Consider the following 125,429-nt stretch of genomic DNA (forward strand, 5'->3'; position numbering starts at 1 on the left):
TAGAAGGTTTTTGGGAGGCCTGGCCAAGCATTAGTAGTATTATGTTAATGCTCATATCCAAAAACACAGCTCAAAAGGCTTTTCTCTTCTGTGGGTGTGGCTGGGGGGGTCACTTTGGGGAAGCGGTTGGGTTTACAAAATAACCAGATGGGGAAGTTACGGAGCTTGAGAAATCCCCCCAAATTTCCGCCATCCTTGCCCCCCTTTCCACTCACCCTTGATAACCCCATGGCCCAGTGGTCCCAGGACAGCAGTGACAGGTGTCCTTTGCTGTGCCCAGCTGTGTTCCAGGTCTCTCAACACAGGGCGAGGAGTCCCGGCCAGAGAAGACGGTGAGCGGCAGGTATGGGGGTGGAGAAACCTAGAGACCAGGCTGCTGCAGGGGGCTCCGGTCCACACGTGGCCTGAGCCAGGCGCTCTGTGTCCCGGAGGCCCTGGGGTAGAGAAGGAACAGTAGTAGCTGACAGCCGACCGGGCTCATCCACAGTGGCCCTGCATCAGCTTATTCACAGACGCATCCCAGGAGCTAGGCACACCGCTGGCACACTTGATTCAATGCCGTGGTGGTGGGTAACGCGTCAATTCAGCACGCCTTGGGGGAACCCACCGTGCCTGGACATGGGGGCGCGGGGGCGCAGCTCCCCCTTGGCCCCCTTCCTCCCTCCTCTCTGGGTCCTCCAGTGAGGGGATGGGGGGAGGGAGGAAGAACAGTGTTGGCAAGTCACCCTCGAGGGGCCCTACTTGAGACGCCCGGCCCAGGGCCCCTCAGGTCCAGGTGGTGTGCAAGGACTCGCCGGGCTGCTTGGGGTGGGCGAGGCCCACGAGGGCCGGGGCCAGGCCGCTCCCTCCAGCTGTGCCGGCAGCCGAGGGGCGCAGTTCTGTCGCAGCTGCTCACACCGAGTTTTGGTTCCGAAAACACTTTCCTTCTAAGCAGGGCCACACCCTGGTAGTTACGGAGCCTGCGGCGGTCGGTGTCACCATTGGCGGCAGCCGCCGCCAGCCAACCTGACCCGCGGGGTAGAGGAGCGATGGCGGATGGGGGCGGGGCGGGGCCCGGGTCCAGCGAACGTGCTTGGGACACAGCGTGGTGAGTGGGGACCAGGGGTCCTCCTGGGGCCGGCGCTCCTCCCCACCCGGCGGCCCCCAGCACGGCCCCCGTCCTTGCCCCCCCCCCGCCCCACCCTCCAGGCCTCCACTCCGCCCCCAGTCCCGCCCCTAGTCCCTGCCCGGTGTCCTTGCGGGCCGCCCCACACGCGCGGGGCGGGGCGGGCGCGGAGCGCTTGCGTATGGCTCCGGAGGCGCATGCGCGCGGCAGGCGGGGGCGCGCGTGCGCACTGGCGGCGTGGCGGCATTGATGCTAGGCGGGCCGGCGCCGCGGGCCGGGTGGCCGTGGGGCAGGGGGTGGCCATGGGGCAGGGGGCGGCCGCGGCGCCGGGGACCGGCTAGCGACTGCGAGCGGCGGCGGGGCGGCGGGACCCGCGGGCTCGGCCCGGCGAGCGAACGGTGAGTGAGCGGCCCCTCGGCCCGGCCCGCCGCCCGCGGTCGTGGGGTCGTGGAGTCGTGGGGTCGTGGGGGCGGGGCGGGGGTCGCGGGGACGGGGGCTGCCCTGCCTACCGCGGGGTGTGGAGCCGGGAGGCGCTGGCCGGCCGCCCCCTGCCCCGGGCGCCCGCGCAGGCGTCCGGGCGGCCGGACCTCGCCCCCCGCGTCCGCGCTGTGGGGCGGCTTGGCGGGTCCGGCCCTCACGCGGAGCGGTCAGTTAGGGGTCCGCGTCGCGTTATTTATCCTCGGAAGGCGCGTTTGCGCTCCGAGCCCAGCGCCCACCTGACCACCCCGGAACCCCTGGTCACTGCCTCCCCGTCTGGCGCGCTCTGGTCCTCGTGGGGGCCGCCTCGCCACAGGGTGCCGGGCCTGAGTCGGGTGGTCGTCACTTCCTGCTGGACGACGCGCTCGGCTCCGGCCGTGACCTTTGCTCTGCCGCGGGGACCCGCGGACCCGGACAGGCAGGTGCGGTAGCGCGGACGCCGGCCCCGGGTTTCAGGTGCTCCCGGGCCTGCCGTGCAGGTGGGCGTGGGGTGGGCTCGGCGGCGGCGCCCCGGGAGATCGCTGGGCGCTGGAGAGGAGGCCCCGGTAACCCGCAGGACGAAGGGGCGGGCGGTTCTTTACCGGAGGTGCTGCCCTTGTTACCGAACCCAGGTCTGGCTGCTCGCCGCTCGAAAGCCAATTCTCGAGAGATAGATGTTGGTAGGTAAGGAAAGGTTGCTTTATTTCGGAGGCCAAAAAAGGGGGGGGGCGGGGAGGGCAGATGCCTGTCCAAGGGCCCTCCTCCCCGCCCAAAAAGGGGGCAAGAGCTTTTATAGACAGAGGGAGGGGGCTACGTGCAGAAACAATGCAGTCAGCTCTGACGGTCATCATGAAGCCGGTCATCGGTGGTCTGACCAGCGTCATCTCGATGTTTTAGGTAGAGTTACTCTTCAGTTCCAGGGTCGGTTTGTTTCCATTTCCTCGAGGCCAGCGCCTGGTCCTCATGTAGTTCACTTCTTCCACCTGGTGGGGTTTCAGTGTCTACAAGACGGCTCCCAGGGGAGGGCTCCGAATATTACCTATGGCCCTTAAGGGGGAACAGAGGTCCTTGACTTTGCCTAATGACTGCACTATTATTATTTGGTCTCCTTTGACTGTTTTCCTCTGTTTCTGTGTTCTCTCGCTTCTCTGATTAAAGCTATTCTTTGGCTCAAGGTTTTCCACAGACAAAAGGCGGGCGGAGGACACGGAGGGGCCGGGCGGGGGGTTGGGAAAGGACCATAGCGTCCTGCTCCGTTTCAGTCCCCCTTTCCTTTGGTACTCCTCAGTCTTGGGGAGGGCCGGGTACGGAACAGGAAGGGGAATAAGGTTTTGGGTAGAGAGGTTAGTTATCAACTTGGCAGGGGAGCTCGGGTTTAGTTCCATTTCTGTTTCAGTTTTCCCCAAGTGTTTGAGGGAATGGGGCAATGACCCCTCTTGGCTACTTCTTGCTGAAGTGGGGCATAGTCCTGCCTAATTTGGGGAATGGACACAGAATTGGAAATAACTTCAAGCTCTGTGCTTACCATCAATATTCTGTATTATGAGAACATTACCTCTCTCCTTGATGACTTTGTCATAGTACCTGGACAAGCATTTGAAAATTGGTAGACATTTTACAATGAAGATAATAATCAAAATGCATCTTCATATTAGTCTCTGAATGTATTGTTTCTTAATAGTTAAAGCAGATGTGCAGTGTATATTTAATAGGCCATAAACAGGCTGTTTTGGTTAGCCTAAAGTTCAGGTGAAATCCTGTGTAAGCCAGAATGACTTCCCCATACATACCTCAGTACTTGAAAATTTCCTCCATCATTTTCCCCTTTTAATTGTAACTCTTTCCATAGAAAGCATTGATGGTCAATATATTTTTCCAACGTAGCCAGAGTGGCTCAGATGCCTGCTCTGGGTCCATTCATGTCCCTCGGTGCTAGGCCTCTTTTTGTTTATATATTTGCCTAGTTGTCCACGTTGGGGGAAAACGAATCAGATATCATGAACAGGCTCAGAGGTATGTTAATCGGGAAACGCTTTATGGCCATACATCTTATCATTTGTATCCAGTTCTCACACAGACATTGTACATGTGCTTTCAGCAGTAAACTTAGAGCCAGCATACACATCATGAGTGGTTATACTCTGTGACAACTTCACTGGACAATTTTTTCCATCCTGAACATCGGGGTCAAAAGTATGGTTAGAAAGAAAACAGCTTTCCATCAGAATTTTTTAATTTCTTACTCAGCTCAACAGTAAGGTCTGAAAGTTATCAAATGTTTTCCATATAATTTAACATACCAAATAATCCTAATTAGTTTAGAAAAAATATTTTTCTCTTAACAGAGAGAGAAAACAAAATTTAGTCTTGTATCAGTTTACTGTTAATAACAAAATTCATTTACGTAATTAAATTTAGTCTAATCTTAATCCTAACAACATACAAAATTCTTTTCTCAAAGTTACTTTTTCACAAACATTTTATCACTTTTTGGATCCATACAAATTTGTCCTTTTTTTCCCATCCAACCAACGGTAAGACAAAATTATTGTCGTCATTTTTCCTCAACGAAAGTATCTCCGTTCTTTATACTTTTCTTCTCCGACAACACATATCCTACTTGCTTTACACACTGAAATGCTTCCCTTATCATTTTTACACATTACAATTTGTAACCCTTGAAAACCTTAACAAAACCAAGAAACAAGTAATTGAACTATTTGTTATATCAGTATTTTCTGATGGGCAAACTTAAGAACATATTCCATAACCTCTAAAAACATACACTTTTTCATAGCACAATTTCCCTTTAATGTGTTACAAGATGTGTGTTTAAGAAACCCAGACATAGTGCTTCCCTGGTGGCGCAGTCGTTGAGAATCTGCCTGCCAATGCAGGGGACACGGGTTCGAGCCCTGGTCGGGAAGATCCCACATGCCACGGAGCAACTAGGCCCGTGAGCCACAACTACTGAGCCTGCATGTCTGGAGCCTGTGCTCCGCAACGAGAGAGGCCGCAATAGTGAGAGGTCTGCGCACTGCGATGAAGAGTGGCCCCTGCTTACCGCAACTAGAGAAAGCCCTCGCACAGAAACGAAGACCCAACACAGCCAAAAATAAACAAATAAATAAAAAAGAAACCCAGACATCTTTCGTTTTACTTTTAGTCTTGGCAAGAAGACAGGAAGTAGGTAAATTGAGATTTGATTTGTAAGTGCTTACTTTTTCTTTTAAAGCCAATTAAATAGAGCTCTTTGCAAATTAACCAAAGCCAAAGACATATTGAGACATACATACATCCAGACAGAGGTCTCAATTGTTTCATCTTTTTACATTTCATGAATTAGGCATTGCAACTAAACTTATCAGCTTAGGAATAACAGTCCGAATGGTCAAATTTACGCTCAATTTTAAAAGGCTTTTTTTCCCCCTCCTTTTATTTGTCTTGAGGTTTTACTAATTAACCCAAGGCTGAAGTCTCAGGCAAAGTGGGCTGTGTTTGTATTTCAAGAACACAATAAGAGTTAACTTGCAGTATTTTCCTAGGCATATTTTTGTTCTCTCAGGGTCAGAATTCTGAAAACAGTATTTTATCAAGCTAGCTTTCTCTAACTGCGTATGCAAAAGAATCAGTTTGGGAATTTCAAAAGTTTCATCTTAACCAATTTTCTCCGGAGTCTAAAGAATACTGTTGCCATACGTTGGTTAGAAAAAAATCATCTTTCTTTTTCTTTGTCATACTTTCATAGCTAAAAAATTGTTTTTAATGAATTGAGCCTGAATTTCCCATTTGACATAAGACAACGAAGATACCAATCACGTAGATGGGATACATGTTCACACACCAAAAGACAGATCTGTCGCAAATCCTCTTCAAAGGATGACCAGTATGGAATCCCAAACAAACACTTCCCCAACACAGAGGGTCCTCAACGGTAGACAGACGTCAGAATCAACTGGCAAAATGCCCAGATAGCACTTTGTGCTCACAAATGGGAAGGGTGCCCGGGTGCACACTAGTGGAATTAACCCGGCCTTGGAGCTGGTCAGCTCGTCCCAAACGCACGTTTCATTTCCACCAACCAAAAGCGAAAGTTGGCAGCCAGTGCCCAGCAGGGGAGAAACAGGGAGGATTCCCGAAACAAATGGTTTGCGGCAGCTGCTGGGAACATCCCCTAAAATCCCCCTTGGGGCTGGCTAGCCACAGGCAGCTGGCTGGTCGCGGCTCATCCTGGCATGTCTGACGTAGCCGGTGGCTCTACTCTGGGAGGCCCAGGGAGGCCAGACGCTGCGAGGGCACAGCCCCACCGTCGGGCGCCAAAATGTCTTACCGAACCCGGGTCTGGCTGCTCGCCGCTTGAAAGCCAGTTCACTAGAGACAGGTGTTGGTAGGAAAGGAAAGGTTGCTTTATTTTGGAGGCCAGCAAAGGGGGGGGGCGGGGAGGGCAGATGCCTGTCCAAGGGCCCTCCTCCCCGCCCAAAAAGGGGGCAAGAGCTTTTATAGACAGAGGGAGGGGGCTACGTGCAGAAACAATGCAGTCAGCTCTGACGGTCATCATGAAGCCGGTCATCGGTGGTCTGACCAGCGTCATCTCGATGTTTTAGGTAGAGTTACTCTTCAGTTCCAGGGTCGGTTTGTTTCCATTTCCTCGAGGCCAGCGCCTGGTCCTCATGTAGTTCACTTCTTCCACCTGGTGGGGTTTCAGTGTCTACAAGACGGCTCCCAGGGGAGGGCTCCGAATATTACCTGTGGCCCTTAAGGGGGAACAGAGGTCCTTGACTTTGCCTAATGACTGCACTATTATTATTTGGTCTCCTTTGACTGTTTTCCTCTGTTTCTGTGTTCTCTCGCTTCTCTGATTAAAGCTATTCTTTGGCTCAAGGTTTTCCACAGACAAAAGGCGGGCGGAGGACTCGGTGCGGGGAGGACCATAGGGCCCTAGGGGCTCCGCTTCACCCTCAGGTCGGGCTTCTCTTCGGCCGTGGCCCCGGCACAGGGCCGTCTGGGGTTGGTGCTGCCTGCCCGCCTCCTGACCCGTGACTGCACAGCGCCGAGTTCGTTGCGTAGGAACGGGCAGATGCGTGTGCAGACAGTTGGTGAAGAGGTGCTGGGGCGCTGTGTGTAGCAGAGCCAGGTGCCCAGAGCGGCACAGGCCTGTGTTCCTCGTCGGCCCCGCGAAGGGGGCCGCCACCCTGGGGCCCCCTGGGGTCCCTGTGCGGCCGGGCTCTGCCAGTGTGTGCGCCCAGTTCTGCCATGTCCTTGCCGGCACGGGCTTCACTTACTGGCGGGAGGAGGGCAGTGTGCCTCTCCGTGATGAGTGCTGAGCTTTGCTTTGTCATTACTTCAACAGGCATGTGTTGAGGGCTCGCAGCGGACATCACATTATTGTGTTTATATTCGTGTGCACGACTTTTACTGGCTGGCACCCCCACCTCTTTGGGAACTACTTTTTTTTTTTTTTTTTTTTTGCGGTACGCGGGCCTCTCACTGTTGTGGCCTCTCCCGTTGCGGAGCACAGGCTCCGGACGCGCAGGCTCAGCGGCCACGGCTCACGGGCGCAGCCGCTCCGCGGCATGTGGGATCTTCCCGGACCGGGGCACGAACCCGCGTCCCCTGCACCGGCAGGCGGACTCGCAGCCCCTGCGCCACCAGGGGAGCCCTTTGGGAACTACTTTATGTCTGCATACTTCGTTATTGTGCCCCAGCACATTATTCCTATTAAAACTTCCCAATGCAGAAGTTTTTTAAAAATTAGATTTGTGCTGTCGGGAACTTCAGTGAGCTTGGATGGAGTTAAAATTTCATCCTTTTAAAACGTTAAAATAGGGCTTCCCTGGTGGCGAAGTGGTTGGGAGTCTGCCTGCCAATGCAGGGGACCCGGGTTCGAGCCCTGGTCTGGGAGGATCCCACATGCCGCGGAGCGGCTGCGCCCGTGAGCCGTGGCCGCTGAGCCTGCGCGTGTGGAGCCTGTGCTCCGCGGCAGGAGAGGCCGCGACAGTGAGAGGCCCGCGCACCGCGATGAAGAGCGGCCCCCACTCTCCGCAACTAGAGAAAGCCCTCGCACAGAAATTAAGACCCAACACAGCCAGCATAAATAAATAAATAAGTAAATAAATAAATTTTAAAAAAAAGAAAACGTTAAAATAGCAAATAAACTTGGATTAAGTGTGAGTCATGATTTGCCATTGTCACAGAATACACTGTGGAGATAAATCTCAAAAGCTGGTTTTCATATTTAATATGATTATTTTTTTTTTAAATTTTATTTATTTTTGGCTGTGTTGGGTCTTCGTTGCTGTGTGCAGGCTCTCTAGTTGCGGCGAGCGGGGGCTACTCTTTGTTGCGGTGCGCGGGCTTCTTATTGCGGTGGCTTCTCTTGTTGTGGAGCACGGACTTCAGTAGTTGTGGCTCGCAAGCTCTAGAGCGCAGACTCAGTAGTTGTGGCGCAAGGGCTTAGTTGCTCCGCGGCATGTGTCATCTTCCTGGACCAGGGCTCGAACCCGTGTCCCCTGCGCTGGTGGGTGGATTCTTAACCACTGTGCCACCAGGGAAGTCCCAATATGATTATTTTATAAGTTAGTTTATTACTTAGTCATCAAACTACTCTTTGTAAATAAATATTAACAGCTTCTAAATAATTTGTAATAGTTTTTGAATACATTTGCCTTTTGTGGTTTTGATTGGCTTATCCCTTTTTATTAACTGTTTGCTCTGAAATAACTATAGACTCACAGAAAGTTGTAAAAAACAGTGCAGAGAAACTTCTGCACCCTTTCCCCTGCTTCCCAGTGTTATCCCCTCATCGATAGCACGTTAATGTAAACACTGTTAACTGCATTACACCCCTTACTCAGCCTTCACCAGTGTGTACGTTTGCATAACCACCACCGCCAGTGCAGGCTCAGAGCTGACCGTCATGCCAGGGAGCCCCACCAGGCCTCCTTGCACTCCCTGGCAACCAGTGATCTGTCCACGGCGCCATCATTTTGTCATTTCAGGGAAGTTGTGGAAGGGTCTTCCCTGGCAGTCCAGTTGTTAGGACTCCACGCTTCCACTGCAGGGGGACTAAGCTCCCGGTCTGGGAACTAAGACCCCGCATGCTGCGTGATGTGGCCAAAAACAAAAAAAAGAAAGAAAGTTGTGTAAATAGGAACGTTTATCATGTGGCCATATGGGATTGTCCTTCTTCGCCCCACAGAGGGCCCTGGGGTCACCCAGCCTGTTGCAGTGTCAGTGTCTGCTCCCTCTGGTCGCTGGGTCTGCTCACCAGCTGGGGGACACTTGGGCTGTCTGCAATGTTTGGCTGTCGCAAAAAAAGCTGCTGTGAACGTTCATGTGCAGGTTGTATGTGAACATCAGGTATTTCTCTGGGATAAATGCCCAGGTGCAGTTGCTGGGCTGCATATTTCGTTTTTATAAGAAACTGTCAGGCTTTTCCAGAGCGTCTGAGCCTTCCGTGTTCCCACGGTGACGTGTGAGTGGGTGTCTCTCTGCAGCCTCTCCAGCTTTGAGTTATTTAGCCTTTCTGACCAGTGTGCAGTGACATCTCATTGTGGTTTTGATTCCTAACTGCTCGTGATGTGGAGTGTCTTTTCGCGTGCTCATTTACCCCGGGCGCACCCCCTGTGGTCCGTTCCTCTCTTTTGCCCATTTTCTAATCGGATTATCTGGTTTTTTACCAGACATTTTGAGATTTCTTTATATTTTATAGATACGAATCCTCTGTTGGAGATCTAGTTTGAAAATATTTCCTCCCCATCTGTAGCTTGTTTGTTTTTTATACCCTTTTAACAGGGCCTTCCACAGAGCAAGTTTCTAATTTTAATGAAGCCCAGTTTATCAATTTTTTTTTATTTTTTATGAACTGTACTTTTTATATCATGTACAAAAAAAATTCTCTTTCGCCCTAGGTCCCCAAGACTTCCTCCTGTGTTTTACTTCTTTATTTTTGGCCACACCGCACAGCTTGCGGGACCTTAGTTCCCCCCAACCAGGGAGCGAACCGCTGCCCTTGGCAGTGAAAGTGCGGACTCGTAACCACTGGACCACCAGGGAATTCCTTCTCCTGTGTTTTATTATAAAAGTTTTATAGTTTATGTTTGATATTTAACGTAATCCATTTTGATCCATTTTGAGTTAATTTTTGTTTCAGATGTGAAGGTTAGGCTGAGGTTTACTTTCTTGCCTGTGGATGTAGAATGACTCCAGCACCATCTGCTGAAAAGATTCTCTTTCCTTCACTGAATTGCTTGTGTGCGTTTGTCAGAAATCAGTTGAGTGTACTTGTTCTGTTGGCCTGTGTCTGCCTGCGCCAGCGACACAGTCTTGATTGGCATAGCTGTAGAGTCTTAAGTCAGAGAGTGGACTCGTCTTCCTTTACCCTTCTTTTTACTTTTTTATTTTATTAGTTTTGGCTGTGTTGGGTCTTCGTTGCTGCACGTGAGCTTTTCTCTAGTGTGGCGAGCGGGGGCTACTCTTCCTTGCGGTACGCGGGCTTCTCATTGCAGTGGCTTCTCTTGTTGCAGAGCACGGGCTCTAGGTGCGCAGGCTTCAGTAGTTGTGGCATGCGGGCTCTAGAGCGCAGGCTCAGTAGTTGTGGCACACAGGCTTAGTTGCTCTGCAGCATGTGGGATCATCCTGGACCAGGGCTCAAACCCGTGTCCCCTGCATTGGCAGGCAGATTCTTAACCACCAGGGAAGTCCCTATCCTTCTTTTTAAAACATGTCTTAGCTATTCTAGCACCTTTGCCTTTCCATATATGTTTTAGAATAAGCTTGTCCATATCTACAAAAAAATCTTGCTGAGATTTTTATAGAAATTGCATTAAACCTATAGATGAGTTTTGGGAGAACTGACATATTTACTATGTTGAGTCTTCTAATCCATAATCAAGGGTGTCTCTCAGTTTATTTAGTGTTCTTTGGTCTCTTTCATCAGGGTTTTTAAAATATGTTCAGCATACAAGTCCTCTACATGTTTCGTTAGATTGCATCTAAGTACTTTTTAGGTGACTGTGGATGATACTGTCTTTAATTTCAGTCTCTACCTTTTTTGCCTCGTTGCCCGGGCTCAGACTTGCAGTACAGTGCTGATGAAGAGTAGTTGGTTCCCAGTCTTATTTTTTCACCATCAGGTTAATGTTAGCGGTAGGTTTTTTCTAGATGCTCTTTATCGAGTTGAGGAAGTTACCCTTTATTCATAATTGCTGAGAATTTTTACCATAAACGGGTGTTGAATTTTGTCCAGTGCTTTTTTGTGCATCAGTTGATGTGATCAGCCTGATGAAATGATGGATTACATTCATTGAGCAGGCTTTGCATTCCTGGAATAAGCCCCACTTGGCGATTGATCTGTTCTTTCTAAACATTATATGTTGTGTCCCCATTAAGCATGTGTCAGATAACACAAAGTATTACCCCAAGACTCAGAGTACTGTAATTCTTAAACTACAAGTAGAAGCTTGACATGGCATCACCTGAGTATTTAGCTGTAGAGTAAATTAAATTTCAGCAGTTGTCCCAGGAGTGGTTGAGGGCTTGTTGGGAGTGGTTTGGGCCCTGGGTAATGTGCAGCTCAGAAGACCCCTGCTCTGCCTTGTAGGTGGAGGTTGTGGGGATGGGGGAAGTCACTAACTTTTATCATTTGTAACATTGTTATTTACAAATAGAAATTCATCTCAACCATTTAAATGAGAATTACTTTGAATGATTTCTTCCTTTGGGTATGTTGCCCATAATATCAAACAAAATATGTAAAAATCCAGTGATTATAAAATGAATTTTAAGCTTTTTGAACATTTCAGCATCATAGGATTTAATTACCTTCTTATCCGTATCTTCTCAGGGTTATAGTGATCTTACTAGGTAGTTATTTCTGTACCTTCCTGGGATGATAGAGTTTTCCACAGCCTCCTAGGATTACAGCATCACCTGCCCAGCACAGGCTGCAGGCCCAGTTGGTTTTAGGGCAGGCCTTCCTTGCAAGCAGGTTTCAGCCTCTTGCAGCTGGTGCTGTGCCAGGATAGTGGTCTTCAAGTTTTGTTTGGCCAGAGGTTTGGCATTATTGCCTATAATGATTGTCTGTTGATCTTTCGTGTTACTGGAAACTGGGGTATGCCCTGATAGAAGCTTATTTTAATTTAGGAGGGGCTAAGTCAGAGGCATGGTTTCCAGAAGACGAGGAGTGGGGTCTGCAGGGTCTTCTCCCCTCCCGGGACCCTGGGCCAGCTCGTGCCCTGGGCCTCCCTTTTGGGTCCCGTCGTCTGTGTTCACTGTGGTCAGGCATGAGGAGCTTAGGAGTGCTGGCCCAGATGCCAGCTGTGTCACCTTGGACTTCGGTCCCCTGGACCCTCCCTGCACGGCTCCTCGCGAGGGTAAGTCAGGCAGTTTGAGTCGAGTGCCGCGACAGGGCCTGGCCGGGTCGGTGCGGGTTCTGCCGCTCCCTGGTCGTCCTGGTCTGGGCTAAGTGTCCACATTCCTGCAGCTGTAACCCTGGCCTCCCTGGCCTGCTCTTCCTTCTTGCACAGATAGAGGGACGCACAGCCTTGTCTTCTTACTTATTTATTTATTTAGGCTGCGTTGGGTCTTCGTTGCTGCACGCGGGCTTTCTCTAGTTGCAGTGAGCGGGGACTACTCTTTGTTGGGGTGCGTGGGTTTCTCCTTGAGGTGGCTTCTCTTGTTGCGGAGCGCAGGCTCAGTAGCTGGGGTGCACACACAGGCCCAGCGGCTCCGCGGCATGTGGGATCTTCCCGGACCAGGGCACGAACCCGTGTCCCCTGCACTGGCAGGCGGACTCCCAACCACTGCGCCACCAGGGAAGCCCTCTCAGGAGATTTTTAAAACTACTGATGCCTTTGGTCAAAGTCAGGTGTGGCAGGTGGAGGTGGGAGATGCAGAGACCCCGTCACCTTTGACCTTATCGTAGAGGCCCCAGGCTTTTCTGGAGTCCTTAAACTTTCTTTCTGCCCTTCGTGCCGTCACCCCACGTTGTCCCTTCTGGTGCTGGCATCTGCATCGTGGTCTCTGTCGTGGTCCCTGCCGCGATGGCCCTGTTTCCCTTGCTTGTTCAAGAGGTGACGTGAGCCGTTGGCAGGCTACCCTGCTGGGTCTTTCTGAGCGAGGAGTCCCGCTCTCCCTCTGCTTCCCGAGGACAGGCAGGTCCTGAGGCCCCAGCAGCGCGTGGCACAGCCGAAGCTCTTCCATTAGTCAGCAGTTCTCTTAGAAAATGACCTTTGGTCCAAGTTTTTCAGTAAGTGTAGTTCTTTTCATCCCTTGTCTAAACTGGCTTATTTATTGTTGCTTTTCTCCAAGCTCTGCTCTTCTTTTTCTACTTTTCAACCTACTGATTTCTGCCTGTATTTTTGTCACCTCTCCTGCCTTTCTGAGGCTTGTTTTATTCCTTTTCTAGCTTCATTGACTTAGGCCTCAGCTCATGACTCCTAATTCCCGAGGATTTCAGCACAGCTCAGTGGGGGGCATGGACTTTGGGTTCATGCTTACCTTTTCGATCCACCGTCACGGTTGTTTTGATACCTCTTTTGAGCCCTCAGTTGGTTAGGAGAAAATTCAAACATTCCCCAGTAGTTGGAGGACTGTTGTTTTGTTTCTGCTTCCATCTTTTTTTTTTTTTTTTTTTTGGTACGTAGGCCTCTCACTGTTGTGGCCTCTCCCGTTGCGGAGCACAGGCTCCGGACGCGCAGGCTCAGCGGCCATGGCTCACGGGCCCAGCCGCTCCGCGGCATGTGGGATCTTCCCGGACCGGGGCCCGAACCCGTGTCCCCTGCATCGGCAGGCGGACTCCCAACCACTGAGCCACCAGGGAAGCCCTCTGCTTCCATCTTTTCCTGCTTTACTATGTTGTGGTTAGAAGATGAGGGTGCCTATCTTTACTAGTATTTGGAAGTTGAACTTTTCTTTGAGGACCAAGTACGTCGGTTTTGGCCAGTGTTTCATTGGCACTGGATTAAAGCGCAGGCTGTTTACAGGACATGGAGTTCAGTGGGTGCCTGCTGGTGGTCTTATCAAGCATATTTAGCCAGATTTTCTGGGCCGAGAGGCATTTAAGACTGCACGATGGTGACTGCTCTCCCATGAAAACGTGCACCCCTTGGCACGTGGCCACACCGCAGCTTGGTAGACCCCTAGCTCTTCTGGATTCACTAAAAACCACAGGTAGATTCCCGAGTTCTTAAATATCTTTGGGATGGAAATAGACTATTTGCCAAGTCCTTTGGTAAGTTGGACATGAGTCATTTTTCCCGACAGGGCGGGTGTCGGTGTGTGTATACGTTGTTCTGTACACAGATATTTACTGTATTTTATTAAATCAAGGCCTCCGCGGTTTTCGGGCCGAAGTCCTCCTCGTCCATCGACTACAGAAATGGAACAAGAAACAGTCAGCGGGAGTGCGGAGCTGCGTGCAGAGGCGGCCTCCTACCGCTGCTCCGCGTGCCATGGTGACGAGGACTGGGGCCTGGGCCACCCCATCCGGGGCCGCGCCAAGTCCCGCAGCCTGTCGGCCGCGCCTGCCCTGGCCAGCACCCGCGAGTTCAGGTACCAGGCCTCTCTGGGCCTGCGTGGGCGCTCAGACACACGGGGGTGGGCACGCTTGCTGCCACAGCTCCCAGAGGGCACCCCCCCCACCGTGCCCACACGCTGCGCAAGCTTGAGGCGCGGGGGTGGGGCCCGTGTGCCGTCAGCGGCACTGGGCAGGCCGGGCGGGCTGCGGCAGTGCCAGCCTCAGAGCCGTGAACGCCACCCGGGGTCTTGGGAGGAGCTGCCCGAGCCAGCACTGCCGCAGATGCAGGGGGCCCGGTGGACGGCACCCTCGCCTGCTGGGCAGCGGGCGGCCAGCTCCCAGCAGAAGCTTCCGTGCAGAGTCGTGTTGTCCTCCCGTTCTGGTGTCCCTGGCACTGCAGGGGGTGTGTCTCCGGGCGGGCGGCCTTGGCTGCTGGCTCTGTGGGGTGTCATGCCCGAAAGGGCGTTGAACCTGGTGTGGTGGCAGCGGGTCAGAGGTGGCCTCCGTGGCCACAGTGCCCTGTGAGTCACTTTTCAGTTATTGGAAATGTTGGGTCACTCAAGTACTGCCTGTTTTTATTGAGAGCACAACTCAGAATGAGTATTTTTGTTAGAATCTTAATCTGGATAACTTGGGGATCGTTTCTGAAGTCTTGATTCCCAAGTATAGGCCCAAAAGCTCGTCTTCAAATAGACTTGCCCAGTCAAGAATTCAGATTCCCAGGCCCTTCCCCTGGGTTGAATCCCCTTGTTCTGGGGTGGGGCCTGGGCACCTGCACTGGTTTGGGGTCCTTGTTCTAAGGAGTATTTCTAAGTGTGCCCCCTCTAATGGCTACACGGACAGCATGTAGCCTTCCAGCCAGAGCTCTGGGGATCAGGGCAGGGTCTTCCAGGACTGTCACATCGGTGCTGGGCAGATGACGGAGTTTACATCATTTGGATTAAAAATATTTTGGAGAGTTTAACACAGTCTGTGCCTTGTCTACACGTGTGTGCCTTTCAGCCGACTGACGGCCCCTGCCCTGTGCCTCTCCCCACAGGAGGACCCGCTCGCTACACGGGCCGTGCCCAGTGACCACTTTTGGACCAAAGGCCTGCGTGCTGCAGAACCCCCAGACCATCATGTGAGTCTTCTGGGAGGCTCCACAGGGCTGTTGTCCAGGGGCCACTGGACTGTGGGAGGTTCTGGCTCGGGGGGCAGTGAGTGTGTCGGGCGGCTTCTGAGGCCCCAGGAGGCCACGCGGCGCCGTCTCCGACTCGCTCGGGGCGAGAGTGGGTGCGGCCTGCTCCGTGGGCGCAGTGGGTCGGAGGGGCCTCGACTCGTGTTTAGAGTTAATTTGCTTTTTACAGGAAAAACTCTAGGAGAGAAAAATAATGTATTTCATGCTAATGCATTTGGTGGGTCAAATATGTTTCTCTTAATTATTATTGAAATGCAGAGATGTCAGTTGGCATTTTTGAAAAGCTGAGTTTACTTGTTTGAGAGATACCCTGACTTGCGGGCACAATTTTTTTTTTCCCTTTTCTTTTTTTTATGTAAGCTCTGTATTTTAGCGACAGCCTGAGGGCAGTGCAGCTTGGGGGCCCCTGGCCGTGCGGTGCTGGCTGAGAAACTATTTAGAAGCGAAGCAGTTCGGGCTGTTTCACTGGACACTTGAACCCAGCTCCCGTCTCTACCCGTCCAGCACCTCCTCCAGGTGCTGGATGGTTCCAAAGAGGGGAAAGCTTTGCTCCTTTGCTCTGTGTTGTGTGTGTCCTAGGGGAGAAAACACTCAAATGGCTTCGTGGCCACAAGAGCTTCGTGTTGAAACAGCAGAATTCCAGGTCGGCCCTGCCACTGTGCCTGGCGGTGGGCTCACCACCGAGTGGGCCGTCTGTGCCCCCTTCTTCTGGGGAGCCATGGCGGGTTCACCTTCTGGGGGGGGTCAGACCAAGGGCCCAGGTGGGCTTCTGCGACTCACCGTCGGGGGGCCTTGCTCCCTGCAGCTGTCTCCCCGTTCTCAGCACTGGCCCAGTGGGCAGACGGTGCCGGGCCCCCGGGGGCTGCTGTGCTTTGTGGACCCTGGTGACCCAAGGGCGGCCTGGGTACTGGGGTAACTGGTGTCAGTGCCTCTACCGTCCAGGTGCTGCCCTGGCTCTCTAGTCGCTGCTGCTGGACGCGGGCAGGTCCTGCCCACCTGCGGCGCCCACCCCCCAGTGCCCCTCGTTTGCACTTCGCACAGCATCCACACTGGTAACCAGCCCCCCAGGTGCCCCACGCCCTGCTGTGTGCACTGCCCCAGACTGCCCCGCCTTGACCTTTTACTGCTGCCCGGGGGCCCCTCCCTGCCCTCCCTGGTCTTGGCAGTGCCGCTCCCTCCTCGTCACTCATGGCTCAGCATAAGTGCCGCCCTGGGTGGCCTCTGGCTATCCAGGCTTAATTGGCTGTCAGCTGCTCCCAGCCCATGTCACAGGTGTGTGTGTGTTTTGGCCTCGTGAACCTCGGGTGGGGTCTCGGGATGGCATCTGAGCTGCTCCCCGAGGTCAGGTTGGGATCGTGGGGAGGGGTGCTCCGAGCAGAGCGGCAGGTGCTGCAGAAGCGTCTCCGAGGCCCTGCGTCCAGCACAGTCCTGCCCTGGGAGGACAGGACTCCACTCTCCATCTTGTCCCTGGCGCTCCCAACACCGTGGCTGGTGGGGCAGGGATTACGTGCTGACCTGACTTCCCCTGATGCTGAAAAGGAACATACTTAGAGGAGTTGACTGCAAGACATGCACTTCCTACTTCCTTCTCTCAGACCTCACCATGAATGTGTATTTTCTGTTATGTTGAAACATGTGGAATTGCCAACATCTGACGCCTTTGGCTTTTGAGACAGGGCTCAGATGGGTCCCCCGCTGAGCTGTCAGGCATCCCTGCCTCCCATCCAGCCCCCAGAGCCTCTGTGCCAGGGAGGGGCCAGCACCGCTCTTTGCAGTGATCCAACAGGAAGTGACCAGTTGGTACCCGAGACGAGCCGATGGCGCTGTGGTGGCTCTGGCTGGGCGCGGCTGAGTCTCGGGTCTTGAAGGGCCGTGAGTCCGGCCCACCTGGTCAGTGGAGGGGGGGCTTCATCATCCACCTGGGCAGCCAGGCAGACTTCTGCTGACCCGCCTGCCCTCCCTCCAGGCCCCAGGGCCAGGTGGAGTGGCAGGAGGCCCGCGAGTGCCCGCCCCTCCACCTGCGGGCCCCTCCCACGGGCCAAGCCGGTTCCGCAGCCCAGCGCTGTCGTCTGCGGCTGGACGGGGCCCATCCTGACCGCCCAGGGCGTCAGAACTTGGCGCCCAGCCTCTGAAGAGCAGGCGTCTGAGGTCTGGCCTCTTTGCTGTTAAAGGCGATTGGACAAGAGGATGGTGTGAACAGTAAGAAGATCAAATACAGTTCGTTTGGTTTGATTTTTCATTTTAGGAAGTTCTCTTGTTGTTTTATACAACCTTTAACAAGTTACAGTATGTTTTGCTTTCAGTTTTGAGGGTACAGAAATCAGGGTTGTGGTGCAGTTGCACATTTGGGGAGTCTGGGGGAGGTGGTTTGCATGGCACTCCTGCTGTCAGTCAAGCGTGACCGAGATGCTGGGCACCAAGCGCCGCCCTCCGCTGAGCCGCGCGTGTGACCCGGGCTGGTGGAGACCCTGGCAGAGGAGGTCATGAGTGACCCCTGCCCTCGCAGAAACGCCTGGAAAGGGTGAGTGATAGTCAGTCCCAGCCTGGGGCCAGGGACCCACTGCTCTTTTCATGGTTCACGTCACGGTTTGGAGAGTTGCTGTTGGGGTCGTCAGGTTTTCAGGGAGGCCGCAGCCACAGGGTGTGACCTGGAGCAGTTGTCTTGATTGGGGAACTTGCGTCAGAAGGGAAGTCACTGCCTGCAGCCTTCAGGACTGTTTCCCAACAGGCGGAGGGGTGTGCTGCCAGGCCGGGCGGGCGCCTGCCGGGTGCCCACAGCGGTCGGAGTCCTGGCAGGGCTCGGCCTCGGGACCTCCGCCCCTCAGGGAGGATCTGCTGCCCGCGGACCGTGCCAGCCCCCCAGCGCTAGGGGCCAAGGCCGAGCGCCACAGAACTTGCAGAGCTGTTGTTGGCAGGCAGGCCCAGCTGACTTTTTTTGGATTTTGCTTTTATTATTTGAGCAGGTTTAGGTTTAGGTTCGCAGCAGAAGTGAGGAGAAGGTACAGAGATTTCTCATGCCCCCCCAGCCCCCCCCCCAGCCAGCCCTTCATCGACATCCTCGCAGAGGGTGCACCTGTTACACACGACGAACCTGTACTGACACATCGTGTCACCCACATTCCCTAGTTGACACCAGGGTCCCTCCGTGCGGTGCGTCCTGTGCTTTGGACAGACGTGACAACACGTGCCCACTGCTGAAATCTCTAGAGCCGTCTCCCTGCCCCACATCCTGCCATTGACTTTAAAACCGGGTGGCTTTTAACTGTGAAAGTTACGGTCACCTGAGTTGCTCACACAGTGGTGTGGACGTGGGGCTGTGCCCCTCTTGCGAGTCAGCAGGAGGCCTGGGTCCCCCAGGACAGAGTCCCCGTCTGTCTGGGTCCGGGTGCGTGTGGGGTTTCCTCCACAGCAGGTCCCCGAGTGAGCCTTGTTCCAGAGGAGCCGCGGGCAGGGGTGCAGTCGGGCAGCCAGAGGGGGGACACCGCGCTGAGGGCCCCGAGCGCCCCTCCGGCTCGGGGACCGGCCGCGCTGGCGCAGGAGACACACTCCGGGGACGGCCCAGGGCCAGTGCGAACGCTCGTCTCCCCTCAAAGGCACATCCAGGACCCTGCCAGCCAGCGGCTGACGTGGAACAAGTCCCCAAAGAGCGTCCTCGTCATCAAGAAGATCCGGGACGCCAGCCTGCTCCAGCCCTTCAAGGAGCTCTGCGTGTACCTGATGGAGGTGAGCGGGGTGGCCGCGGGGCTGGGGTCAGGCCGGCTCCCGCCTGGGGCTCCAGGGCTCTGATCCTGGGGCTGCTCGAGTCAGGAGGCTCTGTAACCCAGCGTCACCGAGCCTCCAGCAGCTCAGCAGCGTGTGAAGTGAGAAAGCGGCCGCGCTTTGTCACCGAGACAGAGCTGCTGCCGCCCACCCCCCACCCAGCATCGTACAAGGCCAAGCAAGGCAGGAAGGAGGCTCCGTGAAGACCGGCCCGCCCTGGCCTGGCTCTTACCGGCAGGGCTGACTCGCCCATGTCCCTTCCAGGAAAACAACATGATCGTGTACGTGGAGAAGAAGGTTCTGGAGGACCCCGCCATCGTGAGTGATGACCGCTTTGGGCCAGTGAAGAGGAAGTTCTGCACCTTCAGAGAAGGCGAGTTGTCCCGTGGGGCCTCGCCCATGTGGCCGTGCCTGGCAGCATCGGGGGTGTTTGACGGCTCTTCTGTGTCTGCCTTGTTTTTCTAGATTACGATGACATCTCCAACCAGATTGATCTCATCATTTGCCTGGGAGGAGACGGGACCCTACTGTACGCCTCGTCGCTCTTCCAGGTGAGGCCCCCAGATGCCGCCTGAGGATGGCGAGGGGAGGCAGCGACACAGCAAGTTTGCAAACGATACCAAGTGCTGCATCTGCTGTCCGGTGCTAGACACTGTGACAGGCCAGGCGTTTCCATGCACCTCGAGGTGCCGGTGCACCAGAAGGGGGGGCCTGAGGGTGGGGCTGGGGGCGGGGCATGGCCTGGGGGCGGGGCATCCCCCGGAGGAGCCGGCATGTGGGGCCGAGTTGGTGGATGAGCGTCCGGGGCAGGTGAGGGCAGCGGCTGCAGGCCGAGTGTCCGGGGGGTCGGGGGAGCCCTGTGGAGGCCGCAGACCGCCAGGGTCTGCCCGGGAGCCCACCCTCACGCTCCTCAAGGCAGGGCTCCTGGAGTGACCAGGCCGAGGTGTGTTAGAAGGTCAGATGTGGCCTCCAGAGAGCGGCCTGGAAGTGGGCAGAACGGCCAGCAGGGCAGGAGGGTAGGGCCCGGCGGGGCCTGGGGCCTCACATCCGACGGTGTGAACCCGCTGAGGCTGGAAGGCCGCAGCGTTCGTGGCCGGCAGAGGACGAGGGCAAGGGTCCTGGGGCTGTCCCGCCTCCTCAGAGCTGCCCATTCTTCCCCACCTCCCACTGTGGGAGCCCCTCCTCACCCGCCTGCCCCTCCCTCCTCAGCGGAAGCAGCATGCGGGGGGCTGCAGTGCCGCCCCGTTAGGGTCCCCGAGTCCCATCCTAGGCCCTCTGCCCCTGGCTGCCCCCACTCCTCTCCAGCGGCTCTGTCGAGGTCTCCCCGCCGCTCCCTCCTGTCTGCCGTGGCCAGTGGGCTGGTCCGTCCCGCCGCCTCCGTTTCTCGTCAGCTGCCCACAACGCTCTTCCCCTGGCCTCCCTGACTCCTCGCGGGCCGAGTGCCGTCACCCCAAGGAGCCCTGCCCCACTGCAGCACGGCAGCCCCACCGACCACGCCGGGCGCCGACCCTGCACTCCCGTGCCCGCCCCTCCCAGGGGTAGTCGGGGTGCGGGTCGCTCCGGGCTGGGGACGGCTCGGGTGGCTTTCGAGTGCACTGGCCAGCTGAGTGACTTGCCTCATTGGCTCACAGGGCAGCGTGCCTCCGGTCATGGCGTTCCACCTGGGCTCCCTGGGCTTCCTGACCCCCTTCAACTTCGAGAACTTTCAGTCCCAAGTTACTCAGGTGATACAGGGTGAGTCAGAATGTTCCAGAACCCACGAGCAGTTCTGAACATGGGATCATCTTATGGGATTTGGGGGCTTTTTTAACAATGCAAAGAGCAACACTTGAGTGTTTCGGGATTCAGAGAATTCTAAATTTTGAACGAGTCAGACGTTTTTTCTTAACAGTGAGAAGTTTGAACTGATCACGGGTTTAGGCTACCATACGTGTCGAGTAGCAGTGAATTGATTTTCACAGAAGCACAGGGTGTTGCCCTCCATTTGGGAGAAGAAAGGGGGGTCTCTGGTCGATGGGAGGGTCTCTCTTCCTGCAGTACCACCGCCCCCATCCCTGCTGACCTCCCTGGGTGTGACCCCTGCTGGCCCCCAGGGAACGCAGCTGTTGTTCTCCGGAGCCGGCTGAAGGTCAGGGTTGTGAAGGAGCTCCGAGGGAAGAAGGTGGCCGTCCCCAACGGGATCAGCGAGAACGGGGTGCTGGCCGCAGCCCTGGACGCAGAGGTCGGGAAGCAGGTCATGCAGTACCAGGTCTGTGGGTCTGTCCCCCACAGGGCTCAGGGCCTCGCCCTCGGGCAGGGGGTACAGGGTGGCAGCTTTGGTCTGGACACCCCCCAGCCCTGTCCTCGGGACCTTCCAGGGAGCCCAGGAGCAGCTCGGTGCTGCCCGGCCCCCTCAGCTTGCGGTGACCTCACCCACAGGTCTTAAACGAGGTGGTGATAGACAGAGGCCCATCCTCATACCTGTCCAACGTGGACGTCTACCTGGATGGGCACCTCATCACCACGGTGCAGGGCGACGGTAGGTGGGCGTCAGGCCCGCCTGGGGGCTGCACGTGGGGTGGGGGCGGGCGCTTGACCGTGACCCTCAGCCTGTCCCGCAGGCGTGATCGTCTCCACCCCAACGGGCAGCACAGCGTACGCAGCCGCCGCCGGGGCCTCCATGATCCACCCCAACGTGCCAGCCATCATGATCACGCCCATCTGCCCCCACTCGCTGTCCTTCCGGCCCATCGTGGTTCCTGCAGGGGTCGAGCTGAAGGTCGGAGCCCACCCCCACCCCACCCCCGCTGCCCTTGTCGGCTGGAGCCGGTGCGGGGCCTGCAGTGCTGACCTCCTGCCTTGCTGGGTGCCGGAGGGGCTGTATCCACCCTGGCCTCCATCGTGTGGCCAGTGCCCCAGGGGTCCGGTTGGCGGGGGTGGTGCTGAGAGCCGGGCCAGCCCTTCAGGTGGGCTCTCAGCCTGAGTGGGTGGGGACAGGCCTTGCTGGAGGGGAGGGGGGCCCACAGGTGAGGAACGGCCGCTGCCCGGCGTGTCCCCCACGGCGTGTCCTGGCGTCTGACTGGCCCTGCTGCCCTTCCACGTCCACTCTTCTTCCCCTGCCCCTTGCCCCCCACTGCAGGCCACCCCCAGACCAGTGGGTCCCTGATGTGAGCCCTGGTGGGTGGGGCTGCGTTTGCTGGACGCAGAGAGATGCGGGGGGTGGGGGGGTGGGAGGCGATGCTAGAGCCAGGCCCCTGGGGCTGGGGTCAGCACGACGCAAGTTAATGTTTTCACAGCCTGGAACTGACCTTGGCACGTGGTGGGCATTGGGGGCGCCCGTGAGGTTCCTCCCGGCCGGTGCTGTCCCCCCGGGGTAGGGTCCACGGCGCTCGGCTGCGCTCAGGTAGCCCACACCTGTCCTGCTTGACCCGTCAGATCATGCTGTCACCGGAAGCAAGGAACACTGTGTGGGTGTCCTTCGATGGACGAAAGAGACAGGAGGTCCGCCACGGAGACAGGTGTGTGGGCCACGGGGCTGCAGCGGGTGGGGCAGGTGGGCTGAGGGCCCATCCCTGGTTCTCGAGAGATCGTGTCGTGGACCTGTGCCTGGGGTGACGGCGCCCTGCCAGCCGTTCCCACTGCTTATCCTTCCGCCACCCTGCTCCTTGGGGTCCCTCTGGACCTGGGTACGTCGAGGGGGTCCGTGGTTCTGTCCTGGGGGGCACAAGAGCACCACTGAGCCCCCAGTTCCTGGCTGTTCTCAGGACCAGACCGGAAAGTGGCACCGTAGGACCTGGGGCCAGGCTTTGCAGCAGGTGGTGTGAGCAGAGCTGAGGTGGTCCCCAGCCAGACCAGGGAGGGGTCTTGCCCTGGGGGGGCGGGCCGTGCGCTCGGCGGTTCTAGGAGGGGCCACGGTGCGTCTCTCCTGCTTCAGCGTCAGCATCACTACCTCTCGCTACCCGCTCCCCTCCATCTGTGTCCGCGACCCCGTGAGCGACTGGTTTGAGAGCCTGGCACAGTGTCTGCACTGGAACGTGCGGAAGAAGCAAGCCCACTTCGCGGAGGACGAGGAGGACGCGCACGAGGAGGATGGGGCGGGGAACCAGGCCTGCGGTCCTGCCGTCTGCACTCGGGACAGGCGGACCTGAGCACGTTGTGAGCACCACGGGCCCAGCGCCAGTGGCAGGTGCCGCACCACGTGTCTGGCCAGAGGAAGGGCCTGCAATCTGCCTTTTGTCGACCAGATCAGCTGTTTTTAACGTTTTAAATCTGACTTTTCTGCATTTCTAAACAAGTGAGCAGACCAGGAGCTCTGAGGTCAGCCCAGGCGCACTCACCCTGCGTGTGGACAGAGCCCGGCCCCAGGCAGGGACGGCCGAGCCTGGTGGGCTCCTTGTAGTTCCTTGTGAGGAAACTTCCATAAATCAGTCTACTGAGATTCAGAGGGGATCAGAATGAATGGGTCTATCCTATGGTCTTGAAAATAAATGTCGCACGGCCAAAAATCCTTCAGCTCCCACGACTTCCCCTGAAGCCACTCGGGGGGACGCTTCTGCCGAGAGCAGGTTGGCTGCCAGGACAGATGGGTCCCCAGGCCCCGGTCTCCTCCCCCGCTTCAGGGTGACGGGCACTGGCGGGGCGAGGGTTCAGACCGCACACATTCCTCGGGAAGCAGGGACGCACCTCCCCACCCTGGAAGGTGTTCTCGATTCTGTGTCTACTTTTTAGAGATTCTTTTATTCTGAAAGTGCTTACGTACAGATTTTGTTGTGTACACTTTGAGAATTCGGCGAGAAGGGAGTTTGTGCTGTGAAGTGGGACCATCCTGTGCAGCCCGCGCGACTGTCCGGAGAGCTGGGCGACTTGCTCAGAGCGCCTGGCGCTTGGCGGGCCGGGAGGTGTTGAAGCTGCTCTCGCTTCTCCCCGGGGGCCTGGCTTCGAGGGCGTGCCCGTCGCTCCAGCCCCCGCGCCTCCATCGCTGGCTGCCTGGGGCTGGGGCCGCCTGGAGTCTGGTGGGAGCAGTGGCTCGCGGGGGGCGTGTGGCCCTGGCCCCGCTTACTGTCGCCTAATGGGCTTCCTATTTTTGAGTAACTGTTTTCTCTCTGGGTTGCGTTTTCTCCTGTTAAATTGGCCAGAACAGAAGGGATGGGGGCCCGTCATTTCTTGGACTTCCTTCTGGAGGGACAGGGGCCGGGGGGCGCTGTGCTTTGCCCGCTTGGAGGGTCACGGGCTGATGGAAGGGCATCCAGGGTCTCCAGGGCGGGCCCTGCGGCCTGAGCACCGTGGCCACTGTCCGTGTGTGTATCAAGTGCTGTTGCCTCGCGTGCCTGTGTGGGCAGCTCAGCCGGTGCTGGGCACGGAGGTCGGTTCCCACCCTCTGCCCGCGAGTTCGGGCACAGTGGGCAGCCCGCTCGGCCTCCCATGGGCTGAGGGGGCGACACTCCCAGCTTTAGGCCCAGAAAAGAGTAGCATTCAGAACGCAGGTTACTCGTTCAGACAACAGAGCCAGTGTAGACCAAGTCCTGAAGCGTGACAGGGAATGAACTAGGAAACTTTGGGTTTTTGAAATCAATTCTTAATGTTTCATATTGTTAATATCTTGAAAATTTGTTAAATGTTGAAAGCCTTATTACTATTTTCAGATTCTTTCAATAAACAGGCTTGTTTAAAAAGTTGGGTCGAGTGACAACTTAATTTAGTTCTTTGTAACCAACACCAAGATGCTGAGGAGGGTGGACCAGGCTTGGGGAGCCCAGATGCGCTGAGCCTGCCCTTGGCCCACCCATAGGTAGTGGGTTGCGCTCCAGCAGTCCCCCCCACACCCCAGTCACGTCCTGTCCCGAGTGCTCTGGGGTCAGGCTTCAGGGCCGGTCCTGCAGGGAGGAGCCCAAGGCCTGGGCCGAGGGTGCCCTGCAGAGGCCGGTGGGGCGCGTGCCCCGGCCTGGAGCTCCCGCCTCCCTCCTCCCCTGCCGCCCGCTCCGGCTCTGGGTCTCCCTCCCTCCCTCCCAGGCCTGGGCAGAGGCGGGGCCAGGCTCTTCCAGGAGCCAGAGCAGGTGCTGCGGACACAGCCTTGTGGGCTGGAGCCTGGCAAGAGATGGGACGAGCGTCCCTGCAAGCACTGCTGCGAGGCCACCGCGGGCAGACACGGTGGACGCCCGGGCAGCGGAGTGGCCCCCGCCCTCCTGTCGGGATCTAGGCGGATGCGTGGGCGCGGCCTCTTCCTGCCCAGGCGTCTTGGCGGCTGGAAGGCATCTGCTGTCCCTCCGCTGTGGGGCTGGGTGGGCGGCGTGTCCGCTGGGAGGTGCCCGTGACCGCAGTCAGTTGCACGGGCGGCGGGGCAGGGCGGGGGCGCTGCCGGGGCCTGAGGCTCTCCAAACTCGAGGCGGCCGTGCACGGACCCCAAGCTAGGCCCTGTTGCTCCAGGAACAGAGTGTCTGTCTACTTGAGGGCAGGAGTCAGCCCGGCCAGCTGGGGTCTCTGGGCCAGAGGGGCAGGCTCACCGTGGACAGAGACACTGCCCGCAGGATCGCGCTCCTTGGCAAAGGCTGTTGACCCCTGAACCTTGATCTTCTGGGCTTTGTGGAGCACATTGAAGGGGATGCGGAGCCCAGGTCCCAGAGGCCACAGGACGGGGGACCCAAGACGTCTCCTGACCTGGCCGGTGGGGCATTTCTGTGGGCCAGGCCTGAGGTCCCTCGAAGCTTCTGGTCTTCAGGGCGGTGGCCTTGGAAACCTCTTCTGGCCTTTCCTGGCCTGTGTCTGAGCAGCGCCGGGGCCAGACCTCACCCAAGGCCTCAGTGCTGGGCGCCCACCCAGCTGGCCTCCCCTCTCTCTCAGGTCAGGCTCCGCATCCAGCAGTTCCTGCCCCGTGGTGGCCGGGGCCTGTCCTGCTGAGGTTCCCACACCTGGGAGCCACTGAGTACCAGGACCTGGGAAGTCTGCCTGGGGGGCCAGCTGGGGGTGAGAGCAGTTGTGGAGATGGAGGCCAAGTGGCGCGGTGGGTGGAGGCCTGTTGGAGAAGCCCAGAGGATGGGGGGTGCGGGGGGGGGGGACCATGAACTCGAATCACCACAGGGGGCGGGGTTGGCCACTGCCGGCACATTTCACCCCAGAAAGGTCCAGGCCACAGCTTGGGCCACCTCAGAATCTGGAAACGCTGAGGATTTGGTGGAAGAGGTGAGGTCAGTGTGGGCCAGGCCGAGGAGCGGGTGAAGCCCGCGGAGGACAGCGGGGACGGGGTTGGTCTGCGCCCCGCACCCTGCGGGGAGGGCCTCCTGCCCCCAGAAGCTCAGGACAGGCAGCCACGGGGACAGAGGCACGGCCTGACCTCAGCCGGCTTCCTGGGAGCTCGGTGAGGCCCGTGGGTGCCCTGGACTCTCCCAGACGCTGGCCTGAAGCAGCAAGGGGGCGGCTCCCCAGCCCTGTGGTTTTGCTTGCATGACCTTTCGCCCCAGCCCCAGGGGGAAGAGGTTTTAGGTGCCCTCCCTGCTCTGCCAGTGCCCCCGGCCCGTGGAGTCCAGAGGCTGAGCCCCAAGGTCAGGCTAAAGTGGGGGTGGGAGGCAGGGGTCACGCCACAGCGTGTGTGGAGGGGTACCCAAAGGGCAGCCAGGGAGGTTGCACATCTCTGGTTTGGGGACAGGCCTGGGCTCGGGCCCAGGTGTCGCGAACCTGAGCGACTTTGGCTGCAGACTCCCTGTTTCCTCATCTGCTGCTCAGTGGGCAAGTCCCAGAGGCCTTAGCGGCTGCTGCTGCCCCACCCCGAGTGGGTCTCACTGAGGGACCTTCGGGCACAGCCCTCGCACTGGACGGGGTTCTGGCCCCCCGGGGCAGCCTGCTGAGGTGATGGCCAGGATGACAGGTGAGTAGACATCACCCACGGGACCAGGGGCAGCGTCCAGAAAGGCTGCTTGGCCGTCCCAGGCTGTGGGCATCCCGGCTGGACCCAGAGCCTGGGAAGGACACTCAGGAAGGAACCAGAGGCCTCGACTCCACAGCCCAGTGACCTGGGGATGGCCAGGGGCCCTGCTGGGTGGGCCAGGGCTGAGTTTGGAGGGGCCAGGCCCAGGCAGACCCCACCGGCCTCACCTGCTGGTGAGGCTCCCCTCCTCCGGGCACTGCCCCCTGGATGGGGCTGAAGGCCACACGCTCAGGACCGTAATTACATCTGCGAAATCCCTTCCCAGTGGACCGAATAACGGGTCCCCCCCACCCCCGAGAAGCCTGGAGCAGACTCAGCTCCCGATGCCTTGGGTGCCCAGGGGCCCACATGGGCTGCCGGCCTGAAGCCCCCGTCCCTCCTCCTGCCCTGGCAGCTCCAACGGCGCCCCCAGCACTGACCACTCCGCCCGCCTTCCTCCCAGAGCAAGCTAATTACAGGGGGTAAGCAAGGGCGCCCAAGAGCACCCCGAGGTGGTGAGGCCTAACAAATGGTGATTGTTTAAAAGAAAGAGAACCCCTGGGGCTTAACGTGGAGCCCTCAGAACGTGGGCCCAGAGGCACCCCCGGCCCAGCGAGGGGCTGCTATCAGGAGGCCAGGCGCCTAGGAAGCAGCATCGTGCGGGTCAGTGCTTCCTGGCGATTTTGGCGGTGCGGCTGGAGGGACAAGGGGGGGCTCCCCCACAATTCCTCCCGGGACCCCGTGTTCTGGGCCTTGTGGGCTCCCAGGCCCAGGTCCACACCTCCTGCTGTCCTCACCGTCCCCTGGGAACTTGGGCTCCTCCAGGCCCGCAAGTCACCAACCCACCTGACTGCAGCCATCACGTCAGACCATGGCCCAGATGCAGACTGAGCCTGTGAGAAGGGGGCTGGGGCGGGGGGCTGGACTGGGAGAGGCCGGCAGATGCCACGAGGAGAGGCAGGCTGGCCGGCGTGGGGCTCCTTCATGAGAGCCGCTTCCTAACAAGTTTGTGTCTAATGTGCAAATCAGCAAAGAGGCTGAAATGGTCACATTTGAGGCTGACAAGGGTGTGAAGAATCCTGGCCGGTCTAAAGTCTTTCAACCCCAAATTCTGCTTCTTGGAATCCAGTCAAAGGAAGAAGTGGAAACTCCAGCAAATGCAGGTAAAACCACTCAGACCCCTTCCCTGATACTGGAAGTCAGACACGGCCCAGCGGTGAAACGACTCGCTACCTGCAGCAGTGTCTCCTGCAGTGTTTAGAGAAGACTTATGTGAAAATTAACAAAGGGGAACCTCAACTATAATGCAGTTGGGAGGCCAGAAGGGTAAGCTCTCAGGCAGGTGCCCCTGGGCCTCAACACAGATCCCAGCAGGCAGAGAGTCCCTTGCACCTGCGGCCAGAAGCAGATACTTCACTGCCACCAGCAGGAGGAAGGACGATGTCCCCCGCCTGGCGGCCTCTCAGCCAATGAAAAGCCACCACCCAGTTCCTCCAGTAGACTGTTTATAACAACTTGCCCTTCTCCTCTGCTTCACCAGACTTGCTTGTGGTTCACCGTAGCTGCCTGTCCTGAACTTCACTTCTTTGCTGCTGCCAAATCAACCCGTTTTGCTGGTAAAATAACTGGCTGTTTTATTGTTTTTGGTGAACAACTGTTAGCAGGACAAAGAAAAAAGGGCAGGATACAAACTCTGGGAGTGTGACCATGGAGCAAAGCCTTCCTCGGGCAGTGGCTGGAGGCCTGGGTCGAACTGTCCTCCATGCTGGGGTGCCTGGTCCAGGAGGGGAAGGTGCCTAGGTTCCCCTGACATCATTTCAGAATTTAAAAACGCACTGTCTCAGATAAAATGCAAGAAAGATTCTGCTATAAAGGTTTTTTTTTTAATTTATTTATTTTATGTATTTATTTTTGGCTGCGTTGGGTCTTCGTTGCTGCGTGTGGGCTTTCTCTAGTTGCGGCGAGCGGGGTCTATTCTTCATTGGGGTGCGCGGGCTTCTCACTGCAGTGGCTTCTCTTGTCGCGAAGCATGGGTTCTAGGCGCGCGGGCTTCAGTAGTTGTAGCTCGCGGGCTTCCGTAGTTGCAGCTCGCGGGCTCTAGAGTGCAGGCTCGGTAGTTGTGGCGCACGGGCTTAGTTGCTCCTCGGCCTGTGGGATCTTCCTGGACCAGGGCTCAAACCCGTGTCCCCTGCATTGGCAGGTGGATTCTTAACCACTGTGCCACCAGGGAAGCCCTGCTATAAAGTTTTGGATACTTTTTATACATTTCCTTTTGAAATTCTTGACTACAAGTAACTAACTCACTGATCACCACAAGTAACTCACTGAGCCCTGAACTGCAGTTCGCGGCCCCAGCCCCACCTGTGCGCGCCCAGGGGTGGGCAGACACCACCATTAATTAACTGACCCTCTGGCCAAGACCCAAAGGAGAAATTTTATTAATTTTAAAATAATGTGAAGAGGGACTTCCCTGGTGGCACAGTGGTTAAGAATCCACCTGCCGATGCAGGGGACACAGGTTTGAGCCTTGGTTCGGGAAGATCCCACATGCCGCGGAGCAACTAAGCCCGCGAGCCACAACTACTGAGCCCGTGTGCCACAACTACTGAAGCCCGCGCGCAAGAGCAGCCATCGCAATGAGAAGCCCACGCACCACAACAAAGAGTAGCCCCTGCTCGCCGCAACTAGAGAAAGTCCGCGCGCAGCAATGAAGACCCAACGCAGCCAAAAATAAAAAATAATAAAAATAAAAAACAAAATTATTAAAATAATGTGAAGAAAAATATGTGAAAGTTTGACCAAAAAGTAGGCTTTAAGCAGAGCCCATTAGCTGTACCCTTGCTCCTGAAAATATCACCTCACACCGGTCAGAATGGGCATCATCAGAAAATCTACAAACAGCAAATGCTGGAGAGGGTGTGGAGAAAAGGGAACCCTCTTGCGCTGTTGGTGGGAATGTAAATTGATACAGCCACTATGGAGAACAGTATGGAGGTTCCTTAAAAAACTAAAAATAGAATTACCATATGACCTAGCAATCCCACTGCTGGGCATATATCCAGAGAAACCAATAATTCAAAAAGAGTCATGTACCGCAATGTTCATTGCAGCTCTATTTACAATAGCCAGGACATGGAAGCAACCTAAGGGTCCATCGACAGATGAATGGATAAAGAAGATGTGGCACATATATACAATGGAATATTAGCCATAAAAAGAAACGAAACTGACTCATTTGTAGTGAGGTGGATGGACCTAGAGTCTGTCATACAGAGTGAAGTAAGTCAGAAAGAGAAAAACAGATATCATATATTAATGCATATATGTGGAACCTAGAAAAATGGTACAGATGAACCGGTTTGCAGGGCAGAAATTGAGACAGAGATGTGGAGAACAAACGTATGGACACCAAGGGGGGAAAGGGGCGGTGGGGTGGGGGTGGGGGTTGATGAATTGGGCGATTGGGATTGACATGTATACACTGATGTGTATAAAATTGATGACTAATAAGAATCTGCTGTATAAAAAATTAAATTAAATTTTTTTTTAAAAAACAGAAAATAAATAAAAAATAAAATAAGCTACAAGGACATATTGCACAACACAGGGAATATAGGCTATATTTTATAGGAACTATAAATGGAGCATAACCTTTAAAAATTGTGAATCATTATATTGCACACCTGTAACATAACATTGCACACCAACTATACTTCAATTTACAAAAGAAAACAACACTAACATTCTGAGATTTCCTCTCTCCCGATAATTAAATCACCATAAAAAGACAGATAATATGTGAATCTGACGTTGAAAGAGAAGCGGGAGGAGATACATATACAAAAAAAAAAAAGCCCATTAGCTGTACCCTTGCCCCTTAAAATCATGTTAAAAAGTAAGCGGGGAGGAGAACCGGTCTGGGCAGGTGCTCCGCAGCAGTTGCGACCATCCCAGCGCAGCCCGCCGCTCACCTGGGCCGAGGTCACGCCCCCAGGCGGAGCTCCACACAGCTTGGCCAATCAGCGCCCTCTCCAGGGGCGTGGCCTCGGGGGTCCAGGTGCCCCTAGAGCTCCTCTGATGCTAGGATGCTGGGAAGACAGACACTCCCTCTATCTTTCCTCTTCTAAAGGAGGCGTGTTGAGGCTGGAATTTCTGTCCCTTGAAACCAAAACTCGGAGGGCGGCCCCTTAGGGACTTACAGGTCCACGAACTGGTCGCCCCTCCTGGGCCGCGGTGGTACGGCCCGGAAGGTACCAAGGGGAGGACGGAGGGGGTCGCCGTCTGGGCTGACGTGGTACGCCAGAGGATATCGCGAGGGGGCGCCATCGCTCCCCCCCCCATCTGGGCGGAGGTGGTACAGCCCGGAAGGTGTCAAGGGGGAAAACCGCGAGGGGCGCCAGCCGAGGTGGTACGGCCCGGAAGGTACCAAGGCCGCGGGGATCGCCTTCGCCCCACCCCCGCCTGGGCTGAAGTGGTACAGCCCGAAGGGTGCCAAGGGGATGACGATGGGGGTCGCCGTCACCCAGGATCACCACCCCCGCCTGGGCTGAAGTGCTACGGCCAAGAGGGTGCCAAGGGGACGACAGCGGGGGAGAATCAACCAGTAGCGTGGCCCCTCCACCGGCTCAGCAGCGGCGGCAGAGAAGCCCAAACGCTCAGGACAAAGCGGAACGAGTCCCGCGGGCCAGCGGGGAGCCGTGGCTGGTTTCCGGCGCGTCACTTCCAGCTCATGGCTTCCGGGGCCGGTAGCGGCACTTCCGCCCCGCCCCCGTCCCCGCCCCACCGCCCGCAGGGATCGGGGTGGGGGGGGGTCTGTTTGGGGCCCGCCCACCGGGCCCGACCCGCAGGCTTTCGCTCGGGGAGCCGCAGTCGCCGAGACGTGGGCGGGTCGCCGTGTGGAGGCGGGGGCGACGGGGCCCCGGGTGACCGCGTCCTTCGCCCCGGCGCGCTGAAACTCCGCCCGGATGCGGCTGCGGGTCCCGGTGCATGTCCCCGAGGCTGCGGGGCCCGCGCGGCGTCTAGCCCGGGGACTTCTCGGTGGGTGAAGCGCTGAATTAAGCTGGCGGGGTGGGTCGCCTGCGGGGGTCGCCCTTTGCGTCTGGGCCGAAGTTCCCCCCACTAGCCACCTCCCTTTCCCGGCCCAGGACCCTCTGCGGGCGCGGCCGCTGAGCCACCCCAGGGCCTTGGCACGCGCGCGCCTGGGCGTCCGACGCCGCCGGGGGGCACAGTCCCTCGCGCCTTCACGACCGGTCCGCTCCTTCAGCGTCCACCGCATGGAGTTCCCGCCCCACCTCGCAGGTGTCCGCTCGGACCCCAGGCCTCCACGGCCGGCGCCGCGTTCCCGTCCCGGGTCCGCACGGCGCCTGAGGCGGGGCGGCTGGGCACAGGTGCGGCGGGGCTTTGGGGTCTCCGGAGCGGGTGGGGGGAGCCGCGCCCGGGTCGTGGGGGTGGGCTGTCAGAGGCGGGATGGGGGGGCACAGGGTCGGGTGTCCTTGCGTTTTAGCCCCCCCTCCCCCCGATGCCCCCCCGAAGTGGGGCATGGCCTCCGAGCGGCAGGTGCAACCGCTTCCGAAAGAACCGGGTAAAGATGCTCCGTCCGATCCGGAACCAAAGGGCGCGATCGCCCGCAAATTCATTGCAGTTGGTGTCTTTCTATGCAGGATTTTAGAAAACTGGAAATTATATAATGACTAACATCCTGCCGGGCGCTGGTCCTAGCGGACTGTTACTTTGTAAATTGGAGTGGGAAACTCCCAGTCAGGCCCAGAGCTAAGACTTCATTGTAGTCCTCAGGTGACTTTCCTGTAGCGGGTTTTACGGGGCCTGTGGGGTCCAGGCAGTGCCCCCGCCCCACCGCCCCAAGCTCATCTTCTGAAGCCTTGAGGACCTTGCTCACCTACTGCTGCTGTATAAAAAAGAGAGGAAAAAACAAAGCTACTTAGAGGCAGACTCTTTGTTTAGTGGCTTAAAGTTCTTTGTTTTTTAGTAGAGTGCAATGTACTTTACCAAAAATCTTTAAACTTGTAAGTAACATTGTAAAGCAGAATAAAACAATATTAAACAGCATGAAAAGGAACATTAAGGGAGGGAATAGGAAAGTTTTTACATTACAGAAGTCCATTTTCTTTTTAAAGTTTTTTTTTTAAATTGAAGTACAGTTGATTTACAATGTTGTGTTAGTTTCTGGTGTACAGCAGTGATTCAGTTATACACACACATTCTTTTTCAGATTCTTTTCCATTCCATTACAGGTTATTACAAGATATTGATTGTAGTTCCCTGTGCTATATACAGGTCCTTGTTGTTAAGAAATCCATGTTCAGTGCACATAAATTAGAAAATGAAGAGGAGCCCAAACGCAAACGAAATGTGAAGGACCTGAGATTCTGCTCCCAGAGCGGGCCACAGTTGGTAACTTCGCCTGTGTGCTTCTGAACCATTTGTACTTTTTAAACGGGAACATACTGTGCAGAGGGCTTGTAACTCTGCTCTCACTTAATCTATGACAAATCTATTTTTGTCAAAACTTGCAGGGCTACAGTGTCCCATTATGTGACAGGGTTTGTTACAAATTTCTTATCTGACACTTGGCTAGTGTCAGCTTCGTAGTCTTAAAAACAAAGCTTTTTAACATCCTTGTATGTACAGTCTTGGGCCTTTGTTGGATTATTTCTTTAGGATAAATCCCTGGAGGTGGAATTTCTGAATTAGTGTATAAAATTTGTAGACTTTAAGTATATTTTGTCTAAACTGCCCTGCTGACAATTTGAACCAACCTAGACTTCCTCACCAGGCATTTGAGAACTTCTTGAGTTGTTTGTTGGAGAACAGGGACTCTTGACCCCAGGCTGACAGGCCCTAGAATTTAAGGGTCTACGGAACTGGATGGGAAAGTTGACATCTTCATTTTCGCTAACCTCCACGCAAACTTCCCTTCGGTGGAGAATGTGCCGTGGTGGTCCTGCCCCCCCCCCCCCCCCGTTTCAGAACCAGGCACCCTCCCCGTGGGTCGTGAGCCCTCGCTGCAGGGCTGGCGGAGGCTGGGCCGTTCAGGCCGTGGGAGAGGGGGCTCAGCGCCTGCACGTGACGGAAGTGTCACAGGTGTGCTTCTCGCTACGTGTCGCTGACCTGGTTTCCTTTCAGTCCCACGTGTGAACCCTCTTCTGAAGACAGCTCTAGGCAGGAGTAAAGTTAAGAGTCAACCCTGGCCTCGTGAGCCACCTACTCCGTGCTGGGTGGAAAAGGCTACGTTTCGGTTCTTGTTATTTGTGCTATAATCTGAGAGGGCAATAATTCAGACCTTTGTCACCAAGGGCCTGGGCGGGGAGCAGTGCCCCACGAGCCCTGCGTTCAGCCCTGTCCGCCCTGTTTCCAGGCCGACCTGGAAGGTGGGGTCAGTTTTTCGTTGTCAGATTGGGGCCGCTGACCTTCGGTCTTTCGCAGGATGAGAATTGCTTCTCGTGGAGGCACCTGGAGTCACGGGGCCTGAGAAAGAAGAACGGGCGGTGGAAACACGAGCCGGAGCTGGGGAGGGCAGCTGGGGTCTCCGCGGGGCTGGGTGAGCCACACCTGCTGGGCTCTGGGCCGCTGACACCTGGCCGCTGCCGGCCTCCCTGTGCGATGCCCAGCGCAGCCGCGCGGGGCTTCGCCGCAGCCAGGAGCGGGCCTTCTGCTCAGGATCGGCGCTGCGGCCGGTAACCAGTGGTAAGTGCTGCGGTCACGTGCCCGCCCACCATCCGGGCAGAGAGGGCCTGGCCGGCCGTCAGCCGTGGCTACTGCAGGACGTGTCTCGTCCTCACTCCTGGGCCAAGTCTACAGCACACGTTCATTCTCCGATGGGTGGCCGGTCGCACTTCCCAGCCGTCATGACGGGCACTCCCACTCTGGACGCTCTCGCAGGACTTCCCTGGGGGAACCTCGAGAGTGGGAGTGCTGATGTGTAGGGTGCGCAGGCGCGTAGCTCTCAAGAGGCTGCCACGCCATTTCCGCAAGTGCTCGTACCAGCCGCCCCGTAGCCGTGTCTGGGGGCCTCTGGATCCACACCTTCCAGCAGCTCTGGGTGTTGTCAGACCTGATGGTTTTTGGCAGTGGGGGTGGGTGGTGTGTCCAGCTCCCTGACCGCTGGTGAGGTCGACCCCCGTGGTTGGACGTGACCTTGCCTCCCTCCCCGCATTCTCACCTTCTGTAGCCCCTCCCCTCGAGGCCGGCCTTCTAATGAGCTCCGAACAGCAAACCAGCAAACGAGAAGGGGACGAGGTTACAAAAAGACTCGGGCCTCCTCGGGCGCTTTCTCTCAGCCGTTCCAATGCAGGCCAGGTGCCGGCTGCGGGCGGCCCCGCGGAGGGGTCTTCCCCCAACAGCTGGCCGGGGGTTGCGCGTGTGGGCTTGGAAGCAGGCGCCCCGGCCTTCGGGTGAGGCCTCGGCCCCTCCTGCCATCGTGACGGCCAACTGCCCAGCACAGCTGCTGCCAGAGTCCCGACCACAGAAGCTTGCGGGGTCGTAGGTGTGTCATTGCTCTGTGCCGCCGGGTGTGCGGTGCCGCGTTACACGGCGCTGGAGGGCTGATAAGCATCCTCTCTCGTGCTTATCGGCCGTTTGGAAACGCTCTCCTGCGCTGGTGCTTTTGCCCACATTTCCTATTAAGTTGTAGGAATCCGTTCCCTCTCCTTTGTCACGTCCTAAATGCCTCCTCCAGGTTGTCGCTTTGTCATTTAGTGTGTTCGTGTTACAATACGTTATAGTGCGTTTCGATGGCACAGAAGCTCTTAGTTTAGCCCACAGTCTGTTTTATTTATATTTTCCTTTATGGGCATTGGTTTAAGATATTCTTTTTCAGGAGTTCGCTGCTGGTCCAGTGGTCAGGACTCAGCGCTTTCACTGCTGGGCCCGGGTTCAATCCCTGGTCGGGGAACTGAGATCCTGCAAGCTGTGTGGTGCGGGCAGAAAAAGAAAGACACTCTTTTCCTATACCAGGATCAGGAATATATTCTCTTACATTCTCCTCTAAACGTAAGGGTTTACACAGCTGCATTTCACAGACAGGCTGCGCAGGTTCAAGCCCTGAACTGTGGCCAGAGGCCGTTTCCCCACTTCATGTGTCTCACACGGGTGACAGCGTCCCTCCGCAAGGGTTGCTGTGAAGATTCATTGAGTTAATCTGTGTGAGATGCTCGGTCAGACCCTACCTGCTTCCTAGGAAGTGCTCTGTGGGTGTTGCTAATCGTTGTTTGTCTAGAATTGTGAGATCAGGGTCCAGTTTGTTTTCGCTGGTGTGGATAACGGCCATCCTAGCATCAGCGACAGTGGCCTCCCTTCTCCGACGAGCCACAGCCCCACTCTGTCTTGGACCGGAATTCTGCTTGTGCGGCGCCTCTGGGCCTCCGTTCCAATTTGTTACTTGTTTCTGCGCCGATACGGCACGTGACCTGGAATCCTCCTATCTGGATAGGCGCCTCCCCCTTCTCCTCCTTCTTCAAGGAAGTTTCCTGTCTTCTCCCCTTTGGACCTCCATCGAGTGCCCTTTGTTACTAACACGTACCTTGTAGGGATACACTTTGAGACTAAATATTCTGTTATTTCTAAATTTTCACCCAGCCCGAGTCGATTGTTAGTGTGATCATGGGCATGGTCGCCAAACGGAGATTTTCTAATTGCATCAGTCATCTGACTTTGTAACAGAAGGAAGTGCTTTCTCCTTTCCCCGTTTAGTGATCGTGGTGGATGTGTGGCTTCTAACCCTTTGCTATTATTTACTTTCTCTCTCAAACTGCATCCCTCACGCTGGCCCCTGTGTCCTTCTGATAAGTCCCCATCACCCTAGGAGCCCTCCCTCTCCTTCTGGCCCAGTTCCTGCCCCAGCCCTGGCATCAGCCGTTCCTCCAAGGAGGCTGGTTCAGCCCAGCAGAGAATGAGGCTTAGGAGCCGGCTGTGCTGCTGGGGGCGTCCCTGCCTCCAGGCCTCCCGGGGCGGGGGGGGGGGCAGCGGCCTGCACAGGCGTCCTGCGGCCACCCCTCCTTCCCCGCAGCGCACACCCTTGTCTGCCGCACCTCGCCTGCCTGGGGTGTCATCTGGAGCCTGCGCGTGTTCTCCGTGCCGCTGGCGCAGTTACTGGCCGGCTTCCTGTCCTTCGCTCTTCAGTGGGATGACGTTGTTCACCCGAGTGGTGGCTTGGTTCGGGTAGTTCTGTCTGTATTGCACGTTAGAGATTTTTGGTTTTAGAGTTGTCATTGATTTGATCATTTTTGGTTCCAGAGGGCGTGAATGTTGAAAAGGTGCGTGGCGTTGGCAGGATCTGCGCGTTGTGGATGCTGTAATGGTCTGCAGCCCCTGGCCTGGTGTTCAGCCTCTGCCGTCCATCCTCCTCTCCTCGGCTTTCGACGCCTGCGTTTTCTCACTGTCAGATCTGCACCTGTGGCAGGGAAACTGCAGCGGTGCCGGGTTCAGCGCCTCAGGTCAGGGAGACATGGTGTCTCTGTCTCGTTCCTGGTGGTTCCCACTTTGGTGGCTCCGTGGAGGGGCATCCGCTCGTTTCTCCGGGGGGTAAAGTTGTGATTGACCCTGGTCACCAGTTAACACCTCGCAGGGAAATAGTAGGAGGACGCCGTAGTTTCATTCAGCAGTGGGACGTTTCCTCTCTAGTCTTGCCATGTTTTCATCCCGCTGATTTATTCCTGACAGTTTCTTTGTCTGTTTTTCTGCACGACTGCATCCTGTCCATCTGTCCCTCCTGGAGCAGCCAGGAGGCTGCTTCTCCCCCACTGGCAGCCTGCGGGCCAGGTGGTCTCTGATCTTTGATCCTCACCTGTCCTCAGGCTGAGTCGTGGAAGCTTTTCCCCAGGCGCCTTGCCTCTCCTTCTGGTGGCTGGGCTGTGGACGGGGCCGCTTTGGCCCTTGTGGACTGTGTCCAGAAGCAGGACCCCCGGTCACGTTGGTGGCTGCATCCTTGATGCCCGCCACCTCGAGCTCCCCGTGTGCTTCTGGGGGCCTTCGGAGCCTCCACGTCAAGTCCTGTCCTGAGTCGGATCTTCTTGGGAGCCCGGCGCCCCTGGTGAGATTTCCACTTCTGCCACCCTGGTCTTGATCCCCAGGGACCCTGTTCTGGTGACTTTCAAAGCAGCACGTCCTGCTTGCCGGTGGGCACTCGGCTCCCCCTGCCCCGTCTCCTGCCTTGGCTCAGCTCCCAGGGCACTGAAGGGTGACCAGAAGCTCGGGGCTGCTCAGCTGCTTTCTCCGTCAAGGCCTCTCCTTGGGGCCCTGATTTCTGTCCTCAAGGTCTGTCCCGTGCCTGTTGAATTCCCCAGAGAAGGGTCTTCTGGCGTCCGGCCTGGAGGGCCACCCGCCCTGGTCTCTGCTTTCCCTGCCACCTCGGCCTCCATCACAGCCCAGGGGCCTCGTTCACTGCCTGGTCTCCGCCGCTTCTCTGTAGTGGCCCCTCCTTATTCCAGCCCCCCGGCCCCACCCCCGGAGCCGCTGGAGGAGCCCTCCAGGCCTCAGACCCCCATCGCCTGACGAAGCAAAAGCAAGCAAACAACTAGGAACCCTGGTGTGACTTGGGGAGTCTTGTCGAGAAGGAGCAAGACAGGACCGTCCATTCCCAAGCTGATTTCATCTGTTTGTTTGTTGGGGGCTGGGCCACGCGGCCTGCGGGATCTTAGTTCCCCGAGGAGGGATTGCACCCCGGGCCACTGCGGTGAGAGCGCAGAGTCCCAACCAGTGGGCCGCCAGCGAAGTCCCGTGATTTCACTTTTTAAGACATTCAAAGCCCTTGTTCTGACTCCAGAGGCATTTGGACTCCTTCCGGAAACTACACACACGGAGGCTGCCGACCCCTCCTGCTGCACGCGAAAGCGGGGGGGTCTGCCTGTCCCTTGGCTGTCGCGTCCTCGGTCACCAGGCTGGGTGGGCTGCTTGTGGGCTGTCGATGGTCAGGAAGAGGTCACGCGCTGGAGGGAGCCTGAGCATCCGTCCTGGGCTCCCTGGGCCCTGCTCTGGACGCAGTGGACAGCAGTGCTGGTCTGTGATGGAGCGCCTGCTGCCTTCCAGTCCGGAACCTGCGGCAGGACACAGAAAGCTCCTGGCGCCACCTGAGACCAGGTCACCAAGGGCAGACGGTCCGGGAGGCTCTGGTCTGAACAGGCATCTGTCTCCCCAGGTGCTGCCTGGCTCTTTTTCATGTATAAATCCTCAGCTTTCGGAACGGCCTAGAAAACAGCGCGACGCCCGCCATGCTTGCCCGCTTGCGTCCCCTGTCCTTGCGGCCCAACCCAGACCCCCCCCCGCCCCCAGCTTGAGTTCCCAGTTCTTTGCTCTTAACAGCACTTTCTGTGCTTTTATTTCTAATGACATGTTGTGTCTGGACACACTTGAGTGCACTGGTGGCGCTGTGTCGTGTGTCTCCTTCCGCGACTCGGCCTCAGCATTTCCGACAGCTGTAAGGTTTGCCCATCACCCATCGCCCGTATGCGGCTTCCCTCTGCCCGCTGTGGGCGTCCATCCCCACCCGCTGCCATCTGCGTCCCTGTCGACAGGCGCCTAGGTTCTGTTTGGCTTTTGTTTTGCTGCTGGCAAAAAAGTGCCGCGTTGACCCCATCTGACGGACGCTCTGTCCCCGTGCCATCCCGGCCACGGGCTCTGCTGACTCTTTCTTACGTTCCCTGTCACTTGCGGTGACTCCTGAAAGGTCCATCCCCACCGTTTCGGTCTGAATCTGTTTGCGTCTGTGCTGCCACCTGCTTTCAGCCTGGGACAGTCGGGAGGCACTGGAGCCTCGTGTGCTGGGTGGGCGGGGGTGTGTGTGTGTGATGGATTCTGCTTCTTCAGAGGCCGCCAACACCCTCCACTCTCGGGGCAGATGGGGCAGAACCTCCAGGGCGGGTAAGGGTACAGCCCAGCACGATGACCTCGGGGGTCGTGGGTGCCCCGTGGGCGCAGACCCAGCAGAAACACAAGGAACGACCTGCACAGGACGGACGTGGCGGACGGTCTGGGGCCCGGTGTGGTCAGCAGTGGGGATGAGTCCCTTGTGGCTTGTTCATCCAGTGAAATACCACACCGTCACCAGGTGAGCGGCAGCTGTGGAACTGCACGGACCCGTCTTTGTTTCAAAGCAGCTTCTTGTTGAGGAAGGAGAGCGGGCGCCCCAGGGCCTCGGGGCTCAGCAGCGGAGCTCTGGCGTCGGGCCAGAGCTCCTTGAGCTGCAGAGAAGGAGGCGGAGGCCCGGCTGGCGGTGCTGCCTGGGAAGCTGTGCGTTTCCCAGACGGAAACCGAGTGGAGAGAGTCGGGGGAAGCGCCTGCACCTTGCCTCCAGCCTCGTTTTGTGACGAGAGAGAGGAAGGGCGATGGGACCCTCCCCGGGGGCTTCTGGAGCGTCACCTCGCCAACAGGTTTGCTTTTGGGACCTCAGCGGTGGCGTCGGGGCTTGTGTGACAAACACCGGGTCTGGGGCCCTGAAGAGAGGGGCTTGGCGCCATCGGTGGGCCTGACGGGGGCTCCCTTGAGAGGCAGAGCCCCCGCGGCCAGTGGGAGCTGTGCCCTGGGGGGGCCCGGCTGCAGGGCTGGGCATCCAGACGGGGTCAGCCAGGGGCCCGGGGGTGGGGCGCCATCTCTCTGCTCTCGGGGATCCCGAGCTACACACGGGCTTTGTTCCTGTGTTTTCCGTCCACCCGCAGCTGCGCCCCTGTTCCCAGCTGGGGGGCAGCACGGGCTCCCCATACCCCCGCTGGGCCACAGCCGGTCCAGCCCACGGAGGTGCAGCTTCCAGCAGGGTGTGGCCCAGAGAGGACGGCGGGACCGGGCTGGGAAGAGGAAGGAGGACGGGGCGTTAGCGGAGATCTGGCCCCGTCAGCGCCCAGAGGGCTCGAAGGGCTCGTGTGTATCGCGGGGGCAGTGGGGGCCCACGGGAGGACCACGTGCATTCGTCGTGGTCTGGGGTGCGTTTGGGGAGCTGCCCTGGTGTCCCGAGGGTCGGGGTGCATGTCAGGCCTGGGTGCCCACCGGGACCTGGTGCTGCTGAGCTTGTGGGGTGACCGAGAGCACTGGGTGGACACGGGGAGCTGGGGGGATGCTCAGCCAGGAGCCTGGCTTCAGGTGGGGTCAGGGAGTCACAAGTCCGTCTGGGTCACGCATGCCTGGAAGTTAGGTTAAAGCACGACGGGCGCCCCCCGAATGTCAGCATCGGAGGGACGAGGACATAGGCAGCCAGCTTGGCTGCCTAGAGGTGGGGGCAGGGGGCTGGGAACTGCGGTTTGGTGTCACTGAGGAGGAGTGGCCAGGGCTCCTGAGCTGGGCAGGTGGTGTCACTGGGATGCTGCTTAAAGCCAGAACTGGGATTTCCCTGGCGGTCCAGTGGTTAGGACTCAGCGCTTTCACCACCAAGGGCACGCATTCAATTCCTGGTCGGGGAACTAAGATCCCGCAAGCTGCGTGGCGTGGCCAAAAAAATAAATTAAAAAAAAGAAGGGCCGGAACTTGAAGCGCTCACCCACCAGCAAACGGGAGAGACCGGGTCGGACTTCGCCTGTGATCTGAGGGAGTGAGGGGTCTTTCTTGAGAAGTCGTGGCCACAGGCCTGAGCGCCAAGCAGGTGTGGGTCTGTTGAGGGAGGATCACCCTCTCCTGGGCACCTGCAGAGGCAGTGCCCATGCCCGCTCCAAGGCCCGCCCGCCCTCAAGCCCAGGAGGAGGTCCCCTGGCCGAGGATCTGTGCACGCGAACAGCCCCCTCGAGCCAGCGGGCCGCTGACCCGCTGAGAGGCTGAGGGTCATACTGTCAGGGCTTGGGTGATGAACTGTTGGACCGTGAAAGAGAGGATGCAAAGAAGGAATCGAAAGTTGAGAGAAACAGGCCAGTTTGAAACGGTAACAAATAGAACTCGAAGAACGCAGGGGTTGGAACTCAAAACCCGATGGAGGGACAGAAACTCAGAGTCTCTGACGGGGCAGGTCAACCCTCCCACAAAGGACAACTCAGAACACTGGATGAAATATTAAGAAGTTGGGTGAGGGCGTGGGAGAGCCAGCCTGGTGGGAAGAGCTCCGGGCGAGGGGGCCCCTTCCTCAGCGGCTCTGGTTGGTCCCAGGGTGGGTGGGAAGGTGCAGAGCACTTGTGACAGCTTCCGGGGTGGGGGCGGAGAGCCCAGGCCTCAGCCGAGCTGCGGGAGGGCAGCCTGGAGGATGAGCTCGATGCTGGGCCGGTGCTTGGGGGGTGCGGGGTGCCCTGGGGGTGGGGCGGGGCTGGAAGAGGCAGGGGTTGGCAGGTACTGTAGAAGGAGTTCCGGCGGGATCGGCTGGAGGGTCAGGTGTGTGAGGAGGGAACGGAGGCTGGTAAAGGCTTTGGTCTCAGAAACTTATTGGAAGACAAGTCCGAGCTGTCGGGGCGCCCGCTCCTTTGGGGCTGGAAACAAGGCCAGGACCCCGAGTTTGCGTCTTGAAAACTCTAAGTGGGTGATTAAACTCGGCAGGACCTTAGCCGCTCACGCAACGCCGTCCTTTCCTTCCCACTCCAGCCCGCGCCCCGCCCAGTGCCACCTGCATGGCCGCTGCCTCCGTCCCCGCGTCCCTGCCCTGCGCTGCCCGCCGCCCCTGAGATGTCGGCATCCGCTAAGCCCGCGGCCCTGGCAGAGCTGGCTCCGGGCCCCGGTGAGAAGCCGGGGGGACGGCCGCTCCTGGCCTGGGGCCCCGTGTTTGGCCACCGGAGTGAGAAGATCGCATTTGGCCAGAGCGAAGGTGGCCCCGACGAGCAGGTGCTCACGGTCACCGTCACCGAGACAACCGTCATCGAGGCGGACCTGGGCATGTGGGGTGCCCGCGCCCTCATCTACCTCACACTCTGGTTCTTCTTCAGCTTCTGCACCCTGTTTCTCAACAAGTACATCCTGTCCCTTCTGGAAGGGGAGCCCAGCATGCTAGGTACCCCACCGGGCGCTGGCGGCGGGATGGAGCTCCCGGCGGGGCGGAGCCCCTCTGCTCAGCTGGCGCCCCCCCCCCCCCCCCCCCCCCCCGTCTCCTCCTCCAGGGGCCGTGCAGATGCTGTCAACCACGCTCATCGGCTGTGTTAAAATATTTGTTCCCTGCTGTTTGTATCAGCACAAAACCCGGCTTTCTTACCCTCCCAACTTCATCATGACCATGTTGTTCGTGGGTCTCATGAGGTAAGCCGCTAACGTTCCTGGTTGAGGGACTGAGTTTTTTACACGTAAAACACTTCCCCCTGGCTGACTGTTACCATCAGGTGATCCTGGGAGGGAGGGGGCCGGGCGGGGGCGGGGCAGACGCGCACACCCTCTGGGCTCCTACCAGGTCTGCCCCGTGGCTGCAGAGGCACCAACTCATCCCTGTGACGCTGTTGACTGTCTTAGGTTTGCAACAGTGGTTTTGGGTCTGGTCAGCCTGAAAAATGTGGCGGTGTCCTTTGCTGAGACGGTGAAGAGCTCGGCCCCCATCTTCACTGTGATCCTGTCCCGGACCGTCCTGGGGGAGCACACCGGTGAGCAGCCTCCAACGCCCGGGCGTGCCAGCTCCTCCGGGGGCCGCTCCCACCCACGTCACCCTGGAGCTCAGCTCCCTCCACTTCCCTCCTTGTCGTTTCTTAGCCTCAGAGGCCCGGGATGGTAGGAGCTGGGTGAAGGAGTGACAGGCAGGTAACCTCGGTGCCATTTCTGTCCCAGGAATCTGCCAGGCGCCCCGGCCCCTCCTCCGCACCCCCTCCTGCCCTCCACTGTGGCTCCCCAAAGCTCAGCAGAGGGGACTTGTTACAAATTTCCAACCTGGGCTGCGGGCACGCGCTGCCAGCTGCACACGTCCCGGACTTTCCCGCCAACCGTTTAGAGAGTGTGGTTCCGTGAAGACAAGCAGAGTGCAGACTCGTGGACGTGACACGTCGTGTTTGACCCCGGGGGTGGGGGGCGCTCACAGAGGGAGACACGTGCTTGCTTCAACTAATAAAATGACAAAAAGGTAAAACAAGGCGGCACCTGCCTCAGGGAGAGAGGAGGATGGGGACGGACGGGGCGCAGCCAGGCTTCTCGCAGACGTGCCCTTGGAGCCGCACAAACGCTTAGGTGATGGTAAAACAGCATCAGATCAAAGTGTAAAAGCGATTCCTAAAATCGTACTCGGCAGGAAACAGCCTGACCGCACGTCAAGCTTCACCATGCAGAAAGGATTTATCTCAAGGGCCTTAAAAGCATCACACTTTGGGCTCCAGCTGCGGTGGGTACGTGTGTAGAAAACCAGCTGTCTTGCTGAGAACAATTAGGAAATCTTGATAAAATTTAGCAAAAAAAAGTCTGTTGGGGAGGCGTTGGAGAATGATGAAGGTGCCAGGACTTGAGGGACCCCAAGGTTTGGGGTCCCCAGAGGAGTGACGCCCTGTGGGTCAGCCCCGGCAGAGCCCCGAGTCCACGAAGGCGCCTGCCCCCTGGACGGCCTCCCAGCCATGGCCCCTGCGTGAGGTCCGCCATCCAGCAGAGGCCTCCTTCTGTGGTGATGCTCTCAGCCTCAGGCCACGTGGGCCTGTGGGTTTGCTGTGTGGACAGCGCTGTCCTCGGCGGGGGTGGGGGCTACGGTCATCTGAGGGCTGCATCTCTGCTCCTTTTTGCTGAACACGAGAGGCTAGTCCCCTCATCTGCTTTGAATTTCAAGATAAATGGAATGCTGTGTCTGAAATCAAAGCAGCGGTACCACATGAAGCTGGATGCCCTGTGTGCAGAGTGACGTGATTTTCTGTTGCACCGAATGGTCTTAGCCTTACCTTCACGTCAAGGCTGTTGGTTAGATTTCAGAACGAAGGCTGGAGCGCTGGACACTCTGAGGGTCTGGGGCCTCCCTCCTCTCCCAGCCTTCCCTGGAGACCACCCTTCACCCAACTCGTTTTGCAGATGAGGGTTCGGGGTCAGGGGGTGGGGTGCAGGGAACAGGGCTTGGAGCTGGTGGCTCTGGCTGCCGTGCCCCTGGCACCTGGCTCTGGAGCGGGTGACAGGAGGCATGTGCTATATTTTCCGTCCAGCGAGAAGAATCAAACAGAGTGTGCAGAGCACTCCTGGGGCGGGGTGGGGGGTAGCCCGGCCCGCTGGGGGGCGCTGCAGCCCGGCCCCTGTGTGCTGTCGCTCCGCAGGGCTGCTGGTCAACCTCTCGCTCATCCCTGTCATGGGCGGCCTGGCGCTGTGCACGGCCACTGAGATGAGCTTCAACTTCCTGGGGTTTTCGGCCGCCTTGTCCACCAACATCATGGACTGGTGAGTCCTGTGCCGCGTGGGGTTCCGTGTCCCGCAGGACGGGGGATAGATGTCACACCCCAGTGGTGGCTGAGCCGTCTTGCTGACACCTCTGCACAGCCTGCTGTCTCAGCGTCACCACTTCTGAGAAAAGAGAGGAAACAGCAGCAACACGGTATCCAAAGGTTTCTTGTTGCCATTACTTCCAAAGAGAAACAGGCCCATCTGGAGGGTTTGAATTTGAATAATACAGCTGAAAAATGAAAAATCACCTTTCATTTCATTTCTCACACTTTGCTGTGTTTCCTTCAGCCTTTCCCAGAAACACAGTCCAGCTCACGTCGTAGTTTGCATATCGCCTGTTAACTCCGAGCACAGGATGGTCTCCAGAAGCCTCCTCGCTCACCTGCAGACGCTGCAGACCTCGTGACTTAGATCTGCAGGAAACATCTTCACACGGCTTTCCCTCTAGGTTTCTGACGGGCCTGCAGCGTAAACCCCCGGGGGGGGACAGGGCCTGTAAACCTGTGCAGCAGGCTTGTTGCTCTGGTTTAAGCCCCCTTGGCCAGAGCTGCTGTGCACCCAGCGTCCAGGGAGCAGCGTCGTTCTTCAGAATGCTGAGCCCTCTGGCTCCAGGGAAGCTGGACGCTGTCTGGTCTTCCCATTGGCCACGGCGGGCCTTCCTGGCCAGCAGTTTTGTCTCTGTTTTTTTCCCAGGGTCTTCCTGTGCTCACACTGTCTGTTCCGTGGCCGCTGCCGAGCAGAGCTGGGTAACCTCAGGCATGTCCTCAGCCTCTGAGACCTCAGGTTACCCATCTGTGAAAGGGGCAGCTCAGCCCGGCTCACAGCAGACGCCAGGGCCATCCCCAAGGAGCTGCCGTGTGTCCCTGTTTCTGGAGGACAGGGCGCTTCGGCCGTGTGAGGTACCATCTGACCTCTCGTAACCTCTTCTTTTCTTTATTCTAGTTTGCAGAACGTTTTCTCCAAAAAGCTCCTCAGCGGGGACAAATATAGGTTCTCGTAAGTGTCACTGCTCCATGGAGACCAGACCACCCTGTGCCCTGACCCCTCCCATTTCATGGTGCCTTTAAAAGAACCTCGTTGAAACTTGGGAGAAAACCCCACCTGTTTCCAACTGCCCCTGGCCGGCTCGTTTGAGGCTGCCTGTCACTGTCCCGTGGCCGGTGGGTCGCCTGTCAGGCCCGGCCGTCCGTTATCATCTGGGAGGAGATAAATAAACTGGGGCACCCTGGTTCCGCGGAGGGCGAGGGCGGGGGTGAGGCGGGGAGAGGATCAGGCGCCTGTCCCCGCAGGGCCGCGGAGCTGCAGTTCTACACCAGTGCAGCAGCCGTGGCCATGCTCGTCCCGGCCTGGATCTTCTTCATGGTGAGTCCAGCCCTGGTGCCTTCCCAGGTCAGGGCGAGCCCCGGGCGCCGGGCGTGCTGAATACAGAGGCCGCCACGCGCCCAGGGGGGTGGGGGGGGACCGAGCGAAGCAAACCCGTGCGGGTCCTATGTGGGTCCGGTGCCCACGGGGGCCAAAGCTCAGCCAGCGGTTCCCGGAAACGTTGCTGTGAGCGTTTTTAGGTGCACTGTTCTGTTGTTTTTTGGCTGCACCTCAGGGCTTGTGGGATGTTAGTTCCCCGGCCAGGGATTGCACCCGGGCCACGGCAGTGAAAGCGCTGAGTTTTAACCACTGGACCGCCAGTGAATTCCTGCACTTGTTTTTTTTTTTAATTTATTTGTTTATTTATTTTTGGCTGTGTTGGGTCTTCGTTGCTGCACATGGGCTTTCTCTAGTTGTGGCGAGCAGGGGCCACTCTTCGTTGTGGTGCGTGGGCTTCTCATTGCAGTGGCTTCTCTTGTTGTGGAGCACGGGCTCTAGGCGCGTGGGCTTCAGTAGTTGCGGCACGTGGGCTCAGTAGTTGTGGCACACGGGCTCAGTAGTTGTGGCTTGCGGGCTCTAGAGCACAGGCTCAGTAGTTGTGGCACACGGACTTAGTTGCTCTGCGGCATGTGGGATCTTCCTGGACCAGGGCTCGAACCCGTGTCCCCTGCATTGGCAGGCGGATTCTTAACCACTGTGCCACCAGGGAAGTCCCCCTGCACTTGTTTTTTATTACTACTGTTATTTAAAAACATTGTGACCACTGTTGAACAAGTCCCAGGGCAGAAGCTTATGAAACAGAGAGCAGTATGTCCCCCAGCCCCTCCCAGGCCCGCTCCTGGTGGAGCTGCTTCCCAGACATGTCTGCGTGGGCACAAACACGCTCCTGTGCTCACGCGTGTCGTGGGATCCCGTCGGTCCTACAGAAGCACAGGTGCGCGTCTACGCACACCTCTCTTTTTAACACACGTGGAACTGGGCTGTCCTGTCCTACGGCTGGGCTCCAGCGTTGCGCTGGCCCCTGGGCTGGGGTCTGGGTGTCAGCACCGCAGGCGTCCCTCTGGCTCTGGCGCAGGACTTGCCGGTGATCGGGAGGAACGCGAGGAGCTTCCGCTACAGCCAGGACGTGCTGCTTCTGCTGCTGGCGGACGGCGTCCTCTTCCACCTGCAGAGCGTCACAGCCTACGCCCTCATGGGGAGGATCTCTCCCGTGACCTTCAGGTAAGGACCGCACCTCCCAAGAGGTGAGGTGCCTCCAGGTCACGTGCAGAGGGGAACGCTTGCCATCTAGACGTTTTATAAGAGGTGTTCGTGGTTGTGGAATCACAAATGTAGCGATCGCTGTGGTCACAGGTCGTAATTACTAGGCCGTTCTGTATTGGTGCCGTTTGAAACGTGAACAGGAAAGTCTGTGAAACAGATCTTTAGGGGAATCCCCACTGGGATTTTGTGCAGAAGCAGAAATCCTTGGAGTGGTGTGAGTGTACTTCTGCCCGAAACAGCACTGTCCGTGGAATCTCCCGGGATGACGGATTGTCCCGCTTCTGGGCCGCCCAGGGTGGGAGCCGCAGGCCACGTGTGCTGCTGAGCGCCTGGGGCGTGCCAAGTGCCACGAGGAACCAACGTCTGACATTTCTCTAACTTTAATCAGTTCACACGAGCAGCCACACGTGGCCGTCGGCTCCCTGCTGGTAACTTAGCACTGAGCTCAGGTCTCACAGGCTTCTTCTCTGTAACTGGGCGGACTTAGCGAAAGCGAAAGCGTGATTTGACACCGGAGCATTTTCAGTAACAAATAGAAAGGAGTCGGCTGAGGTTGCCAGCAGGCCTGGAAATCCATGCAGTGATGTCAGCGGGTCTGCCCGTCAAGTTGTCGTAGAAGCCAACGGGCCTTTGTCCTTTAACTGCAGAACTGTCACTGGAGAGAGGAATTGTACCCAGGAGTGATGGCAGCAGGTGCGTCGCTGCCCTGGGGCCTCCCGGGGTGCACGCACCCTCTGCCCGAGTCCTGGAGGGGAGCTGCCTGCTGATTGCTGAGGTCTCCTGAAGCTCTCGCTGTCACAGTCTGTCACACGGTCCTGTTTCCATTTAGGGCCAGGAATTATATCCACATACCCCTGAAACTTTGTTTTTCAGTGATTGTTAGTTGACGGTTCAAAAAAGGCAGAAAACAGAAGACCAGTTCTTTTTATTTTATTAAAAAAATTTTTTTTGGCTGCTGTACGGGATATGGGATCTAGTTCCCCGACCAGGGACCAAACCTGGGCCCCCTGCATTGGAAGTGCGGAGTCTTAACCACTGGACCACGAGGACAGTCCCCAAACCAGTTCTTTTTAAAGAAAATAGCTTTAGGTAGAAAAGTACAAAAATTAAGTTTAAATTGTCCTCAATGGCAGCCCAGGAGACAAGCCCTGTCGTGTTCACTTTATCTTCATGAGGTCCCAGCAGTGGCTGAGCAGGGCTGTGTCACTTCCCAGATACTCTCCCTAATGATCGGTTCTCTCAGGCGCTCTCAGAGGAACCTTCCTCGTTCTGTGGAGAGCACGCTGCAGTAGTGAGGGATCAAATGTCACGATAGCTATAATGTACTTAGAAATATTTCCGTCAAAAAAAGGACGAAGCAAAATAAGGCAAAACGCTGAGTGTGAAGATGGGACTCGGCTTTTTGTTGGAAGTGTCGCTACTTCTCGGTGACCTTTTTCCTAGTAGGAAGGACCCCAGCATGAAAGAGTGGGGTTAGCGGAGACGCCTTCGGCCCCCGCCGACGTCCCCGCTGTCCTCTCCCGCAGTGTCGCCAGCACCGTCAAGCACGCCCTGTCCGTCTGGCTCAGCGTCATCGTTTTCGGCAACAGGGTCACCAGCCTGTCAGCCGTGGGCACCGTGCTGGTGACAGCAGGAGTCCTGCTCTACAACAAGGCCAAGCAGCAGCAGCGGGAGGCCATGCAGAGCCTGGCTGCGGCCACCAGCCAGTCCCCAGACAGCAGCCCTGAGCCGCTGCTCCCCCCGGACCCCCGGCCACACCACTGAGCCCCGGAGCCTCAGGGGCGCAGCGCACCATGCCGCTCCTTGCCAGTGGGGGACCCCCTTCGCCTCTCCTGCTCCCTGGATGGCAGGCGTGGGGCCTCTGGCTCCACGGGTCACAGTCCGGGTGTGGGAGGTGCGGGTGGGCAGCCTTTCCCGCTCTTTCCTGGGATGTTCGGTCAGAGCTGTGGGAGCTCGAATCGGGGTCCCAGATGTCAGCCCCTGGGGCACAGACCACAGCTGCCACTGAGCCGTTGCCGAGCCACGTGACAACCTCCTCCTGGCGGCCTCTGCGCACCCCCTGCAGCCAGGCCAGGCCCCGATTCCTCTGTGGGTGACGACCACTGGGGACAGCTGTGAAGCCGGGGCTGCAGCCAGGTGCCGGCGGCTGCCCTCCCCACTTGTAGCCGGCGGAGAGAACCCGCTTCCCCACGCCAGCCGTCGGCGGCCACCCGAGGTACGTCCGGCTCCTCGGCTGTCAGGGAGTCTGTCCGCTGCCCAGACACGGAGGCCACGGCATTGGGGCACTGAGCGGAGAGGGGACAGCTGGGGTGCAGAGACCGGCATTCCCTGCTCCTGAGGATGGAGTGTCCGGCCCCGGCGTCCCGCCCTCCTGCCCGAGGCCGAGCTGCCCGCATCAGCACCACTTAGGGAAGGTCACTCACGGAGCGAAGGCGGCCCCACCCCTTTCCGTGCCTGCTGCGCCGAGCTCCTCACCTGAAGGTCCAGCCCTCACCTGCGGCCGGGGCTCCCCAGAGGCCCAGACGTGGTTTCCAGCCCGAGGCTGCGGGCAGCCCCCCGCGGTGTTTGGCTCAGGGAGGGGGCTTCTGTCCCTTCTGCTCCCCTGGGTGAGAGGCAGGCTGTTCGGAGCGCCCCTGGGGAGCACCCGTCCCCACTCAACTGGTCAGGAGCCTTGCCTTGTCTCATCAACGAGGCTTTTAGGATTTTCCCTCGTGAATGATGAGCAGGACGAGTGTGGAATATTTACTGTTTTTGTTATGCTGCGTTTAAAATGACAGTGTAGGTTTTTAAAAGGAAACACAGGCATAGGTGGCTTATGGAACGCATCGTGTATGCCAGGTAAACCACAGTCGGACCCACGGCCTGGCCCGGCCCGCCTCCTCCAGAGCAGACAGACGGACAGCCAGCCAGGTGTTTGAGGCCTGTGGTGGGCTGAGGCGCCACCCCTCGCTTCACCTCTTGCCTCGCAGCCCGTTGGGATTTCTGATCGGGACGCAGCCCCCTCCCTCCCACCAGGCTAGAGCTCTGGGGCTTGTCAGGTGCAGCCCTACTCGGGGCCGCGGGCTGGCCACCTGGCCATCTCCAGCCAGCCTGCGGACAGAGCCACCCGAAGGCACAAATCGTTCCCTGAGTCTCAGGCAGCATTCCCAGCTGTTCGGGGCCTGGGCTCCCTGATTGCTTCTCTGGTTTTCCAGTTGGCTTCTCAGCTGGAAAATATAAAAGAGCCCCTCCTGGAGAGCAGATCTCTTGGAAACAAAGAGCAATAACTATATCTCATTAAGTTCCGCTAACTTTAAAAATCTTGTAATGATGATGGATTAAAATGAGGCCTTTTAAACTACAAACAACCTTTTTACGAAGCTGACCTCCTGCTCCAGAGGACGGCGGGTCACACGCACCTTCGCTGTGCAGGGGTTGCTCGTGTGACTTTCCCAGGTTTCATCCCTTTCCTCTTTTTCTGCTTCCCCCCAAAACCAAACTAAAGAGGATTCTTTGGCGGTAGCTGGGGTGGCGGCTGGTGCACTGATCTGTGAGGACCAGCGAGAAAGCACCGTTTCCCTGGGGCTGCTGCCTCTGCCCTCAGACTGTGGCCACTGTGCCCCCGGCTGATGGGGAGACGTGAACAGAAGGGGTGCATCTGTGGTTGCCCACGGCAGACTGTCATCTGAGTGTTATCAGGTGCCAGCCGCCTGTGTCCGAGTGTTGTTAGGGACCTGGGTCCCTGCCTCCTGTGGACGTGCCCCTCCCTCCACTCTCATCCTGTTTTGATTTTCTAGATATTAGGACCAAGAAAGATTTTTCTAAATTATTAGTAAATGAGGCAGTTTCTAGCAAAGCTGCTTTTGAGACTTCTCCTCATCCCGGGTGGGAGACCACAAAACATGTGCTGCAGCTGCATTCTGTCTGCATCCCCACCCCTAAGTCGTCCACATGTTGGGTGTTTCCGCAGCCTGGCAATGGCATTTGTTTAATAACCGTACAGACATGTTTTTTAATTAACTTTGTTTAGTGGTTTTTTAGTATGTTCTTTTCACTGAACCATCGCAGGTGTGCTCGTACCAGTGTTGACACCGGGTGTTGTGTGTTACATTGGGTCCCTTCCTCCTATGTCTTTGGTCGTCATCCGTGCCTTTGTAAACAAACTCTTGAACCAGGCTTCTGAATCTGGTCATCTGCTTACTTACATTGATACGTAGAGATGTAGTATCCACACTTCTCTGGCTTTCAAGGAAATTTCCACTACTGAGTGGCATAAAAAAGGCTTTTTTAAAAAAGAATTCTGATAGTCATAATTTCCTGCATATCAGCATTAAAATCATATGCCTTGGAAAGCTGAGAATACTCTTGCACAATCCAAAATGTGTCTTTAATTTGTGAATCAAACAGTAAAAAATTGCTGCACGAGGAATGTCATCCATATGGAGCCATGCTCGTCACCAGCCCTTGAAATACTTTCCCCAAACTGGTGGGCTTTCCCTCCTGTGCGGCGCTGACTGTCCCATGGACGGTCATTTATAGACGGGCCAGAGGGGATCAAAGAAATGCAACATGTCTTTTTACATCTGTCCAGGGGGTGTGCTTCCTGATGCCTGAAAGTATTTTCACTGTTCCCCTGGGTGGGAAAAATTAAACAAAGATGTTATTACAGGTAGAAACTCTCCTCTCTTTCTGCCTTTGACCAACATTGTGCTAAGGGCTCTGTTTTTCTCCAAAACACGTACATGCCCTGGTTGGGACCTCTTTGTTTTCTTAGTTTATAAATAAGAACGTCCCAGCTCCCCTGAAGAGTCTGCCTATTTCTCTATCCTGGCTGAGGGGCCGAGAGCAGAGTCATGAGGTTGTGCTGACCATCGCTTGGCGTACTCACCCTGCAGCTCAGGGTGTAAAACATTCCAGTTTGCTGTCTCTGTAGTATCTCCTCCTCTCCTCCTGAGGGCTGAGATTCTGAGTTTGATGGCCACTGGGTCCATGCCTAGATGTCCAAACTGAGTTGGAAACTGTTCTAATTGGCAAAGTCTTTGGTGTTTTGGGGTTTTTTTCCAGTTTTCATCAGAGGAAAACTGGCGTTCAGCTGATGTGCTATTTCTAGACTGCAGATGTGTGAGTAGCGTCTGCACCCGCCCAGGGCGGTGTTGTGGGCACCACGTTGCAGAGGGCCACAGTGAGAGTGACTTTCCCACACTGAAAAACTTGAAAATTATATCAATAATTGTCTATATCAGAACCAAGTTATATGTGCTTTATACCAAACAAAACTGCGGAGAACTAAAAGTACATTGTGCAAAATGTCTGTAGTGATTTCTATTTCACTTATTTCAGGATTTATGTGATGAGATGAATTCTTTCTAGAAAATGGTGGTTAAATAGCTGAGTCACTGCTAATTCTGCTATGGTAATGCATCGATGCTGTACAGTGAATCCTGTGGACGCCCCCTGGTTATTTTTGTCTCAGTTAAGCCACCATGGTAGCAACTATCTAGGACTCTTGTTCTGCGAAAGTAAAATAAATGTTCAGCGTGTACTGTTTTCTTCCTTGTGTAACTCTCCAGTGTTCGCGCTACTGAAATGAACAAGGGTGGGTTCTTATTGCCTTCACCCCTTTTCAGCGTGAAGGGAGTAAAAAAAATTGGTTTTTTCCTGTCACCAAAAACTCAGGAAGCAAAACAAGCGCTTGGATACAGAAAGTAAACATTTCTTTCCGGGAAGAGAAAGAATTCCAATTCCGCCGCCCTTTCTGTGCCCCCATTTCCTGTCACGTTTTTCTACATTTTCCATGTCAGGTCCAGTGAACGTGGGTATTCGTTTACCGTTCTCTTTCCTGAGGTTCTCGAGGTTGAACTGCCAGTTTTCTGTGACCACCAAGGTCCGCAGAGTAACTGGAGCCAGGGAAGAGAACTTCATTCTGAGAGCCTCAACAGGTTAGAAGCCGCACCTCACGATGAGGGAGTGCACGGACTTTGAGGGCCCCCCTCCCCCGCCTCAGCACAGCTTAAAACCCCGTGGCAACCGCTCTCCCCGCCCCGGTCCGGCGGGAGGTCTTCCGTAGGCAAGATTCGGAGTCCACCGCGCCACCGCCGGGGTCGGGGTCACGGGGACTGGGAGAAAGGGCGCAACACCGGGCACCCGACCAGGCCAGGCCCGGACTTCCGACGAACCCGAGCTGCCAGCAGGGACTCGCCCCGCCCCGGCACCCCGGGTGTCGTCAGCAGTCGGCGCCGAGGCCCGTAATAACGCGCTAGCGCGCGCCCGGCACTCTGCGCAGGTCTAGTGTCGGCGGCGGGGAGGGGGGTTGGGGGGGTGGGGGTGAATGGGTGGGGTGGGCCCGCCCATGGGGCCCGCCCTCCGTCGTCATCAGCCCGCGCCGACGCAGGAAGTGACGACGCTCCTGGCGCGCGCCGGGCAGTTTCTTCTCAGGCTCCGGGTCCGGCGGCGGTGGCGTAGGGGTGAGTGGCGGCGGGCCGGGCGGGGCGGGGCGGGGCGGAGCGGGGCGCGGCCGGCTCACCTAAACTCTCGGATCCCGGCGGGCCTCGAGCGCGTGGGCCGGGGCGGGCGACACTCTTCGGCCATCTCGCCCGGCGCGGAACTCGGGGTGGAGGAGGCGGCGGGCCCAGGAGCTCCCCGAGCCAACTTCTGCCGGGCCGAACCACGAGCTAGCGCGACTGAACCCCAAGAACCGGGAACCCGCGGCCTGGTCTCCGAGCGCGCCCTCGGAGCAACCACCCAGGCCTCCCCGTATCCCGTGCTGGGGCTGTAGCCGTCCGATGGGCCAGTGACCCACGCAGCCCAGGTCGTCTTCCTTTTTTTTTTTTTTTTAAATTTATTTTATTTATTTATTAATTTATTTTTTGGCTGTATTGGGCCTTCGTTGTTGCGCGCGGGCTTTTCTCTGATTGCGGCGAGCGGGGGCTACTCTGCGGTGCGCGGTCTTCTCACTGCGGTGGCTTCTCTTGTTGCGGAGCAGGGTCTCTAGGCGCGCGGGCTTCAGTAGTTGCAGCACACGGGCTTAGTAGTTGTAGCTCGCGGCCTCAGTAGTTGTGGTGCGCGGGCTTAGTTGCTCCGCGGCATGTGGGATCTTCCCGGACCAGGGCCCGAACCCGTGTCCCCTGCATTGGCAGGCGGATTCTTAACCACTGCGCCATCAGGGAAGCCCCCAGGTCGTCTTTCTAATAAATCCTCCTGACGGCAAAAACAGTGCTTGGTGAGTGCCAGGTACTGAGCTACGAGCTTTACCTGGGTGATCTCATTTAATCCCCAGTGATACTGTCATATAGGTGGTTTTCTTACCGTTTACGGAATGGTAAGCTGAGATGAAGTAACTAGCCCTGGACAGCACAGGAATGACAGCAAAGAAATTGGAATCCAAGTGGTCATTTTCCAGAGCCCATCACTTTTTTTTTTTTAATCTTTCTTTCTAGTTTTTCAGTTTTTCTAAAATCAGCAAAGTGGTTCAGTCATACATGTATATACGTTCTTTTTTTATCTTCTTTTCTGTTACGGGTTTATCACAGGAAATTGTATATATAATGCCCTGTGCTCTACAGGAGGACCTTGTTGTTTATCCGTCCTGTGTATAATAGTTTGCTTCTGCTGACCCCAAACTCCCAGTCCTTCCCTCCCCCCCCCCCCAGTCACAAGTCTGTTTTCTATGTCTGTGACTCTTTCTGTTTTCTAGATAAGTTCATTTGTGTCTCTTCTTTTTTTTTTTTCGGCCACACGTGGCTTCTGGGATCTTAGTTCCCTGACCAGGGATTGAACCCAGGCCCCAGCAGTGAAAGCACCGAGTCTTAACCACTGGACCGCCAGGGAAGTCCCATTTGTGTCATATTTTAGATGCCACATATAAGTGATATCACACGGTATTTGTCTTTCTCTTTCTGACTTAGTTTACTTAGTATGACAATCTCTAGGTCCATCCAAGTTGCTGCAAATGGCATTATTTCATTCTTTTTTTTAAATTTTAATAATACATTTTATTTAACCCAATATTTCTAAAATATTACTATTTCACCATGTAATAATCAGTGTAAAATTATTAATGAGGTATTTTACATTTTTTACACAAAGTCTTTGAAATCCAGTGTGTATTTTATACTTAAAGCGCAGCTTAATTCAGCCTGGCCACAGTTGAAGTGCTCAATAGCTACATGTGGCTAGTGGCTACCATTCTGGACAGCAGTTAATTTAAGGTGTGAATTCTATACACAGTTATAATCTCAGACAAGTAGAGGTATTTCCAACTGTACCCATGGACAAATTGATAGTGAATTCATGTTTGGAATATTAATTCTATAGCATTTGGACATGGAAAATTTATTCTTGAATTATGAATAAGTGGTTTAAGTGAACCCGATTATTGCGTATTATTACGTGCAGCTACTGAAATAGGCACTTCCACATATTACCACATTTAATCCTTTCAAAAAACACCTGGTAGGGCTTCCCTGGTGACGCAGTGGTTGAGAGTCCGCCTGCCGATGCAGGGGACGTGGGTTCATGCCCCGGTCCGGGAAGATCCCACATGCCGTGGAGCGGCTGGGCCCATGAGCCATGGCCACTGAGCCTGCGCGTCCGGATCCTGTGCTCCGCAACGGGAGAGGCCACGGCAGTGAGAGGCCCGCGTACAGCAAAAAAAAAAAAAACACCTGGTAAAGGATCGTTATCGAGATTGAAACAGTAGACCTGTGCCCCATATCCACTTCACCCTTCTTCTAGTTTGCCTTTCTGAAAGGCAGGGAGTGGAACACTGAATACCATGGTTTCCAGACTCCCATGAAACTAGGGTTCTCAGTGTGATTTACATTCAGCCAGTCACATACACATACGTGAGATTTGAAGGCTGGAAGTGAGGCAGAGACTGCATTTGGGGGGGGGCGCATTTTTGCCATTTCTACAGGCACAGGAACCGATTTTTTGGCAGCAGAATTAAAGAGACATGCCATTGTCCAGTTTCTACCTGTGGATGTTGAGAAGCAGGGTCCTGGGCATCCGTGTTGCTGGGGCAGATCAGAGCAAATACAGCATGGCCCTGGAGTCAGTGGCAATAGTGGCAGTGTCTTTCTAATTAAGTGGACTTTTGAAAGTTGTGGTTTCCCAAAGATAGCCATAAATTCTGTGCATCCTAGAACATTCTGCATCCTAATGGGGTCCTCTGGTGGTCTTTGAGCAGTTGTCTTCCAGTTCCAGTCCCATCCTTCCAAACTCTGGGGTGCTGGAGCTGGGGCTGCTCACTGCATCTCCGCTTTGCCATCTGGCGCCCGCATAGGTTCTACCAATAGGAGGTAATAGAGGCTTGTCTTGGGTGTCCACAAGATGAGTAGATCTCCACACCTGCCCACCAGGATCTGGAAAGTTTATATAGAGGCCTTAACGGGTTTATTCGCGTATGTAGTCCAAATGGTCTCAGTAACACATTGCTCTCTCCAGGCAGCATCCTTGAAAATGTATTTCGTTCCTTTTTGTGGCTGAGTAATAGTCCATTGTATATACGTACCACATCTTTATCCATTCATCTGTCGATGGACATTTAGGTTGCTTCCATGTCCTGGCTAGTGTAAATAGTGCTGCTATGAACATGGGGGAGGAGGTGTGTGTATCCTTTTTAATTATAGTTTTGCCTGGATATATGCCCAGGAGTGGGATTGCTGGATCATATGGTAGTTCTATTTTTAGTTTTCTGAGGAACCTCCATACTGTTCTGCGTAGTGGCTAAGCCAACTTACATTCTTACTAACAGTGTAGGACGTTTCCCTTTTTTCCATACCCTCTCTAGCATTTGTTATTGATGGCCATTCTGACGGGTGTGAGGTGGTACCTTGTTGTAGTTTTGATTTGCATTTCTCTAATAATTATCGATGTTGAGCATCTTTACATGTGCCTGTTGGCCATTTGTTTTCTTCTTTGGAGTAACGTCTATTTAGGTCTTCTGTCCTTTTTGTTTGTTTGTTTGTTTGTTTGTTTTTTGCGGTACGCGGGCCTCTCACTGTTGCGGCCTCTCCCGTTGCGGAGCACAGGCTCCGGACGCGCAGGCTCAGCGACCATGGCTCACGGGACCAGCCACTCTGCGGCATGTGGGATCTTCCCGGACCGGGGCACGAACCCGTGTCCCCTGCATCGGCAGGCGGACTCTCAACCACTGCGCCACTAGGGAAGCTCTCTGTCCTTTTTTCAATTGGGTTGTTTGGTTTTTTGTTGTTGAGTTGTATGAGCTGTTTGTATATTTTGCAAATTAAGCCCTGTCAGTCACATCGTTTGCAAATGTTTTCAGCCAGTCCGTAGGTTGTCTTTTCGTTTTGTTTACGGTTTCCTTTGCTGTGTAAAAGCTTGTAAGTTTGATTAGGTTCTATTTGTTTATTTTTGCTTTATTTCTGTTGCCTTGGGAGACTGACCTAAGAAAACACTGGTGCCATTTATGTCAGAGAATGTTTTGCCTGTGATCTCTTCTAGGAGGTTTAGAGTGTCATGTCTTCTGTTTAAGGCTTTAAGCCATTTTGAGTTTATTTCTGTGTATGGTGTGAGGGTGTGTTCTAACTTCATTGATTTACATGCAGCTGCCCAGCTTTCCCAGCACTGCTTGCTGAAGAGACTGTCTTTTTCCTATTGTATATTCTTGCCTCTTTTGTCGAAGATTAATTGACCATAGGTGTGTGGGTTTATTTCTGGCAGAGCCCATCCCTCTTAACAAAGATTTGTACTGAAGCGCTCAAAAGTGGCAAGGCACAAGTGTGCAGAAACAGCATAGCATCAAACCACAGTTTGCTGAGTCCTGACACAGTTTGAATTCTTCGTCTTTTTTGCAGTGTTTTAACTCAAATGGGTGATGAAAAGGACTCTTGGAAAGTGAAAACTTTAGATGAAATTCTTCAGGAAAAGAAACGACGGAAGGAACAAGAGGAGAAAGCAGAGATAAAACGCTTAAAAAATGTAAGCCATGTTTTTTAAGTAAGTGTTTTTTTTAAAGGAGATTTAATTTCTTTGCCCTCATTTTTCCATTAGAACAACGCTTCTTCGGTGAAGTTCTTTTGTACTTCCAAATGTCGCAGGTGAGCCCAAAATCTATTCTAAAAATTAACAAAAACATTCATATACTCAGTTTACATTGACAGCAGATCGATAACATACTAAAGCTGCATATAGATGACCACAGCCACGTGGAAAATAAAGTATTTTGAACCTAAAATCACTAGTGCGGTTGGGCTTATTTTTCTCATTTCATCATTATGTTTATGACACCATTTCCAAGTATTTTTAGCATAGTAGGAAGCTGCCTTGAAATTAGTATTATTGTTTTACACCTTTCTTGGTTTGCCTAATAACATAGGAAAACTTTAGTAATTTGGTAAGGGGCATTGAAAGACATTCCTCTTCTGATAAGTTTAGCAGCAGATCTTTCTTACGTATTTATGAGTACTTTTTGAGATACTGTAAAGTATTTGGTGTATAAAATACGCTTTAAGGCTCAGTTATGGCTAATATAAACAGCTAACAGACTTGTCACAGAGTCTAATGTCCCCTGTCATATACGCTGGTGTTAAATTTCTCAGGTTCTGGGTTACAGAGAGTTGTACGAAAAATCAACGGGATTTGAATGAAAGTTTTTTATATTTTATAGCATTGGTCCACTCGAAGTGTGTATGAAAGTTTGTTTTCGGATAGTGGCAAGGTTTGAGTATTATGAAAAATAGGCTTATCTGTAAGGAAAATTGCTTTCTCCTTGCTTCTTAGTCTGATGACCGGGATTCCAAGCGGGATTCCCTGGAGGAGGGGGAGCTGAGGGACCACCGCATGGAGATAACGATAAGGAACTCGCCGTATAGAAGAGAGGGCTCCATGGAGGACAGGTGAGAGGGCCGTGGCGCTGGAGGAGCCCAGCGGCTGCAGGTGCGCTCCCCTGAGGAGGCAGGCTGAGCCCATGACGGGGCTGTGGTCCTGGCTGGCCCTTCTCAGTGTTATTTTGAAAGTTTGAGGTCATGACCTGAGGTTTACCTCTAGGCTGAAATGACTCTTGTGTGGTGTCAGTTACCAGCTCTCCCCTCTTCTTAGGAAAAGCCTGAGCGTGCGTTCCTTTCTTTGTGATCATTCTGCAGTGAAGTGAACACCATTCACGTGGTACATGTAAAGAATTCTGCTGTGTGTGTGGTGATTTGTGTAATTACTGTCTAAAATTGTCTACAAATAAACCAAAGTAGCTGCTGAAAGATACTTGGAGCAAGGCCTTGGCACAGAGCGGCCCTGCCGAGGTCTGTGTGTTCTGACCTTTCTTCCCGTGCTGTGCTTTCTCCTCACTTGTTTTCTTCTCATGTCCATCATCAAGCAGTTAAAAACAACATAACCAGAAATTAAGGCAAAAAGGCATAGGGTGTGAACTCTTCCAAGATTTTGGTTATATAATCAGTTGAAAATATTGTTAAATGACCTTTTGAGATCATTAAGTCTGATTAAAATTGTGGGACCTTTTTTAACAACTTTATTATGGTGTGAATGACAAACTGCACGGATTTCAGGTGTGTGGTTTGATACGTTGTTATATACCTGTAAGCTCTCCCCACGACCAAGATCATGAATACCCTAAAAGTTCCTCAGAGAGGCCTTTCTGTTCCATGTTTCACATTGATTCCCCACTTAACACTTCCCATCTGAATCTGTATTGAATATACAGTTTGGGCTTAGGTTTCATAATGAACATCATCTTTTAGCTGATGGTTGAGGTTCACCTGTCTGTTCTGAACCCGTCATCTCTCTGGGTTGAAGACACTCCACGATACCCCGGTGCTCCTCACATTACTTTCTCAGGCGTGATGTAATGCTGTGGTGTCTTATTTCAGAGGAGAGGAAGATGATTCTTTGGCTATCAAACCACCCCAGCAAATGTCTCGGAAAGAAAAAGCTCATCACAGGAAAGATGAAAAGAGAAAAGAGAAACGTAGGCATCGTAGTCATTCCACAGAAGGGGGTACAGAGCATTTGTTTTCTTTTGTATTGTGTTCAGATGCGGTCTCGTTCCTATTTCATGACCTACTGCCTTCTCCAAAGCACAGTTGAAAGCGAAGAGAATAAAATTTTAGCTAACAACATAAATTTATTGTAGATCATTCCGAATAGATACATTGTTTTCCTTCTATGTTTTCTTCTGTGTGTTTCCCCCTGATTGCATTGTTCTGGGGTAGTTTGTCTACCTACAGAATTGTCTTAATTCAACAAGGGAAAACACAGTCTTCAGTGCTAAATTGCTTTAACTAAGAAACAGATGCTTGATAAAACTGAAATAATGGGTTTTATTTCATACCAGTATTAAAGAGCTTCTTAGGGGTGTAGGGAAAACTGGGCCTGGGGCCTGATATAAATCTCATTGTTAAACTCAGTTGGCTAACGTGGTGTATAACGTAGTGTAGAAACTAAAAGGCGATAAGCTTCGTCCCGTATCCTTTACAAGTGGGGATTTCTTTTTAAATCGTGAAACTGATACAGTCTAATCACAGTTTATTTAATACAGAAAATTAGAAAGAAAGATGGAGATCACAGTTCTATTCAGTGATAATCACATTATTTTTGGTTTTTTCTTAACTGGAGGCTTACTGCATAGAGTGTTATATTTTCATCCTCTTTTTTTTTTCTTTTTTTTTTTTTTAAACAGAAAGTCATGATTGTTTCTCCAAGTCAATGATTAGATATTTTTTCTTTTCTTCACTGGGTATTTTCAAGTTGAGTTTCTGGAGGTTAAGTTTCTTGGTATGACACATCCTGTTTGCCACTAGGGAAGCATGCCAGAGTGAAGGAGAAGGAGAGAGAGCACGAGCGCCGTAAACGGCACCGAGAAGAGCAGGATAAGGCCCGGCGGGAGTGGGAGCGACAGAAGCGGAGGGAGCTGGCGCGGGAGCACTCCCGGAGGGAGAGGTGAGGCTGGCGGCCCGGGTGGGCGGTGCCTCTGCGCCCGCCTGTGACACGGGCCTGCAGGGAGGGGTGCTGCTGGACGGAGCTGGGGGTCCAAGAGGAATCAAGAGGCGAGGAGCGAAGGTTTGGGCTGGACATACAGCCGTAGGGGAAGGAGAGAGAGGAGGGAGGGGTGGCAGGTGGCTGGAGGAGGGGAGCAGCTGTCCACACCCGAGCCCGACGCCCCCGGAGAGGAGGGCGAGGGCTGCTGTCCAGGCCCGGGTGGAGCCACTCTGGGGGTAGCCAGTCCCTGCACATGAGTCCTGAGGCAGAGTCAGTGCGGGGAGGCCTGGGGTGTGGGCGATTCCCCGTCTGCTCACTCGGCAGGTGTGTGCGGAGCGCCTGCTCTGCACCAGCTCTGTTCCAAGGGGCCTTGTCCAGGAAGACCAACAAGATGTGTTGCTTAGGGTTGTCTGGGGTCGCAGCAGAAATAGACTCTGGTTCTTCCAAACAAGAAACAAAAGGAGAAGTGACAAAGGCCATCCCAAAGGCCTTGAAATGGCCCAGGAGCTGGGATACCAGACTCCTGGGCGTTCGTCTCCAGGTGCCTCTGTGCGGGCTTAGAGTTCCAGGAGAGAGCATCCGTTCACCCCAGATCTGTTCTGCGTGGCCCAGGTGTGAGTCCTAGGGCCACCTCTGGGTCCTGCAGTCATTTCCAGAGAGAGCTTGAGAGCTGCGCTGCTTCACGGAAGGGAAGTAGCAGGCTGGAAGGTGCTGACATTCCCAGCAGCCAGGGCTGAACAGAGGGCAGGTACAGCAGGTGTGAGGAGAGCCTTCGTTCTCAGGACTCAGGGAGTGTGAGAGGTGCAGCTGGGAGGTTGGTGTCTAAGGCCACTGTGAGGCCAGCAGAGCCTTCAGTGTCCTGGCTGCTGGCACATGACACACTCACGTTTGCTAAGCCCTGTGCTCTGTCCAGTGTGGTCCAGTCACACAGCTGTGCAGACACGGTGGTGACACCAAGGAAGCCAAGCTTGAAAATAAAGAGGAGCACATGGAAAAATGCAGCAGTGGCCACATTGTACAAGGGAGACAAGAGTTCACAGGGTCATTAGCCCAGCGGCTTACTAAACAGCAACAACTGGGAGGAAAAATTCGAGCGCAGGGTAGTTGCAAGATGTTACCTAGAATGTCCAGTTTTCAACAAGAAGTTTTGAGACATACAAAGACGTAAGAAGGTTTGACCCCGTATTAAGGAAGAAAGACACAGTAGACAGCGTTTCCAGATTTGGCGAAGACTTGGAAGCAAGGAACCTGAAGACGGAGCAACAGACTTCACGCCTTCTGAAGACAGAGAGGAAAGGATCTTCAATCTCAAGATCTGTGGGACAGCATCCAGTGTACCAGCACACGTGCGGCGTGTGGGAGGGAAGGGGGGGGCACAGAGGCGGCTTTTAAATAATGACTTGAGTGCTTCCCAGATTTGATGAAAACCGTTTTATCTACACATCTGAGAAACTCAGTGAGCGCCAGGTAGGATAAGTACAAAGTCACAGCCAGACTGGGGAAGTTAGTGAGAAATTCATGAAGGGCAACAGCGAGCGGGGTGCTTCTCATCAGAAACCGGGGGGCCACAGGCAGGAACCCGGCCAGCCCGGAATTCTGTATCCAGCACAGCCAGCCTCAGAAGTGAGGGGCAAATAAAGGCCTTCCCAGGTGAACAGAGGCTGGGGGACAGGTGGACACAGCACTGCAGCCACAGCCGCGGGACATGGATTGCCCCAAGAGCTCCTGGGATGAGTTTTCAACAGAGACCGTGTGCCAGGCCGTGGAACAAGTCTGAAATTTAAAAGAATTGAGGCCATACAAAGTATGCCCTCTTATCACAGAAGAATTCAATTAGAAGTCAGCAACAGGGCTTCCCTGGTGGCGCAGGGGTTAAGAATCCACCTGCCAATGCAGGGGACACGGGTTTGAGCCCTGGTCCAGGAATATCCCACATGCTGCGGAGCAACTAAGCCCGTGTGCCACAGCTACTGAGCCTGCGCTCTAGAGCCCGTGAGCCACAACTGCTGAGCCCGTGAGCCACAACTGCGGAAGCCTACGTGCCTAGAGCCCGTGCTCCGCAACAAGAGAAGCCACCACAATGAGAAGCCCGCGCACCGCAACAAAGAGCAGCCCCCGCGCACTGCAACTAGAGAAAGCCTGCACGCAGCAACAAAGACCCAACACAGCCAAAAATAAATTTCTATTAAAAAAAAAGCAACAGAACAAAACCTGGGGAAATCCTCACATGTTGGGAATCTAACAACCCGTTTGTGAAAAACCCATGGCCCGAAGAAAAAATTGTAAGGAAAAACAAAATATTTTGAACTTTTTTTTTTTTGGTCGCGACTCGAAGCTTGTAGGGTCTTAGTACCCTGACTAGGGATCAAACCCAGGCCCCAGCGGTGGAAGCGCCAAGTCCTAACCACTGGACCACCAGGGAATTCCCTGAAAATATTTTGAACGAGAGCAAAGACAGTGTGTCAGAACCTAGGGATGCGGCTCCAGCTGTGCTTGGAGTGAAGTGTTTTCAGCTGTAAGCAGCTAAACCGGGAAGCAGAAAAGGAAGTTTCGGATCAGTAACCTAACCTTCTACCCGAAGAAACCAGAAAAAAAGCAAACTCATCCCGAAGCAAGCCGAAGGAACGTTGGGAAATGCAGAGCAGGGAGAAGCAGGCTTGGGAGGCGGGGGGGGGGGCCACAGGCGGTACGATCCGTGGGTGCTGGGAGTGTCCTGAAGCCGGCTTGTGATGGTTGCCCGATTCCAGGGATGTGTTCAGAGAAACTGAGCTCGCTGGTTGAATTCTATATGTAAGTTATACCTCCACTTTCTGTGTTTGTTCTGCCATACCGCGCGGCATGAAACCGAAACCGCACTCCCTGCACTGGAAGTGCGGCGCCTTCACCACCGGGCCGCCAGGGAAGTCTCCTTCCGCTTTTATCTGGGGGTAGTTTGGATTCACTGGCATTTATAAGACAGTGCGTGGAGCCCAGTAGCCGTGGTCCGGCCCCTCCGGTGGTGACGTCTGACTGTGTGGAAAGCACTGCCGGCCCTGGCTGCGCGCTCACCGTGTTTTGCTTGTGCTCATTTCTGTGTGTATAATGCTGCCTTTTTTGTTTAACGTGTTCGCTTTTAAAGTTGTATTTGGACTTAACCCTGTAGGGACCTGAGGGTTAACGGACTGATGAGTTCTAACTCTTGGGCGTCCGGTGCCGCCGAGCCCCCGTGTTTCGGTCACTGGTCACTGATACTTCCTGACCCCCACACGACAGCTGGCCCCAGGATCCGCAGGGCGCCCGGCCCAGGTCTGTGGCTCCCCCGCCTTTCCTCAGATGGGCTCTCCCAGCCCTTGGGGGCCCAGAACGACTTGGCTTCTGGTAGAGGTGGATTTACATTGTGTGCACGGAGGGAAATCCTCTTGGCGATCTCGGTAGAGCTGGCGAGCAGAATGTTCTGGAGCCAGTGGGGTTTCTGCCCCAGGCAGTTGTTGTTACCTCCTTGTACCGGCACTTTCTTCCGTGTGACGCTTTAGGATCGAGGTTCCCAGGACGCGCATGCGTGTGTGTTCTGCTTTTTAAAAAGCTCTCTGAGGGTTGAACGGCCCAGAGAAGTGGTTTATAAACGCGAGCAAAAGCACTGGGGGCAAAAAGGAGAACTGCCTGTTTCGGGGTGAAAATGTGGCGTGTGCTGGTTCCAGGGACCGTCTCGAGCAGCTAGAAAGGAAGCGAGAACGGGAGCGCAAGATGCGGGAGCAGCAGAAGGAGCAGAGGGAGCAGAAGGAGCGGGAGCGGCGGGCCGAGGAGCGACGCAAGGAGCGGGAGGCCCGGCGGGAAGGTGGGGCGAGGGCGGGGCCCGGCGGGGAGGTGGGGCGAGGGGCGGGGCCGGACGACCCTGCGGCTCCTGGGGTGTGGGCTGTCTGCCCCAGACAGCTGTGTCTGGGGTCCACTCACGGGGGGTCAGGCCCAGGCTGGAGAGGTGGGTTCTGGCCCCTGCCTTTTGACCAATAGAGAGCAGTCTAGAAAGCCCACCTGGGTCCTCTGGTCGTTTCCTGTGCTCCATTCCGTTGCTGTGTGGGGGTGGGGGCGTGTGTGCCGTGGGAAAGGGGGCTGCCGGCACCACCCCCTTTCTGTTCTCGTGCCTAGTGTCTGCACATCACCGGACAGCGAGAGAGGACTATGGCGACAAGGTGAAACCCAGCCACTGGAGTCGGAGCCCACTCCGGCCGCCTCGAGAGAGGTTTGAGCTCGGGGACAGCCGAAAGCCAGGTGAGGCTGCACAGCGCTCGCAGGGCCAGCGTGTGGCGGTCTTTGCGAGGGGCGTCTGAGCACAGAAAGCTGCTGCTTCACATCACGATGCGCTAAACGCTTCCGTGGTGTGTGAGAGGGACTGTGTACGAAATAAGTTTATCAGCACAGACGTTTGTTACTGGTCTTTTGAAGAGTCGTCTTCCTCCCGGGTATCTGGGTGAGCTGTTTCCCATACAAACCGAAGTTAGTCTTCGTGTGAGAAGCGCCATCGAATCTTGTTAGTTTCAGACGTTTCCCCACATTCACCTTCGATGGTTTGTTCCATAAGTAAAAGAAGAGAAAGTGGAAGAGAGAGACCTGCTGTCCGACCTGCAGGACATCAGCGGCAGCGAGAGGAGGACCAGCTCAGCGGAGTCCTCGTCAGGTAGCGGCGTGCCCGGCCCCGCCCAGGTCCGTGGCCCCCCGGGGCCGAAGCTCACTGCTGGCTGTTTCCTTCCTGAAGCGGAGTCAGGGTCCGGTTCCGAGGAGGAGGAGGAAGAGGAAGAAGAGGAGGAGGAGGAGGAGGAGGAGGGGAGCAGCAGCGAAGAGTCGGAGGGGGAGGAGGAGGAGGAGGAGGAGGAGACCGGAAGCAACTCCGAGGACGCATCCGGACAGTCAGCCGGTGAGCGCGCACGCACTCCCTGCCCCGCGCGCACACGCGCACGCGCCGCCTGCACGCGCGCACGCGGTTTAACTCCGTAAGAGCGTAGCAGCTGCAGGTGGGTGATGTGAAACGTCAGTAAAAATGCATCCAGATGGGAAACGCCTGCCTGTCTGGGACTTACGTGAGGCTCCCGAGTCGACGACATAGGGCGCCCTTGCTTCCTTGTCGGCCAACGCGGGCCGCGTTTCTGCTTGTGGAGGGTCTGAGGTGACACCTGTTTCCGTTACAGAGGAAGTGAGTGAAGAAGAAATGAGTGAAGAGGAGGAGCGAGAGAATGAAAACCACGTCTTGGTTGGTGAGAGGCCCCCCGAGTGGTGCTTCGCCGCCGCCTCGTCTGCCCCTGACCTGGGTGCTGACTCACGTTTGAGTCGTGAGCGGGGCAGCGACCGAAGAAATATCCTTTCCCAGAGGCACATCGTGCCCCGGGAGCTACAGGGAGCGCCTGGCTGGTGCGTCCCAGGACCCAGCTGGCTCGCGGGGAGCTGCTTCCCCCAGCACCCCGCACTTGGCCGCTTGGGCCCGTGGGGGCCCGCGTCCCTTAGAAGGGACAGTGCTGAGTGAGCGCCATCCTGAGAGTAATGGGCTTGGACATCAGGGGAGGCTGGGAAACGCCAGTTCGACTCCGACCACAGGGCCGTTGCTGACCAGGGGCTGCATGGCCTCCGCAGGCAGCCAGGCCAAGCCCTCTGGCCAGTGGCCGCAAGTTTTGGGCGGGCCTTGTGGCTCGCGACCGGCCAGTGGTTCACAGTGGTCCCAGCCCGGCCAGTGGGTCCAAGACACAGTGTCCTCTGTCCAGGGCGGTGGGACGCACAGCCTGTGCCCAGCCCCCCGGGGCTCTCAATATGGCTTCTTTCTGCACTCGCTCTCCGCCCCCAGAACGGGTGGGGTAGCCACACTTGCTTGTTCTTGGTTCGTAATTGGGTTGAACTTTTGAAGTTCCAGAGTCACGATTTGACCGCGATTCTGGAGAGAGTGAAGAGGGGGAAGAGGAGGTGGGCGAGGGCACCCCCCAGAGCAGCGCCCTCACCGAGGGGGACTTCGTGCCCGACTCCCCAGCCCTGTCACCCATCGAGCTCAAACAGGAGCTGCCCAAGTACCTGCCAGCCCTGCAGGTCAGGTGCCCTCCCCGCCCCAGGCCTGGCTCTGCCTTGCTGCTTGTGGACGGGGCCGGTTGCTGAGAGCAGAAGCTGGGTCCCTGCTGTGGGTGTCTGTCAGTGGGCGGGCCCGGCCACTGGCCTCTCACGTGTCCCTGATCATGGTCCAGCCTCTTGTCCAGCAGTCTTGGGGGGTGGGGGACAGTTCCTGTGTCCGCAGCCAGGACGCCCGCCAGGGGCCCCATGTGGAGGGGGCGGCAGCCTGGCAGGCGGTCAGCTCTGCGGTCACTTCTGCCTCGGCCTGGGCGGAGTGGGCACCTGCTCCCCTCGCCCGGTCGCTGTGCAGGGGTCGGAGGGCAGTGCTATGAGTCAGCCCAGGTTTTCTGTTGGGAAAAGTCGGTAACAACGATGCTGGAGGGAGGGGGTTGGAGAGGGCAGGTCTCCAGAGGGTGAGCGGCCTCAGGTGCTCCGGGCGCCCCAAGGCCAGTGGCCCAGCGCCAAGTGCCGCCCCAGCTCCTGGGGGTTTCCTGCGCCAGCTGGGGGTGCAGTGCACAGGGTCACTCCTGTCCCAGCTTCATCTGAGAATGAGGAGGCTGGAGGTGGCGGGGTGGGGGGTTGCCCAGGGCTGGCTTTTGGATAAAGGGGCACGTGCTCACTGAAGCGAGGAGAGCGTTCCCGGGCCTCTGCCCACGCGCCCTGCGGGCCCTCCTGACACGTCTGTCCGGCGGGGCTTCCCTCTGGGGTGTGGCCCCGCTGCCGCGCCCTCATGCTGGCTTCCTCTCAGGGCTGTCGGAGTGTGGAGGAATTCCAGTGCCTGAACAGGATTGAAGAAGGCACTTACGGGGTGGTGTACAGAGCGAAGGACAAGAAAACAGGTGGGGCGAGTCCCAGGATGCCCCCAAAGGGAAGGGGTGGTGTGGCGCATGGCCCGGGTGGCCCAGAGTGCCGGCCAGCACCGCGGAGCGCCGGCACCTTCAGTGTCAGGGTCGCTGGGTATAGGTTCCTACTATCCTGGTCGTCGCCCCCCCCCCGGTGCTGGGCCTCAGCCTTGCCTCATCTGACTGCTGCACCTGAGCAGCTGGCCCCTCGGCGCCTTCAGAGGCCAGAAGTCGGCCTGACCGTGAGGCTCTGTGTTGCTTGCTTGCAGCCTCAGGCAGGTGTGCACCCTTGGCGGGGCCTCAGAGCAGCAGTCGAGGCTCTGAGCACCTGGGGGAGGCCGGTTGGCCATGTCCCGTGATCGTGGGGGAACAGCGATGAAACAGGAAGAATGTGTGGGTGGAAGAACGTTTGCTCAACGTTGGGTCTTCCCGTTGCTTTCTTTTCAGATGAAATCGTGGCTCTGAAGCGGCTAAAGATGGAGAAAGAGAAGGAAGGCTTCCCGATCACGTCGCTGAGGGAGATCAACACCATCCTCAAGGCGCAGCATCCCAACATCGTCACCGTCAGGGTGAGGCCGCCGGCCACGCGCCTCTGCCCCGCGGGGCCCCCAAGTGCTACACCCCGGTGGCCGTCGCACTTAGGAGATCCCTGTTGTCACCCAGCGTCTGGGCCCCGGGATTTCAGGTCTCTTGGGAGAGCTGGCGGCGGCAGGGCCAGCCTGGGACCCCCGGGCCATGGGCCCTGCTGTCGTCTCCTAGGAAATCGTCGTAGGCAGCAACATGGACAAGATCTACATCGTGATGAACTACGTGGAGCACGACCTCAAGAGCCTCATGGAGACCATGAAGCAGCCCTTCCTGCCGGGTAGGGCCCTGCGCCCAGGTCCCCCGAGGGGCGTGCTGCGCTCAGGTCGCCCGGGGCGGGAGTGCTGACCTGGACTCTGGCCCTGTCGCGCTGCGCGTGTGTGAGCGCCCGGGTGCCGGGAAGCTTGGTGGCTGCTGAGGCAGCCGAAGACCCGGGGCGCCAGCCGCGTGCTGACCTGTCGCCATCCAGGAGAGGTGAAGACCCTGATGATCCAGCTGCTGCGTGGAGTGAAGCACCTGCACGACAACTGGATCCTGCACCGAGACCTCAAGACGTCCAACCTGCTGCTGAGCCATGCCGGCATCCTCAAGGTGAGCCCTGCGGGCGGCTCGGGGAGCGGCCCGCTCCCAGGCATGGAGCCGCCCACAGCCCGCCCTCTGTCCTCACAGGTGGGGGACTTCGGGCTGGCGCGGGAGTATGGGTCCCCTCTGAAGGCCTACACCCCGGTGGTCGTGACCTTGTGGTACCGTGCCCCCGAGCTGCTGCTCGGCGCCAAGGTGAGTGTGGGTGTGCAGGAGCGTGCCCTGGGCGCCCTGACCCGCCAGCCCCCTGAGTGCTTCCTGACCCCCAGGAGTACTCCACGGCCGTGGACATGTGGTCGGTGGGCTGCATCTTTGGGGAGCTGCTGACTCAGAAGCCGCTGTTCCCTGGGAAGTCGGAAATCGATCAAATCAACAAAGTGTTCAAGGTGGGTGCCCCTGGGGACGTGTGCAGGCGCCCGGGCCAGGTGACCCTTCCCTGCAGGGCCCGGCTATTTGAGACGCCGCCCTGTTTCAGGACCTGGGGACCCCCAGTGAGAAAATCTGGCCCGGCTACAATGACCTCCCCGCAGTCAAGAAGATGACCTTCACCGAGTACCCGTATAACAACCTCCGCAAGCGCTTCGGGGCTCTGCTCTCAGACCAGGGCTTCGACCTCATGAACAAGTGCGTCCCTCCCTGCACCCCACCCCCAGCCCGCCTCCTCCCCGCCCAGCCCCGCCCCTGCCAAGTGCCTTGTTCTCCCAGGTTTCTGACCTACTTCCCTGGACGGAGGGTCAGCGCAGAGGATGGCCTCAAGCACGAGTATTTCCGCGAGACACCCCTCCCCATCGACCCCTCCATGTTCCCCACATGGCCCGCCAAGAGCGAACAGCAGAGGGTGAAGCGGGGCACCAGCCCCCGGCCCCCAGAGGGAGGCCTGGGCTACAGCCAGCTGGTGAGGGGCGGGCTGGTGGGAGGAGCGGGGTCGCCAAGGCGGGGTTGGCCCGGCTGGGGCCCCACGAAGCCGCTGTATCCACAGGGTGACGACGACCTGAAGGAGACGGGCTTCCACCTCACAACCACGAACCAGGGGGCCTCGGCCGCGGGCCCAGGCTTCAGCCTCAAGTTCTGAGGCTCAGAGCTGACCCCGGACCCACCTTGGGGAGCGCCAACCGCTGAGGCCCAGCTGGGACAGCGGCAGACACTGGAGGCGACGTCTGGGTCCAGACCCCCGTCCTGCCCTGATCAGGTGCCGCCACTGCCACGGGGCTGCCGTGGACGCGACCTCAAGTCTAGGACTGGCTGCTGGCCTCGTGGGGTTTTCCATGTTTTCACTTTACCTTGGTTTGTAAATTTGTAGAATTAAATCACGTTTTCCTTGCCGTGGGACGAAAGGCTGTGTTTTTTCAGATGTATCGGACTTGCCCTGCGAGGAGAGGGCGGGCATCCGTACACCCACACACACACACTCCAGCCACGGTGACCACCGGCGGCCACCCCAGTCGGGTGCTGGGCACGACTGGGAACAGAGCTGCGGGGGGTTTGGTACTTCTTAATCTTCAGGCTGCTGCTCCAGCACCTTCCTGCCTCTCACCCAGGGCCCCAGAGCCAGGCGTGCGAGCTCGCAGCCACAGCGGGTTTTTGTACAAGGTGGTTACGTGTTTTAAGATGTAGTAAAATATTCTTGGAGAAAAGGTCTGGCATTTCCTTCTTTAAGGGGCTGGTCCTGTGCTGGGTCCTGGGCCTCCCCGGGGTGCGGGGGGAGCCCCAGCCCCTACACTCAGGGAGGGAGGGGGGAAAGGCAGTCTCCGTGGGCTCAGCTCTTTGCAGCCCGCGAGTCCTCCAGCTACTGGTCTGGCTGGACACAGTGTCGCTTGGGCAGAAGGGGACTTGTCACTGCCCGGGGCCCCCAGCCGCACCGAGCTAGTTCCTCCTGCGGGCACCGCCAGCCTCCCTGACACACACACGCTGCCCGCGCTCACCCTACTCCCTTCAGGGAGGCCTTGCAGCCACAGGGCCCACCCCCTTCCCAGCCCTGAGCCCACGCGAGACCCCCGGCCCCACTGGCTCAGCGCGCTGGCCCTGGTGATGCTGCTGGCGCCTGGGCCTCGCGTTACCCACTGTTCCAGGCCTGGCCTGGAGAAGCCCGTCTCGGCCTGTCTCTGTGGACGGCATCCTCCCTGCAAGGAACCGGCTGCAGGCTCCGCACCCCGTGGGCCAAGACTGGCCGCCCACCCTCCCAAGAAAGGGCCAGGAGACGTGAGCGAGAAACTGCTTTATCGGCATCCTCAGCCCTGCGGGCGGCCTTCAACTCCGCAGGCGGACGCGCCAGGAGTAGGTGCTGAGCACGTGCTGCCGCCGGCGCACCACGCACGTGTAGGTGCCCTCGTTGATGGCGTTGGCGATGATGCTCAGGTGCGCGTCGCCCAGCGCCAGGTAGCCGGGGTAGGAGAACTCCAGGGGCTCCTGGTCCTTGTACCAGCTGCGGGGAGGGCGGAGGGCTGGGCAGGGTCCCGAGTCCCCCGCCCACCCTCGGGCGCCCAGGCAGGGTCACTCACTACACTTTGCCTTTCTTGTGGAGGATCTTCTGGCCGCAGCGGAAGGTCACATTCCTGCCCTCGGGCACCAGCCGGGTTTTGGTCCTGGGGGGCGGTGCGGTGGCAGCCACCGTGGGGAAGGGGAACTCTGCTCATACAGGGTGGGGGGGGGGGGGGCGGAGGCCACATCAGTACCTGGCGCCCTGGCCAGAGGCAGGCCGGTGCCTGACACCCAAGCTCACCGTAGCAGAAGTCGCAGCTGCTGGGACACAGCCTCTTCATGAGCCTCTGGCGGGCGTCGCAGAAACCCCTCCGCGCCCAGGACGCGCACACGAACAGCCGGTCCAGGCAGCCTGCAGGGGGGCAGCCTGGACTCAGGGCCCGCCCGCCCCGGCCCCTGGCCCCGCCCGGCCCGGTCCCGCACTCACCGTAGAGCCGGTGCAACCCCCACAGCTCGTCCTGCGACAGCGCCTTCCAGCCACGCAGCGTGGCGTTGAGGTGCATGAGCGCCCGGCCGTGCTGCGAGTGCATCAGGCCCAGCGCGTGGCCGATCTCGTGGGCCGCCACGTGCACCAGGTCGGTGAGCCACACGCCTGCGGGCCCCGCCGGTCAGCGCCCGGGACCCGGCCCAGCCCTCCGCCGCCCCCCACCCCCCCCCGCCCGCCCGCCGGCCTTGCCCCCGAGGCCCGAACAGCTGCTGCAGTGCCGGGAGCCTCCCTCGGGCAGCCGTGGGAAGATAAGCGTGTTCCAGGCTGGCGAGGTGGTGAGCTGGCCCCCAGGAATGCAGCTCCAGCTCGGGCTCCAGCGGTGTGGGGGGAGGGGCTTCAGGGCTCCCGGAACCCAGGCTTACGACCTCCTCCCAGCCTGCCCCTGCCCGCCTCCCTGATCCCAAATCCCAGCCATGACACCCCCAAAGCCCTCCCGCTGTGCCCGCCCGTGGTGCGAGGGCCCCACGGGAGGCCAGGCCGGCGTCACCTTTCTTCCAGCTGTAGCGTGTGGGGCCCAGGACCCAGTACTCGCTGTCGTCAAAGTGGATGCCGCCGTGCGGGGGGAAGAAGGCGTGGGCCAGCTCGCCCGTGGGGCCGTCGAAGCAGTGGTGCGTCGGGGAGACCAGGCAGTCCGTGTGGTTGACCGGGTAGAAGCCTGCAGGAGCACGGGGCTGAAAGGGGGCCTTGGGGCGGGGCGGGGACTGGGGGCACGGCGCCCACCTATGCGGAGGTCGCTGGGCTGCTCAGGGGCCACCTCGCGGAAGCTGAAGGGGGACACGTCACTCCACATGCGGAAGGCGGCGGCCAGGCCCCGCCGGGTCTCTCTGGGGCTGAGCAGGTTCCTCGGGAAAGAGAGGATCCTGGGGTGGGAGTCATGGTCAGGGGTGGCAGCCAGGCAGCACCGCCCCCCCCCCCAGGGCCAGGGTCGCACCTGTATGTGAGGTTGAAGTGGTCCCAGTGCAGCCGGGTCGGGGTCAGCGTGTAGCGGCGTCTGCGGGGCGCTGGGGGGTGCGGCGGGCCAAGGCTTGGGGTGGTGAGCACACCCGCGGTCGGGGGCACAGCGTCTCCCTTCGAGGGAAGCAAGTGCCCCGTGGGGAGGCAGCAGGGACTGTCCCCAAGCCGCGAGGAAATGGACCTCGAAGGATGGGAGGGCGCGCGCTCCAGGGAGCGCTGGCGCTCTCTCCAGGGAGGGACTCCTTTGTCTTTCGGCATTTTCTGGTTTTCCACCCCGAGCCAGGGCTACTTAACAGCCAGAAAGAAAAACGTTGCTAAAAACAGGCCAGGTCGGAGTGGGCGGAGCTGCCGGCAGATGCTGCCCCCCCACCCCCCCTTCAACGGACGCGGACTCGCCGACTCAGGCCCGGACGGTCAGCCGGGGCCGACTCGCCCGCTCCCGCGCCCTCTCACCTGCGCTGCGCTCGCCACGGGCCGGTTCCCCAGGGCCCCCGGCCGGGCCAGCAGCACGAGCGTGGGGAGGAGGCACAGCGCGCCCAGCACGGCTCCGAGAAGGCGGGCCCGGTCGTGGGCCCCCGACGCCGCTGAGGGGACGCAGGCCCCGCGGCCCATGGCGCCTGCGGAATCGCTGTCGGGGCTCAGGCGGCGGGGCAGCGCGGCGGCGGCTCGGGTTACAGCCCTGAGGGGGAGGGCGCGCGGCTGCCCCGAAGGGAACCAGCTGGCCGCCTGCTGTCGGGAGCACCCCCGACACCTCCAGCCTGGGGTGCGGGGACCCGGGCCTGTGGGTCGGTGGCGGTGGCCTGGGCAGGGCCAACTGGGCGGGGTCACTTGGCGGGGGTGGGGGTGGTGTTGCGAGGAGGGCCCTGGACGCCAGGGAAGGGACGGACACCGGGGGCTTGGGCTTAGGCAGGAGTGGTCAGCCGGGTCCCCAGACTCGCTGAGAGTGGACTGACCTGGCAGCTTCTCTCCCAAACGGAGTGCCCCTGGGCACCGGATGAGACCCGGCAGTGGGACCTGCATCCCGGCCAGCTCGGGACAAGTCCCCTGCAGGCGCTGGCTGACAGGGACCCCACGAGAGGGGAGGGATGCGACGGGAGGGGACGTGGCAAGTGAGTACCGGGCTGAGGAAGAGGGAGAAGGAGGCGCCTGCGGAGCAAGGCTTGGGGTGCCAGGAGGGAGGAGGACCTGCAGGGGCCAGCGGAAGGACCCATGGAGGGCGACAGGGACAGCGCACGAGGGGCGGGGGAGCGCGGGGGGGGGGGCGCCGCAGGAATCCCCACCAGGCGCTGCCTGCCGAGCGCGCGCAGGGCCGAAGTCTGAACGGTCCTGGGTTGGGGCTGGGGCACCGGGTGTCATGGGGGCGGGAGACTCGACGGGACGACTTTCAGGTCATGCCTGACTGAGGAGCTAAGCCAGGCGGGATGTAGGCGAGGGCGCCTCTGGGCTTGGGGAACCAGGATCCTGGGTGGGACGGGCCTCCCGCCGGGGCGGAGCGGCCGGGGGGAGGGGAGATGGGGTGGGGGCTGGGCCGAGCCAGAGGAGGCGCGGGGGCGGGGAGGGGAGGGGGTCTGGCCCTCCCTGTTCTCCACCCAGGCCTTGAGCCCAGAGTGACAGTGGCGCGCCGGGCCAGCGGGGTCAGCGCCAAGTGGCTGGCTGGCAGCCTTGAGGCTCCGGGGGAGCACTTCGGTGGTTCTTGGAAAGCGCCCGGCCGCAGGGCCCAGACCAGGGCAGTGCCCGCCTCCCCCATGGCTAAACGCTTGCGCCGACACACCGACCGTCTCTGTCCTGTGCTCTGCCCCACTCCCCAGGTCCGCGTTCCACCTCCCACACTCAGTGGTCCTGAAACCCTGCCGGGGCTTCTGGCTCGAATCGGAGGCCTCGCCCAACTCCCCGCTTAGCCAGGACTGCACAGCCCGCCACGAGGCCGGGTTCTGCTTTGGCCAAAGCCTGCCGTCTCCACAGCCCGCCCCAGGCGCAGGGAGGAGGCGCTGCTGGGGTTTCGGTCCAACCAGTGTTCTTGGACGACACCGCGAGCCCGGGCCCCATCCTTTCTGGCCCAGAGACCGGGATCCTGGCAGGACTCTGGACCCGTGAGTCCTGGGAAGAAGAGCAGGACACGCAGGTCGGGAGGGACCAGGCGGGGCCTCTGGCCGAAGCGCAAAGCCCAGCGCCGGGCCAACGGCGAAAGAGGCCAGGTCGGGATGGTCCGGGGTGGGGGACCCACGGCCCTGCCCCAGGCAGGCAACCAGGCGCAAAGTCCATTAATCTTTTTATAAAATACAGAGTAGGGGCTTGCGAAGGCGGTCGCGGGGCGTGGCCCCGGACGAGGCAGGGGGCGCGGGCTACACGAAGATCTGGATGCGGTCGCGGATGGGCTGGCGGCAGATGGGGCAGGCGCTGAGCGCAGCGCCGCAGGGCGCGCAGGCGCCGTGACCGCACTGGAACACGAGGCGGATGTGGCTGTCGATGCAGATGGGGCAGGTGATGCGCTCCTCCATCTGCCGGTAGCGGCTCTGCAGCTCCTCCACCAGCTGCCGCGGTGGGCCGGGGGCGGGGGCGGCGCTGACCACCTCCGTGCCGTCTGCGGGAAGGGGTCCCGGTCAGAGGCAGGGGCTGTGGAGGCCCGGGGCTTGGGGGAGAACCGCGGGTAGGAGCGTGGGCCACGACAGGGGACGGAGCCGTGAACCGCGGGGCGACGTGCAGCGGCCCACACGGGGGGGGGGGGCGGGGGGGGCGGGGGGGGCGCCGAGCCCCACCTGGGCGCAGCTTCTTGACGATGACCGCCTGGCACCTGATGCACTTCTTCATCCTGCGGGCGCACTCTGCGGGGGAGCGCACGGCTGAGCGAGGCCCCCCAGCCCGGTCGCCGCACCCCCGCCCCGCCCCTGCCCCCTGCACTCACCCTCACACACCGTGCGGTGCTGGCAAGGCGAGAACAGCACCAACAGCGCCAGCTCCGAACACACCAGGCACTCAGCGGCCTCGGGCCCGGACGGCGCAGTGACGTGCAGGTTGGTAACAGTGTTGGGGGCACTGAGCGCCAGCCTTGGACCCTGGGCCGCGCCCCCGCCGCCGCCAGCCTGCCGCTCCCTGCGTGGGCAGAAGGGGCTTGAAAGGGCCCAGGGCTGCGGGCGGCCCGCCCCCGGCCCCCGGCCCCCGCCTGCTCACCGGAAGCGCTGGGCACAGCCCTGCAGGGCTTTGAGCAGGCGGCCCTCAGCTGCCAGGTCCAGCGGGCTCCGGCCGCGGTGGTTGGCGTAGCTCAGGTCGGCGCCCTCCAGCGCCAAGAAGCAGGCGACCGCCGCGCCCGCCGTCAGCTCCGTGCTGCCCGGAAGGCCCGAGGCCTGTAGCTGGGTGGCAGGACAGACGACGTGAGGGTGGGCGCCTGGGAACACTGGCCTGGAGGGAGCCGGGCTGGCACCGGGCTTCAGAGACCTGGGCCCCGCCCGAGACCCCCGGAGCCGCCAGAGGCAGGCGGGTAAAGGCCCCTGCCGGCAGAGGAGCCCAGGGCCTGACACACGACCCCCGCCCATACGGCACCCCACCCCCTTTCCCAGGCTGGTCTGAAGCACAGAATCTCAGGAACACTGGCCACACGGCGGTGACTGGGGTCGCAGAAGACACCGCCTGCAAACCACTGCGGCCCGGGCTGTCCCACCCTGAGAGGGCCTGGTCAGGGCTGTCCCCGAAGGTGGAGGTGGGCAGTGGACCCAGGGGCCTGCAGCCAGGTGCCACGGCCCACCTCTCAAGCACCCAGAGTCACGCTTCCTCACCCTTGACAGCAGCTGCAAGGCCCCTGGGTCCCCCCCGGCCCCATCAGTCGCCAGGGGCAGCAGCTGGTGACGCTGCAGTGCCACATGCAGAGCTGTGTCCCCCTCCTCGTCCTCGGCATTGACGCTGCAGCCAGCGTCCACCAGCAGCGGCACCAGCCCCACATGGGCCTGCTGCACAGCCAGGTGCAGCGGGGACTGGAGCTTACGGTTGCGAACATTCACGTCACAATGGCCCTGGGGGGTGGGGGGTGGGGTACAGGCTCAGCCCAGGGACCCTGGTGGGCCCTGACACCCCGGTCCCCGGGCCCGCCCAGGACCCTGCGTCCACACCTCTCGGATGAGAACCTGGGCCACCTCCCTGTGGTCGTTCAGGGCGGCCAGGTGCAGCGCTGTGAACCCATCCTCCTTCTTGGCGTCCACCAGCTGCCGGGCCCGCACCAGAATCCTTCTGACGGCTCTGCGGGAGCAGGGAGACGCGTCTGGGGTCAGGGGCGACCCCAGAGTGGCCCGGCAGCACCGCAGGACCTGGCTGCTGGCTATGCGTCCACCCCAAACTCACAGTGTGTGGCCTTTGAGGGACGCATGGTGCAGCAGGGTGAAGCCTTGGCTGTTCGTGGCAGTGACGTCGATGCCCGGCACCTCGGTGAGGACCTCCACGATGCCGCTGGCGCCAGTGCCCGCCGAGATGGCACAGTGCAGGGGCGTGTCAGCATGGGCGTCCTGCCGGTGGTGGGCCAGTGATCACTTGGCAAGAAGATCTTGGCCACTGCCTCCTTGACCCCAGGGATAGGGCCAGGGGACCCAGCACTCACGGGCAGGTTGACGTCACAGCCGCACTCACAGAGGACCCTCACCACCTCCAGGAAGCCCCTCTGCACGGCCACGTGCAGCGCCGAGCTCCGGGTGCCGTTAAGAGTGTTGGCCCCGCAACCCCAGCTCAGGAGCACCCGGGCGGCCTCGGGCTGGTTCCTGGCGGGAGAGGAAGCAGGAGGGGCGCTGTGCCCACTGGCTGGACCTGCAGGCCCGGCCCCCCGCGCCCCGGCCAGGCCTCACCCCAGCGCCGCGTAGTGCAGCGCCGTGCTGCCCTCGTCGTCCGGCAGGTCCACGCCCGCCCGAGCCTGCAGCAGCAGCCGCACCAGCTCCACCTGGCCTAGGTAGGCAGCCACCTGCAGGGCGGTCCTGCCATGGTTCTTGGTGTCCACCTGCCGGGAGGGCAGAGAGTTAGCCCCCGGCCCCGCCCCTCCCGCTGGGGCTGGTGGGGCCGGGGCGGGGGTGGGGGCGGCGGGGGCTGGTCTCAGGAACTTGCCTGCTCCGGGTGCCGCCGCAGTAGGTCCAGAGCCCGGGCCACGTTGCCCAGGGCCACCTCCACCACCAGCCTCCCCGGGTGCTCCAGGTCACTCTTCTGGGCTCGAAGCTTGTCCAGGACAACACTCAGGGAGCCTGGGGAGGGCAGGGCTGAGGTTCGGTGGTGGCCAGGGGCGGCCCCGCCCCCCCACCAGCCGCCCGCGCTGGATGCCCTCACTTTTGTTCTCCCGGGCGCGCTCGGCCACGTCCAGGTTGGCGTCCTCCTCAGGCCGGTAGGCCACCAGGCAGGAGGGGCTGAAGGTCCACAGCTTACCGCTGACCAGCACACCCAAGTTCCCATCTCCGAAAACCTTCAGTACTCTCCCGATGTGGCCCAGAGCCTGGGTGGGGAGAGGGCGGGGTCTCAGGTGGGCCTCCCAGGGGCGAGGGAGCTGGGGGTGGGGAGGCAGGGCTGAGGGACTCACGGGGGCCATGTCATCTGTCCACTCGCCATGCCCGGCCTGCAGCCGCTTCACCATGTCGAGGTCGTCAATGACCCGCACAACGTCACCCACCGAGCAGGAGTTGTGCTGAGCGACAGAGAAGCATGTGAGGGGCCCCCGGCAGGTGTGGCTGCCTGGGGTCATAGAGCAGGAGAGCACCCCCACCCAGCTCCACAGGACAGGCCTGGACAGGACCCCAGCCCCTGCCCGAAAGCACAGCCGGAGGGTCTGGCCCGATAAGGGCAACAGGTCACCAGGGCAGCCCTTGCTGGCCTAGCCTCAGAGCCATGCGGGTGACAGCCAGAGAGGCAGCGGACATCAGCATCTAGACGGGACAGAAGCCAACGTGGGGGGGGGTGGTGCAGGCCAGGGTGGGCCTGTCCCTGCACACTGACGGGGAGTGGGCAGCACAGCCAAGACCAGACTAGCCTGGCTCGGGGGAGGGGGGCCCACAGGATGACCAGGGGTCAGGCTGGAACAGCACAGTGGGGGTCAGGGCTGCATCTCCCCCACCCCCAAACCTTTCCTAGCAACTCACTCCTCACCCGTGCCCTCGTGGGTACAGAGATCACTCTACAAACCACCTGTCCTATGACCCCACCATCCCCCATCCTTGAAGGCAGATGTGCCCCAGCAGTCCCAGAGCCGAGTGCTGGCGCTGCCCCCGCCCAGGTGCCATCACTGGACACGCCGCTGCCCCCCACCCCCTCCATCCCTCATCCAAGGGATACTGCTTCCCAGACAGCTCTCACCACACCCACCCCGCCCTCCTAAGAAAGTACCCCAACCCGCCACCTCCTGCCTGTGAGGCTGCAGAGGCCCCTCTGGCCCTCAGAACAGATGTTCGCGCCTGACCTGCTGCCCCGGCTTCCAACAGCTCCCCGCGGCCCCCACCCCCGTGCCTCACACCAGGGTCCCCTCTCCTTGGACCTAGTCCCCTCTGGACCCCACCATGCCCTCCCCTCTTCCTTCAGGGCCCGAGGGAGGTACTCCCAGGGCCAAGCCAGCACGTTGAAGGGGGTACAAAAGTGAGCAGAGGGGCTCAGCCCGGCCCCCCATGCACCTTGGTGAGAGCCCCAGGGTGGAAGGTCCAGCGGGTCTTGTGGCTGAACTGCACACGCACGTCCCCACGGTCCGTGATGCGGTGTACGGTGCCCATCTGTCCGATACACTGCGGCGGGTCACGGAGGCTGTGGCCAGGTGGAGCACGAGGGCGGGGGTCCAGAGGATGTGGGGAGGGGGGGGCATGGGGATTTGGCAGGTGGGGCGGCTCACCTTGGCCATCCGGGGGTTCCATCCGCCGTGGCCTTCCTGCATGTCCCTCAGGATGTCTGCATCCAGCAGACACTTGACCTTGTCCCCGTGCTGGAAGGGCTGGCCGTCAGCACTCACCCTGCGCTGCAGCTCTGCAGGCTTGCCTGGGAACGAGGTGGCAGGCCCAGCTCACAAGGGTCCCTCCGCCCCCACCCCTCCCCTCCCCTCAGTGACTTCACAGGCCACCGTTGGCGCAGGGCTGCCGCTGAGGCTCAGCCAGGACAGAGAGCAACCGGGTGGGTGTCAGTGGGGCCCGCCCATACCGAGCCTCGGGAGATGCTCCCTGTAGTAGAAGCCGCCAGCTGCCTCGCCCACACACTTGAGGTCCACCTTGCCCTTGTGGCCCACGCGGTACACGTTGGTGGTGCCGTCGGCCCATGTCACGCTGGCCACACTCCGGCCCGTCTCCACATCCCAGCCACGGATGTCCACCACTCGGCCCGGCTTCCCTTCCCCTCCTGGGAGACAGTGGCCCCACCAGCAGACTAAGCCTGCGCCACGGGGATGAGCCATGGCCAGTGGCAGCCCAGCCCCCACCTTCCCACCCTGGACCCCACTCACCATCCTGCGAACCCCACTCCCAGTCAGGGCCCCGAACCACCTTCGCTCCCTGGAAGATGCCCCTTAACGGGATCCTTGGGAGGCCCTGGCGGGGACTCAGCGTGACCCTACGAGAGAAAGAGTGGGTCCCAGGCCATGGGAGCAACCGTGCAACAGAGCAGGCGACAGGCTCTGCCAGCCTTGCTCCTCCACTCCCAGCCCTGGAATCTAAAGGATGGGGCGCCGCCAGCTCCCAGGCCCAGCTCTCCCTCCCCCCGGAGTAACTGGTCCCACAGGTCAATGCCCTCCACACTCTGGGCCTAGAGTGGGGCTGCGGCCCAGGTCCCTCCAGGAGACCTTTCTTTTTTTTTTTTCAATTTGGCCACGCCGTGCAGTTTGTGGGATCTTAATTCCCCGACCAGGGATTGAACCCGCACCCTCGGCAGTGAGAATGCAGAGTCCTAACCACCGGACTGCCAGGGAAGTCCCTGGGGGACCTTTCACGATGTCAGGCGAGAAGGGCGCCCCAGGCCCGCCCTCACCACACCCCCTCTACGTGCGCTCACGCCAGACCTGCTACCTCCCGTTAGAGCTGACCCCAGAGCTCAGCGCACGGCCTGGCCCAGGGAAGCTCAGCACGTGGGAAGCAGAGGAGTGAGCAGGGCCGGCTTGGCCTGAGGCGCCCGGACAGCTGATCCTGGTTCCCACATTGGCCAGGGGCGGCTGGGACGTGGAGCACACCCCTCCCCTCCGTGTGTGGGGGGTGTCAAGGAGGCGAGGGCAACAGTGCAGGGAACAGGGGTGCACCTCTGGGCACCCACGCAGCCCAGTGGACTCCTCCCCGGCCTGGTCCCCCCACCCCGACCACAGTAAGGGAGCCTGCCAGCCAGGCCAACAGCACCTCCACAGGTGCGGACGCCGGCAGCACACTCCAGGCAGGCCACCCTCAGCGCCCCGGCCACGGGAGCCTGGCTCTAGGAGGGGCCCGGGACACCGGAGAAGGCCCCATTCACAGCACCCATCTGCGCAGACCTGCCCGGTGGACACGGTTGCCTTCCGCAGGGGGTAGGGACTGGTGTCAATGCCCAGGCCCCCCGGCATGACCACGACCCTGGCCACTCCTCCAGGAAATGGCTCAGGAAGGACTCGACCTGTACCCTGGGGAGTGGCCAGCGGGAGGCAGCTCCAGTCCTCGGGGACCAAGGCCGCTCGGATGTCAGAGTCCGCGCCCACACCGGGGTCGGCAGGGGCACTCACGGGCGCGAGTGGGCCGTCTCGTAGCGCTCGAAGGCGTGGGCCACGTCGTGCTTGTTGTGCATGTAGCACTGCGTGCAGAGATCGTAGTCGAAGCAGACGCGGCACTTCCAGCGCATGCCCCGCAGCCCGTGCTTCTTGCAGCAGTCGCAGATAATGTTGGGGTGGCGGACGCCTGCGGGCGGGCAGCGTCAGGGGGCGCCGCGCGGCCCCGCCCCCTGCCCGGCCCCGCCCCCTCCAGCCCCGCCCCCGGGGCCCGCGCACCGATCTGGGCGTTGTCGTAGAGCAGCAGATCATGCGCGCCCTGGTAGCCCGCGCGGTAGTTGGTGCGCGTGCCGTGGTCCCACTGCACGACCACCGTGCGGTCGGGGGTCGAAGGGCTGCCGTGGCGGCCGAGCTCCACCACCGTGCCCACGCCGCCCTCGCCGCCGTCCTGCTGGCCCCACTTCCAGTCCACGCCGCGTACCACGCGCATGCCCACCTGCACGCCGGCCTGGGGGTCTGGCTCCATGGTGGGAGACCTGCGGGCAGAGGGCACCCTCAGGCCACATCGAGAAGGCCACACGGGCTTGCACCAGTTCTGAGAGGGCTTCCAGGGAGAGATGGATGGGAACGGGGGTGGGGTGGAACACGGGGAATGCCCTGGGGCTGGAGGGGGGCCTGTGCAGTAGAGACCAAAGGGGGCCCACGTGGCCACCCGCCAGCAGCACGGGAGACCAGCTGCAAAAGCAGAGGTGGGCCCGTCCTGGAGGGAGGGTGGGACACCTCTTTGAAAAGGGCCTGCCAGCCGCTGTGGGGAGCTGGAGCAGAAGTGTGGGGGACATCCTGGTGACAGGACTGCAGGTCCCCAGGGAACCAGGGGACAAGACCCGGCTGAGAGGAGGGTCTGCCCGCACTAGCAGATTCGGTTCTGGGTGGCTGGCGTACAGGGGCCCGCCAGGATTGCACACATCAACATGAAAGGTAAGACAATAAAACTTCCCGCAGAAAGCGGACTTTCTTTGTGTAGCCAACTGAGAAGCTGGACGGCACTTAAGCCTGGAGAGGCAGCAACACATACGCCAGCCACAAAGGCCCTGTGCCTGGAGTGTGGACGGAGGGCCTGCAGAGCTCATGCGCAAAGCAGACAACCCAAGAGGAAACAGGAGAACACCGGAACAGGTGCCCCCAGCAGCTAGCACACACAGGGTCTGCTGCCACCCACAGCCCAGTGGGCAGTGCTGCGTGGTCCTTCTCCGAGAAGCGTCGGCCGGCCACCCCAGGCAGGCCCTGACGGAGGTGGCATTGTTCACAGCAGCGCCCGCCCCGAGTGCTCAAGGGTGAACTGGGTCGTGACACGTGAGTTACCTCCAAGAAAGCACAAACCACTGCACTACACACAGCAAAGCTCACAGACGCGTATTCAAGGAAAGAAGCCACGAGCCTGATTCCACCAATAGAAAGTTCACAAATGGGACAGACAAATCCAGGGCACCAGAGTCAGGGAGACAGCAACGGAGGCGGTCACGGGGGACTTGGGCCCAGGGGAACATGCTACTTCCTGATCTGGGTGCCAATTATACATGTGTTCACTTTGCTAACTTGGATCACTTATGACCTGGGCCTCCCTGTATATGTGATTCCTCAATAAATTTTTTTACGACATGAATGGATGTGGACAACGCCTGAGATGTTAAATCAACAGGACCTGATGCGGGAGAGGGCTCAGGGCTCCAGGACTGGAGGGGGCAGTCGCCGCTCCATCTCTGGAGACTGAGCCTCTGCAGTGGAGCGGGCTCTCAGGCAGCATCGGGACCCCGAGGCTGGGGAGACGCTAGCCTGGGGCCCCCAGCAGTCCCACTGCAGAGCTCCTGGGATGCCAGAGGGAGACCTTGAGGCTGGCTGGGGTGCAGCTGGTTCCTGTTAGCGCCCAGTGGCCCAGTGAAGCCACAGGCCACCAGGCCAGCCCAGAGCTTAGCCAGCAACAAGAAAACCACACGTCACCCCTCCACCTGGACCCCGCCCCCCCAGCCCAAAACTCAGAATCCCAGGCCTGAGCCCACAGGTCATCTGACGGCCACCGTCTGTCCAGCCCCACCTTGAGGTCTGCGCCAGCACAGGGTGTGCAGGGGAGGGGCACTGCCCACAGGGCGAGGCTCCTGGTCAATGCCCAGCCTAGGGTCCAAGTGAAGGACCCTCAGATTCTCAGCAGCATGAACTGCTCAGCCAGCTCGGCTTCTGCAAGTCCCCCTGCCTCCCGGGCAGGCGTCTGTGACCGCTCCTGCCTCACCCCTCCCAAGACCGCCAGGGCTTCCAGACGCAGGTGGACGATCTAAAAGGACGTGCCTTCCCAACCCGGTGGCCAATCTCCTCAGGGAAACCACTCGCTGCTCATTCACCTGGCCGGCTGACCCCCCCCCCGGGGCCATGCCACCTCCATCTCCTGCCGCCCTCCAGCCACCCTCCCCTCTGTGGTCTCTGGCCCCTGCAAAGATGGGGCACCAGGGCTTCGCCGTCCTTCCTGCCACAGCAAGAAGGCCACACGAGAATGCCCGTGGCTCTTCACTGCCAGCGAGCCCCAGACGAGGGCTGAGGGCCTGTGGGCCGCCACCTCGCAGGGCGGGCCGTTCACGTGTGGCCTTGGCCTCCTGCTTGGTGTCTCTCCGTCAGCAGATGCCACACGTGTCTGACTCAGGCAGAGCAGCACAGCCTGAGCCAGTGGCCCAGTGGCTTAGTGGTGGCGCTGCCGCTTAGGGCACAGGCCCTGTCATGGTCAGGCTGCCAACCTCAGCCAGATGGCACAAGCCCTCCTCCCCGCCGGGAGCCTCCAGAATTGGTCGTGGCCCGTGGGCAGTGCTGAGCTGCCTCTCGCCCTTCCCAGGCGCGCCTGTTGAGCCAGTCAGACTCGACCTCGTTCCAGGCAACCACAGACCCAAACAAGTGTGGGGAGACAGGCCCAACGAGAGACCCCTGCTAGCAAGGGGCAGGCCATCTGCAGGGCCAGAAACTGGCCCTACGCTGCGATAAAGGGGCAGGAAAGGACGCCAGTCCCACGAGCCGGCACTGTGGCCCTTCTGCAGCCAGTGGCACGCCTTCTGCCTGTGAGCCCAGCCCCTCCGCCTGCCGGGCCAGCTGTCACCCCCACCCTCTTGGCAGCCTACAGACCCACCGGCCACAGGCTGCAGAACCATCTCCATCAAGACAGGGGACGGGGAGCGGACCCCCTGAGCAGGATATCAGGTGTGCCCAGTGCCTGGCTCTGCCCTCAGGGGAATGGTCAGAGAGCGAACAGAGGGTGGAGGACGCCCAGCAGGGCCTGTGGGAAAACAGGACCAAGTCCCAGCCAGCAGTGGCTCCCCCGGGGCACCAGGAAGTCCAGCCTGTCGCGAGAAGCACCTCTGACCAGCACCTGCTGCCTTCACACCCCTATTTGAGCACAGCCAGACAGCTCTCCAGTGCTGGCCAGCAGCCTCCCTGCTCCCCAAGGATGCCCCTCCCGGGAGCCCACAGGCCCACAGGGGACAGAGCCAAAAGGACTCGCTGAGTCTCGGGCTTCCTCCCACGCAGACCAGTGGCCCTTGAGGAGGACGGTGAGAAGACAGGAGCAGCCCGCCCTGCGGCACCCACAGCCTGGGAGCCTCTCCACCTCCCCTCCACGCTCCAGCCCTGGGGGGCCCGGGGCTGGCCCTCAGCCGCAGCACCCGCGCCCAGCCTGGCGTCACCCGGCCTGGGGCCTGAGCAGGGCCCCCAGAGACGCCTCCCTGCTCGCCCTACTGGCTCCCGGGCCTCAGCGCTTGGGCACAGCATAGCAGGACCCTTGTCAAGCAGGCCAGGTGGCTTTCCAGGCCTCTCTGCCACTTTCCTCCCACCACGTGCTTGGTCTTTGTCACTGTTGTCACCAGGGCCCAGCAGATGGCCGCTCGTGCTCTGTGTGACCTCAGGTCCCCGGCCTGCCCAGTGTCAGGGGTCACTACCTCACCTCGGAAGGTGCCACCCGGGTGTGAGGAGAGGGGGTGGCCAGCGAGGAATGGATCGGGGTCAGGAGCAGGGGGGCAGCGAAGAAACCCTGAGGGGCTAGGGAGGAAGGGGACCCCCGTTTCAGTGCGAAATTCACCCAAAGAATTCTTCCTTCTTCTTCCTTTGCCAGAAACGCCATACATTAACGTCTTCCTCAGAGCTCACAGGCCACCCCTGGCTGGCACCGGAACCCCCCGAGGCCGACACTATGACGGTTTACGATAACCCTGAAGCGCTCCAGGTGCGAGCAGTCGGCACTTACCTTACAGCACACACCAGCCTCTCGTCAGCATCCCGGATGCTTAGCTGCTCTTTCGTGGGTCATGGGTTTGCTCAAACACCAAGATTTCCTGTTGGAAACTAGAAGCGACTGCCGACGCAGAACACAGCAAACCAAACAGGTAGCCAGCCAGCAAGTCTGGGGAAACATGGTTTTTAAAAGGCAGTTTTACTTTTAGTATTTACCATCGCAACCAAACAGGTGGACACCTGGATCTGCTCTGTTGGTTTACTAGTTTCTCTTTTCACAAGAAACTTGCGTCTCTTGGAATGCAGAACTATTTCTAAAGCACACATTGGGACAGTAGAGAAATAAAGTGTTTGCCCTATTTGGACAATTTCATCGGATAAACTTCAACAAGCCGCAAAGATGAAATCCCATTTAGCTAGCGAGCTGGCAAACTGCCTTTATTGAGAAGAATAAAGTTGTGTGCTGACTGCTCACGACCAGAGGCTGCCACTCCTTCCCCGGCACCTCCGGCTGGGCTGGTGATGCTGTTTAAATCCACACCATGTGTGGCACAGTCAACTGGCAAGACTTGGTGACTCACAGTCTCCGGTCATGCGGCAGCTCTGGCTAAGGCAGAGGTGGCCATCCTGGGTGCCCAGGGAGTCTGGCCCCTCAGAGACCAGGTGAAGCCCTGAGACCCGACTTGGCCCAGTACAAACACACCAGCTGGGGGAAGGCCCGAAGGAAGTAGAGGGAGGTCATCACCCAAATCTTGGCCACCCAGATGGAAGCCCTCAGGCACCCTGCAGACTGCGGTGTCACGACCCAGCCACTGCACAGGGCCAATCTTGGACGGGAGCGCAACCTTCAGATACTTGTTGCACCTGCAGCAACAGGCCGAAGTGAGAAGGCAAGACGAGGGCACCTGCCAGGAAGGACCAGCTTTGCCAGGGCTCCCACTCTCACGCTGCCTCATCCCCAGCCCCGCTGGGCCCCCCAGGACCCTGTCTGGCACCTTTCCTTATTGCCTCTATTGGCTCTGAGCTCAGAGGGAGAGGCAGGATTATCTACCACCCCACCACTCCAGAGACACGCTCAAAAACAAGCAAAGACCCTCTGACATAGCATCAGACAGAATCCGAGCCCCTCAAGAGCTCACCTGTCCAGCTGTTCCGAGGCCCCCCGCCCGCCCAGAGACTGGTGGGCTGCAGCCCTGATGTCTGGAGACTTGCGGACTGGCCTCGAGCCTTGCTGAGCTTCAGCGCAAGCCCTGTGCCATCCGACCCTGCGGCGGCGGGGACATGCCAAGACGCACAATCTACACGCCCGCTGTCCACAGGCTCATTCCCGGGCCCACGACCACGACCCCAGAGCTGCCCCAGGGGCCTGGCTCCTGCCCTGCAGGGCTCCCTGGGGTCTGGGGCCGCCGGGGATGGGGTCGGAGGGCTGGCGAACGGCAAGGCCCCGGGCTGAGCCTTGGACTCGAGCAGCTGGCCTGCGGGGGGGGCGGGGCTGGACAGGCTGGGCCGGGCGCCCGCCCCGAAACTGACTCCCCCCTCACTCCCTGGGGTCCGCCCCGCCCCTGTCATTCGTCACCTTCCTCAGGAAGCCGCCCCGGGCCCCCGCCGCTGCCAGTCCCCGGCCCTGGTGCCCTTGTCTACCCCTCCACTTGCCCCGAAGTTTGCGTCCCGCCTGCTTCGCGTGGGGGCTCCGGGGGCCTGAAGAGAGCCGAGTCTGTCAGCCGGCCGACTGCGGCCTCAGTGTGTGCGGCGGCCGGCCAGCGAGCTAGGCTGCTCAGAGTCAGCCAACCAGCCAGGCCGCCCCGCTTCGCCGCGCAGCACCAAAGCCCACCGGCCAAGGCCGCCCGAAGCCCCCGGCGCTCGGGGCGCTGGGGCCGCCGCGAGGCCTGCCGGGACTTGTAGTCCGCAGCCCGCTAAGACCGTGGCCGGGGGGCGGGTCCGAACCACAACTCCCAGGAGGGCAGACAGCGCCGTGACGTAACGGGGGCGAGGGCGTGAGCTACGGCTCCAGTCCCGCCCTGATTGGGAGAGGGGGGCCTCCAGCTCTGCTTTCCCGGGAAGGGTTCGGGTCGGCTGTTCGTCGCATGACTGGGGATGGGCTCGCGTCTGACAGCGTGTGCGCACGTCGTCAGAGGGATGCGGACTGCAGGCTGTGGCGACTCTAGGGCCTCTCACCACCCGGGGCCGCGGCCCGGAGGGCGCGGGTACACTGCCACCCAGAGCCGCCCGGGCTACCGAAGATTGCGCACGCGCGGGCGCGGGATGCGCGAACCAGGCGGCCTTGCCTGGCGGGGCCTGAGGCGGAAGTGCGTCACCCTTGCCCTACCCTACGTGGCGCCGCTGAGTTCGGAGACGCGTTCGGTTGCCGTGGAGACCCGCTAGGCCGGGTCTCCAGGGCGTAGAAATGAGAAGTTGTTACAGCCAACTCCTTTTGACTTGAGTTATTTTATAATCGAAGTCACGTAATTCAAAAAGACACATGCGGGCTTCCCTGGTGGCGCAGTGGTTGGGGGTCCGCCTGCCGATGCAAGGGGCGCGGGTTCGTGCCCCGGTCTGGGAAGATCCCACATGCCGCGGAGCGGCTGGGCCCGTGAGCCATGGCCGCTGAGCCTGCGCGTCCGGAGCCTGTGCTCCGCGACGGGAGAGGCCACAGCAGTGAGAGGCCCGTGTACCACACACACAAAAAAAAAAAAAAAGACACATGCACTCCAATGTACATTGCAGCACTATTTACAATAGCCAGGTCATGGAAGTAACCTAAATGCCCACGGACAGACGAATGGCTAAAGAAGATGTGGCACATATATACAATGGACTATGACTCAGCCATAAACAGGAGCGAGGTTGGATCATTTGTAGGGACGTGGATGGATCTAGAGACTGTCATACAGAGTGAAGTAAGTCAGAAAGAGAAAAACAAATATTGTATATTAACGCATATATGTGGAACCTAGAAAAATGGTACAGGTGAACCTATTTACAGGGCAGGAATAGAGACACAGATGTAGAGAAAAAACATATGGACACCAAGGGGGGAAAGTGGCGGGGGTGGTGGTGGGATGAATTGGGAGATGGGGATTGACATGTATACACTGATATGTATAAAATACATAACTAATAAGAACCTGCTGTATAAAAAAAATTTTTTTTAAGTTTTTTAAATAAAATCAAAGTCACGCCAGTGCATGGTTTTTTATTCACGCAGAACTGAAGACGTAGTGAACAACAGCGGTCCCGTGCCAGTCTCTCCAGGGGCAAATACTTCCAACCCTTGTAGCTTTTCCTCTGGCAGAAACCTCCACGTTTCTCAACCAGAGACTGCTAGTTTTTGATGTATTAAATATAGACATTTCTATGGACTTCCCGAAGTAAGGGAGGAAGCAGACTTTCCAAGCAACTCCCCGCCCGCCCCACCCCCACATTTTCACGACTATTTGCGGGTGACGGTGTAAAACCACGCCTCCATCTTGTACCGCATTTTTTTTCCTTCTTACTTACCTAGTATTTCTCTTGTGCCTAGATTTTTACGTGGCTAGTTTTCTTTGCCACTTGCCTATCAATAACATTTTGCAAAGGCTCAAACACCTTAGAGCTGTTTAATTCCTGGAGGCCCCTCTCCCAGAGCCCCCTGGCCCGTGTTCCCTCCAGACTGATGGCTTTCTCAACCCACCTCACAGCTCTGCTGTCTTGACCTTTCCTCTGCTGTCATCCCCGTGACTTGTTGCCTTTTTCCTGTGTTGATTCCCTGTTTCCTGGAACCCCTTTGTAGTTTACTCTCTTATTTTGCTGAAGTCAGTCCACTAGTAGCTTCCTGGGAAGGGTGTGTGTCTGAAATGTGTTTATTCTACTCTCATCTCTAATGGTAGGATATATACAGAATTCTAGATTGGAGATACTTTTCCTTCAAAACTTTTCAATTCATAGTTTTTAGCTCCCAGCTTCCAGGGCTGCTGTTAAAAAGTCCAAAGCCATTCTGATTCCTGTCCATTTGTGTGTGATCTGTTTGTTCTCTCTGAAAGCTTTTAGGATCTTCTCTTTATCCTTGGTGTTCTCAACTGACACAACAATATACCTTGATGTGGGCCTTGCTCATTGGACTGTGCACACAGTGGTTCTCTCCATCCTACGGGCTCATGTCCTTAGTTTTGGAACTTTGTAAAGAACAAAGCTCTTCCATATTCTGTGTTATCTCTTGATGAAATTCCTGTTACTCACATTCTGATTGGACCTCTAATTTTCTTCTCTCACCTAGTGTTTACCTCTTTTTCTGGTAGATATTCTTAAATTTACCTTCCATCCCTTCTTTTCGTTAGTTAAGCTCTTTGATATTGTGATTTATAACAAGAAATAAACCTTTGGTCTTTGTCCCTAGCTTCTGGCACAGAGCTCCTAAAGCCCTTGAATTTGCTAAGTCAGAAGAGTCATAAAGGAGACGCAAGAAGGAGGAGATATGGGGATATATGTACACATATAGCTGATTCACTTTGTTATACAGCAAAAACGAACCCACCATTGTAAAGCAATTATACTCCAATAAAGATGTTAAAAAAAAAAAAAGAGAGAGAGAGACATGGGACACAGTCGTAAGTAGATCACTTTCACTGAATTTCCTTGTCCAAGATTCACTTAGGAAGGCAAAGTGTGTTATTTTGAGGGGCATTTGAAGAAAATGGTAACTTTAACATTACCATGGAAGACTATGTGTGTAAATACTACAAATAATAATTCTGTCTATTAAAGTAAAAAGAAAAAGTCATAAAGGTGCATTTTGATATTCATATCAAGACTCTTTCACTCACACTTGAGTTTATGTTAACAAGGTGGTCTTTGGAAAGCTCCTAGGAGTGGGGGCTGGTTGCCAGGGGAACCAACCAAGTGATTAGAGGGTTGGGACTCAACCTCACCCTCTGACCTCTGGGGAGCGGGGAGGGGCTGGATATTGAGCTCAATCACCACTGGCCAATAATTTAGTCAGTCATGCCCATAAAAACCCAAAAGGATGGGGCTGGGAGCGCTTCTGGGTTGGTGAACATGCAGGAAGAGCGTTGTGCTCCGAGGGAGCAGGGAGCTCCATGCCCTCTGCCACACACCTTGCCCTACACGCCTCTTCCATTTGGCCATCCCTGAGTTACAGCCTTTTATAATAAAGTGGTGAAAATGAGAAGCCTGCGCACCACAACGAAGAGTAGCCCCCGCTCGCTGCAACTAGGGAAAGCCCGTGTGCAGCAACGAAGACCCAACGCAGCCAAAAATAAATAAATAAATGAATAAATTTAAAGAAAAGAAAGAGAGAAACAGACAAGAAGTAGGTGAGGCAGTCCTGGGGCGGTGGTTCCCGCAGGACCAGCTGGGCACCCCCAGTTCTGCGCGCGGTTCTAATGCCGGCAGCCGCCACACTGTCATCTCCTAAGAGGAAAATGAGGCAGAATAGGAGAAGATCCTCAACCACTAAAGCTGGACACAGTAGGAGGAGAAGTTACTCTCACAGAATGAAAATCGAGAGTGATGCCGAAAGCTCAGCCTCTGTGCATCGGTGCCAAATGGAATCTCGGAGACAGAGTTTCGGGTGAAGTAGAAAAAGAATAGCTTTATTGCTCTGCCAGGCACAGGGGGACACTTGCCTTGAAAAACTATGTGTCCCCACCCGGGAGGATTTGATGAGGCGGTACCCATCAATACTCAGTACTTCAAGGAAGGGGTTGCTGACAAGATCAGGGTGTGTGCAGGGCTTGTACTCCCGTAATCTCATCTCAGCTGGTCGCTCTCCGAATCTTGAGGGGCTTCTCGGGTCCCTCGAATCTCGCCTCAGGTGGTTTCCTGGCTGCTTCCCCCCTGATTAGGAACTGTTCGAATCCGCCCTTTGGAACCCAGGGAAGGTCATGGACTGGAGTCTTGCCTACAAGAAACCGGGGACAAAAAAAGGCTTCTGTGCCCTGGAGCCTACAGGGACACCCCCTCCCGGTTTCAAGAGCAAATTGCCTACTTTTTTACATTTTCAAAAATTGAAGTGTAGTTGATTTCCAATGTTTTGTTAATTTCTGTGTACAGCAAAGTGATTCAGTTTTATATCTATATATGCATTCTTTTTTCAATATTCTTTTCCATTATGGTTTATCGCAGGAGAGTGAATATAGTTCCCTGTGCTCCACAGCAGGACCTTGTGGCTTATGCACCCTGTATATAATAGGTTTCATCTGCTAATCCCAACCTCCCACTCCACCCCTCCCCCAATCCCCTCCCCGTTGGCAACCACAGGTCCGTTCTCTGTGTCTGTGGGTCTGTTTCTGTTTCATAGATAAGTTCATTTGTGCCATATTTTAGAATCCACATATAAGTGATATCATATGGTATTTGTTTTTCCTCTGACTTACTTTGCTTAGTATGATAATCTCTAGGTCTATCTATGTTGCTGCAAACGGCATTATTTCATTCTTTTTTGTGGTTGAGTAATATTCCGTTGTACACATGTACCATGTCTTCTTTATCCATTCATTTGTTGATGGACATTAGGCTGTTTTCACGTCTCGGCTATTGTGAATAGTGCTGCTATGAACATAGTGGTGCATGTATGTTTTTGGATTAGAGTTTTCTTTGGATAGATGTCCAGGAGTGGGATTGTTGGTAGTTCTATTTTTAGTTTTCTGAGGCACCTCCATACTGTTTCCCACAGTGGTCACACTAAATTTCATTCCCCGCAACAGCGTCAGAGGGTCCCTTTTCTCCACACCCTCTCCAACATTTATTATTTGTACAGTGAGAGCAAGCTGTCTAGAGCAAGGGTCAGAGGTTTGAGGAGGTAAGGCAAGCGGCCTTGAAAGAGAAAAAGCAGGAAATTACAGGTTTCCTTGAGGCACATGGAGCGGGACAGATGCTGGAGGGACAAATGGACCAATGGTCCAGCGCAGAAGGGGTCCGGATGGGGGCGAATTGACGAGCTGTGTGGAAACCTTGATGGGATCAGTCCCATGCACGATGATCAACCCTCCCCATGGAAAATGCTGAGAAATGACGTGGTGAGAATGCCACGATGTTTACAAAATCCCATGAGCTTTAAGGGCTTGTCTCATTATAGAGGCACATTGTGACTATGTAGGTAAAACCATATTTTTTAAAAATCTGTAAATAGGTGTACTTTTTCCAAATGCTGCTCCAAGTTACTTAATAGGATTTCTTTGTATTACTTTCTATTTTTTTTCCAAAAAAATAGTGCATGACAAGACGGTAAACATGCCATTCTCTTTCAGCTGTAATGCTCTTAAAATGATTCTCGAATATACTGTGATGTCAATAAAGCCTTTTAGTTCATTTGGTTTTAAAAATTTTAGTTAAATTGTAGGACACGGGTCAGTGTCCACACAGACGTGGAGAATGGCTGGGTTATTTACCTGAGTTCGTGTTGTTTTTTTCTGATTCTCCTCATAGATAGTACTCTTTCCTAAGTGCAGCTTTTTTTCTCATTTTAGTTCAATTACAGATTTCTAAAGGCCTGTCTTCTGCTTTCTGCACTGACCCCTTTCATCCAGGTCCCTCTCCTCTGTCTGCGTTGGTCTCCCCACTCCCTGCTGTCTCTGGAGCCTTCGTCAGGGGGGCCGCCGTACCAGCTGGGATCCAGCTCAACTGAGAGTGTCAGGACACCTCCAAATAAAAGTGGCTTGAAAAGGCAGAGGATGGGGCACTTCCCTGGTGGCGCAGTAGATAAGACTCCATACTCCCAATGCAGGGGGCCTGGGTTCGATCCCTGAAGAGGGAACTAGATCCCACGTGCATGCTGCAACAAAGAGTTCTCATGCCACAACTAAGGAGCCCGCCTTCCCAAACTAAGACCTGGTGCAACCAAATAAATAAATAAATATTTTTTTAAAAAGGGCAGAGGACATTTCCCCCTTTAGTAGAGGTGGTCTAGGGCTGGATGCAGGGTCCCCAGGACTCAGGGACCCGCCTGACTCTCCTTGACGGCTCCGACTTCCTCGACGGGGGCTCCTGCCCAGGCTCAGGTCCCACCTGTGAGCCCGGGAGGGAGAGGGAGGAGGGCCGCCCCACCGGCTGGTGTCCCCTTGGCCAGAACTTGTTGGTCCAGCTGCTGCAGAGGACCCAGGTCAGCCCGAGGTGGAGTTACTCAGAGATCAGGGAGACCTAGCGTCTCCGCCCTCGGAAGCTGGTGGAAGCGCTGCGAACCTGGACCCCTCCAGAGGCCTCCCAAGGGAGCTGGAGAATCCTCCACCTTCCAGAGCGGACCGTCTTTTCTGTTTCTTCTGGGACTCTTCCATTTCTCCCCTTGAGTGAAGCCTGGGCCTCTTCCTTCCAGAAACAGAAGCGGGCGGTGGGCGAACCCTGCCTACCGGGGAGGGGCAGGCACCCTGGAGTGTGAGGCACCAGTTGTGACCTGCTCAGGCCATGGTCCCTAGATGAGGGCACTGCTCTCTGTCCCAAGCCTTGTGGGGCTCCCCGGCTAACCCTCCCATCTTCTCTCCTGATCCTCTCTCAGGGCCCCCTGCGTGTCCACCCTCGGGTCAGAGAGAAACACACCTGCCGAGATCTCTGCTCCCCCAGCGGCGGTGCCTTTGAGGCTTGCTCCCGACCAACCTTTAGCCATCCAGCCAGAGACACAGCACTGCCGACGTTTACTACTGTGCACAGTACATAAAATAGCATGTGTGAGAAACACCCTATGTAATAAACAATTACACAACATAGTATAACACCCGTTGTTACTTTTTAAAAATATTTATTTATTTATTTATTTTGGCTGCACCAGGTCTTAGTTGCAGCATGCACGATCTTTTAGTTGCGGCATGTGGACTTCTTAGTTGTGGCATGAGAACTCTTAGTTGCGGCATGCATGCGGAATCTAGTTCCCCGACCAGGGATCGAACCTGGGCCCCCTGCATTGGGAGTCTTACCCACTGGACTACCAGGGAAGTCCCCTAACAACTGTTGTTACTTTAACATAAAAAATGAGAAACAGGGCTTTTTGAAACTATATGTTCTTCTGTGTTATTTACTTTTCTGTTACATAAATGCTATTTTTAAACAAAATAACAATGACTAACATGGCATTAGTAATAACAGTAGGACTAATTAAACAAACAATATGTGTGCTAAACATATAACATACTTTCATGATGTTTCTTTTTGTTTTGTGATACAGGGATTTATCTTGTCTCTTAACTCTTTATATCAAAAATAATAATATTTTGTACTCTTAATATACATAAATGTAAGACTTTTACAAAAGAGGACACAAATAAAATAGGGACAGAGAGAAACGTGTCATTGTAATTTTTATTAAACAGATGTTTATAGATTTAATAAAAATCACAATGACACGTTTCTCTCTGTCCCATGATAGAGTATTTTTGCTTTCTCTGTCACCTTTCCAATAATTTTCCAACTTTTCTGAACAGCCAGTGGCCTTTCAGATGTCCTTTCCTTGTTCTTTGTAGTAAAACTTAAAACATGAATACAGACAGGTAAACTATACTTTCACCACTTCTATTCTACATTGTACTGGAAATTCTAGCCAAAGCAGTTAGAAAAAGAAAGAAAGAAAGAAAGGGCATCTAAATGGGAAAGGCAGAAGTAAAACTACCCGTATTCACAGGTGACTTGATCTTATATATAGAAAATCCTAAAGAAATCTCGCATAATGACCACAGCTAATAACCATATTTAACAAATTGCAGGATACAAGATCAACACAGAAAAATTGGTTATAGGGGCTTCCCTGGTGGTGCAGTTGTTAAGAATCCGCCTGCCAATGCAGGGGAAACGGGTTCGAGCCCTGATCCGGGAAGATCCTACATGCCGCGGAGCAACTAAGCCTGTGCGCCACAACTACTGAGCCTGCGCTCTAGAGCCCACAAGCCACAACTACTGAAGCCCACGTGCCTAGAGCCCGTGCTTCGCAACAAAAGAAGCCACCACAATGAGAAGCCCACGCACCACAACGAAGAGTAGCCCCCACTCGCCGCAACTAGAGAAAGCCCACACGCAGCAATGAAGACCCAACACAGACAGAAACTAAATAAATAAATAAATACTATTTAAAAAATTGGTTCTATTTCTACACACTAGCAATGAACAATCTGAAAAGGAAATTAAGAACACAATTCCATTTACAATAGCATCCAAAAAAATAAATACCTAGGAACAAATTTTACCAAAGAGATGAAAGACCAGAAACTACATATTACTGTGGAAAGCAATTAAAGAAGACCTAAATAAATGGGAAGACATCCATCCATCCATCTTGAATTGAAAGGCTTAATATTGGTAAGGAGGCAGTACTACCCAAAGCTGTCTACGGACTCAAGGGAATCCCTATTAAGATTCCCACATCTTTTTTTGCAGAAATGGAAAAGCTGACCCTAAAATTCACATGTTATCTCAAGGGGCTCTGAATAGCCAAAACAATATTGAAAAAAACAAGTTGGAAGACATACTTCCTGATCTCAAAACTTACAAAGTTATCATGATCAAAACATTGTGGGACTTCCCTGGTGGCCCAGTGGTTAAGAATCCACCAGCCAATGCAGGGGACACGGGTTCAAGCCCTGGTCCAGGAAGATCTCACATGCCGCGGAGTAACTAAGCCCATGCACCACAACTACTGAGCCCACGAGCCACAACTATTGAGCCCGTGTGCCTAGAGCCCGTGCTCCGCAACAAGAGAAGCCACCGTAACAAGAAGCCCACACACAGCAATGAAGAGCAGCCCCCCACTCACTGAAACTACAGAAAGCCCGCACGCAGCAACGGAGACCCAACACAGCCAAAAATAAAAAATAATTTAAAAATAAAAAGAGAGAGAGAAAAACAAACAACAAAAAAAGTGTGGTTACAGCATAGAACAGACATAGAGATCAATGGGGTAGGACCAGGAGTCTGGAAAAAAATCCATATATCTATGGAAATTGGTTTTCAACAAGGGTGCCAGGACCATTCAATGGGGAAAAAACTTCCTCTTCAGCAAACTGGGTAGCCACATGCAAAAGAATGAAGCTGGACCTCCACCATCACACCACCTACAAAATTAAAATAGATCAACGGCCTAAATGTAAGACCTAACACTATAAAACTCTTTAGAAGAGAATACAGGGTAAGTCTTCACGATCTTGAATTTTTTTCTATCATTTTTTAAAACTTTCTGGGTTTTTTCAGAATAACTATTTTATTTATATTAAAAATACTAAATGCAGGGACTTTGCTGGTAGCGCAGTGGTTAAGAATCCCCCTGCCAATGCAGGGGACACGGGTTTGAACCCTGGTCCAGGAAGATCCCACATGCTGCAAAGCAACTAAGCCCGTGCACCACAACTACTGAGCCTGCGCTCTACAGCCTGCGAGCCACAACTAATGAAGCCCGTGTGCCACAATTACTGGAGCCCGTGCGCCTAGAGACAATGCTCTGCAACAAGAGAAGCCACCGCAATGAGAAGCCCACGCACCGCAACAAAGAGTAGGCCCTGCTCGCTGCAGCTAGAGAAAGCCCGCGCACAGCAATGAAGACCCAACGCAGCCAAAAATAAAATTAAAATTAAATTTTTTAAAAAACCTTAAAAGAACTCCTAAATGCAGACATGTAGATATTCTTAGTGTGTGACCTTTTTTTTAATTGGAGCATAATTGCTTTACAATGTTGTGTTAGTGTCTGCTGTAGAACACAGTGAATCAGCTGTATGTATACATAGAGTCCCTTCCTCTTGAGCCTCCCTCCCGCCCCAAAAGTTTTTATTTTATCCTGGAGTATAGTTGATTAACAATGTTGCGTTAGTTTCAGATGTACAGCAAAGTGATTCAGTTATACATATACATGTATATTCTTTTTCAAATTCTTCTCCAATTTAGGTTGTTATATAATATTGAGAATTCCCTGTGCTATACAGTAGGTCCATGTTGGTTATCCATTTTAAATATAGCAGTGTGTAGATATGACCCTGAATTTGAAAATGGATTCTCAAATAGGATACCAAAAGAATGATCAATAAAAGAAAAAAACTGGTAAATTGGACTTCATCAAAATTAAAAGCTTCTGTTCATTTGGAAATTCCCTGGCGGCCCAGTGGTTAGGACTCCGAGCTTCCACTGCAGGGGTCTTGGGTCCGATCCCGGTCAGGGAACTAAAATCCCACATGCCGGGCAGAGACGCCAAAAAAACAAATTAATTAAATTAAATATTTTTAAAAAAGCTTTTGTGCATTAAAGGATATTATCCAAAAAGTGAAGAGACGACCAACAGAATGGGAGGAAATATTTACAAATCATGTATCTGATAAAGGTCTGCTAATCAGAATATATACAGAACTCTTACCTAACAGAAAGACAAACAACCCAACTAAAAAATGCACAGAGAACTAGACTGGGTGAATAGATACTTTTCCAAAGAGCACATACAGATGGCCAACAGCACATGAAACGATGCTCAACGTCATTAGTAATTACAGAAACGCAAATCAAAACCACGAGGCACCAGTTCACACCTACTAGGATAACTATACAGGACTTTAAAAAAACTAATAATAACGAGTATTGGTGAGGATTTGCAGAAATTGGTACCCTCACCCATTGCTGGTGGGAAGGTAACATGGTGCGCTTGATGCGGCAAACAGTTTGGCTCTTCCTCAAATAGTTAAACATAGAATGACCAGCAATCCCACTCTTAGGGAAATACTCAGTTGAAAACAGGCACTCAAACGAATACTTGAGCACACGTGTTCGCGGCAGCACTACTCACGAGAGCCAAAAGGTGGAAGCAACCCAAATGCCCATCAACAGATGAAGGATAATCGAAGTGTGGTCCGTCTATCCAGTGGAGTATTATTCAGCCACATAGGGATGCAGCCCTGACACAGGCCACACCAAGAAGGAAACTCTAACACATTAGTCTGAGTGAAAGAGCCAGACACAAAGTATTACATATTGATGATTCCATGTATATGAAATGAAATATCTAGAACGGATAAATCCAGGGGCCTAGAGGGAGAGCAACTGGAAACTGCTAATGGGTGGGGGTCTCCTTTTGGGGAGATGACATTTGTGAGCTAGTTACTGGTGGTGTCAGACGTCACTGTGAATGTGCGAAACACCACTGAATCATACACATTAAAATGGTTAATTTTATGTCCTGTGAATTTCACCTAAATTAACAATAAATAATGGAGGGTTTTTTAAAATAAATTTATTTATTTTATTTTTGGCCACGTTGGGTCTTCGTTGCTGTGCGTGGGCTTTCTCTAGTTGTGGCGAGCGGGGGCTACTTTTCTTTGCGGTGCACGGGCTTCTCATTGCGGTGGCTTCTCTTGTTGTGGAGCACGGGCTCTAGGCGCACGGGCTCAGTAGTTGTGGCACACGGGCTCAGTAGTTGTGGTGCACGGGCTTAGTTGCTCCGTGGCACGTGGGATCTTCCCCGACCAGGGCTCGAACCCGTGTCCCCAACATTGGCAGGTGGATTCTTAACCACTACGCCACCAGGGAAGCCCCAATGGAGGTATGTTAAAAGGACACAGGGGCTGATTGAAATAGTTCCCAAAGGCCGAGCTTGGACAATTTGAGCAACAAAATAAATAATGATAATACAGGACTATAACCCATAGAATAAGTTAAATATCTAAGATTCTATACTGATATAAATAATTGAATAAATAAGTAAATGGGAGAGAAGGCACAGCTCTTCCTTAACTGAAAAACTCTAACTAATAAATATGGAAGGAATGAGAGAAATTGAAAACACCATTAGACAAACACCACAGTGATAACTGTAGGCGAGACCCATGGGTAGATGCTGAAATTAGTGTTGAGGGCATGTGATGAGAAAGAGGATGTTTTCAGAATCTCCCCGCTAGATATTTATTGATTACTAAGAGAAAAACAGTGACTTTACCATGGAGAAATGCACCTTACCCTGGCATCAAGGTTAACGTCACTGGCCATGAGACAGATGGATGCCGTGTTGTCCCCGATACAATGCCGGAGGACACATCGCCTCTTGCCAAAATGTATGACTTCATTCTAATCCAGAAAAAACATCAGACACGTCCAAATTAAGGGGCATTCAACAAAAGAGCTGACCGATGCCCTGCAAAACTGTCAAGGTCACAGTAAACAGGCAAACACTGAAGACCCAGCACTGACGGGGGTGGACAAAGGAGCCATGACAACCAAACACAACGTGGGTCCGGGGGCAAAGGCATAGTGGGAAAGTGGCCAACATCTGAATAAGTCCTATAGTTACTAGTGTTGTGTCAAAGGTAGCTGCCTGCTTTTCAGAATTGTTCTAAGGCTGTGTTAGTTGTGAACATTAGGAGGACCTGGATGGAGGGTATATGGGAACTCTCTGTACTAATTTTTCAACTTTTCTGAAATCTTAAAGTATTTCAAAATAAAAAGTTGCACACACACAATGGGATATCACTACCCACTCACGAGCTTTAAAGAGACTGAAAATACCTAGTGTTGGCCAGGATGTTGGCCAGGAGCAACTAGAGGTTTCACACCTTGCCGGCAGAAATATAAAATATATAAACTATAAAACAGCCACCGAGGAATATGATCTGGCAGACGTGGCAGGGTCAATCATATTCCTTACCCCATGCCCCGTAAATTCCACCACACCCAAGTCTTCACCTAAGATGAAGATACACAGCCACACAAACCTGAACGTGCACATTGGTAACAAGCGGCTCATCCAAGACTGGCCAACCCTGCCGGGCATGCAGCCTGGGATGACTCACAGCTGTGCGGCGGGGTGCTGCCCGGTGATACAAGGCAGTGAACAGCTGAAGGGTCTGGACATCCTTACGCTGAGTGAACAAGCCCGACACAGAGGAGGATGGACAGTGCGATTCCATTCGCGTGAAGTCCAAGAACAGGCAAGGCTCCAGCGAGTGGAGTGGGCAGGGAGGGCGTGCCAGGGCTCTGTGGGAGGTGGGTGGTGCAGCTGCCCATTCGTCGAGATTCATCCAACTGTACTCTAAAAATGGAGGCTCCTTACTTAGAAAACCATAAGACTCTGAGCTTCCTCTGCAGGGGGCGTGGGTTCGATCTCTGGACTGGGAACTAAGATCCCGCAGGCATGCCAAACGGTGTGGCCAAAAAGAAAGAAAGAAAAAATTAACACAACATTGTCAATAAACTGTACTTGAATAAAATAAATTTTAAAAACAAGCAAGACCACCCAGAAGACTTCTGGAAAGTGAAAGTCCTGAAGGGTTACTCGCCTTAGCGGCGGGTAGAGCGTATCCAGACCTGGATAATTAGAACGGGGTGGGGCAGTCTGAGAGCGGAACAGAGCAGGACATCCTGTGGAACTCTCATGCACAGAGCGGCTCATAAGTCCCCGGGGAAAGGGGACCATGTGAGGAATGCAGCTGAATCCGGAGCAAGTCCCAGTTTGACCAAAATTAGACACAGAATAAACAGAACCATGGAAGGACTGGGGGAACCAAAGGAGAATCCCTCCTTAACCTCAGGCCTGGGAAGATTTTTGTCAACATGACCCCAAAGCCAGAGCTGATAAATAAAGGGTGCTAGCTTTTCCACGTAAAAATCAAGAATTTTTGCCTCACAAGCAAGGCCAGAAGGCCCCAATCTGGGAGAGCTATGTGCAACTTACATTATAGACGAAAGGCTGAGCAACACACATTGGGAAGACGGAGAGAACACGGGTCCAGGACATAAAGGGACGGAAAAAGAGGAGGTTAAAAAGGTGACAGTCCGTGTACTTCTTTTTTTTTTTTTTTTAACATCTTTATTGGGGTATAATTGCTTTACAATGGTGTGTTACTTTCTGCTTTATAACAAAGTGAATCAGTTATACATATACATATGTTCCCGTATCTCTTCCCTCTTGCGTCTCCCTCCCTCCCACCCTCCCTATCCCACCCCTCCAGGCGGTCACAAAGCACGGAGCCGATCTCCCTGTGCCATGCGGCTGCTTCCCACTAGCTCTCTACCTTAGGTTTGGTAGTGTGTATATGTCCATGCCTCTCTCTCGCTTTGTCACAGCTTACCCTTCCCTCTCCCCATATCCTCAAGTCCGTTCTCCAGTAGGTCTGTGTCTTTATTCCTGTCTTACCCCTAGGTTCTTCATGACATTTTCTTTTTCTTAAATTCCCTATATATGTGTTAGCATACGGTATTTGTCCTTTTCTTTCTGACTTACTTCACTCGTGTACTTCTTTAGGCCAGGACCCCGACACCTCCCGGACGCTGGAAGCGCGGGGTCCGCGGGGCAGCAGTTCACCTCGCGGCCGGCAGGTGGCGGTGCCGCCAGGCCCGCCGGGCCGCAGCCGCGCGCCCCCTTCCGGACGCGCCTGGAGGCACTGGGCCGGGGCTCCTGCAGGTGCCGGAGGAAGGCGCCCCTCCCCGGCGATGCCGGCGGTTGCTGAAGACGCTAGACGCCGAACCCAAGGCTGGTTCTCCATCCACGGGCGCTGCCACACAACCTCCACGTGCACCCCTCAAGCCAGAGGGGGAGCATTTACTACGCTGCCACTGTGAACGCGGGGGGCGGGTACAGCCCCATCCTCCGGGGCGCGAAGCTGCCTGTGCAGGGAACCAGAGCCGCGGACCACGGCGGGGCCTGGGGCTGGGGCAGGAGGGAGCCGGTTCACCCAACACACTGTTATAGCGAGTTATAGCCAGGTCGGCCCCTGACAAAAATAAATCAACGATTAGGAAGGAAGAGCCTCATTTTCAGCAACGAGGTGTTTTCTATCACTCGAAAGGCCTTCTCAATGAAACGAAGGAAAATCGTTTGGATTTTGGAATGGAAAACGATGTAAAATACAGAAAGCGTCATTTTGAATGCATGACCGAGCTGAGAGAAAGGTCAGGAGGGAAACAGCAACCCCAAATGCAGAAAAACCGGGAGCATAAGAGAGGGCCGAGCCCCAGGACGTGCCGCTTGGAGGGGAGGTGGGCAGGGACGGGGGCCAGGCAGGGAGGGGTGGGCGGGAGGAGGGGGCGTGGTCAGCTGCCGGTGGGGGAGGGGTGCAGCTGAGGACACTGCTGGGCTTAGCGTGGCTGAGGGGGTGCGGGGGGCATTCTGTATTCTTTCCCATTTCTCCCAACCCAGCGGGCCCAACACTTTAAAATAACTACGTCACAAGTGACTGGATTCTGCCTGTGTAGCCGGCGTGGCTGCAGGTTTACAGAAGAAGGAGCTGGGGACACAGAGTGAACAGAACAGACAGCCCGAGCCAACACAGAAGTGTGTCCTGGGAGAGTAATGTTAACGATAATGATTTCAAGAAAAAACAGCACATCAGTGTGAAAGGAAATTGACTTTCGACTCCAAGTGAGGCAACCAACAAAATTATGAGATTTAGCATAACTTTTTGCACAAAGGAAGAAGAAGGAATTCCAGAGCTTTCTTCTGGCTTCACAAAGAAATTGCACAGGTACCCTTCTGAAAAGAGAGATGTTGACTTATTAGTTTTGTTTTTTGATTTTTTAAAATCCCACAGCATTTGTTGTCATCTGACATACGGGTGATCAAAACAAGATGAATAAATGTTTCAAACCTAAGTATCCATTGCCAGAGGAATGGATAAAGAAGATGTGGTATATATACACAATGGAATATTACTCAGCCATAAAAACGACTGAAATTCTGCCATTTGCAACAACATGGATGGACCTAGAGTTTATTATGCTTAGTGAAATAAGTCAGACAGGAAAAGATAAATACTGTATGTTATCACTTATATGTGGAATCTGTTTTTTGGCCACACCACGCGTCTTGCGGGATCTTAGTTCCCCCACCAGGGATCGAACCCAGGCCCTGGCAGTGAAAGTGGCAAGTCCTAACCATTGGACCACCAGGGAATTCCCTATATGTGGAATCTTAAAAATAAAACAAACTAGTGAATATAACAAAATGGAATCAGACTCACATATACGAGAACAAACTAATGGTTACCAGTGGGAAGAGGAGAGGGAGAAGGACAAGATAGGGGTATGGGATTAACAGATGCAAACTCCTATGTATAAAATAGATAAGCAACAAGGATTTACTGTTTAGCACAGGGAAATATAGCCATTATTTAGTAATAACTTTATTTAATTTTAAAAAATATATTTATTTATTTACTTATTTGGCTGTGCCAGGTCTTAGTTGCAGCACGTGGGATCTTTAGTTGCAGCATGCGAACTCTTAGTTGCGGCATGTGGGATCTAGTTCCCTGACCAGGGATGAAACCTGCGCCCCCTGCATTGGGAGTGTGGAATGTGGAGTCTTACCCACTGGACCACCAGGGAAGTCCTGGTAATAACTTTATGTGGAGTATAATCTATAAAAACGTTGTATCGCTATGTTGTACACCTGAAACTAATATAATATTGCAAATCAACTATGCAGCAATAAAATGAACAATATGAATCAATGTTTCAGACACCTAAAAAAACTGTGTGGCCTTCCCGACAATTTCTCCCTTCGCTGCTAAGTTCTGGTTGGAGACACTTTGGAGCAGTGATATCATCAGCTTCTAGCGTGATCCACCCTGTTGTTTCCTTGACTTTGTTTTCGAATGAATTTCTTCTGCATCACGTAATACGAGGTTCATACACTCATCAAAACCAACAGGTCAGGGGGCTTCCCTGGTGCTGCAGTGGTTAAGAATCTGCCTGTCAATGCAGGGGTCACGGGTTCAAGCCCTGGTCCGGGAAGATCCCACATGCCGCAGAGGAACGAAGCCCGTGCACCACAACTACTGAGCCTGCGCTCTAGAGCCCACGAGCCACAACTACTGAGCCCACGTGCCACAACTACTGAAGCCCGCGTGCCTAGAGCCCGTTCTCCGCAACAAAAGAAGCCACCGCAATGAGAAGCCCATGCACCACAACAAAGAGTAGCCTCCGCTGGCCACAACTTGAGAAAGCCCATGTGCAGCAATGGAGATCCAATGCAGCCAAAAATAAATAAATAAATAAATAAATAAATAAATAAACAGGTCAGGGACTTCCCTGGTGGTGCAGTGGTTAAGAATCTGCCTGCCAGTGCAAGGGACACGGGTTCGAGCCCTCGTCCGGGAAGCTCCCACATGCTACGGAGCAACTAAGCCCATGTGCCACGACTACTGAGGCCCATGTGCCTAGAGCCCGTGCTCCGCAACAAGAGAAGCCACCGCAGTGAGAAGCCCGCGCACCGCAACGAAGAGTAGCTCCCGCTCGCCACAACTAGAGAAAGCCCGCGCACGGCAACGAAGACCCAATGCAGCCAAAAATAAATAAATTAATTTTTTAATAAAAACAGGTCAGCCCTCTACCGGCATATTCACTTGCTCCTCAAGCCACACCTGAAGCCAAGGTCTATTTTGCAAGAGTGAAGATAAGGTTGAGGGCTGCACTGTCACCTTTTTGGCCCTGGCCACAGAGCAGCGTGGGGGATGCCCATGAAGACCACGCGGACTCATCACACTGAGAGATGTCAATTCAGTGTTATCAGGGCAAAGACCCAATCAGGAGGCTGGATGTGGGGGTAGACGGGTCTACTCTTGGAAGTCCAGGGGTCAGAGGAGGCCCCTTTGTGCCAATTGCAGGCCCGGGGGCAGCCTTATAGCATTGGAAGGAGAACAGGGGAAGTTTATCCCCATTCTCCACACTAATTGGAGAGGAGAGACGTGTACATTCCCAGAGCCCGAATTTCTGAGGACACAGCAGAGCAGGGGCTCCTGAGACGCCCTGTCACTGTCCCTCCGGATCCATCTCCCCCAGCAGCTGGGAACTAAGCAGGGCAGGAGGCTGGAACGCCCCGGTTCACCTTCCAGAAAGACAGGCCTGCGGAGATTAGGGAAGGGCAAAATTGACCCTTTCTAAACACACATGGGGCGTGGTGAGAGATACATTTTTCTTCCACGTTAAGAATGAAAAAGAAGATGATTACATATGCAGTGGGAATGAGAGGACTGTGGACATTTTCATGCTGATACATGTGAAAACGTAAACAAGACGGGCAATTTCCTAGGGCGTCTGGGCAGCTTTCAGTCAGTAAAGTGGCCTGAGACGAGGTGGGCAGGGGCTGGGCTGATGAGGGCCAGCAGAGCTGCAGATGCCCTGAGCCCAGGCTGATCAGCAAGGCCCAGCCCTCATCCAGCCTTCTTGAGGCCCTTGGCCGCCACTGGCGACATGAGGGCATCTGTACAAAAGCAGAAACGGGCCAGAGGGGATCTGAGTGACCTCACACATGGGCCTCCTCTCCGGCCCTTGGAAACAACACAGCAGATTCTACTCTCTGCTCACCACTTTTTTTTTGCTCAATTCAATGCATTTTCAGCAAAAGCTATCATGTTGCCGAGGCCTGTGCTGATCTGTACTGTGAGGAGGGCGGGAAGGGAGGGAGGGACCCACCGACAGCCCTGTAGGTCCCTCCACAGGGAAGACCCCCGGCTGGGACCTGCCCCGTGTCCCAGCCTCGTGGACCCCCGAGCCTCAGTTTCTGCCCCTGCCTGCTGCCCAGCTCATTGTCAGGCGTCCCTTTGGGCCCAACTGCTGTCCCCTGGTACTACTGGTTCCTGGCTCATCTATACTAGGGAGGGAAGGGAGCCAGGTCCCAGGCCAGGTCCTGTCCTGCGTGTCCTGGGAGCCTCGGGCACAGGGTCTGCCCCTTACGGCCCACAGCATGCTGTACTCTGACAGAGCTGCTGGGGGCCCGGAGAAGCCAGCCACCCTGAGCTCCGAGCTGCGCAGGCAGATCCCTGGCGGGGCCCTGGAGACAAGGACCTTCCTCTCCTGAGTCTGCAGGTGAGAAAACAGATGCCAGCCTCCTGCCCACTCTGCCCTGGGGACATGCCTGCAAACGCCCAGGGCATCTCTGTCCTCAGGGAGCAGAGAAGCAGGGATGTCTGGGCAGGAAAACAGTGGGGGCTGGGTGCCCACCTGTCCCCTCTGCCCGGCCGCCTCACTGCAGATGCAAAGCAGGCAGTGAGTTGTATGAAGGCTCTCAGCGTGCACTGGGAGGGGGGCCTGGGGCACCCAGGCACCCAGGCAGTCTCTCTCTGGTGTCCCCTCTGCTCTCCCTCCCCTCACAGGGCATGGGGTGCGCGTCGCCCCCCTCAGCTTCACCTACCGGGGATGGGGCACTGGAGCCCTGAGGCCACATAGCGGGCCGAGCCGTCCAGCCAGTGGCTGGAGGCAACTCCAGGTCCCGCAGGTGAGAAACGCAGCCCCACAGGGACCAACCTGAGCTTGACGACCCGCTTCTCAGAGTCCAGCTCCGCCAAGAGGGGAGCGCTGTGCCCCGAAAAGGCCCCCTTCCCCGGATGTCCGGCCGCCCCCCCAAACCGCCTGGTCCTCTGGGGTGTGAGCAAGGCTGGCCTGCGGGAAGAGAGGACCCTCGGCAGCCGGAGATGCAAAGGCAGCAGAGGGGGTGGTTCCTGGCCCCTGAGGACACCGTGAACGCCAAGGCCGCCGGGAGGGGCCGAGGACGAGCTGCCGCCCCGAAGCCTCTCCTTTTCAAACAACCCACACAGTGGTCACCCGCGTGTCCCCGTAACCTCCGTGCTCAGGGTCCGAGCGGCCCAACACCAGCTTCTTTCTCCCAGCCCAGATGGGCTGGGGGGATCACCTTGTCTGGAGGCAGGGGGTTCCCTGGAAGTTGCTGTTGTCGCTTCAGGCTGGTCCAACCTCCCCTGCTGGGCGGAACCATTTCCCACAGGTCCTGGAGCCCGGACCCCCGCCAGTGAGATGCCACCTGGGTGAAGTCACCTGTACGCCCCCTCCCCGAGTCGGGGGGGGGCTACAGGGATGCCGGAGGCGGCCAGCAGCCTGCTGGGCTCGGGCGGCAGGCAGGGTTTGGAGAGGGTGAAGGCCATGGAGGCTTCTGCGGACACACTTTGACAGTCAGTCTGAAGCCTCCAAGCAGGAAGCCCAGAAGCCAACACCGTCTGACATTGACTTTTCTTTTATTTGTGGTTGTGATATGATGTTTCCTGTAAAGGGATTTAAAGAAAACGTCCAGGAAATAACCACACAGCTGGTGACCTCCGGAAAGTGGCCCTTCAGACAGGGAAGTGTGTCCTAGTCGGGCCTGCGGGAGCTGGATGGAGGCCTCTCCCCTCCTTGCCCGCCCCATGCTCAGGGCCAGCCGCAGCTGGACCTCCCAACGTCGAGTGCCCGCTTGCTCACCCAACAGGAGACCCGGGGAACCACGTTTTCGTTGCACAGAAATGGTTTCTCCTTCCTTGTGGTCTCTGCCTCACCTTGCTGGCCCCTTGCAGGAAGCTGAGCCCTGGGGTTCAGTCTGTGTCCACAGTCCACAGCTGGGGAAGGGGGCGGGCCTCTGGACCCCAGCCAGGGTGGGGGGCGGGTGGGGCTGGGGGAAGATGCTCAGGTCTTCAGGGAGGGGATGTCAGGCAGAGGGAGTGACCTGGGGGTTCTAGGAAAGGGAAGGGGTCAGGGTGGAGGGGTGGGAGGTGGAGTTGGCAAGGTCAGCGGGGCCGGCAGGCCACGTGCTGGGTGGGCCTCTGAGTTGCAATGGTCAGACAGCTGGTGTCCCAGTGTCTGCACAGAGGGGCTTTCCTGGCCCCTGTGCCTTTGAAGTCCAGGGGCGGGCTTGCTTCAGGCAATGTTGGATCCAGACACTTGGTGCAAATACTCTGGCAGGTTTCTTTTTTTCCTTTTTTAAAAAAAAATTTTATATTTATTTATTTATTTGGCTGCGTTGGGTCTTAGTTGCGGCATGCGGGATCTTCCGTTGCGGTGCGTCGGCTTCTCTCTAGTTGTGGCTCGCAGGCTTAGTAGTTGCGGTGTGCAGGCTTAGTTGCCCCGTGGCACGTGGGATCTTAGTTTCCCGACCAGGGATCGAATCTGCGTGCCCTGCATCGGAAGGCGGATTCTTAACCACAGCACCACCAGGGAAGTCCTTCTGGCAGGTTTCTTGCCTCCCTCAGGGGATGGCTTCATTCTCAGACCAGCTCTTCCCCTGAGATACCTTTCGATCAGCAGCTGGACGTCTACTTCTGCCAGTAGAGCAACCACACTGTCCCGTAAGCTTCGGCAAAGGCCTTGAGGCCAAGGGGACGGTCTGACTGGCCAGGCCTGGGTGCTCCAGCAGCCCCTGGGCGAGGTGGGTGAGCCCACCCAAAGCCCCACAGCCTGAGAGCAGAGAATAGAGGCCCCCAAAGGGAAATGGAGGCGCTAGCACTGGGAGTCAGGACAAGCGTGGGGCAGGGAGGTGCCACCCGCCTGCGACGTGGTGTGGGGAGTGGGGGCACTGGGTTTGCCTTCACCTCACGTGTTGGTCCCTCTCTGTCTGCTGCCCCTCCCCTGTCTTCACTCCAGCCTGGCTGTGCCCAGCACTGGCTTCCGTGTCTGCACAGCCGGGGCTCCATCCTCTGGTTTCCAGTGCAATTGCCTAGGAAGCTGGCTCCAGCCAGAAGGAGGGTCTCTGCGCAGTGAGGGAGCTACCCTGGTGGGTGGGCAGCAGCTTAAAGGTGGGCCATCTGGTCTTTGAGGTCTTGCCCACGTGCCCTTTCCGGTGGGAGGGAGGCCACTCGTGCCACGCTCGGCTCCCTGGGGAAGGTGGGCACTGACCTTGACTTCCCCCTCACCTTCCCTAATGGGGCAGGAGCGACAGCAGCCCCAGATGCTCCTGCAAACCCCATTAGCTCCTACTTCTGGGCAGGGAGCTGTCGGGGGTTCTGGCTAGGGGATCTCAGGGCTGGTAGGTCCAGGATCTGAGATGGGCTGTCTCTATGGGGCCAGGGGAAGGGGCCCAGGATCCATCCACCTTCCTCAGAGGCTGTGGCTGGTGGCAGAGGGAGCTCCAGCCCCGCCACAGAGCTAAGCCCTGGTACTGGGCCTTCGGAGGACAACAGACGGCGACCCCGCTGGCCACTGGCAGGGGCAGCTGCAGAGGTGGGTATGGGGCCTGATGTGGGGTGAAGGGTGGGGGTCCCCCGTGATCTCTGGGGACAGTTTGCTTCACCAGCCCAGAACCCTCAGCTGGGAAGCAGAGCTTTCTCACATCTGCCCTCCCCAATCCTGCGGCAGCTCAGCAGATCCTGCACAGGGACACGTAGGGCACAGCCCTCCCCCTCCCCTCCCCTGCTCTTTGCCCAAAGATGCCCTGCACAGAGAAAATGCCCAGGTGGGGGAGCAGCAAAGCTGGCAACGCCATGCCTGGCCCTTCCTCCTAGCCAGGAGCTGCCAGACCAGGAAGAGCTCAGCCTGGTGAGCCCCCAGCCCCAGAACAGGCTAAGGGCATGGGTATCAGGCTCCGCAGGGAGGCCTCAGGCTGGATCTAACTGGATTCTCTCCCCTACCCGCCACCAGCTGCAAAAGCTCTGAACAGTCCCGTTTCTGCCCAGCTCCTCTCTGGAGTGGGCAGGTGGAATGGTCACCTGGCTGCTCTCTGGCCCAGAAGACCTGGCAGTGGAGACCTGGGCCACCGTAGAGCATGGTACCCTCTGACCACTGTCCCATCCCTACCCCTCGGGCAGAGCGGCCGCAGCGACCTCAGCTTCCCCGGGAAACCGGTGTGAGAAAGCTGGTCGAGGCCCCAGGGAGCTCGGGGTGAGGACGCGGGGTCCCTGGATCACTGTCACTTTCTGCCCCCTGAGTCCCCCACAAAGCTGGGCAGGAGTCTGAGCCCAGGGCCCTCCCTGCCGGGGGAGGGGGTAGAAGGCAGGGGCAGGGCCAGGGGTGCCTCTCTCCAAACCTTCGCCCCCAGGCCTCCCCCACTAGGTGCAGCGGCCTGGGGAGACCCTGCTCGGGGTCTCAGGGAGCTGCAGAGGCCTGGTGTTGGGGGCAGGGTCTTCTGGCCGGTGTGCTGGGTCTGGGTAGGGGGCCGCTGACCCTTGGCTTCAGGCTCTGGTAGAGGCCTTGCGATCTGGTGCTGACCTGGAATTTGGGGGAATGACCAGGAAATAGTGAGGCGGGGGTGGAGGTGGGGTGCTCCTTGGATGGGTGTATGGGGACCAAGGACTCAGTGAGTGTTGCAGCCCACCTAGTCCCTCCTCTCTCTCCCCCAGATGAGAACAGCACCTGGAAGTGGCTGCCGGGAAACTACAGTCCACAGGACAGTTGCCAGGGACCCCTCCTCGCCTCCCTGCCCAGGGCTCAGAGGTGTGCTCCCTGCACATGGTGTGCTACTTCACATCCAGTCATGTCAGGCAGGCCTGGCTGCGTGTCCCCCGGCCCTGGAGAGGCGTCTTGAGCACGGGACGGTTAGGCTGGAGGGGATGGAAGGCCTACGGTCTCAGACCTCCTGGACACCGGAGTGGGGGAAGGTATGTGTCCCTCCTTCCCCGGGTAGTGATGCCCACCCGCTGCACCAGGTGGGCTTGTGGCGGGGCTGTTCCCTTTGTCCAGCCTTGGCCCTCTTCCCGGGCGATCCGGAGGGCTGCCCCAGGGCCATATCTGCGGGGAGGCGGGGGAAGGATTAATTAGAGCCGAGAGTGGTCCACCCTGTAGCTGCCTCTTTGGTGCGGAGTGAATAGTTTTCAGCAGAGGAAGTCTCATCTCTCTGGCGCCCCTCCCAGGTCGGCGCTGTCCACTTCTAAATGAGCAGAAGCCCTGAGGGCGGAGGAGTTTCCGTCCTCACCCCCTCCAGGTCACGGCAGATGGTACCCTTTCTTCGCCGGTCCCCACCGCGGGTGTGGGATGGGGCGGCGTGGAGCCGCGCGCGCTCGCTCCAGGCCGCTGCTCCCCACCATCTGGAGGCACGGCATCCTTGCCAGGTGTGGCCAAGGAGAGTCGCGAAGCTGCCCCCGGGTGCCACGACTCGAGACCCCAGCCCGCCGCGGACCACTGGAAAGCCCGGAAAAAGCCTGGCAGGGGAGGGGAAAAGGCAGGGCTCCGAAGGGCGCTCACACGGCGAGAGGCCGAGGGGCACAGCCGCCCCGGCGGCGCCGGGCCCCTGCCGACCCGCGCAGCCACCCCCTCTCCTTCGAGATCCGCCCTCCGGGGGGGCCGCGGCCCGGCGAGGGTTAAGGGGGGCGGGGCGGGGGTGGCCCCGCCTCCGCCGCCGCGCCGGGTCCGAGCGCGCACGGGGCGCGGGGGCGGGTCGGAGCGGGCGGCGGCGGAGGGCGCGGCGAGCCGGGCGAGCGCGGGGAGCGGCGGCGCGGCCGGCGTGACCCACTGCCCGCGCCCGTGCGCCCCCGAGCCCGCGCCCCGCCGCCGCCCGGCCCAGCCGCAGGATGCGCGCTCTGCTGCTGCTGCTGCTGCTGCTGCTGCTGGCCGCCTGCGCGCCGCCGCCCTGCGCCGCGGCCGCCCCGACGCCGCCGGGCTGGGAGCCGTCGGCAGACGCGCCCTGGTGCCCCTACAAGGTGCTGCCCGAGGGCCCCGAGGCGGGCGGCGGGCGCCTGTGCTTCCGCAGCCCGGCGCGCGGCTTCCGCTGCCAGGCGCCCGCCTGCGCGGCGCACGCCTCGGCCGGCCGCTCGCTGCGCGCCAGCGTCCTGCGCAACCGCAGCGTGCTACTGCAGTGGCGCCTGGCGCCGGCCGAGGCGCGCCGCGTGCGCGCCTTCGCGCTCAACTGCTCGTGGCGCGGCGCCTACACGCGCTTCCCGTGCGAGCGCGTGCTGCTCGGCGCCTCCTGCCGCGACTACCTGCTGCCCGACGTGCACGACGGCGTGCGCTACCGCCTGTGCTTGCAGTCGCTGCCGCTGCGCGCCGAGCCCGCCGTCGCCTCGGAGCCCGCCGTCGTCCCGGAGCCTGCCGCGTCCGCCGAGTGCGTGGAGTTCGCCGCCGAGCCGGCCGGCATGCGGGAGATCGTTGTGGCCATGACGGCGGTGGGCGGCTCCATCTGCGTCATGCTCGTGGTTATCTGCCTACTCGTGGCCTACATCACGGAGAACCTCATGCACCCGGCCTTCGGGCGCCCGGGCCTGCGCCGGCAGCCCTGAAGTGCGAGGCGCCCGCCAGACCGGGCTCTGCCTGCCCGACTAGGGTGCGGGAGGCCCCAGGCCCTTGGCCCGCTCTCCCCTCCCCGCTCTCGCTCCATCCTGAGGATCTCCACGCAGGGCCTGCTGGAGATAGATGGGGCACCGGCCGGCCCTTCCCAGAGCCTTGGAATCACCGCACGACCTTTCCAGATGAGCAGCCGCCTCCCAAACTCCAGCTCGGGACTGGCCCTTGGGCCTGAGTGGAGATGCCAGCCGCGTGCAGGGCTCTCCCCGCTCTCCAGAGCCCTTGGGGGGAACCGTCAGAGCACAGAGACCCTCTTCGCAAGAGCCATTGGCACCCCCGGGCCGACACCCTGCGCCTCCAGCCTGTGACGAGTTGGAAAAAACCAGGCTGTCGTTATGGCTTGGTCACTGTGTGCTTTTCCGACTCAAGGGGGCCACTTGGAGCCTGTCCTCTCCCCGCCCCACCCCAATGGGCTTAGGTAGTTCGTGCCTTAGTATCTCGGGCCCACTGCGGGAGCCAGCCACCCTTCCAGTGCTGTCCAAGAGGGTCTGTGGCCCCGATGCTGGCAGCTTGTGCGTGCTTCTGGCCAGAGCCCCCCTGGGGACCCTCCCTTCAAGCTTTGCAGGAGCATCCAGTTTGGGTAAGAAGCGTCCTGCGGTGTTTCCCTGTGTGGGCATTTGACAAGTTGGGAGCCGTGACTTAGCTCGGCAGGCGGCCCAGCGTCCAGCTGTTGTTTCCGGGGGTGAGTGTCCCCTGACCTCGGGGGGAGCTGGCAGTTCACCAGGGCTGGGCTCCCTCCCCTTCCTTTTGTGTGTCTGGTGAGGACTTTCCATGGGGACTGGGGGTCTGAAAGCGCAGTGCCGTATGCAGAGGGTGAAGGTTAGATGCCAACTTGCCCAGCTGGACCTTCCACTGTGATCTGGACCCCAAGCCTCAACCACGGCATGACGGACAGCACCACGCCACCCCATCCCCGAGCCAGTGGCCAGCTGCCCCGGATCTGGCTGGGTGCTGCCCCCTGCCCTCCCACCCGCTCGCCGTGGACTGAAGGCTGGCCTTGCCCCTCTCCGGGCAGACCTGAGCATCTTGGCCGAGGTTCCGTCCTGTGCCAGCCACCTGACGATGCTGGGCGCTGGGAGGGGCGAAGCATGGCTCGCCCGGCTCTGCGTGAGCCCCCGACTGTGGCTGTCCTGGACCCGACACATCTGGAGTCACTGTGGCGAACTCCCCCTCCCCCAGCAGCCACCAGCGACCCTCACACCAGCAGCCTGGCTGGTGCCCCTGCAGCGCCCACTCCCTACCTCTCTGTCTTTGCTCTGCCCGCCCCTGGCGTGGCACTGGTGAGGCGTGAGCCTGGCGCCAGTGTCTAAATGTCCATCATTCTTAGACCCAAACCACCGTCTTGTGTACTTATTTGGGAGGGGGGAGAGAAGGGGGAGGGGGAGAGTTGAACCCCTTTTTCCCAGCTCCTCAGGCGTCAGCCCAGTGGTTGGCCCTGGACCCTTTGCAGGTCACGTGGGGTTAGCCCAGGCCGGGAGCACAGGCACCCTGCCCTTGGGGCTTGTGGCAGAGGGACAGGCAGAGTGTCTCTCAGCTGGCCTGTCCACCCTCAGAGCTTGGACAAGCATCTTCTCCGGGGCCTGCTCTGTGGGGCGGGGCTGGGGAGTGGCACCTGCCGCAGTTGGAAATAGCCCCGCCTCAGGAATGACCCGCTTGAGCTGTGACAGGCAGCAGTGAGGCGGCTCCAGAAGGGCCCCCTCCCCGGCCCGGGCATCCCCACGCGGTGCTAGAGCTGGGCGGGTGGGGGCCAGAGGACGGACCTGGGGCCCCTGTGTGTGGCGCATACTGTGTCACCCCCTGCATTCCCTACTGGGTCTCCCGCACCTGGGCTAGGCTGTCCTTGAGATCCTGGAGCCGGCTGTGACCCTGAGGGGCAAACAGCTGGGGGTGGGCCATGCTCTGAGGAGTGACTCATCCCTCCTCCCTCCAAGGGGGCGGGGTGCAGTGAAGTGTCTAGACAGCCAGCAGGAGTGGAAGGGGTTCCAATCCCTCCAGCCTGGCTCCCTGGGGGACCTTTTCCTCTTGCAGCTCTAGGCCACCTGTGACAGGCGCTCAGGTGTCTTCCACAAGGGTGGGGCTGGCAGCCCTGGTCCCAGGCCCTGGTGCCCTGCTGTCCATCCTCTAGCTCCTGTGTGCAGCTGGGTTCACAACCGGCCACTGTGAAGTTCTTGGAGGCCTGCCCTGGGCCCTTCCCCCAGCCGTGCACCTGATTTGGGGCCCTGTCCGTGGCCCTGACTGGGCTCACGCCAGCTAGAGCCACAGGCCTGTCCTACCCGCCGATTCTCGAGGCTGGTCAGCACTGACCCGCAGCCCTCTGCTCCAGAGATGCCTCTTCAGGGCTCTCTTCAAGGGCTTCTTGGAGGCCCAGGGTCCAGCCCAGCAGGGTCCAGTGGGGGAGCCCTGGCCTGGAGACGGCATGGAGCTGGTGTCCACGAGGAGCACTTCTGCTCCTGAACCGTTGCCACCCCTGAAAACTGCTTCCCCAGGTGGCCCTTCCATTCTGGGGGCGCGGGGACACCCAGGCTCCTCCCCTACGAGCCCCCCGTCCTCCATCCCCACCACGTCCTCGAGGAGGCCCCCCCCACCCCCGGTCGCGCTCTCTCTCTGACTCGTGGCTGGCGGGTAGACGTGCGGCTTCCCTGTGCCCTGGAGGTGGGGGTCCGGATGCCTTGTCCCTCAGTCAAGACTTCGTCTTTCTCGTGGTGCCTGAAGGTAACTTCCTTAAGCTTATGATTTTCTGACGTGGAGTAGAAAGAACTGCTCTGATTCTAAAACACTGAAGGGTTGCCTGGGCTGTCAGCCTGGCCCTGCTTTCAAGAGCCATGCACCCTTTCAATGCCTCAGTCTCCTTGTCTGTGAAGTGGAAACAGTCATCGGACCTAACTCAGAGGCTTGTGTGGAGGCTTATGTGAGATCAGCCAGGCGGAGAAGCGTAAGTGGTCCGTGCTTGGTCCTGTCTGTGCCACGACTTGATGCGCATCCAGGCCGAGACAACCCCCGCCCACGGCTGCATTCCCTAGCCTGACCCTGCTCAGAATCCTGAGGTCCTTGAAATTCCACCACCAAGCACACTCCCTGCTCACTCCCCAAAGCTGACCCACAGCTTGTGTTCCTCACTCAGCCAGCAGGAGGGATTCATGGTCATTCTGTGGACGCATGCCCAATGCCCTGTGTGGCAGGCTCTGGGGGCCCAGCAGTGACACCGGAGGTAAGATGCGGGCCGGCCGGCCTGCTCAGGCCCCTCCCCACGGCCCCCAGGGCAGCTGCTAACTCCCCAGGTCCCCCGGACATTCAGGCCTCCGGCCTCCGAGGAGAAGCTGGTTTCATCAGCGCTGGCTCGTGAGGACCTCACACTCCCAGGGGCCGCTAAGCCAGGGGGTGGGGGCGGACACACAAACGCGCAGGCAGCATGAGGTGCAATGGAGGAAACATTTCTCCACTGGGGCAGGGCTGTGGGGCTGGCGTTTCCCTGGTGATCTCAGGATTGGGGGACTGGGCTGTTGGAGCTGGTCTACAGGGACAGCCAGGGAGCTGCTGGAGACCCTGGCCCAGGGGATGGGCAGTTTGGCCCCTTCAGCCTGAGTCTAGAGAGTCCTGGGTCCCTGACACCCAGAGCCTCCTCCAGCCGCATCTCTCTGGGGACTGGCAGCGTGACCCCAGCAAGCGCCGGCCAAGAGGGGAGGAAGCGTCCACATCCCAGGGTGGGGTCAGGCTGCACCTTCTGAAGTCAGGAGCCCAAGGGCCACACACACACTGCCTCTTTCTTTCAAGGTCCCCCCAGATATCCCCCCTCCTTTAGAGATCTGTTATTTCATTTCTATGCTGTATCGACTGTCTTTTCAAACTTTCATTTTTTCTAATGACCTCAGTAAAATGTTTCCTCCATTTCTGATGCAGGGTGTTCTTTCATAACTTTCATTTTCCTAACTCTGTTTAGCTTATGATGAAATATTCAGTTAAAATGTCTACTTATTTTGGGGGCATGCCTTTCTGGCTTGTCTTCTCTACCTACAGGGATGTCAGCACGCTTCTTTTTTTCTTATGGAGAGTCTGGGTGGGAGTCACTCGCTGCTCTGTCCCCTTGGCCACATGTAACGAAGCTGGGTTTCCCTCGCTCTTAGGTGGGGAGTGGGTGGGCTGGGATAGCGTTCAGAACTTCCCAGCTCTGCTGTTGACCACTGCGTTGATTACGCGGCCTCACAAGTCTGGGATCTGCCTTTCCTTCCCCTCCCCCACTTTTATCTGGACTGTCTCCTTCCTTTGCCCCACGTGTCTCTGTCCTGCTCAGGTTGGATCCCAGCGCGACAGATTCCCCCCACGCCGTTCCCTTCTTCCCTCATGGCAACCACTCTGATGCTGTGCTGCTGGGCTTGTTTTTAATTTTTACTCAACGCCGGGTCTTTGAGATTTATCCATGTTGCAGAACACACAGATTTTTAATTGTTTCTGTTCATTGCATGCAGTGTCTAGTGTGTGTCCACCAGGCTGACTTGGCCTCAGCCCTGAGGGTACACGGGTAACTGCAATGCTAATCACAGTGTCGCCATGAAAATGCCCATCCACATTCCTCAGGGGCCCCTGTGAGGATTTCTCTAGGTGAGGGGCAATGGATCTTAGGGGTGTGTGTACCTAACCGCCAATATTATCAGTTTGTCCTTAACGGCCAAAGCAGTCAGCACTCCCGCCAGCAGGGCAGGTAGGTTTCTACTTCCGCAACTTCTCACAAACACTGTGTATTGTTCAGTTTCGTAGCCTTTGCCCATCTGTTGGCTGTGTAGCAGTAACTGGATGTGATTTTAATTTGCTTTCTTCTGATCACTGGAGAGGCTGCACACCACTTACTATTCCTAGTAGCCATTTGAATTTCCCTGCTGAATAACTGCTTATTCATAATTTTTGTACATTTTCCCATTGCTGTGGCTTTTTCCTCTTGATTTTCAAGAGGTCCACAAATAGTGCTGTCCAACAGGACTTTCTGAAATTAGGAAAATGTTATCTGTGCTGTATTAGTTTCCTGGGGCTGCTATAACAAAACCACAAACTGGGTGTCTTAGAACAACAGAAATTTATTCTCTCATGGTTCTGGAGGCTGGAGGTCCGAAATCAAGGTGTTGCCAGGGGTGGCTCCTTCTGGAGGCTCTGAGGGAACGTTTCACGCCCGTTTCACGCCTCTCTCCAGTGTCTGGTGTGGCCGGCAATCTTTGGGGCTCCCTGGCTAGTGGACACATCACTCCAATTTCCAAGGACGCCCCTGTTATGGCCTCCTCCTGTCTGTCTGTCTCCTCTGAGCCTCTGTGTCTGAATTTCCATCTCCTTTCTCTTATAAAGACACCACTCACTGTATTATTGCCCACTCTAATCCATTATAATTTTAAAGTATTTTATTTAGTTATCTATTTATTTGGTTACACCAGGTCTTAGTTGTGGCTCACCAGCTCCTTAGTTGTGGCATGTGAACTCTTAGTTGCGGCATGCATGTGGGATCTAGTTCCCTGACCAGGGATCAAACCCGGGCCCCCTGCATTGGGAGCACGGAGTCCTAACCACTGCACCACCAGGGAAGTCCCCTAATCCATTATAACTTAATTTTATTCCATCTGCAAAGACCCCTATTTTCAAATAAGGGCACATCCACAGGTCCCAGGGGTTAGGGTATCAACATATTCTTTTGAGGAACACGATTCACAGTAGTCACTAGCCTAGTCAGTATCTACTAGTCATTGTGGCTATTTGGGGACTTGAAATGTGACTAGTATAACCAAGAAACCACATCTTAAGTTTTCATTAATTTAAACGTAAGTTCAAATAGCCGTATATATTTAGTGGGGCTGTACTGAACAGCACACTTCTAGATACATACCTTTGACTATTTATTTTTTAACTAATTAATTTATGGCTGCGCTGGGTCTTCATTGCTGTGCACGGGCTTTCTCTAGTTGCGGCTAGTGGGGGCTACTCTTCATTGTGGTGTGTGGGCTTCTCGTTGCAGTGGCTTCTCTTGCTGTGGAGCACGGGTTCTAGGCACGTGGGCTCAGTAGTTGTGGCGCACAGGCTCTAGAGTGCGGGCTCAGTAGTTGTGGCGCACAGGCTTAGTTGACCCGCAGCATATGGGATCTTCCCAGACCGGGACTCAAATCCATGTCCCCTGCACTGGCAGGCGGATTCTTAATCACTGCGCCACCAGGGAAGCCCCCCTTTGACTGTCTAGATGTTGCAAGTATTTTCTCCTATACTGTGAACATTGTTAACAGTGTCCCTTGTTGAAAACAAATCCTTAATTTTGATGACATCATCAGACCTATCTTTTTTCCCCTATATGTTGTATGCATTTTTTTTTGGTCTTAAGCAATCCTTGCACACCCAGATAATACATAAATATTCCCCATGAGAATATTTTTTTCGACTGGCTTTATGACTTTACTTTTCATATTTAATTGTCTAGAGGTCACATTGTATATGGTGTGAGGTAGGGATCCAACTTTTTATATCAGCACACTGAGCCGATTTCCCCAATCCAGTCTGCAGAAACAATCCATCCTTTTCCAGGTGCGTGGGTCTATTTCTGGGCTATTGTATTCTATTGGTCTGTCTTTTCGTACAGTGGTACCATATTATCTTTATTATTATAACCTTAACATCTGTAGGGTGAGTTTCTACATTGCACTCTCTTTAAATTTATATGTATATTAAAAATATTTATTTATGTATTTATTTATGTATTTATTTATTTAGGCTGCACCAGGTCTTAGTTGCAGTATGCAGGATCTTCGTTGTGGCATGCGGACCCCTTGGTTGCGGCATGCAGGATCTAGTTCCCTGACCAGGGATTGAACCTGGGCCCCCTGCATTAGGAGCACAGAGTCTTACCCACTGGACCACCAGGGAAGTCCCACATTTCACTCCTTTAAAATGGACTTAGTGAGACTTCTGATTCCAGCCAAGATGAAGTAACAGGGACCAGAATTACCCTTTCACCTGAAACAACTAAAAAATCATACAAAATATGTGAAACAACAGTTCCAAATACATTGGCTGTAATGCAATGAAGGGCCATGACCTCTGAGAGAAAGGAAAGAAACGAATTGAGTCCTGTGGCTGCTCCAGCTTACTGTCTGGAGGATTTTCAGGATGCAGAGCGAGGAGGAGGGACTCAGACAGAGCCCAGTATTGTCCTGAGTTAAGTGGATGGATCTGGGAGGCCAGGGAGGCCAAGATGGCTGGAGTTTGGGGGGCAGAACACAGAATAAGAAAGAGGATGTGAAGATCTATAGCTTAGGACTGACTAGTGTGTGTGTGAGGGAATCACCAGGCCAAGAAAGGAGCCAACAAACAGGATTACAGGCAAGACTCCTCAGAGTTCAAGCAGGGCCAGGAGCAGTGTCTCTGACAACCAGCCAGAGTGCAAACCCACCCCCGGGGCACCGATTACACGTATCAGCTGCTGGAGGTTGCCCCACAACCTGATGCTCTGTTTATTTTTTCTCTTTCATTTTGTTTCGCTTTTCTGTTTCATTTATACTTTTTATTTATATGTCTTCAATTTCACTAACTTTCTCTTCTTCAACGTCTAATCTACCATTAAACCCATCCAGTATATTTTTCATATCAGATATTTTAGTGCAATGTATAAGAGAACAAGTTGGTAAATTGTACTTTATCAAACTTAAGAACTTTTGTCCTTCGAAAGACATTGATGGGAGAACAAGACGAACCACAGGGAGAAAATATCTACATATCACATATCTGGAATATATATACATAAACTTAATAACAACACAATGATAAATGCACAAATGATTTGGACATCTCAGCAAAGAAGACATAGTGACGGCAAATAAGCACCCGAAATTATGCTCCATTTCATTAGTCACTAGGTAAATACACACACTGAGATACCATGAGGTACCTCGTCTAAAAATGTCTAAAACTGAAAAGACTAATCACATCAAATGCTGGCAAGGATGTGGAGAACCTGGAACACTGCTCATGGGAATGTAAAATAGTGCATCTACGGGACTTCCTTGGCAGTAAGACTCCATGCTTCCAATGCAAAGGGCGCAGGTTCGATCCCTGGTCGGGGAACTAAGATCCCACGTGTGGCGTGGCACAGCCAAGAAAATATGAAGGAAAAAAATAGTACATCGCTTTGTAAACAGTTTAGCAGCAGTCTCTTAAAAAGTTAAACGTACATCTAAACTTACGATCCAATCATCCTACACCCAAGCATCAAGCCAAGAGAAATGAAACAATACGTCCATACAAAGACTCATTCGTGGGGACTTCCCTGGTGGCGCAGTGGTTAAGAATCCCCCTGCCAATGCAGGGGACACGGGTTCAAGCCCTGGTCCGGGAAGATCCCACATGCTGTGAAGCAACTAAGCGCGTACGCCACAACTACTGAGCCTGCACTCTAGAGCCCAAGAGCCACAAGTACTGAGCCCGTGAGCCATAACTACTGAAGCCTGCATGCCTAGAGCCCGTGCTCCGCAACAAAAGAAGCCACCGCAACGAGAAGCCTGTGCACCACAACGAAAAGTAGCCCCCGCTCGCCACAACTAGGGAAAGCCCACGCACAGCAATGAAGACCCAACGCAGCCAAAAAAAAAAAAAGACTCATTCATGCATGTTCACAGCAGCCTTATTTGTAACAGCTAGAAGCTGGAAACAACCCAAATGTCTATCAACAGGTTAATGGATAAACAAAATGGGGTATATCCATATAATGGCATACTTCTCAGCAACAGAAATGAACTATTTATACATGCAACATTATGGGTGAATCTCAAAATGATTATGCTGAGTGACAGAAACAAGACCCCCCCCCGAACCCCCCCCAAAAAAGTACTCTATGATTCCATTTATATAAGATTCTGAAAATTACAAACTAATCTATACAACAGGAAGCAGCTCAGTGGTCACCCGGTGAGATGGGGGGTCGGGTGGAGGGGAGTGCAGGAAGGAATTACAAAGGGGTATGAAGAAACTTTTGAACGTGATAAATACTATCTTGTTGCTATTTTTTTTAAATAAATTTAATTAATTAATTTATTTATTGGCTGCGTTGGGTCTTTGTTGCTGCGCGCGGTCTTTCTCTAGCTGCGGGGAGCGGGGGCTACTCTTCGTTGTGGTGCGCAGGCTTCTCATAGCGGTGGCTTCTCTTGTTGTGGAGCACGGGCTTTAGGCACCTGGGCTTCAGTAGTTATGGCGCGTGAGCTCAGTATAAGGAACGGCTCCAAGAAACGGAGGAGAGCTTAAGCAAGCTGTATTTGGGAACGCTCCCGGGCGAGGTTCACTGGTCCCAGAGAAAGGGGCCAGGGAAGTCGCGCCCGGGCGAGGGTTTGGGCAGAATTTACAGGGGAAGAAGGGAAAGGGTGTGGTGAATCCGGGAGGGCGCAGGGTAGTCCTTATTTGGAGGTCTCTTCGGGTATCGTGGCAATATCCGGTGCCGGTTGCATCAGTCTTGGGACCGTTAGTCCCGCCCCTCGAATGGCGGGAAGGCTGGGCCGGATGGAAGATCCCCACTGGAACTGGGCGGTCCGGAAAGTCTCCAGGTCAGTTTCTGGAACTGGGTGGTCCGGAAAGTTTCGGTCTGATGCATCCTGTGAGTCTGATTGCGTTCCCCTGCCTCGGGCCAGTTGGCCTTACAAGTAGCTGTGGCTCGCAGGCTCAGTAGTTGTAGCGCACGGGCTTATTTGCTCTGAGGCATGAGGGATCTTCTCGGACCAGGGCTCGAACCCGTGTCCCCTGCACTGGCAGGCGGATTCTCAACCACTGCGCCACCAGGGAAGTTCCCAAGGCTAGTTATATTTCAGCTTGGGGTTCCCACATCATGATGAAAGTATAAAGTTCATCAGATGCTGGTAGCATAAGCACAGACAGTGCACAGAGGGCTCTGACAACCACCTGGGCACCTTCTCCCTCATGTACCTGCCCGACGAGTACTCAGTGAGTGCCTCTAGAGGAACATTTCTAAATGCACCACACATAAGGCAAAAAAGCCATCTGGGCTGGAAGTGGAGTCCCTAGCCCTTTGGAGCTCACAGTCTATGAATGCAGTGGGGTAGAGATGCACAGAATGCTAACAGTGTTCAGAACCATAAGAGTTAAGTTGAGGGTGGTACTGGGAGCAGAGAAAGGCCAGCAGGAGAAGAGGAGGACGCAGGTAAGCTTTCTTGAGGCTGGTGACATCTATCTGAATCTCAGTGCCTGGACTACGACTTGAGGTATGGGGGTGGCGTACGCAGAGGTAAGAAAGGCATGGGACAGTTTCCAGCTGGTGCTCCCTTAAGTTCTAAACAAGAAGCAGGGAGAGGTGAGGTAGGAGAGCTCGGTATTGCACCGGTACCGTCAGACCATAATGTCTTTGAATTCAGGAGCACATACTGGAGAAGCCATGGAGGGGGCCTTCCTTTCAAAATGTAAACAGCGCTATTATTTGTGGTGGGGGTAAGAGAAAATACATGTTCATCATAAAATACAAAGTTAAGGAATTCAAAAAAGTATAACGGGCATTCAAAGCACTGTTAACCCTACCACCCATAAATGCCCTCTTTCCGGGGCGTCCCTGGTGGTGCAGTGGTTGAGGGTCTGCCTGCCAATGCAGGGGACACGGGTTCGAGCCCTGGTCCGGGAAGATCCCACATGCCGCGGAGCAACGAAGCCCGTGCGCCACAACTACTGAGCCTGTGCTCTAGAGCCCGTGCTCCGCAACAAGAGAAGCCACCGCAATGAGAAGCCCATGCACCGCAATGAAAAGTAGCCCCTGCTCGCCAAAACTGGAGAAAGCCCGCAGCCCGCGTGCAGCAACGAAGACCTAACACAGCCAAAAATAAATAAATTAAATAAATAAATTAAAATAAATGCCGTCTTTCCCACTGCCAAATTTCAGCGTATGTCTTCCTGGATTTATGTTCTGCATATATTCAAATACATACAGAGCAGAGTGCGGGGAGCGGGGGCAGATGCCCTCATTCGTCCTCATTCATCCCTCAACCCCCAGGTCCTTCCAAGTAAATGCTTCCTTCTTGCAGTCACGCACTGTCCCTCCCATACACTGCGCGCGAGGGTCCTTAAGTATTCTGAGCGTCTGGTTCTCAGCTTTTTTCTCTGTGAAAACATCAGGAGCAATGGTAGGACATCAGTGAGGGTGGGCTCTCACTGCCCTGGCTTCTGAGTTTCTCCCTCTCCAACAGGAAGACTCTCTTCTGCCCTTGCCTGTGGTCACGCTTAGCCTATAGGTATTCAAAAGGCGGCCCCCTCCACACCCTGTTTCAAGTATCCTGCTCTACCACCGTTTGGCTCTGGTGACATTTCTTCCACTGGGATCTCCAATCCAGAGCACACAGTACCTTTCCACTGCCGCCACCCCTTCATGTCCCTTCATGTCTCATCATTTCTGGATCCACGGCGGAGAATCGCCATTCCCTTGCCCCCTCCCTTTGCTGCGCTCCCAGATCAAAACATCAGTTCATTTGGCCACTCCAAGCGGCCGGACGTGGCTGGAGAACAACCAAACCGGGTTGATTAGTTTCACTGTCATATCATGACCCCAAACCTTACGCCCGCAGCGCCTCCAAACCAACCCAAGGATCTAAGTCAATTTGCTCTCCCAACCCGAGAGGTTTCTTCACACCTCCTTACGCCTCCTCTCTAATCATCTCTTCAAATACTTTCACAACATCACTTAAATGTCAAACTTCCCAGGGCTTTCAGAGGACAGCCACGCGCTGGCGTCTGCGCGAGCTTGGGGACGGGAGGCCGGTAAGAGGCCGTGGCAGTCGTCCCAGGAGGGGCGCGGGGGCTCGGCCTAGAGCGGTGGAGGCGCGCAAGGAGCGACATGGAGGATCTCGGGGACTGGCTGAGGGCGAGCGGAGAGCGGGCGAGGGAGGATCGCCGGCTCGGGCGGCAGGTGCGAAAACAACCGGGGTGGACGGAGCGCGCAGATCG

General features: G+C 56.7%; 6 protein-coding genes and 1 non-coding gene across 34 annotated transcripts; 4 read left to right on the forward strand and 3 right to left on the reverse strand.

The window, feature by feature from the left end:
* Nucleotides 1-216: 216 nt before the first annotated feature.
* Nucleotides 217-24,670, forward strand: NADK (NAD kinase). 5 transcript variants are annotated; one of them, XR_011377629.1, is made up of 12 exons: nucleotides 217-332; nucleotides 13,892-14,113; nucleotides 15,118-15,201; nucleotides 18,852-18,981; nucleotides 19,282-19,390; nucleotides 19,483-19,568; nucleotides 20,649-20,751; nucleotides 21,111-21,265; nucleotides 21,436-21,535; nucleotides 21,606-21,775; nucleotides 22,293-22,514; nucleotides 22,931-22,997. XR_011377629.1 is itself a non-coding variant. In XM_070046169.1 (12 exons), exons 1-12 carry the CDS (start codon nucleotides 229-231, stop codon nucleotides 23,142-23,144), a joined length of 1,560 nt encoding a protein of 519 aa, XP_069902270.1. In that variant the 5' UTR covers nucleotides 217-228; the 3' UTR covers nucleotides 23,145-24,670. The 5 variants fall into 5 exon arrangements, 4 of the variants coding, with proteins under 4 accessions (XP_069902270.1, XP_069902271.1, XP_069902273.1 ...); XM_070046169.1 differs by having other exon boundaries at nucleotides 22,432-22,514; nucleotides 22,931-24,670; XM_070046170.1 differs by having other exon boundaries at nucleotides 21,618-21,775; nucleotides 22,432-22,514; nucleotides 22,931-24,670.
* A 6,987-nt stretch (nucleotides 24,671-31,657) lies between these two features.
* Nucleotides 31,658-53,278, forward strand: SLC35E2B (solute carrier family 35 member E2B). 10 transcript variants are annotated; one of them, XM_060284342.1, is made up of 10 exons: nucleotides 37,365-39,953; nucleotides 42,395-42,631; nucleotides 42,733-42,797; nucleotides 42,904-43,039; nucleotides 43,247-43,374; nucleotides 45,004-45,124; nucleotides 46,070-46,123; nucleotides 46,417-46,489; nucleotides 47,565-47,710; nucleotides 49,279-53,278. In XM_060284342.1, the coding sequence occupies exons 1-10, from the start codon at nucleotides 39,694-39,696 to the stop codon at nucleotides 49,514-49,516; spliced, it is 1,458 nt and encodes a 485-aa protein (XP_060140325.1). In that variant the 5' UTR covers nucleotides 37,365-39,693; the 3' UTR covers nucleotides 49,517-53,278. The 10 variants fall into 10 exon arrangements, with proteins under 10 accessions (XP_060140331.1, XP_060140354.1, XP_060140344.1 ...); XM_060284348.1 differs by lacking the exon at nucleotides 37,365-39,953 and adding an exon at nucleotides 31,658-31,930 and having other exon boundaries at nucleotides 42,395-42,797; XM_060284371.1 differs by lacking the exons at nucleotides 37,365-39,953; nucleotides 42,395-42,631 and adding an exon at nucleotides 31,658-31,930.
* A 785-nt stretch (nucleotides 53,279-54,063) lies between these two features.
* Nucleotides 54,064-71,072, forward strand: LOC115866024 (cyclin-dependent kinase 11B). 7 transcript variants are annotated; one of them, XM_030881213.2, is made up of 20 exons: nucleotides 54,064-54,195; nucleotides 58,549-58,672; nucleotides 59,474-59,589; nucleotides 60,574-60,701; nucleotides 61,504-61,642; nucleotides 65,359-65,495; nucleotides 65,804-65,926; nucleotides 66,237-66,332; nucleotides 66,411-66,569; nucleotides 66,841-66,906; nucleotides 67,548-67,723; nucleotides 68,490-68,580; nucleotides 69,031-69,152; nucleotides 69,343-69,448; nucleotides 69,638-69,759; nucleotides 69,838-69,945; nucleotides 70,020-70,136; nucleotides 70,226-70,374; nucleotides 70,456-70,645; nucleotides 70,730-71,072. In XM_030881213.2, the coding sequence occupies exons 2-20, from the start codon at nucleotides 58,562-58,564 to the stop codon at nucleotides 70,820-70,822; spliced, it is 2,349 nt and encodes a 782-aa protein (XP_030737073.1). In that variant the 5' UTR covers nucleotides 54,064-54,195; nucleotides 58,549-58,561; the 3' UTR covers nucleotides 70,823-71,072. The 7 variants fall into 7 exon arrangements, with proteins under 7 accessions (XP_030737073.1, XP_060140248.1, XP_030737087.1 ...); XM_060284265.1 differs by having other exon boundaries at nucleotides 67,554-67,723; XM_030881227.2 differs by having other exon boundaries at nucleotides 60,574-60,671.
* Nucleotides 71,073-71,657: 585 nt separating this feature from the next.
* Nucleotides 71,658-74,823, reverse strand: MMP23B (matrix metallopeptidase 23B). Of its 2 annotated transcripts, XM_070046174.1 has the most exons (8): nucleotides 74,123-74,823; nucleotides 73,647-73,783; nucleotides 73,436-73,575; nucleotides 73,203-73,370; nucleotides 72,656-72,820; nucleotides 72,470-72,580; nucleotides 72,249-72,375; nucleotides 71,658-72,172 (listed from the first exon to the last, which is right to left on the reverse strand). In XM_070046174.1, the coding sequence occupies exons 1-8, from the start codon at nucleotides 74,687-74,689 to the stop codon at nucleotides 71,998-72,000; spliced, it is 1,590 nt and encodes a 529-aa protein (XP_069902275.1). In that variant the 5' UTR covers nucleotides 74,690-74,823; the 3' UTR covers nucleotides 71,658-71,997. The 2 variants fall into 2 exon arrangements, with proteins under 2 accessions (XP_069902275.1, XP_060140276.1); XM_060284293.1 differs by having other exon boundaries at nucleotides 72,470-72,820.
* A 1,098-nt stretch (nucleotides 74,824-75,921) lies between these two features.
* MIB2 (MIB E3 ubiquitin protein ligase 2) lies at nucleotides 75,922-88,804 on the reverse strand. Of its 8 annotated transcripts, none has more exons than XM_030881331.3 (20): nucleotides 88,233-88,804; nucleotides 86,593-86,748; nucleotides 82,599-82,855; nucleotides 82,338-82,509; nucleotides 81,102-81,208; nucleotides 80,804-81,031; nucleotides 80,502-80,644; nucleotides 80,290-80,385; nucleotides 79,209-79,313; nucleotides 78,962-79,124; nucleotides 78,746-78,879; nucleotides 78,493-78,641; nucleotides 78,252-78,408; nucleotides 77,999-78,159; nucleotides 77,770-77,896; nucleotides 77,440-77,673; nucleotides 76,838-77,016; nucleotides 76,572-76,759; nucleotides 76,426-76,491; nucleotides 75,922-76,250 (listed from the first exon to the last, which is right to left on the reverse strand). In XM_030881331.3, the coding sequence occupies exons 3-20, from the start codon at nucleotides 82,843-82,845 to the stop codon at nucleotides 76,012-76,014; spliced, it is 2,895 nt and encodes a 964-aa protein (XP_030737191.2). In that variant the 5' UTR covers nucleotides 82,846-82,855; nucleotides 86,593-86,748; nucleotides 88,233-88,804; the 3' UTR covers nucleotides 75,922-76,011. The 8 variants fall into 8 exon arrangements, with proteins under 8 accessions (XP_030737191.2, XP_030737206.2, XP_069902276.1 ...); XM_030881346.3 differs by having other exon boundaries at nucleotides 80,804-80,998; nucleotides 88,233-88,803; XM_070046175.1 differs by having other exon boundaries at nucleotides 80,290-80,397; nucleotides 88,233-88,803.
* Nucleotides 88,805-112,714: 23,910 nt separating this feature from the next.
* FNDC10 (fibronectin type III domain containing 10) lies at nucleotides 112,715-115,961 on the forward strand. The gene has a single exon (XM_030865244.2). It carries the CDS (start codon nucleotides 112,715-112,717, stop codon nucleotides 113,417-113,419), a length of 705 nt encoding a protein of 234 aa, XP_030721104.2. The 3' UTR covers nucleotides 113,420-115,961.
* Nucleotides 115,962-120,295: 4,334 nt separating this feature from the next.
* Nucleotides 120,296-120,368, reverse strand: TRNAR-CCU (transfer RNA arginine (anticodon CCU)). Its single transcript has one exon. It is a non-coding gene; the product is annotated as a tRNA-Arg (tRNA).
* Between the last annotated feature and the right edge of the window lie 5,061 nt (nucleotides 120,369-125,429).

This window comes from Globicephala melas, chromosome 1 (genome assembly GCF_963455315.2).
Source record: "Globicephala melas chromosome 1, mGloMel1.2, whole genome shotgun sequence".
Lineage (NCBI taxonomy): Eukaryota > Metazoa > Chordata > Mammalia > Artiodactyla > Delphinidae > Globicephala > Globicephala melas.

Bases quoted from the DNA above. Each gene is read 5' to 3' on its own strand.
- MIB2 (XM_070046175.1), bottom strand. From the start codon at position 82,845: ATGGAGCCAGACCCCCAGGCCGGCGTGCAGGTGGGCATGCGCGTGGTA. The intron at 81,209-82,337 runs GTGAGTGCCCCT...TTTCTCTCGTAG, and splicing joins GAGACGGCCCACTCGCGCCC to GGTCACGCTGAGTCCCCGCC. The intron at 79,314-80,289 runs GTGCATGGGGGG...TCTGTCGCTCAG, and splicing joins ACCCTGGGGCTCTCACCAAG to CACAACTCCTGCTCGGTGGG.
- LOC115866024 (XM_030881213.2), top strand. From the start codon at position 58,562: ATGGGTGATGAAAAGGACTCTTGGAAAGTGAAAACTTTAGATGAAATT. The intron at 61,643-65,358 runs GTGAGGCTGGCG...TGCTGGTTCCAG, and splicing joins GAGCACTCCCGGAGGGAGAG to GGACCGTCTCGAGCAGCTAG. The intron at 69,153-69,342 runs GTGAGGCCGCCG...GTCGTCTCCTAG, and splicing joins CCAACATCGTCACCGTCAGG to GAAATCGTCGTAGGCAGCAA.
- SLC35E2B (XM_060284331.1), top strand. From the start codon at position 42,063: ATGAGCTCGATGCTGGGCCGGTGCTTGGGGGGTGCGGGGTGCCCTGGG. The intron at 42,632-42,732 runs GTGCTCACGGTC...GTTCTTCTTCAG, and splicing joins AAGGTGGCCCCGACGAGCAG to CTTCTGCACCCTGTTTCTCA. The intron at 46,124-46,416 runs GTAAGTGTCACT...CTGTCCCCGCAG, and splicing joins GGGGACAAATATAGGTTCTC to GGCCGCGGAGCTGCAGTTCT.
- MMP23B (XM_060284293.1), bottom strand. From the start codon at position 74,689: ATGCAGGTCCCACTGCCGGGTCTCATCCGGTGCCCAGGGGCACTCCGT. The intron at 73,576-73,646 runs GTGCGACCCTGG...CTCCCACCCCAG, and splicing joins CACTTCAACCTCACATACAG to GATCCTCTCTTTCCCGAGGA. The intron at 72,821-73,202 runs GTGACGCCGGCC...CGGGGCCCGCAG, and splicing joins ACGCTACAGCTGGAAGAAAG to GCGTGTGGCTCACCGACCTG.
- NADK (XM_070046169.1), top strand. From the start codon at position 229: ATGGCCCAGTGGTCCCAGGACAGCAGTGACAGGTGTCCTTTGCTGTGC. The intron at 19,391-19,482 runs GCGAGTTGTCCC...TTGTTTTTCTAG, and splicing joins GTTCTGCACCTTCAGAGAAG to ATTACGATGACATCTCCAAC. The intron at 21,776-22,431 runs GTCGGAGCCCAC...TTGACCCGTCAG, and splicing joins CTGCAGGGGTCGAGCTGAAG to ATCATGCTGTCACCGGAAGC.
- FNDC10 (XM_030865244.2), top strand. From the start codon at position 112,715: ATGCGCGCTCTGCTGCTGCTGCTGCTGCTGCTGCTGCTGGCCGCCTGC.